The 126,708-nt window shown below is 46.4% G+C and overlaps 3 protein-coding genes, 1 long non-coding RNA gene and 1 other non-coding gene across 6 annotated transcripts; 2 read left to right on the top strand and 3 right to left on the bottom strand.

The window, feature by feature from the left end:
- Window positions 1–24,537: 24,537 nt before the first annotated feature.
- ARMH4 (armadillo like helical domain containing 4) lies at window positions 24,538–89,402 on the bottom strand. Of its 2 annotated transcripts, none has more exons than XM_064659532.1 (8): window positions 89,301–89,402; window positions 81,990–83,385; window positions 80,082–80,294; window positions 78,710–78,928; window positions 64,621–64,875; window positions 33,506–33,537; window positions 29,247–29,381; window positions 24,538–29,053 (listed from the first exon to the last, which is right to left on the bottom strand). In XM_064659532.1, exons 2-8 carry the CDS (start codon window positions 83,326–83,328, stop codon window positions 28,985–28,987), a joined length of 2,262 nt encoding a protein of 753 aa, XP_064515602.1. In that variant the 5' UTR covers window positions 83,329–83,385; window positions 89,301–89,402; the 3' UTR covers window positions 24,538–28,984. The 2 variants fall into 2 exon arrangements, with proteins under 2 accessions (XP_064515602.1, XP_064515601.1); XM_064659531.1 differs by having other exon boundaries at window positions 24,538–29,050; window positions 89,301–89,381.
- A 12,025-nt stretch (window positions 89,403–101,427) lies between these two features.
- On the top strand, window positions 101,428–112,806 carry ACTR10 (actin related protein 10). The gene is made up of 13 exons (XM_064659520.1): window positions 101,428–101,600; window positions 103,488–103,560; window positions 104,112–104,194; window positions 105,187–105,295; window positions 106,799–106,906; window positions 107,236–107,303; window positions 107,599–107,678; window positions 108,231–108,266; window positions 109,558–109,637; window positions 109,729–109,802; window positions 110,508–110,589; window positions 111,216–111,417; window positions 112,331–112,806. The coding sequence occupies exons 1-13, from the start codon at window positions 101,524–101,526 to the stop codon at window positions 112,510–112,512; spliced, it is 1,254 nt and encodes a 417-aa protein (XP_064515590.1). The 5' UTR covers window positions 101,428–101,523; the 3' UTR covers window positions 112,513–112,806.
- Window positions 112,353–116,147, bottom strand: LOC135416404 (uncharacterized). The gene is made up of 3 exons (XR_010431571.1): window positions 115,684–116,147; window positions 114,371–114,473; window positions 112,353–114,120 (listed from the first exon to the last, which is right to left on the bottom strand). It is a non-coding gene; the product is annotated as an uncharacterized LOC135416404 (long non-coding RNA).
- TRNAK-CUU (transfer RNA lysine (anticodon CUU)) lies at window positions 115,963–116,035 on the bottom strand. The gene has a single exon. It is a non-coding gene; the product is annotated as a tRNA-Lys (tRNA).
- Window positions 116,106–125,306, top strand: PSMA3 (proteasome 20S subunit alpha 3). Its single transcript, XM_064659521.1, has 11 exons — window positions 116,106–116,197; window positions 117,118–117,200; window positions 118,215–118,338; window positions 119,068–119,169; window positions 119,290–119,363; window positions 119,896–119,968; window positions 120,933–120,998; window positions 123,569–123,615; window positions 124,474–124,541; window positions 124,684–124,748; window positions 125,118–125,306. Exons 1-11 carry the CDS (start codon window positions 116,177–116,179, stop codon window positions 125,160–125,162), a joined length of 768 nt encoding a protein of 255 aa, XP_064515591.1. The 5' UTR covers window positions 116,106–116,176; the 3' UTR covers window positions 125,163–125,306.
- The last annotated feature ends 1,402 nt before the right edge of the window (window positions 125,307–126,708 follow it).

Genomic DNA, 126,708 nt, shown 5'->3' with positions numbered 1-126,708 from the left:
ACCACCTCCACGGTACAGAATTTCTTCCCAATATCCAGTCTAACCCTGCCCTCTGGCACTTTGAAGCCATGTCCCCTTGTCCTGTCACTCCAGGCCCTTGTCCAAAGTCCCTCTCCACATCTTCTGTAGCCCCCTTTAGGCAGTGGAAGGGGTTGTCTCAGCCTGTCTCCAGAGCAGAGGGGCTCCAGCCCTCTGATCTGACATGTTCATCATGCCCCTCCAGCGGAGCCCATCTCTCTCTCTCTCTTTATGTCACTTGGAGGCACACTGTGGGAAAGTTCAGAGGAGGAGAAAGCATATCTTCTCTCAGCCACCCAGGCAGGTTGTACACCTTCTCTAACATCTCTCTGTAGGATGTCCACTACATCATTGCCTGCATTTGAAAAAAGAAAGGTGAGAAATTCCCCATTTGGCTTTGTAACTCATTCCAGAGGCTAATGCTGCCTCTGATAACAATTGGGCTTTGAATTACTTGACTTTTCCTGCCACTGGTCCTCATTAGGCTTCTCTGTGCTAGACTGAAAAGACCATTAGCAACCAGCCTTTTTCCTTCAAGACATATTTCTGTCTAGTAATAAATTAATTTTTTTCACTGTTTTGTGGCTCTGTCACACTTATCTTCACCCACTCCTATTTCATCCAGCCATTTTCATTAACTGGTGCATGGGGAACCCAGTCAAGACATTCTGTAACCCTTCCTTCCTCCCCTGTTCACATTCACTTTTCTCCCTTCTGTGCTTGGCTAAATAAGCTGATGGCACAAAACCTCCTTTTATGAGCACAAACAAATAATAGATGTATTAAAAATAGCCGTCGCTGTGGCTTTGCTCAGGGAGTCATTAGCTGCTTAGTGTTTGCACAGTGCTTTGAAGATCAAGGTTTTCTGGTGGATGGGTGCAGATATAATAAATTCACTTACAATATTAAACACCCTTCTGATCTTGGTTTCTTGTCTCTTGCCCTGCTGCTGGGTAATACTTGAGGGCAGTTACAAATCAGTGATATATCAACCACCAGCCACCAAAATAACTTGGGAATTCAAGGTACCCTTTTAGTCTAGCTGTGAAATAAGATCGGGGACTTTTAATGTTTTGCAACATATAGATCTGTTTGTATTTGCTCAACAGAAACACAGAGTCCCGCGTGGTGAATTTATGCCAACTGACACCAGATATTTTCTTTTGCTTCTAATCTGTGGGGTGTCATAAGCAGCCCACGCCCCTGAAGGATTTCACAGACCGTGGGACAGAAGCAGCTGAGAGCCAGACCATGTATTATTTGGCTTTGAGAGGTGCTGGGTCAGTAGGAGCTGGTGAGGCTCTAAGCGCTTCTGCAAGCTTAAAATTCCCTGTCCTACTTAGGGAAGCACAGTTGATGCAAAAATCACTTGCCTGGTGTGTTGTGTGGAATCTCTGAACAAACTACAAGTCCCCCCCTTCCCAATTTCACCTCCAGTGGGAGTTGGTGTTATGAGAACATTACCAGCATTGATCTCAGCTTCAAAGTCAAATTTCGGGACTTAAAAGTGTTACTTTGAAGAGAAGGAAAGAAATGCCTGGTTCATTTGAAGGTTAAACTGATGTACCCAGAAACAACTCTAAGCTTCGAGCTTTCCAAACACCTTAGTTCTGGCTTAATTTTTCATCTCCTCTCTTCCTCTTATCCCTAGGCTTTCAAGGACATGCTGTGCATGTTTAAACACCACTAGATGATAATGTAAGCAAAGCCATTCTTGAAATTGCTCCTGCCTGTGGTTCCCTTCCAACATCACTCTGGGCAATAGATGCACACTGGTACCCTCTGCCTCGTTGAAAGCTTGTAATGAATTGCAGCTTCGTATCGTTTCTGAATTCCTACCATGCTGACCATTTTTCTTTTCAGAAAACTCAGGCAAATTGCTTTTCCTGCAATTGGGTTTTTTACAAGTTAAAGGAGTGCAGAGGAAACCTCACTGAGCAAGATGTATGAACTACCATTTATTACCGAGAAAAAGAGATATGATGAGGGGCACATGGAGAGTTGTTTCCTCTCTTCAAGTTAACAGGTCCATCGAAGGCACTATTTGCATAAATATGATGAAGTGATTTTGCAGTGAGATTTGTCTATTTACCATTCTGTGAAAAATAAAACTAAGGGGTTGATCCAGAAAAGAGCTCTGAAAGCATCAATTTAACCTGGAGCTTCTTGTTACAGGGTGAGTTTTCCCCCAGAATCTACAAATGCCTGTCTTTCTCTAGGAAAAGAAAGAGCCTTACACTATTAATGGCCATGGACTTTGGCCACAGTGTTTTCAAAAAAGCATATTTAACTCCAGGCCATATGTTTGCAAAAATAACTTCTCAAGTGAGAGAACAATGTAAATGTCTCCTGATCATCTTGCTGATTCTGCAGACAGTCCCAGTGTCTTTTTTGCTGCTCACAGCTTTCCCAGACAGCCTCAAATAGAAAGGAACAAGAGTCTGGGTGTACTTTACAGCTGCCTTTCAGATCCCACTGGATGGGGCTGTCAGGAAACCACGAGCATCCTCACGTGAGCAGAGCCTGAAGAAGCAAACCTTTCCAGACCTTTCCTTACCTGCTTGTTTGTTGACCACATCAGCTCTCCTTGTTTCTCCAAGGAGGCAAGAGGCATCATTTCCTCTGTTGCAGTCCCTTATTTGTGTTGCAGGATACCCTAAAAGACCCAACAGCGATTGCTCAGGGCTCCCCATGCTGGACAAACAGCCCAAAGGGTCATGGAATCATAGAATCATGGAATGGTTTGGGCTGGAAGGGACCTTAAAGATCATCTTGTTCTACCTCCTACCATGGGCAGGGGCACATTCCACTATCCCAGGTTGCTCCAAGCCCCATCCAACCTCATCCAAGCCCCTTGAACACTTACAGGGACGGGGTAGCCACAGCTTCTCTGAGCAACCTGTGCCAGGGTCTCACCACCCTCATAGCCAAGAATTTCTTCCCAATATCCCATCTAACCCTGCCTTCTGGCACTTTGAAGCCATTCCCCCTTGTCCTGTCCCTCCATGCCCTTGTCCAAAGTCCCTCTCCAGCTCCCCTTTAGGTATTAGAAGGCCTCAGAAAGGTCATCCTGGAGCCTTTGAGGTTGGGATTTAGGGAAAGACACAAGACAAGAGTGATAGCAAAAATGCTTAAAGTGGTTGATCCTAAAGCAGATCAACTACAGGCTTTGAGGAACACAACCCAGCTCTCTTCTTTCCCATGCCAGGTCCCTCTCCTTCTCCTTCACTACTACACCCTCCTCCACATACCTCCCCAACCCACCTGAGGTGAGAAAAAGGGGAGATTTCTGTCCATGAGTAGAGGCTGCTGCCAATCCTGTCATGTCAGCTCTTTGAGGAGGTTCAGGCCTAACTTGTTATTGAGAGCTATAAAAAAAACCCCAGGCAGCTTTGGTCTATCAGTGCCTGTTAATTCCTGAGTGCACCTTATCTGTGAGCCTGTGAACATGTGAAAAAATGAAAAAAGAGCTCACACAGTAAGGATTGTTTAGTGCCAAGTGAGTCTTTAAAGTGAAAAATTAATTACAAGTCGATCCTTCCAAATTAACAGTTTTCATTCTTCCAATACACTGATTTTTTTAAACAGGAATGTGTCGCTTTGGCTTGAACTATAACTCAGCAAGAATCTCTAAAAAGTCACGGCAAAGAGGACTTCTGTCATTTGGAGAACATTATTTTGTGTGTTATGGGCCCAATTCTCCTTTCAGACAAGTCATGCTGGTGTAAAACCAGCATAAACATGAAGAAGCTGAACCCACAGAAAATCGGTAGCATTTGAAGTTCCTCTAATTGTCCTCTTAAGTGGTGCCCATGAAAGCCACTGGAGCAAAGCCAGTTCTTTCTCACTCTGCCTCACACACACCAGGGATGAAGGATGGACTGGTCTCTCTGTTGACATCAAGGTCAAAAGGACTCATCGACAATACGAAACCATTTAGTGTGAAGATGCCTGGGTCTGGCAGCTTGGCTTTAAGAGCTTTTCTCCCCCTCTGTTTGAAAACTGGGGAGATTCCAGCTTGGAACAAAATTTGAAGTCCAGTTCCAAAATATTGCAGAGCATCACCAGATATTAAAAGGTTTTGATTTGGCAAGGAGCGAGGCAGCTTTTTCGATGCCAGTTGATTTAATTGATGGGAGGCAGAACAAGAAACAAATCAATTCTTTCCAAAACTAAGACAAAAAGATGGTATTAAGGATGGAAGAGAAAGCTGCCAGAGCAGGACCCATGCTCCAAAGCAATTTGTGTGAATACATCCATGCTCTGATCCACTTGAGACACCAGAAGTCAGAGGGGCATTTAGCAATTGCCCCCACAGTGTATAAATTCACAAACCCCCAGCTTGGTACATTTATTCTAACTAAAGGTGGCAAGAAAGGAGCTTTCAGGGCACTCGTCATTTCTGTTTACAAACAGCAAGGGGAGGTAGTTATTCCTCTGAGCCCACACTCAAACATTTCCTGGAAACATTTGTTTAGCAGTAGCACTGTCAATGTATTGATGCCTGTTTCAAAGAGAGGGGAAACAGAGAAGAGACTCAGTCCAAATTGCAGCTGGTTGTTGCAGGTATTTACTCCCTAAGGATCATCCAAGACACTTCTGCTCAGTCTCAATGACAAAAATAAGACTAACACTTACAGAACTCCATATAAATGCAAATAGCACATGGTTACTGTGTTCTGCATCAACTTAAGATGGACTGAGACCTGTTTTTACAAAGTTTTTTGTCTTCCTTCTTTGACTGCCAGATTTAGCTGATACACAGGTTTATATCCATTGTTCCCCTTTTTCAACTCCCACTTATTCAGCAAGGTCTGAGAATGATGAACCTCCACAGCCAGGTTCTTCTGCTCCTTTCAGTAGAGCTCTGACCATGAGTACCAGCAGATCTTTCTTGGGAGTAGTGAGAATTCAGATGGACAAAGTCCAGCTGGACTTTCAGATTTCAGTTTGACTGTAAAGGTAGCAATAGGGAGGTGAAATTATTCTTTGTAGAGGAAACAAGGTACTTTTTGGAATAAATCCATGATGGCATTTCCAAGGAACAACTTACCTGACCTTCCCATTCAAACCATGATTTTATCCCTGAACAGTCTTCAGCACTTAGAAAGCATGGAGGGACTGGGGTTCCACACTGGCTCAGGACTCAGCTGTGATGGAACCCACCCTGGTTCATGAGTGCCTGGTAAGATTTTGTGTATTTATCCCTGCCCCTGGATCTGGAGGCCTGTGTCAATCCAAAGTGAACTGGCTGATGCACTGACATGGAAGTGTCTGGATGGCTGGTGATCAGGACAACACTTCAGCTCATGATGTGGTGTCAGAAACCTCTGCAATCATCTATGACAGTTTTTCAATTGCTTTTGACATCAGCAGGACCCACAACGTAACACACAGAAGAAAGCTGCAGTACTGGACAGTTTTACTAAGCAGTTTTCTTGCAGATGATCAAGTCCTGGCTCTTTTGATACATCTGCACCTCTGAAGTTTCCCAGATGGTGTTCTGAGGAGAAAAGAGTTCATGGAAAGTGGCATGAAAAACTCAAAAATCTCTACCACCTCCTGGTGGCAGTGATTTGTTCTCTGTGTACGCAGGAAAAAGATGATGGACTGAGGCCTGACCATCTCACGTCACTGTAAAGATTTTGGTGACTTCAGATCAGTTCTGTAGTCCCTTAAAACTCCCAGGGATACATAAGGCGCTACCTGAGCAGCAGCTGTCCAGTCTGTGCTCAGCTTTTCCTTCCCACACTTCTCCCTGCCTACATCAGATCAATTCCTTTAGGCTTCTCCACACTCTGGCCAGTTAAGCCAAGATGAAAGTTCTCCTCTGTCTCCTTCCCTTTGGCATGTCTTGTGCTGTTGGAGAAAGTGGTCACATCTCCAGATTAGCTCCCAAAAACATGGACATTAAAACAAGCAATAAAATTAGTGCTGTCCCCTGACCCTCACAGGTCCTCCAGATCAATATTCTGTGGAAGGATGGAGGTTCAGCTCCTTCTGATGTCTGAGGCTGAACCAGGGCACATCCCAAACTGCTCTGAAGTTTTGTGCAAACCAAACCCTCAGTGTCACCACCAAATAACTCTGTGACTGGATTTGGGAAAAAACATCATCCTGATGCTTCTAGAGACTGGGATGTTTCATCCTGAGTCGTGTATACTTCCAGGAGGCCGAAGAGCAGGATGTTACAGTGTCCCAAGGCTGATGGATTTGCTGAGTATCTGCTATGAATTATCCAAATTTTACTTGGGAGGGGATAGGGCAGCACAGCTCAACAGAGAACAGCAGCAAGCACTCAGATTAGCTCTGTAAGTCTGTGTGTGTGTGCATATCTTCCTTGAAAACAAGCTGGCCAGTCAGAAAGGTAAATATGTGGAGTAAGTGAGGCCTCTCAGGCTGGGGATTGTCCCTTTAGCTGTGCTCTGCTTTCCCAGTTGGCCTCAGGAGGCCACATCAATCTTTTAGAGAAGCACAACTGCAAAGCTGAGCCTTCTTGCTTTTGGGAGCGAGGTTTTTATGGCATGAACTGCCTGTGAAGGTGAGGTTGATTTTTCTCCTGTGTTTTCCATCTGTTTTCCGTGCTGGGCTGAGTGAAGCAGATTGTGATCAGCCTTCACTGCCCAGCCTCAGCACACTGACTTTGTCATATGGCCAGACAGCTTCAACACCCCTGACCCCTCTCCAGAAGGACCTCATGAATTCAGATTCCCTGGATTTCCTCCAGTCAGGTTTGTCATGTTCTTACCACGTGGCAGATGTGGCTGGAGCTCTGCACCCCCTCTCCTTTGGGCTCATACCTGCTACATTCACAGCCCAGCACTGTGAGCTGTCTTCTGCCACACAAGTGGACACGTAGGACTTGTGACCTGCTGCTGCTGATACTCCAAATGTAGCCCCTGCAGCAGCTCTGCATCGCTCCCAAAGACCCTGCCAAAGGAGTCCAGCTGCTTTCCCCCCAAAGAACACCATAAACTTGACTGACCCTCCTCATCCAGGTCTCACATTGCAGCCCCACTGCCCAGAGTATTCACTCCTTAATCTGTCATATGCCTCAAATCTGAGATGTCTCATGACAGGACATTAAAAACAAAACTGGAAGGACCAATATGCTAAAAAAAGACCCCATCGTGGGCTTTCTCCCTAATATTTGCTGCAATGCATATTTGGAAACTTTATTCTTCTGCCTTCGCAGCTACTTCCCAGCCACGGGAGAAAACTTAGACCAACTAACGCTTTCTGTAAAGGATCAGTGGCGTGAAGTCTGGCTTTTAGCGTCTGGTTTCTCTCCGGATTAGACACATAACGCAGGAAGAGAAATCTGGTGTCCCGCTCCCTCTGCTGGTGCGATGTTTCAGCCATCTCTTTGCACCAAAGCCGGAGCTGTTCAAGGGCTCCGTTTTCCACCACCTGACCTGGTGATCTCCACTCTTTGGAGACCGATCGCTGTGTCCGAGGAGAAAGCTTCGGAGGGAGAGCAGATCTCTTCTGCAAACAGTTTTCTAGCGAAACCCAGGCCGTTCCCAGGTGGCACAGCATGTTTTATGGCTGTCTCTGAACCCTCTGCATGAGCCCTGATATTTAGAGGTTTATTTCTGTGTCTACAGAGGGGCCTGCTGCTACCCAAAATTTTCTGCTGGTAATTTGTCCTGCTTCCATGAGCATTTCAAAATTCACGTGTATCATCACATCTCTTCCTTCAAGATCTCCTGCCTTGCTGCTTGTTTCTTTTCTGTACTTCCTTCCTTAGAGGGAGGATCCCAGTGAACACATCTCATTTTCCCTTTCTCACTGGCATTGTGTTTAAAGTGTTTTGAAACTTCTAACAGGCCTGGGCAACCCTTCCAGCCTGATATTCTAGTTTATAGTAAAGCTTATTATCCCATGTTTTTCAAATGCCACACATTTCTTTAAAATCAGGCGGAAAATTAGGTATGTTGCCTGTTACCACTGAGCACAGGCAAGGATGGCTCCTCTAGAAACCTGTTCCAGGAGTGCAACTCCAGATGTGCCAGAGGATTCCTTCTGCCCTCAAGGCCCTCAGGGATCATAAAATCATGAAAACAATGAGGGTGGTGAGGCCCTGGCACAGGTTGCCCAGAGAAGCTGGGGCTGCCCCTGGATCCCTGGAAGTGTTCAAGGCCATGTTGGACGTGGCCTGGAACAACCTGGTCTAGTGGAAGGTGTCCCTACCCATGGCAGGGAGGTTGAAATGAGATGATCTTGAAGCTCCCTTTCAACCCAAATCATTCTGTGATTCTGTGTTTGAAAGTTGCACCTGAACCAGCATCCCAAGAGGTCTTTGCAGCCATGTCTCCCTCACAAGCTGGACAATCAGCTTTACCTGTAGCCACTCTGTACATAAAAAGAATCCCACAGCAGAGAACCCATCCACCCCAGAGCACCAGAGACCCAGTCCTTGATGCTGCATCCTTAAAAAATCATTTCCTTTCTCCCTCTTTCCCACAATGTTCCATTCTAATTCCACCTAATCCAGTTTTGTTATACAAGATAAAATGGAATGTGACTATAGGGCCAGAAAGAAAACTGCAGTATGGTTCTTCCCTTAGTGATCACACACTGAAGTCACTTAAATAGGGTCTTTGGTGTTTGCATGATCAGAGTTTGCCTTGTGTATCTAACAAACAGGGCTTGTCAAATACCAGCACAGACCAACATATCCAGCAGCCAGAACAAGCTGTCATATTGAAATACTGACCCAGATAACATCAAAACTGTTTGCTATTCATCACATAAATTATTAAATCTCTCATCTCAGCTGTTAATGTTTTTTAGCTAAATATATTATTTTTAAATCATAGCACTGTTTGCTGTTTTCCAGAGTACTGTAACTTACCATGAATAACGTTTTCAGTGGCTGGAGGTGATTAATTTTCTGCTACTCCCTTTTGCCATACGTGAATATTTGTCTCTACACACAAAAAAAAAAACAAACAAACAAACAAAAAAAAACCACAAAACAAAACAAAAAACCAAACCAAACAAACAAACAACCAAACAAAGAACCAAAAAAAATCAGGGTTTTTCTTTACTTAGAAAGAAAAAATGCTCTGTTCTTACCCAACACTGCTGGCAGCATCACTTTTCAAGGACAAAAAAGGTACTTGGGGTGGCACTGAGATCTACCTGAAAAGAGCAGTGGCTCTGTAGGTTTTCTTATTTTGTTTTATATTTTTTTGTATGATAACCTAATGATATTTTGCAGAAGTCACACTACATGTCAAGAAACCTTCTCCTGTCAAAACCAGGACAGAGCTGTGTTTCTGTTTCAAGTGTAACATGGAAGTGACACAGTGGGGGACAAGACAGCGAGTCACTATTTTTCCATGCCCTGGGTGAGAGCTGAGCCCCTGTTTTCCGCACAGCACCAAACCTCTGCACTGAATAGAACACGAATAATTCCCTGTGGGACTTTTCTGGGACGCTCATCACAGGAGAAACTGGGAGTTTTGCAAACCAAGAGTCACTTTTTAGACTTTGCCTTCACAACACACCATTAGCACCAGGAGTCCTTGCTGCCCTCGTTTCACACGCAGGGAAGTAGGTGCAGGGACAAAGGTGCCAATTTCCCAGATGTTTAACTGTGTTTTAGCACTTTATGTGTTGAAGGCACAGCTCTCAATGGCTCCAGTGGTAGCTTGGAGAGCCCAAGACACCCAAAAATCAGGCCTAGTGTGTGTTTGTGGGGACCTCACAAAATAAATCACTGATAATCACTGACCACAGGGGAAAACGTGGGATAAGAAACTTGTTTGTCATTCCTCCTCCTGCTTTGGTTGCCTTGCCATGGGATGCTTGGCAATGAAACACTAACAAAGGCTTTATTTTCTCAGACAAATTTCAATCTCTTTACCAGAATTGCAGCCTGATGCTCACCTGAGAGACCAATGATTCTGTGACAGCGTCACTCCGTGGGATACAAGAGAAAAACCAGAGGCAAAATGATATGGTAAAAAGACACAATCATATCTGTGTTTAAAAAAAAAAAAAAAACCACAAACATAAATACAAGTAGCCACTGGAGAAAGTAGCCTCAAACTGCTACTTAAGAGATTACAAAAACATCAAAACAAACCTGGCAGAATCTGTAATACACAGAACTACTCCACCTTCCTCCACTCCCTTCTGGATATGCTGCTTATCTTTCCAGGACACAGACTGCTGTTCCTGTGCTTTTCCAACACTGAGCCAGAGAATCCAGCTTTTTGCTGACTTGGTCACAAACTGGGCTCACCACCTCGTACCTGAAAGAATTTCTCTTCCTACAAACCTTGTGCAAGTCAGTTCCAAGGAGAACTTGTCAGAGAGGGTGAGAAGAATTATCACACTTTCCTTTAGCTGTTCCTTTAGCCTAAACCAGACCTTTGCATTCCTGCTGCAATCAAGGGAGAAAGATAACCAGTTCCAGAGGATGCTTCATCCCATCCTGGTGCCAGTGCCTCAGACAAGTGGCAGGATATTTTTCCATGTGATTGCTAAGCTGCATCTAAAAGGACTTTTCTTCCCTGAATTCTTTCAAGGTCTGTAGGCATTTCTATGAACGATGTTTTACAACAACAAGTTCCTCACATTAAATGCCTATTGTGAAAGGAAATTTATTTTGTTGCTTTAAAACCTCCCACTTGACCACTTGATAGTGCCCCTTGCTCTCCTCATTATGAGAAAAGGGTTGAACTGTTCCCTTAAATCTTCTACTGAAAACAGGCTACAGCTGTTTTCACGGGTCCATCATGTTCTCTCCTTTTTAATCTCTGCTCCAGGCTGAAGGGTCTTATTTATTTCCCTTTTCCTTAAACAGAAGTTGCATATCTTTGGCCACCTCTGATGTCCTTCACTGTGTCTTCCTCCAGCTCTTTCCTGAGATGTCCTTTTTGGGCTGGGAGAGCAGCCCTGCATACAACGTGACTGCAAACACCCTGTGGGGCTGCAGAAAATGCCAAGTGACAGTTTCTGATTTCATATTTAGTCTTACCAATAACCCTCCCATGATGTTTTCCTTTTTGAACACCTCTGGGTCTGGAAATATTGCCACAGCTGGAAGATCTCTTCTGGATGGTAGCAGTTAATTTAGAGCTTTTAATTAACATTTCGTAACTCTATATTCCCTTGCATGTCATCTTGCATTTTACCATCTCATTAGTATCTAAAGACCCTTTTTTTACTATTTTCCCTGCATTTTTACCACCCTGAGGAGAAGGGTCCTTGATGACACCCTTAATAGATGCCTTTTAGCCTCATGTCTTAACAGGTGCTCTAAGGAAGATTAAACAAAAAAGTTTCCAATCAAAAATCTCTGAAAGCAACACGATAATTTCCATGAGTTGTGACTCAGGGGAAATCTCTGGCTGCCAGTGTGACTTCAGGCCAAATTTCAACTCTTCTTGCCTCAGGCTTCCTCAGCTGTAAACCAAAAGATGCATTTATAGTGCATATGTGACTCTTGGCCAGTCTTTTCTCCTGGAGATCTTCTGTACAAATCAGTAACTGTTTACAGGACCCAAATTTTGGTGTGTTTCTGATCTGAACTAATAGATTTTATCTAGAAATTGTTTCTGAATAGACATAAAAATGACAACTACTTCTTTTAAGGGAAGAGTAATCCCATATAGAGGAAGGCAGCACCAGTTCATTGCTCCTCTTGCTTCTCCAACAGTGACTCTGCCAAACGAAATCCACCACAGAAACTCTCTGTGCAGAGTTAAAGTGTTCAGTCAAGAATTTCTTCCTAACATCTAATCTAAACCTGCCCTTTTTCGGCTTGAAGCCATTCCCCCTTGTCCTGCCACTCCAGGCCTTTGTCCAAAGTCCCTCTCCAGCTCTCTTGGAGCCCCTTTAGGTACTGAAAGGCTATTTTTCCTTGCTTCCCTGGCTATTTCCCTATTATTCCCCAGCTACACCGCACAGTTTGACAAAGCCAGTCTTTCCAAGCCTTTGTTTCAAGACTCACTTGCACTGAGGGAGATTTGGGAGCAATTACAGTGGCTTTTACAAACTAGTCATTTTTCTATTTGCAGGTCAGATACTGATAATAAATATGACAAAGGGGCACTAAACCTTTAAGTAGCTCAAAATATTGCTGTGCTCAGAGCAAGGCAAACTGAAAGAGAAGTCAGAAGAATCCTTATGCAGACCACGTTATCAGGAACATTTAAGGGGACTGCATTTATAAAGGAAATTCTTACAGTCAGTTATTAAGCCAATAAGTGGGGCAGTTCATTGGCAAAGACACAGAGATACACAGCAGGCTGCTGGAGCTCTTAGGGAAAATACAATTAACTTGGTAACAAAATTAAATATAGTAGATCTATAATAAGTGTGAGCAGCTTATAGTAAACCCAGAGGGAGTATTAAGAATTCAAGCCATCAATCATCACAGCGTGCAACCACCCATGGACAGCATTTCTAAGAACCTGTTTGTAATTTTATGTCTGTTCCAGTTACTATATGAATAAAGATGATCTTTGGTTGACTTTCACTGCTATGGCTCCTTGGATTTCAGTTAGAAATACTTCTTCACACTAGTTATTTCATTTCACATTTGGATATTCTTGGTCTTTGCACACATATTAAATGTTGCAGTGTTGTAGCAAACCCCTCAGACTATTTCCACCTCTGCCAAATGATCTTTGACAAGGTTTTCACCAAAATGCGACTCACTTTTTCCATCTATAAAATGTGGATTATGACATTACTTCCAGTTATGAATTGACTGGATACCTAGGGCTGCTTAATGGAAATGTGTTGGTAGTGCTGCAGCCATCTCTGCTTTTACTTTATGTAAAGTAATGATGAGCAATGCCACAAACTTGATGGAGTTTTTATGGTCAAATCCCAGCAGAAAAGAAGATGCATCTCCAATCATTCTAAAAAAAAAAAAAAATAAATAAAATTTCCATGATATGATTGCAGCTTGCAGAAATTAATGCTGTGTAAAAAAATTGCTGCCTGCTATGCCCTACTATGATAATCAAGTTTAGGCTCTGCAATGGTGATTTGGAATTACAACACATTCCCTCAGTAACTTGTCATTCTCCACAGATCCCTTCTCCAACACAGGGACAGAAAAACTCGCCCTGTCTCGGCCCTGTAAGGAGACTCTTGAACTCCAACCATGAGAACCACCTCGAGGTGACCTCAAAATACTCTTTAACTACTTTACCTGCCCTCACAGGTATGGATCAATTCACTTTCCTCATCCTTGATGAAGCTCAGCACTGAGGAGAGTTGTGGTACCTGAGTGCCCTGGTGCTGCCAGCCCAGACACTCACAGCCCTTGATAGACTGAATTTTTCCATAAGCTACCCTGGAAAATGTAGTCCCTTCTTTCTGTTCAAGATCCCATTATCCCAGGGAGCCCAAAGTGTCTTTAAGTGGAATTCTCAAGCTGTGGTTCCAAAAGATACTGAGTGGTTCTCCTTCCTAAGATCACCTTGTACTTCCAGAGCTCTCTAGGGATGTGCAGCCCTGGTCCATGCTGGTTCCCTTGCCCCAAAGAAACATGGAGAAAGTGCAGTTGCCAGGGATTCTTACAAGGGTGAGGAGACTTGTTATGACCCAGAGACTGAAAAACTGCAGAAAGCAAGAGCATGCACCTGGGAGGAGAATTATGCTGAGGCCAACACTGCCACTTCCCTGGCAGCTTCCCAGCTCCTCAAATTCCCAGCTCCTCCTCACTGTGCCCAGGGGCTGGCAAGGGTCTGATGAGCCCCTGCCACATAGACAGCCCTGAGAGGCAGCCATGGTCTGGGAAAGAAGGTTTGGACTTCTTTTCATATCCATCTCCATTCACAAATCAAGGATAGTGAAAATTCCCACAGTAGGGGGGACAGTGCACTGACAGTCTCCACCCAGTGCAGTTCCAGGGAGGAGGTGTTAATCTCCCAGCAAGGAGGGTAACCTGTGGGAACTGCGTGATGAGGATCTGAGGAGATGCACTGAAAGTGTTTGCTGGAGTTGTTTGGATTCCAGCACTGTGTTTCCTTTGGAAATAGGGATCAAAGGCACACACCCTCCCTGCAGTTTCCTCTCTGGGTCTGCTCTGTAATCACCCAGAAAAACATAAAGAAAGAAAACTGCCACAGCACACTATCCATCAGTATTCCAAAGCCTTATTCAGGGGAAAGCTTCCACCAGTTGCTCTTCTAGGGAGACAAACCAAATATTTCCAGTCTTCATGCCCCATGCATTTGGAAAACACACATGTTGACTCAGTTCTCTGGGACCAGGGGCTGCTCATGCACATAAGCCAGAAAGTCCTTTCGTAGGTCAACCCTCAATATTTCTCCCATGTATCCTCTAGAGGCTGCCCAAAAATACTCTGAGAGTTACTGAAAGCTGTGTAGATCCTCTTCTGTGCAAAGGTGTTTCAGAAAAAGAGGTAAATAAAGTCATGACACTTTGCTACTTACTCTCCAGGGAAAGCCTATGCTGCTGCTCAGAGTTAGTGGGGACTCTCCTCACACTTGGTAGGTCTTTCAGAGCAGTAAAATAATCCTATTGCCTTCAGAGCAGGCAAAACCACATCAATTAAAAAAAAATAATATGCATGCTTTCACGGAAATGTTCAGCTGTCAGAGCAGAGGAGGTCACAGTAGCATTTGATCTATAGGCTCAAAAGCTACTGGTGGACATCATGTCCTCTGTGGGCACTTATGTGCCTCTTTTTGTCTGTACCCAGCAAATTATTGCTCTTTGCAGTCATTATTTTTTTTACAGTCTCTGTGCTTTTAAATAGATCATTAAAATAATGATTCAGGCTCCAGCCTCACCAAGAGCTGCCACAAGTGGACAGATGGGCTGCAAGGACAGTGTGAAGGGGCTCTGTGGCCGCGACAGCATTTGGTGACATCCTGCTGCAATGTCCCCATCCCAAACAAGAGCTTCTCCAGGAGAGCAACAGAGCACAGCTGATGGAGACAAGCTGCTCCCAGCTCCTCAGCAGCATTCCCTGAGCTGTGTGCAGGGTGTTTGCTGTGCCCTGAAACACAAACAGCCCAGAGCCAGCACTCAAGGCCTCAGTGACACCCAAGGTCTCCAGGCCCACGGCTGAAGCTGTGATAGCACAAAAACCCCAGACTGGGCCAACCCCCTTATTTTTCCTGGGATATTTTCCCTTCCTTACATCCCACAGATCATTCAAGCGTCTCTCTAGCAGAGACCATCACAGGTTGCCCAGAGAAGCTGTGGGTGTCCCATCCCTGGAAGTGTTCAAGGCCAGATTGGATGGGGTTTGGAGCAACCTGGGCTAGTGGAAGGTGCCCCTGCCCATGGCAGGGGGGTTGGAACTGGGTGATTTTTAAAGTCCCTTCCAACAAAACCATTCTATGATTCTGTGACACCATGTCACCACCCAAAGCTGTTTCATGAAGGGAACCCATCAGGCCACCACCTCCCCTCTGCCCCGACACCACCGTGGATCCCAAATCAGCCTCATCTGCAGAGGAGCGTGGGATGCTTGATGAGCCAGGAGGAGAAGTGAGAGGCAGATCTGCTCTCCCTTCTCTGTCTGTGACTTGCACTTTCAACGTGCTGCTGAACAAAGAAAGGGGTCTCATTTGCCTTGAAGCGGTGGGAGTTTGGGATCTGTGCAGCCTCTCCTTTTCCCTTGAAAAGCACCTGTTAATAGAGAGGAGTTGGAGGGGAGCAGCAGACAAAGAGACATCACAAGCACGATCCTCCTCAGCAGTGGCACTGCCACTTGCCAGGAGGTTTTCTCTTGCAGCCCACACCTGTGATGTGCTATTATATTTTATGAAAAGAAGGGAAAATGTCAAGTTTAGAACACCTCGGCTATTTCCAGAGGTTTAATGCTATTACAGCTCGGAGATGACACTCTGTAGAGGCTGCTGCCTGTTCCCAAGCAGCAGTTCAGGGGTCAGCTCTTGAGGAGTCACCTAAGCCAAAATAAAACTGATCCCAGGCTAACACAGAAGCTCCCTATTTTAGTTCATTTCATCCATCAGGGCTCCCCAGATCTCACCTTGAAGTGTCAGTTGTTGTTCAGAGCACACCCTGGGCTCTATAAACCAGGAGGGGATGCTGAAGGGCTCTCACCTCCTGTGACAGTTCCCACACTCTGGCATCCCAAAGGCACCATCCCCAGGGCAGCCTCCTCCTCTGTGCCCCGAGCAGCTCCTGCTGAATCCCCAGGGAAGCCCATCCAGCAGAAGGATGCTGCCCACGCAGTGGGTGGGTGCATTTGATCCCTGAGCTGTCCTGCATGTAACACCCTCCCTGGGTGGCTGCTCCCAGGGCTTTACTGCAAACAAGCTGCCACCCAAGCCACCAAATTTGTTGTCCTGCACTTAACTCATTTTCCTGTTGCATCTGCAGCAGCACGACAAACTGACGCCTCATTTCCTGCATCCCCGGGTCACTCCCCAGCTAACGAGCCGTCATTCCCTCTCGAAAGGAGCTTAAGAATGATCGATTAAACCATTTGCTTTGTGGCCCTTTACGAGATACTCCAGGTATCCACTTCGGCATCCAATTTCTCAGAACACCAGCACAGCAACAACTCCCTTCTCATCAGGGATATTATTCTAAAGGACAGAATAATCCAACGTCACACACGGGTTTTCCTTGCAGCATTTGAGAAGAAAGCCCCTTTAATCTGAAATGTGATACATCCTGATCAGGTACAGGGAGGGGGGGAAAAAAGAACCAGATCAGAGAGATTTTGCTTTCATGTGGCTGCAAGATAAATCATCATCCAGGGCAAGTAATGGGTTGTAACTGTAAGTCCCCTTTGAGTTTTCCAGCACATCAGAGACCATGAGGGCTGAGATTGCTCGATAGCTACTGCGCCTTCCAGGCTCCAATTACCCTTCTCCCTGCTCTCAGTATCAAAGGCAAAAAAAAAAAAAAAAAAAAAAGCTTTCTTCACACTAAATGATCTGCAGAGTGGAGCCAGATGGGCAAAGGGAGTTGGAGAAATTATCATGGTCTCTGCTGTGCCCAGGTCTCATCTATTTCTTGAGCTCCTTCCAGAGGAGGAAGCGCGTTCGGAAGGTGTGGGACTGAAGGTGCTGCTTTCTGCACACACCCTGTGACGAGCTGGTTATGAGCTTCAGGGAAAAATAAAATTCATCTGTGCTCAATTCGTTCTTTGGACGCTTCAATATATCACAGAGGAAGTAACAAACTGCAGAGAAAAACCTTTTTGTCTTCCAACGCTGCACTTCCACTTAGGAAAAACACCCTGTCATTGGCAGATGGACATGAGCACGTCAGCTGAGCCATTTGCTCTCATAAGCAGTGAAAATCAAGGCTGATGAAATTAATTTGCTGGCGGATCACCCAGCAACCCTTGGGCATGTGAACTTCAGCCTCCAGTGTCCCAGCCTGAGTCCATCACACTCTGCTGCTCTTCTAGAAGCAGAGACATCCCTTCATGAACTCTCCCTCCTTAAATGAGTTTCCCTCCTCCTCTGCAGTGCAGGACCTGCCAGGATGCTCAGCCATGTCAGGCACTTGTACTATCAAAGATGTGTCCTCTCCATCTATTAAATCGACACACAATAAATTAGAGGAAAGTGTCCCTGCCCAAGCACTTCAGACTTGTAGTGCCTCTTGTAGTTTACATGGTCATGCAAATGTTTCTATGACTGCCTAAAACATGGCAGGTCCAGCCAGCTCTGTTATGATGTCCTGAGTTTTGCTGGATGCAGGTTTAAATTAATCCTTGGCACTGGCAGCGTTTCCAGTGCTTAGGTTCACTTGCTAAATCTGGGCTGATCACTACACAAATTCACTTCTCCACTGCACCAATTCTTGATGACATATGTACTTATTTACTGCTGACTAAACCCAATGTTACATATATTGCTTCAGTTCTGTCTCACAAGCAGTGGCCATAGGTTTGTAAGCTCAAGAGCAGCCAGGTAAGCAAGAGCCTCTCCTTCACTTCACTGTTCTTCAGAGCCAATTTTCAGCCCATGAAATATCACTAACATTTTATTTCCATAGCGTCAGCTGAGATCCCTCCTCTGCAAAAGATTCCCAAACGGTGGTTTTCCCGTGTGCAGCAGTGTAAGGGGTTTGCTACAGCAGCAGAGCTCATGAGCAACTCACACTAAGACTTTAGCTCCAAGGTTCTGTCAGACTGGGGTATCTACAAAAGAGTCTCTGTGTGGGCTCTAACAGCGCTCAACCCGTATGAATTTCCCAACCCTCACATGCTTAAAGCCCTCTCTCATCCATGGCACAGACCCTACACTTCCAGTGCCCTGGGCCACCACATGCCTGTAGATGAAGATGTTATAAGGTAAATGTGAAATAATAAGATAGTTTTCTTGTTCTTTGTCTCCTCAAAGTCTGTATCTGCCATCCAAAAAAAACCCTCCATGTATCTTCTGGCTTAGTGTTTCCACAGCCTCATCTCCTTTCTACACCCAGATGTCTCAGGGCAAGTGTGTATTTTTAAGCCCAGTATGCTGACAGTAAAACAAATATCCAATTAAATACTTACTTTTAGCAGATGCTGTACAGCTTGCATGCAGCCAAATCCCTTTATTGGCCTTGCATTTTTCATGCTATTAAACCACACTCTCCACTTTCAATTTTAGAGGAAAGTCTTCTTTATCAGGTGCTCACCAGCTCATTCACTGCTGTTGAGCCTTTAACAATTCACTGACCTCTCCCCTGTTCTGCTGGAAACAAGGATGGACTTGGGTTATTTCTCTTGGCTCTTTCGTTTATTTGTTTTGTTTTTACAGAGAAAAATTTAACTATGAATTCTAAAATCCTTTGGCTTGGAGCTAGGCATGCAAAGTCACCCCTGCACGTCCCAGAGTTACCTTCCTGTGAAACCATCTGGAGAAGTTAAAAGCACAGCAGCCTCTGTGCCACTGAGAAGATGTGGTGTCTACCACGATCCAGCGTCCATCCACGCAGCTCCAGAGCCACCAGCAGGTCCCCCATGTGGAGACCTCATTGAAGCTTCCCTGCCAGTGTTATGAAGGTTACAGGGAAGGTGATGCTCGTGTGATGCCACCACAGAGGGGTCCAGCTTTGTGCTCTGCCCCATGAGCTCAGCCCCAGGTCCCTGTGCAGAAATCAGGGGTTGGTGTTATGTGTGGGGCAGAGATCATTCATCAGCCAGCTGAAATATTTCACACAAAAACACATGGATGTGTCACCCCTGTAATTTTTTTTTCTCACTCACAGCACCCTGGAGCTGTAAAGTGGCCACGTGAAATGGCCCAGGTAAAGCTGTAAAGTGGGAACTCATTTAGCACCTGAGAACATCAACCCCTGTGGAGGAGATGAAATGTCATCCTCTGGATTAAGTTTGACACAAAAAACACTTACTTTTGGCACCACGAGTTAAAAAGTGCTTTTATCCCACGCTGAGGGACAGCTGATAAAACTGAGCAGGGAGCTGTGTGAGCAACCAGAGGCTTTTGGCAGGGAGGAGATACTGCAGCCAGGAGCAAAGGGGTGCACAGTTTCCCCCTCCTCCAGCCCCCTGGCAGTGACCTCCTGCCCAACAGACAGATCCTGTGAGTGGGTTTGAAAACCCTTTCCATCACCTACAGCAAGAACAAAACACCTGACAAACCTCCACCACCATTTTTCAGGCAGGCACAGCACGGTTCTCTCTCGTTCCAACCCGAATTCAATGATGCATTTTACTGCCTCCCTCCTTTCCATTTTAAACCCAAGACCAGAGTACCTTTTTTGTAGGTCCCTTTAGCCACGGCCGTGTCTTGAATATAATATCAATATTCTCTAGTTAACTCTTCATGCCCAACAGTGCTAAAGTGGGGGCAGCTCCAAATTCCTCTGGGATGCGGGGATTAATGGAGCTGTTGTGTTGTTTAATCTCAGAAACCATGACCCCATCAGCAAACCCCCCAGCTCCTTCCAAATTGCCTCGTTTGTCACCACAAACCAGTCCTGGATGTTCATGCAACAGTGCAGCTCGCACCTTATAACAAAAATCTAATTTCTGGGTACTCCAGTTGAATTTCAGTCTGTATCCAAGTGAAATTTAACCAGACTGGAGTGTAATGCAACAAACCAGTGGAATGGAAGGATGTTATTTGCTAATTTTTATTATTAAAAATGCAAAATGTAAATAATCTGGAAAAAAAAAAATAATCAGAAGCCCTGAAATTGCTTTCATAAGTGCAGAGTAAGTTATGGAAAGAATAAAGCACAACTCTGTGGGCAGATGATCTCCAGAGGCAAATCAATAAGTTTTAAAGGGCATATTGACCAGTAAGAATGAACCTTCGGAAAAGAGCTAAAAATGAAAACAAAGTTAGTCCACAAGTTATTTAAAACAAGGATTTTCAGCCTCTTGATATAAAGTACAGTTAAGTGCAGTGATTTAAACATTTTCACTGCAAAATCCCGGGTCAGGTTACAGCCTGATGCTGGCAAATGTTTTCATTATGGAGACTTTCCTTGTGTAATAGCAGATGTTTTAAATTTGCAGCAGAAATTCTTGGTTTATTTCTGAATATCCCCCTTGTATGAATAAGGTCATACTTTTGCAGGGGTTTTCTTTCCTCCTTCTTACCACATTACCAATTTGCCCTCCATTAAAGAGAACAGTGTAAGTGAACCCCTGTTAACATCGGCCTTTTTCTCATCACCCACCTCCATTTCCTCTGCTTCAAATGAAATGAAATCATCAGTGAAGAGCCTCGTTGACTGCAGTTTGTCCTTCCAGTCATTTTGTACAAAAGATTTGGAAAATGCAGCAGCAGCAGTACCTGGAAGCCACGCCGGGCACCCCACAGGTCCCTTTCCAACCCTCTGATGGAGATTTATTTCCTGCTGGACTCATGGGATTCAGGAGGAGGATGCTGGAAACACTCACACACTTGTCACACCAGGCTGGACCCGGCATCCTGCCCTGGGTGTCATATGTGGCTTTGGAGGAAAACATTTATTGCTTTCCCTCCAGTGCTTTTATTATCCATCATACTGAAACAAAGGCTCTGTCAGGAGGCTCTGGAAACCTCCAGGAAGGGTGGGTAAGGCTCCACTCCTGAGTGCTGGCACCAACACAGCAGTTAAGATTTCCCTTCATGCACAGTGTGCAAGACCCAGGACCTTTCTGGGGATATTTTTGGAAAGGGACACTCCAGAGCTGCCATTCAATTCCATTTATGTCCCTCCACAGACCCCTGTGTTGAAGCTGCATCAGCAGCCCAGCAATGCCAGCAGTTGCTCGGGTCTCTGGCAACTTTTTAGTGTCAGAGTGAGAGAATCACAGAATTATTAAGGTTGGAAAAGACCTCTGAGATCATTGAGACCAACCTAACAGTGCCAAGCCCATCAGTAAATCATGTCCCTAAGCACCACATCTACACCTTTTTTGAACATTTCCAGGGATGGGGACTCCACCACTGCTCTGGGCAGCCTGTTCCAACGATTGAACACCCTTTCTGTGAAGAAATTTTTCCTAATATCCAATCTAAACCTCCCCTGGTGCAACATGAACTCATTTCCTCTTGTCCTATTGCTTGTTACTCGGGAGAAGAGATCGATTCCCCCTCGCCCATCAATATTCCTGCCTGGACATCAAGGATCTTCTTTCAGCCCCAGAATGAAATTGTAGGTGTCAGCCAAAGGCTGCACCTGGATCCACCAACTACAAGGCATGGAGCTGGTCTCACACCTTGTCTGTCTCAGGGCTGTCCCCATCAAGGACTAAGTAGCCCGTGAGCCGTGCCAAGAGGGTTTGTGTGCTCCTCTTACTTCTCTGATGGGAAAAGCAGAAACACCAGCATTGTAACCCAGCCCATTCCAACAAGGAGCCTTTTGTTGGACAGAAGGAGAGTGGCACATTTCCACTGCTCTGTGAAGAGATTTTCACCATTTCCCATCCTACCTTTGGGTTCTGCTTCAAAGACTTTGCTCCCAGAGCCCCACCAAGGATCCCTTTTGTGTGTCCTTCAGCAGATTCCACAGGCAATAAGCCTTATGTTACACAAGGGGTAAGACTCTGGGAAACCAGACTGAGAAAACACCTGAGTCAAAGCAACTTGGAATAAATTAGAAATAAACTACTGTGCCTGGCAGGTGGAAGATTTGTGTGGCAAATACCACGTGGATCTGTGGAGCACAGAGTGCCCAGCACTTACCATTAGGAAGGGATTTCCAAGGGTGGAAATGCTTCTGCTGGGAAGTGCCATCCTCAGCTCTGCTGACTCCCTGCTGCTGGCTGAGACCCAAACCCCTTCCTAGGGAAAGCATCAACATTGGGGAAAAAGGGAAAACCACTGCAAGCCTTGAGCAAGCTGAGAGTCAACATCCCTGTGCACTAAATTTTTGCCCATTGAGGTCCAACCCTAAAGCATTTATAACTCCCACATGCACTGGGGATTTCACAGGTGGAGGATGAGACTTGCCTCAAAATAAAGGAGTTTTTTGTGCCTGGTCCCAAGCACAGACCCTGGTGGGCTCAGGCACAGCGGTGACAACCACTCACCGGGGGCTTTACCACCACAGCACACAGGGAATGACTTTTGGTTTGTCCTTCCAAAATGCATCAGTCAAAACAACCCCAAGCTGGGCTGTCAGTGTTCCTCTGCACGATCAGCGTGCTGCTTGTGACTGAATTAAGCTGAGCCTTGTGCCAGACTCATTTCATGCTTTGCTCAGCACCAGGGAACCCCACACAGGGCAGGAACCCCAATGGATGTCCAGGATATCCAGCTCATCCCCTCCATCAGGGCACATATAACCTGCATATGCAGGTTTTCTGCAGCCTTAGAACAGCTCCACACATGCTTTTCTTGTTGGTTTTTGTTTTTGTTTTGGTTTTTTTTTTAATATGGTCTCTCTCCTCTTCCCAGTTTTCACAAACCCCTGGCTTGGCTGGCAGAGTCAGGCATATTAGAAGGAGACAGGCTGATGGGCAGAGGCTCACAGAGAGTAATTTCCTTAGGAAACAAACCTATGGGGAAAAAAAAAAAACCATTGTCATTGTTTATCTTCTTTCAGCAGGTTTTGTTTTTTCCACTGGAAAAAGCCAGCAATGCAGCAAACAGCTTCATGAATATACAGATTGTTTTTGGCAACTGCCAATTAGCAAAGAACGTGTTCGTGCAATCCCCAAACAGCTATTTCCCTGGGAATACCTTGTTTTGAACAAGCCACTTTCCATTAGAGAAAACACACACAGTGACAAATAGATCTCGTTGGCTCTTATTAGCAGAGGGAGAGGGGAGGGGGCAGGCAGCCCCCACCACTGGCTGTGCACTGGGAGGGCTCACATTCCCACCCTGGGACCTCCACGGACACGGGATGTGCACCCAGCCCCTGTTCTCACATGCAGGAACTCAGTGCATGCAGAGACATCTGCAAACAGGGCACTGGGAGGACAATTTCAAAGCCAGCCCATACACCTTTTACTCACTCTCAAGTCCTTCTGATCCTGCTGCTTGGATCGTGGGTCCATGGAAGGGTGTGCAGCAGGTGAGGGAGGGGATTCCGCCCCTCTACTCTGCTCTCAGGAGATTCTACTTGCAGTGCTGCACCCAGCTCCAGAGCCTCCAACAAACCATGGAGCTGCTGGAGCGAGTCCTGAGGAGGCCACAGAGATCCTCAAAGGGCTGGAGCACCTCTGCTCTGGAGACAGGCTGGGAGAGCTGGGGGTGTTCAGCTTGGAGAAGAGAAGGCTCCAGGGAAACCTCACAGCCTTTTCCAGTGCCTAAAGGGGCTCCAAAAGAATTGGAGAGGGACTTCAGATAAGGGCCTGGAGTGACAGAACTAGGGAGAATGGCTTCACCCTGACAGAGGGCAGGGTTAGATGGGATATTTGGAAGAAATTCTTGGCTGTGAGGGTGGTGAGCCACTGGCACAGGTTGCCCAGAGAAGCTGTGGATGCCCCATCCCTGGAAGTGTTCAAGGCCAGGCTGGATGGGGCCAGGTTGGATGGTTGGAAGTCTTCAAGGCCAGCAACCTGGGATAGTGGAAGGTGTCCCTGCCCATGGCAGGGGGTTGGAAAAAGATTGCCCTTAAGATCCCTTCCAACCCAAACCATTCCACGACTCTGTGATTCTACAAATACTCACCTGCAATAAGGCAGCTTTTATGAAACATTTGCAGCACCTACAACTGACACTCAAAGCTCACCAGTGCTGTATCACTGGGGTCTTGAAAGGCTTGGGCACAGACCTTTTGCTCATGGGACAAAACAGAAAGAAAAATGTCCTGGTGTGCACAGAGAGACCTCTGGCCATGTGGAAAGTCAGTATTGGGGCTCATTCCTGCTACTGCAAAACACATCAAGGGACTTTGCCATAGGCTGTGATGAATAACACCCCGAACACCTACCTCCTGGTAAATCCTACCCAAAAAGTCCCAGGCTGAGGTTCCCCAGGGCTCCAATCACCCCTGCAAGCCCAGCCTGAGTCTCTGCCCAGGCCATGCAGTGTGGAGAAAGAAACACAACACTCAAGTCTTCCAAATGATCCCCTCACAGCTTTACCTGGGAGTCAGTGAATGCCATGAACACAGACCAGGGAGACAAGGCACTCAGAGTGAGCTATGATGGACAGCTTTTTATTTCCCAATGTTTTCATTTAACAAAGTGCTACATTCCATAGTTACAGTATGAGGAGTTGTTCCTGTCCAAAATAGAAAAAAACCACGAGGAAGCATGAGGACTGCTAACATCACTCTATGGAAGCAGTGCAGTCCAGAGAAACCTCACCAGGGGGAACATCTGGCCTCAGAGACACCTTTAAAAATCAGCAGCTGTACAGAAAAGGTGCATTTCATCAGGGCAAGAGCTGCACACCAGGCTGGTTCCTCCTGTCAGAAATGGGGCTGGAGATGCTGTCGTGTGATGCCTTCAATAAATTCTGGCTTGTGCTATCAGGAAAATGCAAAACAGAGGTGAGTGACTTGTCCTGTGTCAGTCGAGGGATTATTCTATTACTGCAGTGAAGTCGCTGTCGCAGCCGTGCCAGGGTCACCTCAGCACTCAGGGGCTTGCAGTTCACCCAGCACAGAGGATGAGGATGAGGAGGATCCTTCTTGGTTGCTTTTCCTGTCCTGTCTCTCTCAAGAGAATCTGCTTGTTTGGCAAGCAGAGGTACAGATTAAATCAGCAGAGCGTTAAGCCACTGGAGCATCAGCTCCCACCTTAACCCCTCCTCCCCTCCCTCCTGCCATCTCTGTTCAAGGAAATGAATTAAACTCCAGGAGTTGTATAGAGAATAATTTTAAGAGCCCAATCCAAAGTCTCCTGGCCTTGGATGAGAAGGGAAGGAGCTGAATGATGCTTGTGCTTTCAGGACCTTCACAAACTGCACTGATGCCGGGGGCACTGCAGGAAACCCTGTCTGTGCTCCAAAGGCTCCCACGAGCTTCCCTGGGATCCAAGGTTGGATCTGACTGTCCAGCTTGCTTCCAGGTTAAGCTGAAGACATGGGAAGCCTGGTACCTGACCAAACCCAACTATTCAACAAACACCTCCACTTCAAATGGACATCAGCTGGTATCTCTGCACTGCTGAGCAGGTCAGAAATTTGGCCAACAGTAGTCAGCTCCCAGTCAAGGCTCCTTGGTTGGTGTTCAGAGTCAGAGACAGGCCTGGCAGTGAGGATGGACCACAAGCAAAACGCTTCTAGTTACTAACTCTGTCTTCAGCAGAGACCAGAGAGCCCACACCGAACTGTGCATGCAGCTGGATCTCCCTTTTGGCTACCACCCTCCTGCTTGCCCAGGCTGTCCCACCATACCTTCCATACATCCACTTACAACTATTTGTCAGCCCCACTTGCGGCCCTGCTGATTTCCAGCATCCCACCCAAGCCTTGCCATGTCCTCTCTGAGGGAAGCCAGGTTCTGAGGACACCAGGGCACCCAGCTGGTGCAGCAAAACCCCACCTTTGTCATTCTGACTGACAGCCTTGCCTTTAACTCCTTAAGCTCATTATGTTGGGGCGGGAGAAGAAAGACAGGGAGACTGATTGCCGCTGCAGAAAGCCAGTGTTTCCCAAGCTGTGGATTTGTTAGCACAACCAGAGGCCATGGCACCTCCCCACCCGCCTTCCCAATCCATCAAATTGACAAGTCATCCATAAAGATCCTCCTGTGCTGCCAGAGATGGGGTATTTAAACCAGCAGCCTGCAGCTTTGCTCAGCCATCCCTCCTCCTTCTCCTGACAGGCCCAGCAGCTCTGCATTTTACTGGGTACTTAACACAACTTATGCTCCAAGACAGGCCCCCTCTTGCAGAGGCCAAGGCCCTTTATCACTGCTGATTCCCCGTGCCTTCCAAGCTGGACCAGGGTAAAGCACTTCAAGAACACCTTGCAGGTGCCTGAGTCTCATTTCCAGCCTGCCTGGCACTGTTCCTGAAAAACAAGCCTTTCTGAAGATGATCTCCAGCAACCTGGAAGGGAGAAGTCATTTCACTTTGCAACCCCCATCATACCTTGCCAGGAATAAATCACCAAAAGCCCAAAGGACAACATTTCCTGATTTCCAATGTTGCAAGACAGTCAGCAATGCTCACCTGGACTGTTAACACTTCCTGAGCACCTCCAAGAGACTTAGGAATGAGAAGGAAATAGGGACAGATGAGTCTGGAAGGAAAACTTCATCTTAACTTGGGGTGATCACTTATTATGGGAGAAAGAGGCTTTAATTTTGGGTAGGGGCACCTGGACTTGGTGGATTGCCCCTCAGTGCCTGTTAAAGATGTGGGGCTGATTTTAGCAGGGCAAGATTCTCCTCGTTAAAGTTTCAGGAACAAGAAGGGAGAGATGCACTGTGAGATTTCCCTGTCTGGGAAAGCCTGACCTAGAGGGACTAGGGTATGAAGCCCTTCCCCAACATGTTGATGGACCAGTCTCCCCAACCTGCTTCCCATAAACTTGGTGGGATGAATGTGTGAGGGACCACACCCAGCTGTTTGAGTGGAAGACTTGCATTAGCAGCATTTTGAAACCAGGTTGTCCCACCTGTCCTTCTCCAGATGGGAGATGACTCAGTAGATGTAGAGGTAAGGCTCACAGGAAAGTACCTGGCCTCTGAAGAGCATAGATTGTTCAGAGCTGAACATCACATCTGGTGACTTAATGTCCAAAGGAGGTTCTGACCTCCTCAAAGAGACCTCAGCCTGAGGAGGGGCTCCTGAATGTCCTCTCTGCCTTGCAATCCCATTCACACTCCCACAAGGCATTTGCTTCCCATCATCAACATCTACCTTTTACCATCTTTCCACCTTCACAAGGAATGACATCCTGCACCTGCCCCTCCTCAAACTCTCCTCCCTCCACTTCTTCAAAGGCTCAGTGGGATTTAACCTCACAGATGTGTGGTCTGCCCTTATTTCTCTGATCAGGTCTCCTCTGGCAACAATCACTGTTCCTTGCATGAAGGATGACTCCCCACAAAACAGTGATTCCCACCTTGGAAACATGGATGCTTTGCACAAAATGTCAGATTGAAGTAATTCCATAACCAGAAGCAGAGATCAAGTAATGCAGCCCCTTTTCTGGCTATTTTGACAGCACTTCTGGGCAAAGCAACATCAGCCTCCCCTGTCTGGTGCCTGTGACATCTCAGGCACTGGCTGTGCCTCCCCCTGTAACCCAGGGCTAGCAGGGCTAACCCAGGCAGCACAGCAGCTTGCCCTCACCCTGTGCCACCCTTGGCTTCACCACCACAAACCCTGAATCCACCTGTCCTACAGCTCCACCTCCCCCTCTCCCCTGCGGCCAAAGTTCCCAGTGTGGTCATTTCACATCCCCGCAGCAAACACCTCTCCAGCTGTGGCTGCCTTCCCACTCTTAGCCATGAATCCCTCAACACTGACAGTCGCCTGCTCCACAACCTTGAGTGCCTTTCTGTACTCTGTGGTCTGGAGACCAGTTGCCCAGAGAAGCTGTGGCTGCCCCATCCCTGGAAGGGTTCCAGGCCAGGCTGGATGGGGCTTGGAGCAACCTGGTCTAGTGGAAGGTGTCCCAGCCCATGGCAGGGGGGTGGAATGAGATGGTCTTGAAGGTCCCTTCCAACCCAAACCGTTCTGTGATTCTATCAGACAAGACCCATCCAAATCCCCCAAAGGTGCTGCTGTTCGTGCAGCTTTCAGGGGCTGAAAATGCAATTTCCAGCGGGACAGATGCTCCACTTTCATCTCTATGGGAAAGCAGCCTTGGAAAGAGATGAACCACTAACTAGTGTCCTTCAAACAGGAGGCAGGAGCTGAGGAAGCCTCTGATCTGCCTGTTCTCTGACCTACACTGACCAAGAGCTGAGAGATCCATGCAAGACCACCCGTCAGTAGGCGAGCGCTGGTATTTATTGTGCTGTAACAGACAGTGCTGGTTGAAAATGGACAGGATTTTTGTGGTGAAATCAAGTGCTGAGGCCATTCCCGTGTGTCTCCAAGCAGTGTGGAGAAGAGCTGAAGGGAGAGAGCAGGGGTGAGAGTCGGGCACCCAAGTGCAGAAATGTGCTTCAAACTGAATCAAGAACACTGTACGTGGGCACTTCTCAGGTGGCCAGGGACACAGTTCAGGTGTACAACTCATTAATTAAGCAGAGCAGCTAATCTTAGCACTAATGAACTCTAGCTCAGGTAATGTAACACTTAAAATTAATTGGACAGCAGTCATTCACAGTAAAGATTTCCATTCCCGGGTTAGGTGAGAGCTATTGTTATGATTAGATTACTGCCAGCCAGGACCAAAACAGTACACCAGGGTGATAGGAAAATAATCATCCATATGGATCAGCTCCAGCTGTAACAAGACGCGCTGTGGATCTGAAATGTGAAATCTCCACTATTGTATCAAACAAACATCACTGGCGGGACACGAAGAGCGTAGCATGCCTTGGCCAGGGCACTGAGCCCTGCTGGGGCCCTGGGGTGGTGGAGAGAGCAGGGATGCAGCACAGAGTCACTTGTTCTTCTTCTCCCTCTCCCTCCCTCCTCGGAAAAGTCACAAGGGCACCGCAGTCCGGTTCAAAATTCGTCTTCGGAGCTGTCAGCCAAGAGCATGACTCGGTCCTGCATGCTGTTAAACTCCCTCTGCTGGGGGGGAAAAAGAGACATGAAAGAGCTCCACGTGCAAAAAGGAGATTGGATAAAAGGCATTTGGATCCCCCCATCCCTTAACCAAGACATCCAGGGCACTTCAGTCACACCCAGGCTGCGCTCGCTTTACAGCCCGAAGGGTTAATGGGAGAATGGGTGGGATTGGGGTCTTTCTTTGCAGGTTCAGTACCTTTCTTTTATGTCTCTTGGAGCCATTTCTCCTCCGGCGGTTCATAATCTTGATGCTGTAGAGCGCTCCCAGGATAAACAGGGCTCCTGCTATTCCCACTCCCACGGGAACCAGCATCCCCGACATGTACCCTGCCTGAGTGGGAAAGAGAAGCAGAGCAGCACTCACAAGACCATCCTTTCAGAGTCAGTTTTCACCAGTTCTAGGGCTGAAACGTATCCCTGTGGTGCTTTCCTCAAAGTTTATTGGATTTGAGTCCCTACCACCTGCCTGCACAGGATGAGCCCTGGTTCCAGGGGCTAAGCAAGCCCCAACCAGCCCCCACTGCAGGACCAAGCTGTCAAACCACCACAGCTCCCTCACCATCAGCTTTTTCTAACAGATATGTGCTGTTGATAGTTGAGAACCTGCAGTGCCTGCCCAGATTTAGGAGAAGGAACAATTTGGGTGAAGTGTCTGTCAATATGGGTGTTAAGTGTGAAGGAAAACCTCAACCATCAAGGCCAGGCAATCTCAAGTCACACCAAAGATCTGTGACCACCCAAACAGCCTGACCAGATGCTGTGTAAAGTAAGCTTGAGTGCTGCTCTGAGCTCCCCAGGTACCACCACCACCACAAATAAAGGCACAGGGGTATCATGGAATGGTTTGGGTTCAAAGAGATCTTAAAAATCATCTCGTTCCAACCCCTGTGCCATGGGCAGGGACACCCTGCCCTCTCTGTGCCCAGCCCAGCCTGGGTCTCCTCTGCTTTGTACTCAAAATCCTTGAGCCAAACACTTTTTCTTTGCATGGGAAGGGGTGACTTGCATGAGAGCAGGATGATGACATAGAGGGAGGGCACACAGACCTTCAGCTGGCCCTAAGGAAAGCACAGCAAAAGTAAATCAGCTCTAATTCCATTGCTGTGATCCATATGTTTGCACAGCCCACCAAAAAAAACATGTAGATAGCAAGACTAATTTAAAAATTACACATCTAAGCATTTAAAATCCTTGAGAAAATATTCCCTAGTCCTTGTTATTTCATATTTTACTGCTTCAAATGAAAATGAACATAAGTTCCAAGGTGACAGACTGCTTCAGAATCCTCACCTAATTCAGGCTGGGGGGCCCAGTGTTGCAAGGGAGGCAGGTACAGTCTGGCCCCCCTCCCTCAGAAGCTCTGCCTTTCTTCACACTGCAGCAGCAGAGTCCTCTGCTGTGCCACTACAGCTTCACCATGTCCACCCCCAAAACAGATTTTTACACCTGCCAAGGGACAGATGCACCAATCCTGAGGACTATCAGCCAGCTCTTAGAGAGCCTCAGCCCACTGCTTACAACCACTCATCTTCATCTGCACTCCCAAACTGCAACACAGAGCCACAACACACACACCAGAATCACTCTTCTTCCATAATTCACAGAGTGGGAGGGGAAAAAAAAAAAAAGAAAGCTAGTCAGGAGCACTGCCCTGCCTTTGTATCCTTACCTGGAGAATGAAAATAACTGCTTTCATCTAGGGCAGACACAATGCTAACAAGGGCTGGGTTGCTCTCCCAAACCCCTCCAGATCCTACTCAGTGCTTTAAATAGTAACACCTTTGTGTGTGGATCCCAAGGCTTGAGGGATCTTCAGCTGCATCCTGCAGATTCCCTGAACACCCTCCCAGAAACCCCATCCCCCTTCAGCACAGCTGCTGGGAGGGGGCTGCATCCCTGCACCCAGCTCCTGAAAAAAGGAGGTTAGTGAGAACACAGCTAAAAAGGCTCTATCTCTGCGAGGCAATTAAGGTGCCTTAATTGGGTGACCTAATTAGTGCAGAGTGGGGTTTTCTATTTCTGGAACTTTGCTGCTGGCACAGGCAGTGACTGGAAATGGCTTTTAGCTGCTGCCCAGTTGAGTTTCCACCTAGAAATCACTGCTTTTAATACAACAAACTCCACAGCCTGTCTGTGAGCCTTTATCACACCTGACCAGCCCATGGCCTTTTACAGGTTTCCCTCAAAACCCAGATCAATGTTTTATATCCCAAAAGCCTGTGATGTGATGCAGACCCAGCTCTTCTGTGCTGTTCAGCCCAACTCCTGAGGGCTTCTGCACTTGCTTGATAGAAAACCCCATTTTACAGGCAGCTCCAAAGCCATGTTTTTGACCCTTTCCCATGGGGAAGATGTGGCTTCTTTAGGGATGCTTTTAATACACTCAGTCCATGACCGTGACCTTCCTGAGCTTTGAGATAACAGCAAGAGAACTTCAGAGGAACCTCATGTCCATTATCCACCACACCAAATGCAACATTTGCACAGTGTTTGCAGGAGACCAGACATAAATCTGTCCCTGACCCCTGCTCCTGGTCCCACGCTCCCCACACCCTTTCCTCTCCCATGGAGAGGGACACACAAGGATGTATCTCTCAGGGATGGGGCCATCATGTGCCAGGATCCTCTTCTGGATGGAGGGATTGTAAAACAGAGGAAAAGGGCAAATGAGTAGGGCCCGTATGACTGGTGCTGATAAACTCAAGAAGGAAGAGGAGGGAATGGGGTGGACAGGTTTGTTTGCTACACCAGCATTTGGTTGGGGGTGGGGAAGTGCTTTTTGTTGGGCTCTTCTAAGGGAAAATGTGAGGCAGGTGACAGATCTGCCTCCACGTGTCTGCTGTTCCCCAAAGGAGGGAGATGGCTCAGGGCCAAATCTCTCTTTTAAGCAGACACCAGTGCATCCTCAGTTACACCAGTGCTTGTGCTGGGCACTTCCAGGCAGTCCAGAATCTACCTGCAAGAGGTTGGAACATGGAACAAGCACCCCCTCTGCAATGGGGAAGGACAGAGGAGGCCAAGGTGCCAAGGGGAAAGAAGTGAAAGCTACACTTCAGTGAGAACACACTGATGTCCCCAAGCTCGTGTGTGCCACGTGTTGGCATGAGCAGTTGGCATGAGCAGGTGCCCTGTGCATGCTGCATTCACTCCAGGCACCCAGCCAGCCGTGGTGTCTGCTCTTTACCTTCATTGGGAAAACCATTCTCTGTCCTTTCAGCGTCCGCTCGGGCTGAATCCCAGGCCAAAGAGCTCTGCCATGAGCAGAGCTCGTACTAGACATTCCTCCTTCCTGGTGTGGGCAGAAAAGCAACTCAAAAAAGGCTGGGCAGGAACCCACTTTAAACCCTTCCACTCCCCTGTCCTGGAAAATGGATACCCAGACCCCACCTCTCTGCTCTGACTTGGTGGTAAAGTGCTGCTGAAATTTGGTGAGGACCACGTGGGAAGGCTGGGCTCCTGGGGTGAGGAGGCTGCCTCAGCTCAGAGATGTATTTTCAGACTTTCCTTGTGGTGGTTTTTTCATCCACTGACTCTGATCCTGTTCAAGAATTTCCCAGCCTTGTTGACTCACAAAATGTTCTTGCCTTAAAACAGTACTGCCACCTTCATTTCCAACTTCACGGCTCTGCCACCAGCAACACGACATTTGGAAGGCTTCACAACCATTTCAAAATTTTAAGATTTGCTCCAGGGCAGCAGAGCCTAAAAAGCCATCACTGCCTGTGGCTGGCACAGCTCTTGATTCCAATGGATTACCCCCTGTGATGCCAGGGAGAAATGATCAGGGCCTGCTACCTTCTCAGTCTTCTTGTGTTTACTCTTTTCTCCTTCCAGGGATTTGCAGCTCTTCGTGCACGTGGAGGCAGGGAATGTTTTGTCCAAGAGGTGACATGGCACACAGCCTCTCACCAGAGAGGAGCACCAAAAATCTCTTGATTTGGATTCAGAACCAAGCTTAGCACTTAAGAGAAAAGGTGTGGAGGTAAGTTCCTCACCCTGGGATCCCTGGAAACACTCCAGGTCAGGTTGGACAGGGTCCTGAGCAACCTGATTATGATCTAGTGGAAGATGTTCCTGCTCAGTGCAGAGGGGTTGGACTAGACGGCCTTTTAAAAGTCCCTTCAACTTCAAACTATTCTGTGATTCTATGATAAGTTAAGGGGCACTAAGAAAGTAGCTCTGGTTGTCTGACAACAAGGTCATTTTCTGATGCAGAGAAATCAATCAAATACCCCTGTCCCTCCTTCTGCTCTTAGTTACTGCCCATCAGGGATGTCTTGTGGATTCACACCACCATATACCAGCTGCATCTGGTTCATTTGCCTTCCAGAGAAAATTTTAAGCCCTTTCTCAATTGTCTTTGTAGAGATAAAGAACTGCACTGACACAAGTTTATTTATTCCTGCAAGTAAACATGTTTTGCTTTGAAAGGAATTGAAACACTGAGCCTCCTACCTTATCTTTCAGCTTCTCCATCCAGCTTCTCACTGAAAAATAAGACAAAAAAGCTGTAATCATGTTACTTACATTAATTAGCAATGACTGATAATGATAATATTAAAATAGACAGTAATTAACTTGACAAGCTGATAAGACTTTACATTAGATTCCCTCTCATTCATGAGAAAGAGCAAATGCAGCTGAAAATCAACACAAGCAATTCTTCAAGTGAGTTGGCAGGCAAGCAGCTCACTTTTGCCTGAGCAATTCACAACTTCAGAGTGGTTAAAAAAGGAATATAAAAAACAGTATTTCAGGTTGTGGATTTTTACTTCTCATGCAAGGACAAGAAGAAAACCTTACAGCACAGGTACCCCCTTCCACTGGCCTCCTCCACATAGATATTCTTCCTTCTATTTGGTACAGCCTGTAATCATGGCTAAAAAAGTATTATTCCCTGTCTTTTATTCTCTTGCTTTTCTGGAAGAGCCACTGCCTGCTCTGGAAAGCCACCAGAGGGCTGGGGTAGCACTGGACGTGCTAAACTGGTAAACCAAGTAAATTTACACTGCAAGCACAGTGACTTTCTTTTCCTAAGAGTTAATGTAAGTCTTGTGAAACATGATACCTGAGAATTAAAGTTCTGTGATGGCACGGACTTTGGGATGAAATATCCAGCTAGTCTTGAAGAACATCAACACCACAGGGCACTGGATGTGTCTGAGGGCAAAACGCCCACAGAGATCCACCAGGATTTTAACTAATTCCTGCTCATAGGTAAGAAGCAAGTAAACAGTTAAATGTTGGGTTTTTTCCAGGGTTCACAAAGTGCATTTTAAGCCTGGTCAAGCATTCCCATTTCTCCAGGAGGACGAAGCTACAGCCACAAGGGGACTCTTGGATACACCAATGCCCTTCTGAGGGATATTTCTCCCAGGACACATTAAATTTCAAGTGTAACCCATCATTTATGGAGTGAGACCCTATCTCCAAGCCTGCTTTGTTATAGAAGGTGCTTTCAAAGCTTGCATTAGCAGTATTAGAGTCTGCACATGCACGTGCACCACCCAGGGCATCCTTCAAAAGGGAGCCTTGTTGTGAGTGGGGAGGGGCCAGCAGTAAATGGTTATTCTATGACTCAGACCACAAGTTCAAAATTATTTGAATACTCCCCTTTTAAGTGTTAGTAACATAACACTTCCAAAAAAAGGATCTCAAATTACCTAGAGGTGAAAACATATGAAACAGGCACAGGTGAACACACACAAACTCATGTCTGGCAAGGAGTTGGGAAAAAAGATGAATTATCCAGGAGAGAGACACCCACAGCACTAGGAGAGGGCAAGAGGTCTACTTTTATCGACTCTTCCCACCATTAATCTTGCCCTGCATGGACTAAGCCATAGTAAACTCAGTTTGTGGAGGTGCCATCACCATCCTGCATGCCTTGAAGTCACTCCCAGTGGAACACTAGAGAGGAAGGGAATTCATGGTTCCCCTGGGCCAGGTTTCTCAGCTGGGTTTCCAGATGTGGCACTGCCAGGAGGGGTGGTGACAGTGGCTCAGTCACACAGTAAGAACCACAGGGCTTTGGACTGATGTCCCCTGTGCACGCCCAGACAGCTACACAGGTACCCTCAGTGTGTGCCCACCTCTGATGAAAGCCACTGTGCTGCTCAGTTGGCCCAAACTCAAGCTGAGCACAAAGCCTATTTTTGTGTCTCTCACAGCAATTATATGGGATCAGTGATCTCCTCAATAGCCGACCCACTTTCTTGCAGCTGAACAACGGTGCTCTAAAGCAGCAATTAACTCTGCAGTGTTTCTGCCAAGGCAGAGGCAGGGGCTGATCTAATAATATTCTATTACCTACTTCCAGCAAACACAAGCTCTGGCTTCGTTCCCCTCTGCTCCACAAAACAACAGCAGCGCGTCCGCTGGGACCCACAAGCTCCACAGTACAAATCTTTGTTTGCTATCATATAATTGCTCATTATTAAAACCAGCCTTGTTTTCAGCCATGCAGAGCACATGTCAGATGCCTCTGGGAATCAACCCAGGCCACAGGAAAAACAACCCTAGGTGATTTCTGCCAGACTGGATGGCTATCCAAGGGATGCTCTAAAGCAGTCACAGGCTGGCTGGCTGGGTCACAGCCTCTGACCTCTGCTTGAGGAAAATAATGGCCCCAAATTCATGAGATTAAGGCAGCAGGAGGTCAAAATCCTTGAATGTCCTGGCAGAACTGCATGATGTGTGGCAGCAGTGGATTCACCTCTCCTGGGAAGGAGCAGAGAGTGCGGAGCCATCACAACCAAGGTCCTGCAGCCTGTCAGGCTGGGGCCAGGACAAGCCAAGGAGCTCTGGATTACCATGAATTACAAACACTTTTCATGTCACTAACACACAAAACTCTTTTAGCACCTTTGAGGAAATGACAAGTCACTGTGTCATCAAAACCAAGCACTTATTGCAACAATTCCTTACCCACCTGGAGACACTGTAGGGTGTGGGTAGGAGATGAAGCATTATTTCAGGATAGATTTGATATCTATGCTAAGCAGCTACCATCAATTAACTCTGGACTTCAGGCTCTAATTAGGCATTATTATCCATGATTAATATTCTGAACTTGGTCTTGGAAGAGGAACATTGTGGTTGGCACCTCCTCATGAACACACAACACTCTCCAAGAACACCGGGTGACTTTCCAACAAGGCCAAGCAAACAATTAGTAAGAGATACTCTAGTCCATGTATTTTTCATCATCCCCTTTTTTCTCCTTCCCTGATCACCAAATGTCCTGAAGATATTACAACAATCTCTGGGTGTGAATTACCAACAAGTGTCTGCAGTGCTGGCTCGTTTTCCATGGCATTTTAAGGATGGTGAACTGTCCAAACTCTGCCTCGGCTTAATTTTGATCCCTTGGTTTCATGGGGAGCTAAGCAAGATCAGTGTGGAGCACTTCTGCAAATTACATACATAATCTGACATTTCCTCAGTGATTTATAATATAATGTCTGCATCTTTGCAAATTAATTTTAAACAGCATATAGCTGAAGATTAATCTGGTCAGGAGCGCAGAGGAGGAGCACAGTTGTCTGACAGTGGTGTCAGAGCAGCTCAGGATGAATTGAGACACTCACAATGTGCTATTTTTAGTCATTTTTACCCAGCTTTCCCCTTCAAAATGTGCAGCCAGCTATTAAGATGCTATAGTGCCAACTAAAGGAGTGTAAGCAGCAGCCTGTGGTGTCTGCCTGGCCCTTCCTTGGAGGTACCTGGTCTAAGGGGACAGTCAAAAACCCCCACAAGCAAAACCATTCTGAAAGTTCAGGTTGTGGCAGGTGCAGGCTGGAGAGGGACAGTAGGTGACATTGGACTTCCAGGGATGGGGCAGCCACAGCTCCTCTGGGCAACCTGTGCCAGGGCCTCACCACTCTCACAGACAAGAATTTCTTCCTCATATCCCATCTATCCCTGCCCTCTGGCAGTGGGAAGCCATTCCCCCTTGTTCTGTCCCTCCAGGCCCTTGTCCCAAGTCCCTCTCCAGTTCTCTTGGAGCCCCTTTAGGCACTGGAAGGGGCTCTGAGGTCTCCCTGGAGCCTTCTCTTCTCCAGACTGAACACCCCCAGCTCTCTCAGCCTGTCTCCAGAGCAGAGGGGCTCCAGCCCCCCAAGCATCTTCATGGCCTCCTCTGGACTCGCTCCAGCAGGTCCACATCCTTCATAAGTTAGGCCATCACTCCTGATCTCATTTCTTGTTGCTGTTCCATGGACTGCCCATCTTCAAATCAGTTCTTTTTCATTAGTCAGGTCTCCTGTGTCCCCCTTTGCTCTGGAAGCTGCAGGGCACTGGGTGCCAGAGCCTGGCTCTGCCTTTCCAGCTGACCATGATGCACCATCAAATTTCTCGCCAAAGGCTTTTCCCTGCTTCCCTCACCACCACCACCCCCCAGAATCGGGAGCATAAGACTTCCAGGCCTCTTGCTTTGCCAACTTTTAGTAATCTTAATTGCCTAATTATCCACTCCAATGCAATGATAAAGCTGCTTAATAATTCCGTTCGCTTCTCATTCATTCTCTCCCTTCCCAGATAAGAAAATGCAAAGACTTCTGGTACAGATTTCAATCAATAATTCATGCCCTCCTGCCATCAGTTCTGTCTCCCCCTTCCCCTCTTGGATGCCCTGCTGCTTTATCTTGTCACTTTGGTTTCATCTTATCAGCTTGTTTTAATCATATTCTCTTTTTTAATCATCAGTTAAAACAATTCTGTGTTTCCATGGCACGTTATCCCTCATCCCTGCACACCTCCCTTTATTTTCAAATTCAGTGTTTACCTCTTCATTCCAGAACTACTGATGAAGGCTCATCCATCACCTTCTCTTCTAATAATTCCCCACCGTGACCACCACATCAGTGGTGAAAATGTGGCACCCAGGATCCTACACGCTCTCCCAAGGGCAGGGAAAAGGACTGAAGGATGGTTTTATGGTTAAGAACTAACCTGGAGCTCGGGTAACCTGCCCCAACCATCACACCTGCAATTCCTGAGCTGCAATAGGCTGAGAGGGCTGCACCAAACTTCACTCTGGGAGATCAGAAACTATCAGTCATGCTCAGAGGATGAAAAGATTTTGATCTAAGAGATACTATTAATTGCTTTCACATCTGCCTGAGATCAGAGACATCCCTATCTCAGGAGCCAGAGAAGCTGTTTAAGGACAAGGTCCCCACTGCAGCAGATGACAGTTCCCACTGCAAGTGGCCTGTGCACCAGACAGACCCAGGAGGCCAAGGTGGATGGAGCCAAGAGGCAAAGACAGCAGCCCTTCCTGAGCACTGCCAGTGCCTGCTCTGGATGCTGGGTTTGCTCTGCCTTCCTCCAGCCAGGACAAGGCCTTCATCCCACCCACGAAGCATTGTAAGGCAACAAAAGGCCAGCTTGGTGTATCTGCAGGAGTGTGGAAATTGTAAATCCAGAGTGAGGAGGCTTTTTTTGCAGGCACAGTGAAAGGTAAGTGCATCCTGCAGCTGATGCAGCTCAGCACAGATTTGTCGTTGCCTTCTTCCCTAAGACAAATCCATTCCACTCTTCCATTCCTTCCTGCTACCCTGCTCTTCCCATCCCCCAGCATGGAATGGCAGGGGTTTGGTGTTGCATCTCTTTGGGGCCAAACAACTACATTCCTCATTCATAAAATCCCAGAATAGTTTGGTTTGGGAGGGACCTTAAATCACCTCATTCCACCCCCTGCCATGGGCAGGGACACCTTCCACTATCCCAGGTTGCTCCAAGCCCCATCCAACCCTGTCCAAGCCCCTTGGAGACTTCCAGGGATGGGGCAGCCACAGCTTCTCTGAGCAACCTGTGCCAGAGCCTCACCACCCTCACAGCCAACAATTTCTTCCTAATATCTAATCCAAACCTATGCTCTTTCAGCAAAGGAAAGCCGGTTAAAGTGTAAAAAAATAAAGATCAATTGCTTTCAATCAGTCTGTATACAGCAAGAAACCTGCCCTGTTCCATTACAGATTTCATCCCTTTCTCTTGCAGGTGAGACTTTTTTCCCAAATGAGACTAGTGAGAACAACTTTGCAGAAATGCTTCGTGCTTCATCTGCTCAGCTCTGACAACTAAATGGCACAAGGCTGCAGCAGCTCCTTTCCCTTAAAAAACCCACAATTTTCAATTTACTTACTAGCACAAATAAATAATAAAGAAAACGGCATCTGGCTGGAAGGCAGCATGTTTTTAATTCCAGAAGAAGAACTATCTGATAGGAATGCTGATGAATGAATTGCCTGCCATGCCCAACCCGAGGAGACTTGAACAGCCAGATAATCAAACAAATGTCAAACTGACAATTACCATTTATGTTTTCAGACAAGAATTTTGGTTGGGTGAACTCTGAATTGACAAAGTGAACTTTAACAGTTATCACAGAACTGTCTGGTCTCTGAACTGTACCAACTCCACCTTTTCCCTGTCCATCCAGCTGCAATCCAAGCCTGGCTCCACACCATCACCTGCCATGACCTACCCAAATCTCCTGGGAGAGAAATGAAGATGGGGAGAGAACTTGCCATGCTCATCCAGAAAGTAGAAACTAAAATGGGCTTCCCAACTCCTTCCTTGGCCTTATCAATCCTTTTGACACTGCCTGCCCCATGGCATTAGGTCTGGTTCCTCCTTTTCCTTTTTCCTTGCACTTTTTCAGCTGTTTTCCACTTTGATCTGAGCAGCCACTTGCTGAGGCTGGCAAAGGCACTGCCCTTCTGCCTTGGCATTCCCCTCTGAACTCAGTTCTTCTGTGGTGCCTTCAAAACACTTGTTGGCACAGACTAACTGTTTGGTTCTCTCTGAGGGACCCCAGACAGGCACAAGTTGCTAAGACAAAGCCATGGGTACAAAACCTCTCAGTATCCTAAAAGTAAAAGGCATCAGGAGGATGTTGCTGTGAACTGCCTGTCATAATTTGTTGGATGAGTAAACATTTACTGGATCAGACAGTGTCCAAAAGCTGTGTGCACTCTGGGAGAGGAAATGCAAACTTTGCTCATGGAAATGGCAACACCTCTGCTGGAGCACAGAGGGGATCAGCTTCTCCATCACTCTGCCCTGCCACAGCTCCTGGAGCAACACATGAACTTACCAGCAAGGAGAATCCACCCTCCTTTAGCTAATGGGATTTCCTGTGTGCTGAAAATGTTCATATTCACCAGCTTTCATGGAATCACAGAATGGTTTGGGTTAAAGGGACCTTAAAGACTATCTCGTTCCAACCTCTGCTCAGGGCATGGACACCTTCCATTATCCCAGATTGCTCCAAATCCTGTCCAACCTGGCCTGGAATGCTTCCAGGGATGGGGCAGCCACAGCTTCTCTGGGCAACCTGTGCCAGGGCCTCACTGCCCTCACAGTCAAGAATTCCTTCCCAAAATCCCCTCCAACCCTGCCCTCTGTCAATGTGAAGCTATTCCTCCTTGTCCTATTCCTCCAGGCCCTCGTCCAAAATCCCCCTCCAGCTCTCCTGGAGCCCCTTTAGGAACTGGAAGAGGGTCTAAGGTCTCCCTGGAGCTCTTTTATCAAAGTGATGTCCTGCTGAAGATGCACAATCTTTCTTTACTCACCAGCTTTGACTTTGCAGCTTTAATAACCTTTTTAAGGTAGCTTTTGTGTGCTGTTTATTTACACATCACTATCCAAATATAACTGCATAGAAGCAGCAGTTGAAGAGCCACATGTCCTATGAAACAAAGCCTTCCCAGGCTTTTTCAGGGCACTAACACATCTCTCCCAGAGTTTGTGCTAATCCCTGCACTCTTAATTCTTCTAAAATTTTGCTGTACAATTATTTTTTTTCTCAGAGGTCTCCAGTAATAAATTTATTAATGGTTTATTTTTGCCCTTGATTCATCCACTGGAGCAGGTGAACTTATTTAGCTGAAGTATTCTTAAAAAGCCTCGTGCAAGCACCATGGCAAAATCTTGGTCCAAACAGTTAAAATTCAGTTATCAGGAACTAGAACACAACAGAATATAAATCCAACAAGTCGAATGATTGGCATGCCATGTGCAGATTTAAATGCAGTGTCCCCACATTTAGCCAATATTTTAGCTTTTCTGGCACCAAGTCCCCCTGAAATCACTCCTGGTTTTGCCTGAGAGATGAGTGTAGGCTTTGGCCCCGAGTATTTGTAGTAAAAAAAAGCACAAAATGGAAATTGGTCCCTTGCTACCTTTTAATGCCCATTTTTCACCAAGCCTATTTTCCACTCCACAACCCAGCACCCTTCCCCATAGCCTGGCAAAGACAGATAGATTTCTGCAAATTAAAACCAAATGTCAAGATGATGAGAGGAGTGGGAAAGCTGGAGAGGCTGCAAATGGAGAGCACCTCACACATCCCTCTGCTCCAACAGCATCTCATTTCAGCTGCAGGAAGGCAGCAAAATAATAGTGGCTGTTATGTGACTAAACACCTTTTAAATCTCCAGCTGAAGCCATGTGATATTCCCTTTTACTGAAAGAAGAGGGTATTTCTCATCCAGCCCTCTCTAAATGCGAACCACACAGATTTTCCTGTCCCCCTGACAGAGCCTGCAGCCTTATCTGCTTTAAAGGATCAGCAGATAAACTACAAAATTTCTTCCTATACTCCAGTTTATGTCTGATATTAATCAGGCTGGGGAAAGTTTCTTGGTGGTGCTTTTTTTCCTTCCATAAAGAACAAAAGTAATTTTCAGAACCATTTTTCCTGGGGACACTGGATGAAGGATTTGCCTGCAGCAAGGAAGGCTGAAATAGGGATTTTTCCATTTTTTGTATTTAAGGAAAAGGAAGTACTTCTCTTATTTCAAGTTTCAGCCTTTATTTCATCTGGCAAGATGCAGCACTCCCCATGAAGTGACATAAAGATCAATAAAGTGCTAAATGGTTGGAAAGGAAAATGATGGAGTTGACCTTTAAAGGAAAAAAACCCAGATATTAGACTGTGTTTTCAGCAAACAATTATTCCAGTAATTAAACCACAAAGCCCTGAGCATCGATTAGATGCTAAAAACAAGATCTTATTATGACAGGGACTCATTTTCATGCAAATACTTGGCAACAGGAGCACTGTCCAGTGTGAGTCACAAAAAGAAAATGAACTTGCTTATGTTTGCTAACAAGAAAGGTCTGATCCCACACTCCTCCTGCATCCAGAACTGAACATTGATTCCCACTGTGATTCGATGCTCTTGTGATGAAACACCAAATGGGGACTCGAGGTCCCCAACACCAGTTCAATAGCCTTGCAATTGGCTTCTTGTATAACCATGGGCAAGTAAATTAATCTCTGTTACTCCATTTCCCATCCTTACCATGGGAATATTAAGGGTACAATAGATCATATCTAGCAGGTCTCTTCTGTTTCCGTTGCTTGTGTCAGAGCCTCTTCCTCCCTATTTTAACAGCCCCTACTGTAACACCTCCATCTTGATGTGATGTTCTGGGAGTTAATACAGCACAAATATTAAATCACAGTAAAAAGGGATTATTGGGAAACAAATGTTCTTTAGGACACCATTATTTTAAGCACTGAAGTACCCGGGATGCTCAGGAAACCCAAATATATTTTCCTTTCCCTACCCTCATTAGCATCTACCCAGACTGTATTACCCATTCCTGAAGATAAAACATCCAGAAAAGTCTTTAATGAACATTTGCAAAGAGAAACAAACCCTTAAGTAATTATAGGACCAAAGAGGGAAGAATTCTGCTGTTCCGAGCACGTATTTGAGACAGAAATTGACCCTTATCTTACTCCTTCTCCAGGAAGGAATATGAGATTTAGGACAACAAACCAAACTCACCCTTTCCCTACAGAGGGGTTGGAGTGGATGACCTTGAAAAGGTCCCTTCCAACTCAAATTATTCTATGATTCTGTGGTAAACCCCCATGAACTTCAGCAGAATTGAACCATCCCACCAGGGGATGTGCCCTATCCAGGTTTGCTGTCACATTATCCACCTGTAGAGTCCACTGATACCTCAGGAAGTTAGAGAAAATCATGCATGCTCCCAGGAGAAGCTTGATTCCAGGGAAGAGGTGATACCCACCTGCTACTCATCGACCTGTCCCTGCCTGGAGTTCACACTCAGTGCTGATGAAGAGAATGTGAAAAGATGTTCTTACATTTAATTCACCCAAGGTCTTACCCACTGTGCACTAAGGTCAGTGTGAACCTGACCAAACTACATGTTAAGCCCCAAGTGGTCAATACCCATCTCCACTTATGGTAAAATTCACAGTTGTGAAGTCTGAAAATCTGTGGAGCAAAACATCCTTATCCAGCCAGGGAAGAAGGAAGAAAAATGAAATAGTTTCATCAGGCAGGTGAAGAAAGTGATTTCCATAGAATCACAGGATGGTTTGGGGTGGAAAAGACCCTAAAGACCATCTCATTGCACCCCCCTGCCACGGCCAGAGACACCTTCCACTATCCCAGGTTGCTCCAAGCCCTGTCCAATCTGGCCTGGAACCCTTACAGGGATGGGGCAGCCACAGTTTCTCTGGCAAACCTGTGCCAGGGCCTCACCACCCTTACAGGCAAGAATTTCTTCCTAATATCCAAGCTAAACCTGTCCCCCTTCTGTTTTCTCAGAACTATTCCCAACTATTTCTAATGTTCCAGGCAGACCTATGGGAATGGGCCCTAGGGAAACCACAAAGAAGCGACAGGGAATGAGCAAAGGGCAAAGCAAACCAGTGAGGAGACAACATGGACATAGCAGGATCTTAGGAGTTGTACAGTGATTTTACAGCGTGTTTACACTTCCAGTGATTTATTCCTGCTGTCTACAAATGGCCTGTGTCAGTGGCAGATTTTATCCCCTAAGAAAACAGCAAAACTGCAGGAATTACAGCACTCCTCGGAGGGCAGGTCAGCAAGAAGGTCACAGGAGAGCTGGGTACCAGCAGACTGCTGATGAGACTCCGAGCTCCAGGAAATCCATGGCACAGAAATGCCTCATGCCTGGAAGTGAGGCAGACAGGGAGGTAATGACACACAGCACCAAGGCAGCGTGAATGATGCCTTGCACTCCCTGTAATGCATCCTGAATGAGCACTGCCATCCTAAATTTACAGCATAGGGAGTGGGGGAGGGCAGTGCCTGTGCACATCCCTTCAAATCATGTCAGACCAGGCTAAAGCAGAAGCCAAGTGACGGGATCTGATGCATCAGGAAGTGTTACTACAGCACTGACTGAAATGAAATATAAATCAGAGACATAGTTCTTGTCATACCAGGCTGCTTGGTGCCTACAGGAACCAGAGTGACCACGGGCAATCCACAGGCACCAGGGTGGTGGATCCATTGCCAGCACAAATCAGCCCCTCCAGTGGGAATGTGCTCACTCCTGACGCTAGCAAGCACCACATGGGAGTCTGGCAGCTGCCTTAAAATGATTTCCCAGGGGAAGGGGCTCAGGTTAAGGAATAGTTTGAGGTGATTTTGGAGTCACCTCCCAGGTGAAGGCTCTGTGCCTCATTGTACACTGTGCCCAACATCACAGCAGCCTGAACACCAGAGGAGCAGAGTGCCTGGGGTGGGATGAAAGCCAGCACTACAAGTCCCTTGTTTTTTGGACATTGTGCCACCTTCTAGCTCTTTTCTGACTGCCATCTCCATAGGACATTATGCTCTTTGGTCTTCTGTCACAATATGGCCTTCTCATGGATGTGGGCTCATCCCATACAAGTGGTGTGGTGTCAGGTCAGATGCTGTGCAGCCTTCCCTGGTCATAAACCTCTGTCTTCTGACTTATAACCCCAGACCTTGGAAAATGTTCAAGGGAAAAGGCAGCTCCTGAGACAGCAGAGAATTATCACAGGATCACAGAATCATAAATGAATCATGAATGAATCACGAATAACAGAATGGTTTGGCTTGGAAGAGACATTAAAGATCATCCAGTTCCAATCCCCTGCCATGTGCAAGGACACCTCCCACTAGACCAGGTTGCTCCAAGCCCTGTCCAACCTGGCCTTGAACAGTTCCAGGGATGGGGCAGCCACAGCTTCTCTGGGTAACCTGTGCCAGGGCCTCACCACCCTCACAGTCAACAATTTTTTCCTAACATCTAAATCTCTTTCAGCTTAAAGCCATTCTCCCTTGTCCTGTCACTATCTTCCCATGCAAAAAGTCGTTCTCCCTCTTTTTTATAAGCCCCCTTCAAGTACTGGAAGGCTGCAATAAAGTCTCCCTGGAGCCTTCTCCAGGCTGAACTCTCTCAGCTTGTCTCCACAGCAGAGGTGCTCCATCCACTGCAACTAAATCAGTTTTGTCTCCCACCACCCTGATCCAAATCTTAGCACAAGACGAAGTGAGGAAGAAAAACCTGCAAAAGGGAGAAAATGCTGTCAGTGACAGCACAGGGGTCTCTGGGGACACAGTGCAAGGAGGGAAGAGGCCACTCTGATTGTCCCCAAACACTTGTAAGGTGAGGTCCCACTATCGGGTGGCTCCTAGGTGCCAACACAACACCAAAGTGTAAAAAGGGTTCTCCTTTTCTCCTGCTCTCCTCCAGGCTGGGCTGGCCACAGGACAGGTCTCCCTGGTGGGCAAGTCCACTGAGGTGCTTAGGGATGTTCCCATCCAGCATTAGGTGGATGTAAGGAAAAATCTGGTCCCAGAAAAGATGATAAGTCCTAAACACAGTGTTTCTAGACTCATTTCTGAGACAAGCTGAAATTCTTCTGGCACTGCTAATGCATGCTTATACCAATATAAGCTGAGCAGAAATCACTGCATCATTTGAATGGCAGTGATTTAATCCCATCTCATACAAAGGAAACAGCAGAGCCAAGCTCTAGTTAACCAAGTCCCCCCTCCTTCACTACCATGGGCCATTCCCTCCTGATGATTTCATTACAAGAAGCTGGAGACTCAGAGCTGGGTGACAAGAGAGATTGTCTCTGTAGGAACACAACAGAGAAAACACTTTATTCTCTTTTGCTGTCACACAGTCACATTGCAGCTCGTGCTGAGCTCTCAGAGATTCTTCCACAGAAATCTGTTCTCTGCCCTCCTCCTCCAGGAAGCAGCCCAGGACATCTCATGTTTGACTGGAAAGGCTGAAGTGGCTCCAAGCATGAGCTGCAGAAGCTGCTTGAGGATCTCAGCACATCCTGGCAGAAGTGCACTTAGTGCTCTCCTCCAGCTCCCTCTGTGCTCAGCCTCCCCAGATCCGGGTGGCTGGAGCTGTGGGAGGCAGGGATTGCTGCTCAGGGCAGGCACAGTGCTCAGATCACTGTGGATGCTCTGGGAGTGCTTCTGGCTGTCTCAGATCCCTGTGGATGCCCTGACAGTGCTCATGCCTTGTCTCTCCTGCCATATTTCACAGCCTGCCTTGTGCAGGGAACAAGCCCAGGCTGGGATAATTGAAAGCAGTGCCCACTGATTTATTCCACTTCGAACACATTCCATGGCACCTCCCGGGCTCTGAGCCCAGGCTACGAAACGGAGGAACTCAGAGCACGAAAAGGAGTAAAAAGTGAAGACAAGTGAAGAGTTTTCCCCGTCTTGAGGGGTTCTAGGGAGGTGAATCACTGATTTGTAATATATCCTAAACAGGCAGCATCATAGTCTTCTATTCAGCACTGGATCTACCTGTCTGTCCCCAAAGCTTGGCACATGCAAAGATATTTGTAAAGCACCATCACATTCCTGGTGTCCCAACATCTTCCACCTTCCCTAACAGGCGATGAAAAGCCACATATGGGACATGTCCCTAACAGATGTGCTCAGCCCTTCTCAGCTAGGATGAAAAAACAGAAACTCTCTTAAAAGGAAAAGCAAAAGTCTCTTGGCTCATTCAGCCACAGGAAAGGCTGAAAGGGAGCAGCAATGTATTCCATAAGTACATCCCACTGTGCAAGAACCAGGACAGGAGGAAGAGCCACAAAAAGGAAGTAGTTAAGCCAAACAATCCTGTTGTTCCAGGGACAAAGGGGCCACAGGCACTTGTGACTGGAAAACCAAAGGTTTCTCACGATCAGAGCAACAAGGTTCCTCTCATAACACAGACCAAACCTCAAAGCAGCTCTGAGCTGGAGCTTGCTGGAGGAAGAGGATGGTGAGGTACAGCTGCCTATCCCTGAGAAGCCACGTGTTCACCAGCATCTCAACTCAATGCACCAGGACCTTTCCTTCCTGCTTCTACTCATTAAAGCTTCTCCAGATCACCTTTTGCCACCCCATGAAGAGAATACCAGGCTGGGCTGCCCCTGTCATTGGATGGAGTAGGATAACAAGAAGGGATGTAGCTAAAACACAGGATCAGGAACTACCATGTCTATCAATGCAATAGAAGGCCACAATCTGGTGGAACTCACAAATATTACACTGCTTCATCCCAAAACAGCAGCTGTGGGCTTCCTATTGCACCAGGACTTTCCAGGCCTTGGAGGAGATACTCCTAGAAACCCAGGAACTCCTGATCACCTCCAATGGAAGTCGAACACGGCCTTGGTCAAGTTAATCTCAGCAGTACGTCAGAGAATGGAACTTGAGGATCATCTCCCTAACTAGGATAACTAGGACAAACAAGGGAAACTTAGTGCCAAGCAAAAGGATGTCTCTGGCTGTCTTTTGTGTCATGAGAGTGACGAAAAAATGCTGTCCAGAGGGATTCAGGCACCAGGAGCACTGCTGAGTGCTCTGGGAAGTTACTTCATATCTGAGTCCTGGCTCCCCTCATGCAGAAGAGGGTTAATGAGATCACCTTCCTTCGAGAAGCATCTTGCACAAGACCTGTTCTGCACAGAGAGCTGGACACTGTGACTTGTAGATCCTTCCTGGGGCTGCATAACAAGGATAATTAATCAGTTCTTCTCTTTCTAAAGAAGCCGGTGCTTCGCGAGCCTTGGTAAATGATAATGTCTTGTTTGCCATAAATGTGGTAATTATAGCTAAAACTCTTCATTAACATGGAAATGACAAACAACAAATTAGAATCAAGCATCTACAATTAGGGTAAAAAAGCCACAGCGATTTGTTATTCTTTGCAAGAAATCATTTTTCACATCATTTACTGTGAAGGAGGTCTCATTACGTGATGATATTTAGCTCTTCCACTACTTTTCAGCTTAACAGCTTTATTAATTGCACTCACAATGGTTCTCTAATATAAACAACCATCTTCATCTACTGACTGGGAATCCAAACCTGAAAGCACTGATGGGATGTACAGCTCTGGGGTTCCCTGAACAGGAGGGACATCAAACTGTTGGAGAGAGTCCAGAGGAGGCCACCAAGATGATTAGAGGGATGGAGCATCTCTCCTACGGGCAAAGGCTGAGAGAATTGGGACTGTCCAGACTGGAAAAGAGAAGGCTTCAGGGTGTCCTAATTGCAGCCTTCCAGTGCCTGAAGGGAGCCTACAGGAAAGACAGAGAGAGACTTTTGGCAAGGGCCTGGAGTGACAGGATAAGGGGGAATGGCTTCAAACTGACAGAGGGCAGGGTTAGATTGGATATTAGGAAGAAATTCTTGGCTGTGAGGGTGGTGAGGCCCTGGCACAGGTTGCCCAGAGAAGCTGGGACTGCCCCATCCCTGGAAGTGTCCAAGGCCAGGTTGGATGGGGCTTGGAGCAACCTGGGACAGTGGAAGGTGTCCCTGCCCATGGCAGGGGGTGGAATGAGATGGTCTTTAAGGTCCCTTCCAACCCAAACCATTCTGGGATTCTATGATTCTATTTACAGCCAAATGGAGCCAGGAAGACTCAAAGCCAGAGAAGAAAGCAGAGGGAAAATCTGCAAATATCTTCAGCACAGCTATAATTCTGTGGGTATTTCCCAGTAATAATGACTCAGACACCTGATGATGGCAATCAAACAAAAAAGGTTCCACTGAGTCTGCACTGGCTGAGGAGAAAGCAAGTTTGACAGATAAAAACTCTTGCAGGAGGCAGAACGTGACAGTGTGATGCTGGTTTATCCAAACAAAGGAGTCACAAATATATTTGGCAGCTCCCTTTTCAGCTTGCATAGGGAGAAAGGGCTGATCTCAAACACTTTAAAACCAAAAAAACTCTGAAGGGAAATGCTTTGAAGGAGAGGAGCAATTTTAGTTACTGGCTAGATTGGCACTTCAAGGTGGTGTGCACCAGGGTAGGACCTTCTTTCATTCTGTATTTCAAACTGGCAAGAGGCCAAATTCTACCCCCAGACAAGCAAGCCTGGCTTCACGGGGCTCATGGTGTAAAACCATCCTGGTAGGACTCAGCAGCAAACCAGTGCAGTGCCTGGCCTTCACCTGGACCCTGCAACTCCTGGTTTCCCCTCAGATTTAATCTACACCCCTGAGAGGTGCCCTGGGCTGCCTCAAAGCAAAGCCTCCCTACAGCACTTATTAACAGTAATGGGTGAGGATCTGCAGACAAATTAATATCCCAAAATCTTGGTGAAGTTTGATGCCACCCTCATAAAACCACCATCAGCTCCTAGACAGCTCTGCACAGCCCTGCAGGTGAAGGGGTTAATTTATCCTCAGCTCCTCTGTTATCCATATTTCCCATTTATTTCACATATGGCACAGAGCACTGTTCCTGTGTGATTAATGTCTGTGTGACTCCAGGCCCTGGGGGGTTTGCTGCTCTCCCCCTGCATCCGCTCCAGGTGCTGTGGCATTCTCCATCCCACTCCTTCCACTCAGAAATGAACAGATCTGGAGTTTCTCCAAGCAGATTAAGATGATCTGTAACAATTTACTTATCCTGAAAGGGCATTACCCTGATTGGAACTGGTCAGAGCCCTTTCTGATTAGGACAGTGATATGACAGTGGCTCTAAGAAGACATTTTGGAACATGAGTATCTCTGAATGAACTCCTGATTTTGCTGCCATCATCTGTTCAAATAATGAAGAAACAATTTGTGAGAACCTTCACAAAATTATCTGGATAAAGCTCCAGAGGTTCATCTGCTTTCAAAGTAGCAGCAAGTGTTTATTATCTAAATGCTGATGGCCACTCAGTGCTGCCTGGTTTCCAAGGGCCACCAAATGGGCCAGAAAGTTCTCTTGACTTGACAAGTGTGGTATCAGTCCTTTAGAAATACAGATTCTGCAGAGACAGACACAGAAAGAAGTCACTGACAAGCCCTAAGGAAGGAATAAGCAGAGGACACTTTTAAAACTCATTTTTGCAGTGGCCTGACTGCAGTGTGGTTTTAAAGGAGAAGGGATTTAGATTAGATGTCGAAAAGAAATTCTGGATGAGGGTGCTGAGGCACTGGTGGAGGTTGCCCAGAGAGGTGACTGTCCCCTTCAGTCTGGAGGTCTGTAGGACACAGCATCACCCACAAGATAAGAAAATGCCATACAAGTCAAAAAAGGCAAGAAGCAGCAGCAGAAGGCTTCTTCCCTGAGAAGAAAATCCTCATCCAACAGCATATTTCAGAAACACACAAGGCCAAGAAAAAAGTTGGGAACAAGAAGTTTCTTTTGACTGCTACAAAAATATCACAGCTCATGGGTCAGGAGAGCGCTCTGCCTGGCTAAGCTGCAGTTTTTTGGTTTATCATTCTGAACAGGGTATTCCCAGGGGAAAGGCTGCCTTTTCCACATCACAAACAAAACCTCTGCAGGCCACCTGAAATCTGAAATTCTTTACAAGTATGCAAAACAATGAAACTGCAGAGCACTTCTGAAATTTGGTCCTAAACATGAAAGATGAATTACTGGCCTTACCCTATAATGCTGTGAATCAGTTGGAAGGTTTGGGCAATGGCTGATCTAGCCTAGTTAGGAGTTTGATTGATGCACCCAAAGAACTGTTGACTCAAATCAGTTCATCACAGCATCCTGATTTATAAATCTCTCCAGACTGAGAAATGCTATTTGTCCACATTTACCTGTAACCTGAAGGGATACAGGAGTTTACGGCTCATTTTCAAAGTCCATTTCCAAGAGATAACAAACAGATCTACCAAAACTAAAGGAGCAACAACCCATGCATTTCCATTTGAGCTGCTGGAGCCATAACCAGCCTCGGGAATCCACAGGTAATTTATGTGTACAGGAATATTTCCATTTGGTATTTGGGAACAGCAAAGATATCTGCAAAGCAGAGAAAAGCCTTGCTGGAAATGCTGTGACTTTCTGTGCTATTGCACCAGTTTTTCTGCCTTGAAAAGCTGAGATAAGGCCCTGCAAGAGGAAAATTAACTCAGTCCAGCAGTGACAGCAACCGCAGGGCAGCCTGACCACAAAAGAAAATGTGCCGAGTCCTCAGCAAGGGAAGGGGATGACAGAGACTGATGTCTGCACTCAGCTGCTTGTCTTTGGTCCCTGAGTTAAATTATCAACAAGGTCACACCTCTGATTCCAGTATAAAAATGTTTTATGTGGAGCCTGGTGGGTCTGAGAGACACTGAGTAAGTGCGTGCTTTGGAAGGTACCTTCTCTTCCTGAGTCCCAGCTCCCCGTCAGTCTGCAAAGCCAGACAGTTTTTGGGTTTTCTGCCCCTGGAACGTGGTTAAGGACTGTGGGGGGAACCTTGTGCCAAATGAAGAGAAGGCAGGAATGGTTGTACTGGTTCACCTTAGCCCCACATCCCATCTCTGAAGGCAGATGCTCACAGAGAAGCCTAAATGCAGGGCAAACACACAGTTGATACTTCCCTACCTCACTCTCCCTCTGATCCAGGGGTCACATCTTTCCTCCTCAGCAGGCTTCAACACAGATTCTTGTCTCAGCAACTGTCAACATTTTATTTATGAGCAAAATGTAACACAGGGAGGAAGAGACAGAATCTTGTGTTTATCATTTCTATTACTGTGACACCTGAAAGGCCAGCTGAGATGACACACACATGTGATAAATGCTCCACAAACATGCAAAGAGAGTCAGAATCTGCCCAGAAGAACCTAAATTAATAAACCCCTACAGAGTACTGATATTGTCCAATCTATGAACACCAGGACTCAGGCACGGGATGGGGAAGTGATTTGCTCAAGGACACACAAAAAAAGCAGCACTGCCAGTAATCAAACAGATGAGGAGATCAGGCTCTGCTTACAGCCATCCTGGGTCAGACCAAAGGTTGGGCTGGCTTAGTAAGGCTCACAGAGACCACCTGTCTAGGAAAAGCTTATGAATGGGATGATCACCCAGCAGTGCCCCCCTTGCACACCTCCTGGGGCTCAGAAACCCCCAGAGCCAGACACAGGGGTGTGTCAAATCACCTACCCAAAAGGAAAAGCAAACACACAGACTGTGAGCATCCTCAGCAGCCTGTGGATAGGTGTTCTCCCATGGTTAATGATGAACTGAGCCAAATCTCACATAATTTGTTGTGAATTTTTCTTGTGATGCTCCCCAGGGGTGGTATCAGGGGTCAGTCACTTGGTCGTCCCCTTGTGATTTTACCAGCCTTGGTCAGGGTCTGAGTAGTCATTCCTTGCACAGAATCCCATTTATCCTCTGGTTATTCTTGTTATTTTACCCTTTTGGTTATCCTTTTTCCCAGCTCTGCTGTATCCTTCTCCAGATGCACAGAGGGGCAGAATGGCACTGAGCACTCAGAGTCAAAATGCTGGTTGTTGGTTTTCTCTCTGTTCCTTTATTCCCCCACATCCCAACAGGCTACTACATCCCAATGTGTTCCTACTGTATCACCCTCCCCTTTCTCTCAGAAGGATTTGGAGCAGAGAATTTGCTTTAATTTCTACTCTTTGCCAAGAGTTCCCAGCTCACCAGCTAAATTCACTCTCTTGTGGTGAGAGGACTAACAATAAAAATAACTCTCAGACTAAATTTCCCCCTGGAACTTGGCTGTCCCTAGGATTTTCTCCAGGATATTTTTCAGAAACGGTATCTAAATGTTCCTACTTGCACAGGCATAAATAAGTCCTATCTTTCCCATGACTCAGCAGGGATATTTACTCTGAGCACTAACACCCACCCATCCCAAGCTTGGAGGGATTGTGGAGAACGTCTCTGCATCACACCTTGGGGCCTGGGACAGGGTGGGGAGGGTCAGCACTCATCACCTGGGAACCCTGCTAGTAAATTCTGGTTTTAGTCATCAAATCACAGAATCATTTAAGTTGGAAAAGTCCTCTAAGATCATGGAGTCCAACCACTAACCCAGCACTGTCAGGCCCACCACTAACTCATGTCCCCAAGTGCCACATATACATGTATTTTAAATCCCTCTGGGGATGGTGACTCCACCACTTCCCTGGGCAACCTGTTCCAGTGCTTGACAACCCTTTCAGTGCAGAAATTTTTCCTAATATCCAATCTAACTTTCACCCATTGCAGAGCAGAGGAGGGAAACAACTGAGCTGCCAGGCCATGAGGAGGGACTCCAGCACCCTCAGGAGCACTCTGGGAAGCTGCAGACCTCTCCTGGCTCATCCCAGGAAGATGAGGACAAGGGAACTCTACTGCTCACCCACACTCTGTAATACATCCAGTGGAACTGCTGGCAGGAACTTGAAGTAGATTCAGAATATATTAAAAAATTGAGAGTCCCACTGTTTTTTAAACCCTCACATTCATCTTCAGAGCCCACACAGTAGTGACTAATCAAACCTTAATAACTAATCACTGCTGCTGCCAATTAGCACTGCTGAAATGTGCTTTCCCTACAGCAGAGGACTCTGATTTGGAGATGCCAGCTCTGCTTTGGAGGGATGGTGTTGCAGCATCTCACAGAATCATTAAGGTTGGAAAAGACCTCTAAGATCATGGAGTCCAACCATCTGTGCTGGGCCATCTTCATGCACTGTCCCAGGAGCTCCCACTGGCTGCAGGGACAGCTCTGGGAGACATCTCAGGGAACAGGATTCCCTGCAGCGCCCTGGGAAGGAGCCATGCAGTGCATCCCAAGCTCTGTGCTGCCCCTGAAGGCATTTCTGTCTGCTTGGTGCTGGCAGAGCCTGCCTGCAGCCAGGCAGAGGTGATCTGGCATTGTTTGAGACATTAAATCTGGGCCAAACTTAACCATGGTGCCTTTTGCTCCGAGCTTGTCAGGATGCAAAGTCTGAAGTCAGGCACGAGGAGCCAGTGATGCAGCCCTGCTAAGCTTAAAGAAAAATGGTACGTGGTCCCAGAAAAGGTGTTCACAGCCCTCACTGCAGCTCCAAGGCTGTGAGACAGAGCAGTCACCAGAGTGATGCTCAGTTTTGCCCGCTGAGATTCCGACTTTATCCGCTCCATTAAGTTATGCACCTCAGCAAAAAATGCTCCTGGTTTGCCTCTGCCTACTAGAAGTTAAATTAATCTCTGCCTCTCCTGCTCCAGATTGGAAATATAGAACCATAGGATCATTTAGGCTGGAAAAGGCCTCTAAGGTCATTGAGTCCATCCAGCTGTAGTGGAGCGTGTGGCTGAGCAGGGTTGACTCGCCACAGAGTCACCACAAACTGTGACTTCAGAGGCTCCCACAGAACTCCTGGGCCACATGGACCAGCCACAGGCGCCTTCCCAGCCCATGGGACAGGTCAGGTGCTCTGTCCTGGCTCACCTCATGTCGCAGGACCATGGCAGACCCAGCCCACACGCCTCAGCTGGTGCTCCACGACTTGCCACAAGCCTGAGGCACAAGATGGAATGTGTCTCCCAGGAAGGCTGCAATCAGGAACCTGTATGCTGGCTACAATGAATGCAGCAAAGGGTACAGAATTATGCAGCTGCATTTTGTCTGGCAAAGAAAAAACCCCCCTCCAGCCTAGATATTGGGCAGCTGCACACACTTACAGGGAGTAGATGTCGAGTGTTGGACTACATCCTTGCCCACCAAACCCCCAGAAGATCTTCTAAATCAACAGTGTGTTATTTGCACTTAATAAAATCCAGGCCTCCCAAACAGCACTCACAGGAACACGCTCTGGCTCCAGGAGAGCACATATAACCAGAAGGCTTTGTTCACTGAGGATATTCTCCTGGTCTAATACTATACTTGGCCCTCTACCCAACACTTCCTAAAACCAAAAAACAGAAAGAGACTGTACTTAACCAGTTATAATAGATACAGAGAATAACAAAACCCACAAGAAAGGTATTTTCCTGACAGCATATTTATACTGAATCCTATCTTATCGTTTTCCAGAACTTGCTTATGGGTAGTTGTAAGGAAAGCCAGACCTGAGCAGGGCAAAGCAACCCCCTCACTCACAGAAAGAGACAGCTTCTGGCTGGACTGGAAGGGCAGGCACTGAGATCTCTCCTCAATCCTAAACCAAAGCAGGGGCTCAAGTCTGGGTTTGGGACATCTGGGGTGCAAGGGAGCAAAATCAGGGCAGCTCAAGGGGGGCAGTCCCATGGCAGGTCAGTGGGTGGTGTGGGGAAGCCACTGAGGGGCTTTGGAAAACCTCTGTTGGTGTTATCCCTGTCCCAAAGTGTACAAAGGGAAATGCTGGAATAACTGGCACGTGCAAAGGGCCACCACGATGCCACATGTGCCAGGGCTGGGTTCCTGAGCTGGGTTCCCAACAGGGAGCTCAGAGCATCACCTGGATCACCTCAGCACGGGCATCCTAAGCTGGTATGATGGATGCAACAGCACACCCAACTTAAGGGGACAGTGACAGCAGAACAGCATGTGACACTGCTAAACAAAACAGGGAGTCCCATGGGGACACACACTGTGGCTGCAGAAGGGGTGGCCAGGAGGGCAGAGCCCCCAGGTACTGCATCCAGCCCCCTGTTAAAACAAGCAGAAGGCTGAGCACCCACTCCTGCAAATACCTGAGTGAGAAAGTCAGCCTGAGTGGTCAGAGGGGTAAAAGGGGATTTGGGAAAAACAGCCTCAGAAAGGAATCAAACTGGAGAACCTCTTGGCCTCACTTCAGATTAATAAAGCCTCAAGCACAGATGGTGCTGCCCATCTATTAAAATAAATGATGTGCTATCAGGGAGCAGCCTCGCTGAAACCCTTTATTACATGCCAATCTTGGATGAGGCTGTGATTAGAGTTACTAAAAAACAAGGGGAAAGAAAAAAAAAAGTTAAAAATAAAAGCAAAAGCCTCCAGTAATTCTCACCATATCGACCCCTCTCTGTGATTAATGCTGATACTCAGCATTTTTTCAGCACAACAATTGCTGGAGGTTTGAGGTAATTATTTTATTGTCAGACAAAATCTGAGCAATTTACCTATTTCCAATATATGTTCCTAACTTGCTCCCAGGCAGAGCAGGACTTGTACATATATATATATATATATCAAGAGAACATCCTTCCAGGCAGGAACTTGGATCTCCTTTGATTCTCAAAGGGTGTGAGTTTGAGCAAACACCAGAGGGGAGATGGGTTCAGCATCACTCGTTTGAGGTTTGCACTGGCCAAGCAGAAAGTGTATCTACATTCTCATTAGGAAAGAATATTATAAAACTATGCTCTCAATAAATTAACCTCTCTCTCCCTGCTGCTCTTTGCAAAGAGCTCTTCTCCTCTATTTTTCTCTTACCAGCTCTGCCATGGAGCCAACATTTTAACCCCAGAGATCAGCCTCTGACGCAAATCCCCAGAAGGACAGAGGCATTTCAAGGCTGATGAACCTTCACGTTCCCTTTTCTCCATTTTTTTTAATGCCATGAAAACAGACAGATCTTTTGCACTGCAGCATAGATCACTATCGGAAAATAAATGTGATTTCTCCAACATAAGGACAAGGCTCTTTTTGCGTGGCAAAGGCCACACAGACTAGCACATAAAGGAAAAATTAATAAGTCTCACCCAGAGAAAGCTACTGCCCTGCCTGTGTTCTTCAGTCAAGCTAAGTGATTACTAAAATCCAAAGGGAGAGAGGGTTGAAAACCAGCTCCTCTGTCGGAATGGAGCCAAGTTTTCTGACATGTATAAACTGAAGGGTAGGCGAAGATGCAAAGATGTGACATGTATACACTGAAACTGCAGGGATGAGAATGGAAAAGGACTACTGCAGACTAAAAAAAAGAGCAAAGACACTATGATTTATATTCCAGCAGGGCTGACAGGCAGTGCCAAGGCAGCTGACAGCCTAGAAGGATGTTCTGCCTCACCACAGCGTGCAGGAACCCAGATGGTGCTTGGGCAGCAGATGCAGTCCAGCCTTCAGAGCACGGAGCTCTGCACAGGCTAATGGACCCTATCCCTTAATCCAGGAGAAAAAAAAACCAAGACAAATTACCTGGAGCAGCAAATGCAAAGTCGTGCTCCAAGGTAGACATATCCTAACTTTAAAGGAGGCAGCAAACGGATGGATGGAGGCAGACAGCTGGAGAAGGTCAGAAACACTCAGCCATGTGCTTGAGTTTTCCCACTCCGCTTTCTTGGGCCAACAAGAGCACCTGGAGGTGCAGCAGAAAGCCTGTCAGGAGGAGTCCTCCTGTGCTGGGAAACACAGGAGCTTGGTGGTGCTGCAAGCTGCCTCTCCGTGCTGCCCAGCACACTGAGGAGGGCGAATTTCAGAGAGTCATTAAGGTTGGAAAATATCTCTAAGGTCATAAATTCCAACCATCAAACCAGCACCACCACCACATTCACCACTAAATCATATCCTCAAGTGCCATAGCCATGTGTTTTTTGAACACTTCCAGGGATGGTGACTCAGCCATTTCCCCAAGCATCCTGTTCCAGTGCTTTACGACCCTTTGGGCAAAGAAATTTTTCCTAATCTCCAATCTGAATCTCCCCTGGTACAACTTGCAGCTGGTTCCTCTTGTCCTGTCCCTTGTTCCCTGGGAGCAGAGCCCGACCCTCACCTGGCTCCACTCTCCTGTCAAGGAGTTGTAGGGAATGAGAAGGTCCCCCCTGAGCCTCATTTTCTCCGGGCTGAGCCCCCTCATCTCCCTCAGCTGCTCCTCTTCAGCCTCGTTCACTTGGATGAACTTGGGTTTGTCCATGCCTTCCAGCATTCATTAGAAACTTGCCCTGATCAGCCAGACCCCAGCTGGGACCTCTCACATGTCAGCCACGGTGACCAATGTCCCCTCTCTCCTCTCAAGAATCATAAGTCACAAGAAACTGTCTGATTTCTCCATGGCTTCACACCACCTCACTCCAAAGTGAAGAAAAAGAGGCAGAAATGGTGTGGATGGACAGGACCTCTTCATTCCCCCCAGAAACAGCCAGTGACTCCAGTTTAGCACCCTGTCTGATGGGGTTCCATCTTCTCCATGGGCAGGGAGAGGGAAGGCAGAGCTAAACCCAAGCAAACACCTATAAATCCTCTCTTGGCTCTGAAGGCAGCACACTTAGGGGCTGGTAACAAATGGGCTTAGTCTTCCTCTGACACAGCTTTAACCAGATGTATAAACCTTGTGGATGGGATGCTATTTCAAAATAATGCATCCAAAGATGTTTTAGTGCTGCTGTTTCTTGATATACCCCATCAAAAATGTCAGGATAAAATATCAGCCCGAGTTTCCTGATGCAGGTTTCCACGCAGAAAGGGCCCTGCTGTCCTCCCCTTCCTTACAATAAATTATGGCAAGCAACAGCTTTATGTCCCCTGTTTCTGATAGCTGAGCTGGGAATCACCAAAACACCCTCCAATCTTCTCTTTTACTCATAGAATCACAGAATCATTAGGCTGGAAAAGACCTTTAAGATCATTGAATCCAACTGTTCCCCCAGCACTGCCAAGCCCACAACTAAACCATGTTCCCAAGTCCCACACCCACACATCTTTTAAATCCCTCCGGGAATGGTGACTCTACCAGTTCCTTCATCTCTACTCCTTTCCCTTAGTCTTGATTTCTGCTTTGAGGACAAGAGCTGAGGTGCTTCCAAGAGGAAGGACATGGTTCCAACTCATTACTGGTTCATACTCCATGGCTGGAAACTCCACATCCCAGTTCCCAGAGCAGACACTGCAGGTGCCTTCCCCTTAAAACATACTGGTCTCATTCACCAGGGCACAGCAGTCTTGGGCTGGATGGAAAAAGGGAAGAGCAGAGGGGTAGGTCAGGATCACAGGGCTCAGACTTGTCAAGTTTTGTGTCTCCTGGACAGTCCCATTGTCCAAAACCCCAACACAAGGCACAGGGCTGCTTCTCACCAACACACTGAGCACCACACTGCAAGGCTCCTCATCTCAGCTGGCTTCAGAACACAAGCAAAGTCAAATACAGAAGCAATATTAAAGAGAGGAAAGAGAAACAGTCCCCCCAAAACACCTTGGGATTAAATTTTATGAGAAGAAAAAGTCATCTCCAAATGGGAATTGTCCCCTCTTGGGAGCTGGCAGAGAGGACCATCACTGTTCACAGGTGGATGCAGAATTTCCTTTGCCAGGGCAAACCTGGTCAAATATGAGTCTGCCCCAGGGTTAAGATGCAGCCATGAACAATCTCTTAGATAAAAAAGTCATTCCAAACAGAGTGCACATACCTCACGAGGGACAGAGACTTGAGTTAGGCACAGATTGATGATGGGAGCTTTACTGCTGCCTGGGAGAGGGAAGGGGAGCCAGCAAGGAACATATGGAACTGTATAAATTGTTTGAAGCACCCAGAAAGACAGGAAAAAATAATCACCTACATTTTTGAGACTGCTCATTTCAGCCTGCAGCTGCCTGGTACCCAGGCCTCACATGGCCCATGTCTGGTGCCCCAAAACTCCCATAAACACATATGGGGGTGAAGCTACAGAGGGCAGGAAAATTTGCTGTTTCCACTCCTCACCCTGGCTCCTGCCAGCCTCTCTCACCTGGCATTCCTATGGGCTCAGTCCCTTCTGGTGGGATGGTGTCTCTGTGTGACCCTTTGCTCCCATTCCAGGGAGGAATGCAGGTGTGCACATCCTTCCTCCAGCAAGGGAAAAGCAATGACCAAGCAAGGATTTAATTCCCTTCCTTCAAATCCCTGCTCTGCTAAAGGCTCTCTCATGAAACCAGTGGGGTCACTTGGCCTCTCCATGGTTTTGCTCACCACCTTTAAGACACAGATCAACCTTCCCAGGGCGATTAAGGAGATAAATGCATTAAAGATTAAAAGGCACTCTGATGTTCCAATACCACGAGCTGTAGGAGTACTTAAAATAGATCCATTTGGGGCAGCAATTAAAGAACATATTACTAATTTCTGAGTCTCAGCTCCTGCCTTCCTAATGCTGGTTATTTTTGCCCATAAAGGCATTAATCCTATCTTCCTGTAAAAATGACATTTCAGATATTCATCATCTTCCACTGCTGTCCCTCTGCCTCTCTGCCTCACCATCATTAACCAGTGGCATCTGTTATATGGTTTATGCAGTGTGATTTGCAGCCACAGACCTGCAATACAGTGAGAGCCATTTTCTCTATAAGGGGCTGCTCGGAGCTGCAGATATTTTTTATCCATCATAAAAAAAAAATTCACATTCTAAAAGTGTGTTTATTATGCAAGTGCCTTGTCACTACTTAAGTGAGAGAGTTATATGACTTTCCATTAGGGTAAGAACCAACATCCAAAGCACAAAAATTATATGAAATGCAGACATGGTTTATATTTTGGAAGCTACATGTTTCGAATTACACTGTCACACTTCATAACTTCTTTCTAAATTGCTATTTTATATTTTGTTTATCTCCAAATCCCATCTACAGGGATGGTCCAAACTCCACTGTGTAAAATAACTACATGGGTAGATGGAAACCTACAACCCATGCAACCAGGCAACAAAGGTGACTTCTCACAAGCTACAGCCCTGTAACCTGGTATTGCCACAGACAGGTGGAGGTGAAGAACACACCAATGCTCAGCTGAGGAAGTGCAGATATGGACAAAAAATGGGTCTGGGGTTAAAAGGAGAAACAAAAAAATCGTATCTGACACCATAAAATCCACCACAGATAGTAAATTCAGATGTAATATGAAATTGCAGGTCAGTGAAGACAGAGCAAGGTGCAAAACCATGTCAGCAAACATACAAAAATTATATCAAATGGACCTGAAATTGAGAAAGAAGAAAACATCAATGTGAACATTGTATTTCTCCCGGTCAAGGACTCCAGAAGTTGTTGAGCCACCACAAACCCCCAGGTGAAACCTCCAAGCTTAGGACCCACAGAAGCAAGGACAAGCACAACACCAGGATAAAGCACAGGAAATGAGGAGTGTGTGTGTAACAGTCCTAATTGCACCATCGTTTCTTTTCCTTTGATAATTAAATCTGGATTAATAATGTGCATACTCTAAAGATTTCAGTTATATTAGCAATAAATTATTGGGTGTATATATGTGTGTGTATATGAGGTGTGGCTCCTCTTTGCCCATAAGAGGTTTTGAGCATAAAAATGGAGTTTCTTCTGTTAAAGTTTATGGTTCAAATCAGTCTCTCTTCTCTTTACTGCTGTTGTCTCCCGTTAGTGGTGGCCAAGGATAAGCAACTGGTAGTTTCATTCAACATCTTAAAAAAAGCCCACCACGACAAGCTTTGCTTTGACAACTTGAGCCAAACATCACATTTCTGTATTGCTTCAAGGTGAAAATGTCACTGTCACTCCAAACAACTCCATAGATTTTAAATGCACAAAGTAAACTACTGCATGTCCCAAAGCAGTAAAATTAAAGGCTTAGTAAATTGCCCTAGACCTCCTGCTGTCACTTTACTATGGATAGCAGGAATTGTTCATCTTGGGACATGGATGATGCAAGCATTAAGGCATCAACAAACAGCTTGGAAGTCTGGGGACATTTTCATCTTGGCTCATGGTCATTAAATTAAGAACAGTTACAGACACTTGAGCACTGGGAGAAGAGCACAGCCATAGAAGTCACCCCCAACAGAAGTAAAGGGTTTTGATTTCCATGGTAGTGTACAATAAAGACAATCTACTTTAGGATTCATGAGGAGTAACTAAAGGACCAAAAACTGTTCACTAGATTTGAACCTGTATAAACCAACTGCAGTTCTCCTGGTAATGCATAAACCATCACAAAAGAGGTAGCAGGGAAGAAATAGGGGGGGGTATTTATTCCTCAAAAGCCCAAGATTCATAGAATAATAGAATCACAGAATCACAGAGTGGTTTGGGTTGGAAGGGACCTTAAAGACCATCTTGTTCCAAAACCCTTTAGACCAGGCTGCTCCAAGCCCCATCCAGCCTGGTCTTCCTGCCCCTCTGATGTTCTCCAAGAGTTTAATGTTTTCCTACCACACAGCACCTACATACAGATCAAGAAACAAGTACAGAGAGGTCAAAGTCACCTTATATAGATTCAGAGAGGTCCCAAAGTACTGCTGTGTCCTTCACTGACAACCTCTGAAGGCAAAGCATTTGAACAGGACACCAAAAGAGATCCCAAATCATATTCAGACCTTCCTTCTCCAGAGCTGCAGGCCACCAGAAGGACTCCTGTTTTATGGAAGGCACAGATTATCTCATTTTCTGCACAGATTATCTCATTTTCCGCTTTACTTTCTGTCTAAATATTGTTGGTTAGAGAGTCAGCTGATGGGCTGTAAAACTGACAGTCTTGTTACTGGTGCTTATAAATTGCTTTTGCTCAGCTGGAGTTCATGTAGGACCATCTGACTGCCCAGAACTGACAGTTTTAATGATTCTGTTTCTCCAGCACTTTCTCACTGACCACTACAAAAATCTGATCTGTCTCTTGTTCTGCCAAGCTGTTTTGTGGATCAAGTTCCCTGTCCTCTGGGGATTTGCAGTGTGTCAGCCATCAGACCAAGCAAGTTCGATAATAACTGACCTGAGAATTGCTACTCCAACACTTCTGGGCTCCTCTGTACTAGAGATTTTAGCGTTAAAATGTCACAATTCTGAAGGCTGGAGGACAGGTGCATCCCCAGGAGAAAGACACAGGTGCAAAGTATTCTAAAAATGGAAAATGCCAACTATAAAAGTTTGGTGCTTGGCTGCTGTACCCTCACCCCGGACTCTGTTGGGTACCATTATCTTTTTTTCCAGTTCTTCTTTTCCTGTGCTGCATCCCAGGTAAAGCAGAACAACTTCCCCTTCTAAACCACGTTTCACTCACACAATATGGGAAATTCCTCACATCTCAGCACTATCTGGTGAAGGAAGAGACACACAGAGCTCTTCCCTGGGATGCACAAAGGCTGAAGCAGGCAGGAACACAACGCCCCTGACCCAGCTGCATCCAGGGGCTGCAGCTGGAGACATCCAGTGGTTACAAAGCTGCCTTAAAATAACAGGAAGCTGATTTCAAAGAGGTATCTTTAGATGAAAAGCACTCAGAGAAAAAGGGTTTCAAAGAGAATTAGCCCATGCAGGAGATCTAAAGCTTTACCAGCCCTGTACTGTGTGTTTGGTGTCTCCAGGTGCTCCAGCAGAACAATGGGAGCAGCTCTTCCAGCCTCCTGCCAGGTTTGGGGGGATTTCTTATGGTCTTAACAATCCAATTCCTGCTGACATAAGCTGTACATGCTTTTTCCACCTTTCCTGTTTCCCTAAGAAGCACATAGCCAGGACCAGGCATGGATTGATGTGTGCCCACGAACCCAGAGCAGGGGAAGCAGGGCAGAAATTCCTACCTGGGACAAACTGGAAAGAGGGGAAGGGCTCTACTCCTGCGGCAGCATCTCAGGGGAAATGAGCCCAGTACAGCCACAAAGATGTGACAGTATTTCCCATTCCCCACACACTCCCAGGAAATCAGCCTTCCCACCACCTGGGTTCAGCTCATTCCATGGCCTCAGTGAGCTCATGAAAGCCCTCAGTTTTCCCAGAATCACAGAACCACAGAACCATGGAATGGCTTGGGTTTGAAGGGACCTTAAAGATGGTTTAGTTCCAATCTCCCCCATCTAGTTAGATATTGGGCTACTAATGCTGATGAGCTTCTCGGAACAGCTAATTCTCTAAGAGTCAGACACAAAGACCCTCTCTATAGATGTGGTTCAGCTCCCACAAACTCACCTGAGAGGTTCCTATTGCTGCTTGATGGGGATTGGTTTGGGAATTGAATATTCTGGGAAAATATTCCTTGGCCCTAAGCCAAGCTGAGCAAGTTCCTTTCTAAACTCTACCTTGTCCCACACCAGCTTTGAACTGCATCACATGGATTTAACATATATAAACCCTGATTCCTAGGTGGAATAAATTAGTTCTAGTCACTAAACACAGAGCCTAAATGTACAGTGGGAAGAAACTGTATAAAGCTTTATAGAGGCTTTGTGGGTTTGTCTTAACACTGCCAGCACAGGGTCCCATGGCTGGACCACATTCCCAAGAAAAGTGGAACTTGGAAAATGCTGCTGAAGCAGCAAATGGGCTGATGGGCAACTGCCCAACTCCCTTTGCCCTCACAGGACATATATCCCTGCACCAACACATGCTGGGCAAAGGGAACTGAAATTTCCCCAGGAACCTCACCTGAGAAGTTATTTATTTGTCCACCTTTGGAGCAAGACAACACTAAGGTCTGGGAACGAAGGAGCAGGTTTGGAGTATTCACATTCTCCCCAAAAGGACAACTGAGGTCACACTGCCAGGGACTCATCCCAGTTCAACCAGTTGTTGCTGGTGGATGGGGTTTCTCCATAAATGAACCAGCTTTGTGTTTAGCTTGAGAGCCAACCCCTGAGACTTGCTGGCACGAGGGACTGTCTCATGCAGAGTGCAGAGCAGGAGATACATCCTCTGTGAGGGTAAAGGGAGAAGGGGCTTTTTCTCTTACCCAGACCCTGGTTCTGCTGCTCCCACTCGATGGTGTCAGGAACCTGGTAGGACACCCCAGCCAGCTGGGCCACAGGGTTTTCCAGGCCAGCTATGGGATCCTGGGAGGTCTCCCCTGGAAGTGTGAAACCCGGCAGCTCCGTGTCGCCCTCCATGCTTTCATCCATCAGATCTAGGTCTTTGTCCTCCTCATCTTCCTCTTCCTCCTCTTCTTCTTCCTCCTCCTCTTCTTCTTCCTCCTCCTCTTCTTCACCCTCTGGCCAGGGAGACAGAAAAGAAACATCAGGAAAGATCCCACAAGACAGCAGGTTCATAGATCCCTGGAGGTGAGCACCAAGCTGATACCACTCCTCCAAAGGCAAAGCAGCAGAACGAGCTTGTGCTTATTTTCCAACAGGAAAGACACCCACAGGGGTCAATTTGGAGGAGCTCTTCACCACTGGAAGTTGCTGAGTAACAATGAGACGTTGTCTCAGACTGTCAAATTAGTGGGAAATACAGTAATTTTCTGCTTCCTAATAGCAGAGCACAAACAAGGATGTGCATGTGTACAACACCTGAGCATCTGCAACTGCAGAGCTCTCTGCTCAACTCATTTCAGCTCAAGTGAGAGCTATTTCTCTGATTTTCAGTCTTGGAGGCAGCAATAAGTTGGGTTTGAGTTTAACTTTTATTAAGCCTTTCCCAGCTCTGGAAAGGGTGCTGCTTTCCAGCCCAGTTACATTGATATGGTCCCTCTTCCAGAAAAGGCACCTGGCTTTGACTGGACCAGGTTGCTCCAAGCCCCATCCAACCTGGCCTTGGAAAGCATTGGAAAAAAGGCAGCACAGCCAACACCTCATGGAAAAGCAGATAAATGTGACACAGAGGAAATACCTGTGGATTTAGTGGAAGGTGTCCCTGCCCATGGCAGGGAAGGTGGAACTAGATGATCTTTAAGGTCCCTTTCAACCCAAACCATTCTGTGATTCCATCAATTCTCCACCACAGCAGATACCCATCCATTTCAAAACTGTCTGTACTGCCAACATACACAGACAAATATTGAAGCCATATTTCACAGCTAGAATCTAAAATGGTCACACGGGAAGGACTGGGCTGGATCAAACCAAAGGCCATTTCTGTCCACATCCTATTACCAACCACAACTGGCCACAGATGCTAAAGAAAGACCAGAGTGGGGAACACACAGAGCCAGTCTTCCCACACTTTCTCTTCCCAGCTATTAGTTACCAAAGTCCTGAGGACTTCCTAAGCCAGAATTTGCATCAGAGCTACTTAATAGCTCCTAATGGAGCCACCCACCAGGAAAAGATAATATCTAAAACAATGACATGCTTTGAATTTCTTATGGTTAGTTTGTCAAAGCTGGAAACTAAAACATAGTATTTAGCACTTTATCTAATTTGCACAAAGCTCTGCTTAGCCCTGTAGAAAATTCCCTCCTGATGTGCTCAGACTGGGACAGCCCATCTGCACCTGGGCTGACGCTTTAGCTGAGGGTCTAGGACCATGTTAAAAACCAATAATCCATCCAAACCCCCATTTGTTACCTAGATATCCCATTATTTCTGCTGGAGTTGTACCTCATACAGGTCACAGACACTGCAATGAGATGCAGTGGCTGAGGTAGGATGCCCAAGGGGCTGCACAAATCCTTCCTGCTGCAAGTAAAGAAGGTGATGCTTCACTCCTCTCCTCTCTGCTGCAGGATGTGATGGCACTCCAGCACAGCTGTTCCACAAAGCACACGAGAAACAAACTGGGAAACTTGAGGAATCATAAAATCATTAAGGTTGGGAAAGATCTCCAAGATCACTGAGTCCAACAGTCAGCCCAGCACCGTGTTTATGTTCACCGATAAAACATGTTCCTAAGTACCACATGCATATGCCTTTTGAACACTTCCAGGGATGGTGACTCCAACACTGCTGTGGGCAGCCTGTTCCAGTCCCTGACCACCCTTTCAGTGAAGAAATTCTTCCTAATATCCAAACTAAATCTGCCCTGGCACAACTTGAGGCCATTTCCTCTCATCCTGTCCCTTGTTCCCTGGGAGCAGAGCCCGACCCCCCCCTGGCTCCACCCTCCTGTCAGGGAGTTGGAGAGAGGGAGAAGGTCCCCTTGGGCACCCTTTTCTCCAGGATGAGCCTCCCCAGCTCCCTCAGCTGCCTCTCCTCAGACTTGTGCTCCAGACCCTTCCCCAGCTCTGTTCCCTTCTCTGGACTCACTGCAGCCCCTCAATGTCTTTCTTGTCTCGAGGGACCCAAAACTGACCCCAGGATTTGAGGTGAGGCCTCACCAGTGCCCAGCACAGGGGGACAGTCACTGCCCTGGTCCTGCTGCCACACTATCGCTGACACAGGCTGATGAGTGAGAGGTTGTATCAAGGATTTGCTTTCAAACACTGCATGCTTTTCTCAGCTCACCAGGCAAGACAACCCCACTTGCCACCTTTCAGTTCTAGTCCTGTATTTCATACAAATGAGCTGCTGTTTGGATTTAGCTGCATCATCCTGCTATCCTGCTTTTGGGGAAAAATCATTCCTGCACACAATTATACCACACAGAGCATCTAATGGAGCTTACAGGGAGGTAGTTAGCCCCTTAAATTCCCATTACATTTTATAGGCAGTTTCTGTCTTACACTGTGCCCATCATTTTGAATCAACATAAGAATTTTCTCTGTCAAACTGCATGTTTTCATATAAAACATACAGATGTGAAGCTGAGAATGGCACCTGGAGAGTGCTCGCAGGAAACCTGCAAAGACAAGTTAATGCAGGTCTTTTGCCCCTGCTGAGAGCAACACAGCTATAAACATTCCCAAAATTTAACAGCTGGAACAGCAGAGAAGAGGGACATGAACAGAGGCTTTCCTTAGACTGGGTGAAAAAGCAGCCAAGAGAGAACAGGCATCAGATTTTTATCTCTGAAAAACTACTTTGGGACAAGGATTTTAGAAGCTTCTTGTGATTTTAGCAAGCCAAATCCCAGACACCTGCCAGGATCTAGTGCTGAAGCCACAGATAGCCATCTCCGTGTCTCCAAAGCCTCGAAGGCAGCAGAGCTGAACACCCAAATTGAAAGTGCTGAGACCACTTATCACAGCTGATCATCACCAAGCTTCATCAATCACCACCAGCCACAGCAGAAAGCTGTGAAAAATGTGATCCCTGTAGCACAACCACTGCAAGGGGGAAGGAAAAGGCTCTTCGTTTGCTTCCTTCTCCTCTCTGGCTCATTCCTACATCTGAAAACAGCTTTTTAACTCCCCCCCCCCCCCCAATCCCAAAATGCCAGCAGCTTGCCTTGCTGCAAGGTGCAGTGCAGAGCACCACTTGGTGGTCACAAGGAGGAAGCTACACTTCCAAAAAAAAAAAAAAAAAAAAAGCAGAAACTTCACAAATGTGGGATTTCAGGAGTGGAGGCACAACAGGAGCCCGTGGGCAGCCTGTGCATAAGGCTTGGTAGTCTCATAAGATGGAAAACTAAAGTGAGCATCACACAGCTGAATCTCAAGCTGGAGGCTTGTGCTTCACTTGAAAGCCTTTTACAGAAGTCACGTTTTCCCTCCTAAATTGGCACTTTTTGGCCTTTGAAAGGCCTCAGCAGTAGCTTGAAAGAAAACAAACAGGAGAGACTGAACACAGCAAGGACTGAAAGTGCAAAGCCCAGCAGATTCAGAAGGAATTCAGAGTTTCACGTGCATTTCCAGCCCACTGTGAACTATTTTGTGTGTCATGGAACGGTTCAGGTTGGAGAAGCCCTCTCAGATCATTGAGTCCAACTGTTAACCCAGCACTGCCAAGGCCACCACCAACCCATGGCCCCAAGTGCCACATCCACACAGCTTTTAAATCCCTCAGGCATGGTGAGTACACCACTGCCATGGGAAGCCTGTTCCAGTGCTTGACAACCTTTCTGTTAAAGACATTTTTCCTACTATCCAATTTAAACCTCTCCTGGTGCAGTTTGAGGCTGTTTCCTCTTATCCTGTGTTTGTTACTTGGGAGAAGAGAATATCACTTCCCTAGTCCTGCTGGCCACATATTGCTGACACAAGCCAGGATGCTGTTGGCCTTCTTGGCCACCTAAGCAGTTTCTGCTGTGAGCCATCCTTGCTCTGTAGCTCTTCAGATGTCACATATAAGCTGATTTTGTTATCCTGTTTGCATGCACTGAATCCATGATGTGCCACATGGATCTATCAAGGAGGGATGGCATCCTGTCTCCTCTCCTGGTGACATCAGGAGACTTCAGCACTGAAACACTAACAGTCTAAGCAGATGTTTGTATTTTCACAGAATCATGGGAAAGTTTGGGTTGGAAGGGATCTTAAAGACCATCCAGTTCCAAAGCCCCTGCCATGGGCAGGGACACCTTCCACTAGTCAAGGTTGCTCCAAGCCCCATCCAACCTGGCCTGGAACAGTTCCAGGGATGGGGGATTTTCTACTGCAAGAATAGCCAATGGCAGTTAAAGTCTCATCTCCAAGAGTGAAGAAACCCAAAATCTGCCACTCTCTGACAGACTAAATAACCCTGGTTTCAACAACATAGGCTCTGCTCTGCCTGTATGGCAACAGGAAAGCAAAAGACTCCTAAGAAATTCAGCACCTCCCTGCTTTGACGATGGACCAAGCCAAGAAAGATGCAGGCAGCAGGAATCCCGGGGAAAATTAGATTCCCACTTCACACGTCAAAAGATTTTATTTTGAAGGACTCGACAACCTTGTAACAGGCACTCAAAATTTCCGGTTTGGAGAAGTGATAAGAGAACAGCAAGAAAACAAGTCTCAGAAAAAACAGCAAATTTTTAGCAGAGTTTTTGGGCTGTCCCAGCTTTATTAGCAGTCACCAGAAACAGCCACCATTGGCCTTTATCATGGGACTCTGAACAGATCCACAAGCAACACTGGTGATATCCACAGGATGGGGTTTGCTATTGCAGGGTGGCAAAAGCTCCCCCTGTGCTTGTTTCAAAGACAGGTCTTTCACTACAAAACTGTACATATCCATGATGACTTTTGTGGCTCAGCAAAGAGAACTGAGACCACATCACACCTCCTTCCTGAGGCATTTCACAGACCCAGTGGGGACCTACAACCAGCAGGGTCTGAAGCAGTTGGACAACAACCAGCAACCTCAAGGAAAGGCCTCAGACTCCATTTTTTGGGGTATCATTGCTTGAAATGAGCTGCAGCTGAAGCCACTCTGGTCATAACCTTGCTGAAGGCAACAGAGTTACACCAGGGCCTCTGTCTGCAGTTGAATAAACTTTCACTGAAGAAGGATGTTTCTATCTTTAGATATTTCCTATTTATGTTTGCAAACACTTTTATTCCTCAGAAGATTCGAGAAACCATCATTTGTCAGGTTTAGTGCACAAGAGAAATATCTTGCTGTGCCCTGAGCAGCGAGAGACTCTCAGCAGAAGGTGATATATTTGCTCACAGGCACAAACTGAATTCAAATTGCAACCAAAAAAAAAAGGAAGACCTAAAAGGTTAAAACCTGCAGTTGTCATTTTCTCTGTCCTTTCCCCTCCCAGCCCAGGTTGCTCACATCAAACTCAGAGGGCAATTGGCATTGGAATGGGCTGCCCAGGGAAGTGGTGGACTCTCCATCCCTGGAGATTTTTAAGGTAAGACTGGATGTGGCATCAGTGCCATGGTCTAGCTACCACAGCAGTAATGGATCAAGGGTTGGACTTGATGATCTCGGAGGTCCCTTCCAACCCAGCTGATTCTATGATGTCTAAATGATACCACAGAGTTTTGTTATGATCCATGGGAGTTTAAGCTGTGATTTCATAGATGGTCAGTGCTGCAGGGTCACTCATGTATGCTAATAACAACAGTGTGTAAGTATATAAATAATAATGTGGAAATAGCCACAGGATTAGGGATGGGAGTCTATAACCACTTTCACTAGGAAGACAGGCTCTGCCAAATGTTTTCCTTGGTTCACTTTCTGCGCTGCTTTTGTGATCACAGCAGACTGTCAAGGCAGGAAGGCCTTTCTAGGACAACTCTTTTTTATTATTAATCTGCTGCTTTCACGTGATCAGTAACAATGTCACCATCCAAGGGCTCCAAAACGCTGCCAAGAACAACCAGTGACAGGCTGGAAGAAGGCAGCTGCTGGAACGAGCTCTCCTGGTGCACAGGCTGCTGTGGTGGTTGAAGATTCCCAAGCAAACAGCAGGCACAGAAACTATGTAAAATGATCAGGGGAAAACCTCCCTAGTGATGAGCTCAGCTAAGCACAGTCATGTTCACTATCTGGGGTATTTATGGCCCACGTTGCACAATGTTGTTTTAAATACTTTGCTCTGGAAGGGGCATCAAATCAAGCATGGCCTCCCATGGGAAGTATCAGCATCCAAGGTATTGCACAGACACAGGGAAAGGAACTACTGGGAAGAATGTGTCTGTTGGATGGGATCCTACCACACAAAGCAAGGTAATATAACCCTACCCAGAGAAGTTTCAAGAGAAGAGGAAACAACATGTCACAGAATCACAGAATCACTTAGGTTGGAAAAGCCCTCTAAGATCATTGAGTTCAACCATTCCCCAGCACTGCCAAGCCCATCACTAACCCATGGCCCCAGGTGCCACATCTACACATCCTTAAAATCCCTCCAGGAACGGTGATTTCACCACCAACCTGGGCAGCCTGTTCCAGTGCTGGACAACCCTTTTGATGAAGAAATTTTTCCTAATATCCAATTCCCTGGTGGAACTTGAGGCTGTTTCCTCTTGTCCAAAGCTTTTCTGTGACAGAAGGAAATCCTTGCTCCCCTGGCAGCAGAGCTCAGCTGATGCTGGTTTAGGAGCTTTTCCCTGCCAAAGCTCAAGAGCTGCAGAAGCTGCTCTCCAGCAGAAGGCTCTTTGACATTGCACAAGTATGAGAGATTTGGAACCTGATCCTAACCTACTTCCCCCCAAACCTGAGGGGAATCACACTTGCTTTTCACAGTTCTGGCTCACTGCTTGTCACAGGATATCTGAGGCACTAAGGACTTTTTGGGGGAAGCAAAAGGAAAACAAAGGTAAAAGATACTCCAGCAGGGACCACGGGTCTGCTTCTGTATTAAGATCAAAAACAATTATTCTCACAATCACAGAAGGGCTTGGGTTGGAAGGGACCTTAAAGACCATCTCATTCCAATACCCTGCATGGGCAGGGACACCTTCCACTAGACCAGGTTGCTCCAAGCCCTTCCAACCTGGTCTTGGATACTCCCAGGGGCAGGACATCCACAACTTCTCTGGGCAACCTGTGCCAGGGCCTCACCACCCTCACAGGGAGAGTTTCTTCCTAAAAGAACAACAAGCTGCATTTCCAGCACCATTCACCTCAAAATTGTTTTCACACTGAGCCAGGATGGAGAGTTAGTTTAGCAACACAAGACTATTTTAAATGGAGAAAAAAAATGGAATGCTGCAGAACACACTGCATGGACTGTGACAGAGTTTGCTGCAGAACAGCTCTTCTAAGCCAGGTTGTGCAGGTGTTGAACTAACCAGGATAAAAACCAAGACAAGAATAAGGTAATTTATGAAGTGAGAGCAGTCAAATCAGTCCAGATTTAATGACCACAACCTGTAAGGGGACAGGGCAAAACAAGACAGATGAAGGCAGATACAGAGCTTACTTCTGTCAACAAAATGCTTTCCCACAGATAAAGAGCTGTAGGCATAATGTGTTTTTTCCAATCAAAAAAAAAGAAGCCCCAGCAGAGACATTAATTCCATTTCCATTGGAAAAGGCTCTCTGACTGTGTCTCTCCAGAAGCATCCAATTCAATCACACTGCCTGGAAACAACCAACAGCCCAAGAGTCAAGAAAATATTTGATTTAAGCTTCATATTCTAGAAAAGCCCAGCATGGATCATCACAGATGATGCAGATTTGGGGATGGATCTCTTGTTATGGGCAACAGTCTGTGGAATACCAAGGTTTTGGCTCAAGTCCTATCAGAAGCCAAGGGGAAGATGATGTGAGTCCACTCAGCTCACTTCTAGCCTGAGTTCTTGCTTCTTTCCAAGTCCTTGATCACCCTCCTGCAGCATCCCTGGTCCCAAAGCTTCCCAGAGAAGCTCCAAGAGCAACACTATCCCCCACACTCCAAGGGACTCCAGCCATGAGCAACTCCAGAAGAAAACACTCCTTGCAGAGACTCACTGTCACATCCCTGCTTATCTGAATCCACCTCCCTGGAGCCAGGAGGTTGAACTGCTTAATCCTCAGATTAAAACTAACAGAAACTCATTAAAAACTTTCACCCACACAGCCCAATTACCTTTCAACAGCAACCGTGGAGGATTTCTGTTGGTTTTGTTTGAGCTTGAAGGCAAGCATGGGAAAGCTATAACATTAAAAAAAGATATCTAAGTGAACTCTAATTTTTTGGACAAATGAGAAGTCAGATACACTTAAAAATTCAAGCATAACCTGGACAGAACAGGAACCAAGGTGTGTCAGACCAAGAAATGTCATCTAACCTGCTTGAGGCAAAACAGTGCCAGAATAGCACAAAGAACAGGCTGAGAGAGCAGCATTTGCTCAGAATGGAGAAGGGAAGGCTCCAGAGAGATCTTAGAGTCCCTTCCAGTGCCTAAAGGGGCTACAAGAGAGCTGGAGAGGGATTTTGGACAAGGGCCTGGAAGGACAGGACAAGGGGTAACAGAGAGCAGGATTAGATCAGATTTTAGGAAGAAATTCTTGGCTGTGAGGGTGGTGAGACCCTGGCACAGGTTGCCCAGAGAAGCTGGGGCTGCCCCACCCCTGGAACTGTTCAAGGCCAGGTTGGACAGGGCTCAGAGCAACTTGGGATAGCAGAAGGTGTCCCTGCCCAGGGCAGGGGGTCTGGAACAAGATGTTCTTTAAGGTCCTTTCCAACCCAAACTGTTCTATTATTCTACTCAGAGGAGATTCCTTCCCCTCCCATCAACCAAGACTGAACCAGCTGGGCAGAACCATGTCCCTTCCCAGACATGCTTTAAAACCACTCCAAGGGATTCTTCAGGAGGTGCTGTTGAAGACCATAAAGCAGGGCAGAAAGGGTGTTTGAGAGATGAAGCCCTGGAGAGCATCTCTTGGCACAGTCAGGCCCTGAGTGATCCTGTGCTTTGGGTTTCATCAGAGGTGCCAGGGCCTCTGAGGCAGAGCAGGGTGACCACGCTCAGCCCACTGGCAAGGCTGAGCCCAGCACAGCAGCTGCACACAGCTGGAGTTCCCTCCCTCCTCTTCTTCCCTGTGAGCCTTTAATTAGCCCAACACAATCTTAGCTGTTCACCCCCAAGCTCCCAACTCATTAAGGGCCTGATCACCCTCCACACCCCTCCCTCCTCAGCTCTAAGAGGGATTTCAGAAAACAGAATAAGTCACCACCACATTTAGCAGCAGAGAAGGCATCTTTGGTCAAACACTCACAGGAGAAGAAAGAAAGAAAGAACAGCTTAGGTTTGATGCAAAATTGTCATACTTTTTTTTTTTTACCATTTTCTGCTATAAAGGAGAATGAGGGATGAACCACCACCTACTGTGAGGAAGATAGAGGTCAACTTGCACCAGAGAGAGAGAGCAGTTCCTACTTCAGTGGTAGCAATAAACAAGAGGCAAGACAAAAGAGTGTACAGAAAACATTTAATAATTCATGCTGCATGTGCTTTGTTTTAAATATTCCATTCCCTGCCAATTTAGCTGATATCCAAAGAGCTGGTGAGAAATTATAACATCAGGCTAGTTAACCATGCTGGGTTAAGTGCCTGTTTTATTTACACCTCTGCATCCTAATTTAAATTTTTAACAGGGTTGCAGAGATTTAATGAGGCAGATCTTAATCCATACAGTCAGGGTCCAAATAACAGTCCCCTTCAGAGCCTCAACTTCCAGCAAAAACAGTCTTCTTATTCAAAAAAAAAAAAAAAAAAAAAAGGTTCCTTTTACTGTGACACAGCTCAGAAGAAAAATGTAAGAGGGATTTACAAATTTATGTAAATGGCTACAAGCTCTGAAATACTTTCTGAAAAATGGTAACCACTGTCTTTAATTCTGAAGTACAACACAGCTCAGATGACTGAGTGTGAGAAAAACAAGGTGCAGGGGAAGCAGGGGAAAGAGGCAGAGAGTGGAGAAAAGGACTAGGAGAACTCTTTTTACCAGAACTGGCTAAGCTACAGCTTCCTTGGAAGGGTATGAGTACACAGGTCAGCAAAGAGTGATAGGAACTGTTAAAACCCAAAGACAAGTGGATATTTTTAAAATCTCACGAAAATGTCAAGGTCACAAAGTCTAAAGCTTCACCCTGGCACTGCTCTGGAACAGCCTTTAGCACAGCAGATGAAGCCAACACAGCCAAGGGGCAGAGAAGAGGTGCCCCATAACTGCAGGACACTGGATTTCTGATCCCCAGGGCAGTGCCAGCCATGTCCCAGCATCCCTGAGGGGCTTCTCCACAGCCAAATGCTGCATCAGTGGGGACACACCAGCCAACCAGGCAGACATCTGACACTGTCCTTTCAACCCCTCTATCCTAAAGATCAGTGTTCAGCTGGAGATCAGGAAGAATTTCTTCACTGAAAGGGTGGTCAAGCACTGGAACAGGTTGCCCAAGGAGCTGCTGGAGTGACTGTCCCTGGAGACCTTCAAAAAACAACTGAGTGTGGCCTTTGTGCTCTGGTCTAGTTGACATGGTGATGTTGGGTCAGAGGTCAGGCTCCATGATCTTGGAGGAATTTTCCAGCCTAAACTGTTCTGTGATAGACAAAATAGTTCACAGTGGGCTGTAAATGCACATGAAACTCCAAACTCTGCCAGCTGCCTGTTGAGAGCCAGCCTGATTAACTGGAAACACTCCACGTTCAAGAGCTACGTGGTTAAATCTCCTCCTCTAGAGTAACTGAATTTAAGTTTCCTGGATTCAGTTACTGACTATTCCTGACACCATAAGAGAGGCAGAGCATCTCCTGCTTTTATCAAAGCTCTCTAAGCACCCTCCACACCCAGCAGCCCACCAGACACCTGAACTGTGCAAGAAGCTCACCCCCAGCAGCAGCTTAAAGATGTGCCATCCCTGGAAGTGTCTAGGGGAAGGTGTCCCTGCCCATGGCAGGGGGGTTGGAACAAGGTGGTTTTTTAAGGTCCCTTCCAACCCAAGCCATTCTGTGATTCCACGATTCTTTGCTGTCAGACAGGGTGGTGGCTCACAAGAGCACCAAACCTGTCCTTGTCTGTCAGTGCAGACTGACAGACCCACCCTCAGCAACAGGCCCCACAGTGGGGCTGTGATCCCAGCTGTGATGGGTGAGTGACCCATCACCCTTGGCAACTGCCTAGTTTAGGTTAACTGCTGGCTTAAGGTTAGCACTCAAGGATAACAAGGCCCTCAAGGCTGTCATGGAGAATGTGTTAACCAACCTGCTGAGCCTCAGCTCATCCCTGGGTCACATCCCAGGTGGAACAGCTACAGGAGCTACTTGAGCACCAGCTGAAAGGAGCCGGATTCTGTTGTGCTCCACCCATAATGTTTCAACTAAAAACTGCAAGGATGTTGCAGAAGAGGGAACATGGCAGGTGACCCACCTCTTTAGAGAGTTATACCTGCCCAGTGCTGCCATGCTGAGGGTGTGCAGCCACCTCTGCCAACACCTACAGCAGAGGAATCAAGTCCAGAAGGAATGTAATTTCTTTCCGAAGTGTGTTGAGAAGTTTACACGCTGGTCCTAAGTAGGCAAGTTGAACCAGAGAAAGCTGCAGTGCTCAACTTGTTAGAGAGACATACAAATTCTAGGCACAGAAACAAAATATATAATCAGTTCTCCCAGACAAGTAAAGCCTTATCCTCTGCTTTGTCCTGTCCCCATATCCTGTAATCCCTTTATAGGATTTCTCTGAGTAGGAAGGGCAAGTAGAACCAGTCTCACCACAGAGTCAAGGCAGGAGGATGTTTGTTAACCAGCTCATCTCTCCAGAGTCCACTGGAGAGGAGGATAAGTTCATCTAGACATATTTTCAAAGCATCTCAACCTGCCTGTGCAATTTGATTTTTAAAACAGTTTTGCATCCAAGCCAGGCAGGTGAATATACCAATGCAATTAAACCACAGGCAGTTTGGCACAGATGGTCCCCAAGAAACAGAGCAGCAGGGGGTTACATTTAATGATGAGCCAGGCCCTCAGTGAGGCAAGTCAGCAAGACCCCACTGAAGGCAGCAGAGCTCACTCAGCTCCTTGCACTTCTTCCAATAGTGAGCAAGGCACAGCCTCTCCCAAGAGGGCCAAGATCCCTCATTAGAGACCCAAGCACATGCCTGGAACAGCATCCCCCAAAAGCCTGAGCACCCTGGGCTGGAGCTCAGTGCAGCTTTACAGGAATGCACTCCCAAACATCTTGGATCTGGCAGCATTTGGATATTCTGAGGGCAAACACTAGGAACTGTAATTTTGGGAACCATGCTTCCAAATGCCACTCCACCATGAGGATGTGGCACCCCCTCACTGCCATTATACAAAGAGGTGTTAGAAAACAAAGTTGCAGCTCAAAAAAAAAAAAAAAAAAGCCTCCTCTTCATGCTTAATGGGGGCAGCAGGATCCCCAGGCAGAAAAAGCTTTTCTCCAAGTGGTAATTGTTCCATTTTAAAGGATGTGGATTGGTGATCCCCAGCACCAGGGAAAATTCTGGCTCACTGCACCAAGGTCTAGGTTGAGCAGAAGAGATTTAGACCACAAAAGCTGTGCCAGCTGCCAAATCCCCACAGCACAGAGAGCACCATGTCCCTTGGCTGACAGGCCCCTGCAGAGCCAGACCCCAGAGCCAAGAAACCCACAGCCTTCCAATTGAATCATCATCTAGGAGAGCTGGTTCCAGCTACAGCCCACATTTGCCTTTAGAGGAACCCAGAAGGAATCCAAGAAAGTTGCATCAGTCCTATATTGGAGCAGAAAGACTTTTTTTAAATGCCTGTGCAGAAAGTCTCATTAAATAGAGAGAGACCAATGCTCAGCTGAAGCAGAAATCCCTCTTATCTTCCCCTGCAGAAACCCAGGCTTCTAAAGGAGATCCCAGAGGGCTATAAAACATTTTAGCCTCCTGATTCATGCTGCCCTTGCTAAGCAGAGCCTGAAAGATCAGGTTTTCCCCACACACACACCCTTCCTTCCCCTGCTGCCACTCTCCCATCAGCACCACATCCTTGCCTTGCCAGATACATGCAAGATTCATCCTGGCAAGGGAAAAGTGCTGCAGTTGGAGTCACAGAAAGCTCAGGGCAGGCTTCAAAGCAGGCAGCAAGTGCCTTGCAAAGGCAATGGGGAGGACTCCCAGCTTCTGCTGCCCTCCAAACTTAACAGGAGTGAGAGTTATTGCTTCCTGCAGAGGAAAGATTGCTGATGAGCTGTTGTCTATGGCACCCCACCTCTACTCAGAGGAGAAATACCATCTGGCAGTGCCACCCCTGGAGGGCTGCCAACCTTTGCAGTAAAATACGAAGGCAAGAGAAGGTCAAGATAAAGGAAGGGGCGCAGACACAGGCAGAAAGATTAATTCCTGCCAGGTGGTATCAGTCCAGACACCGGAGTACAAAACTGGATGGATGAGCAAGCAGAGAGGAGTTCAAGTAGGAGAAAGAGCAAGAAACAATTCTCTGCAGGAAAACTGTGGGTGAGCTGAACTGGTACCAGATCAGAGCTGCAGAGCAGCTCCAGAGCAGCACCTACTTCACCTCAGCATCTCTGGGTGGGTGTTACCTGGTCCAGAGGCTCTGCAGTGGATGCACACTCCAGCATTACAGGTGTGCAGAGCCAGATTCTACTGCAACAGCAATAGCACTGCTGCTCCCTATCCAAGGGAAAATCCCATCCCTCCCACCACAGCCACTGGAATTCCAGGCATCCTCCATGACGCTGTTCACTGCTTGCTCCCTGTACCTCCTGGGAGAGGACAGGTTGTTCAACAACTTTATTGGGCACAATTAGACATGCACATGGCAGTGTGTCAAGCAGACAAACTGGGGGCTCAGTGTCAGGGCAGGGGAGCCCCTGCACAGGCAGCTGCCTGACCCTTTTCCTCAGGGGTACCTTCCGACTCCAGGCGGTCCAGCCCGTAGGTCACGGCCGTGCTGATCCTCCGCACAGAGGGAAGGGCTGTTCTCCTGGCAGAAGAGGCCATGGATGCTGGAGTGACCAGGACCACAGTTCTGCTGGATGGTTCCTCTGTCTGTCCAGACGGGGTAGAAGGCATCCCACCAGGAGCTGGGACAGCCTTCTCACTGGTGACCATGATCCCATCCGTGAGATCTACAGAGGACAGGAGACAGCAGCAATATTTAAAAACCTACCATTTAAGAACAAACTCCTTAATGAAAACTTAACTCTGACTGGAAGTTATTAAGCTTTTGCTTCCTTCAAGATGTGACTCTGCTGTAATGAAACTTTCTCCTCAAGGACAGTCAGCACAGGAGGTTCCCCTTAATGAGGGAGGGAACCCCCAAAGAAAGTTTTAATTCCGTTGCTTTGAGGACACCAGTTGATATCTCAACCAAGTGACAGATCTAATTGTTTATTGCAAAGATAAAAGTCAGTTGAATCTATAATTAAACCCCAGAAGCAAATTAATTAGTGGAAACTGCCAGAAGAACCTTCTCCCTCCCACAAATGGACCTTGAATTAAGAGATACAATGCAGAAAGGTTTTGGGGTTTTTTTTCCTTTCAAGGCCCTGCAATATAAGAGCTGCCCAGCAGCAGTTTCATTACAGTGGTCCCTACTGCTACAGAAGCACACTCCAGCCTGGAGCCAGCCTTGTGCTGAGGGATCCCTTGTTACACCCCTGTCAGGAAGACAGGCTCCTCCATGTACCTGCTGAGGTGACACAGAGCCAGCAGGCAGCAGCCTGATGAACACGACTGCCCAAAGCATTCCTGTATGAGCTACAACTTGACAAGAACTCACCACTCCTCAGTAGAAGGGAATATCAATGCAGGCTTCCACACCCAAGGGCTTGCCAGACTCCAAGAAGAAGGTGTCTTTCCCCCCCCCCACACTGCTCCTGTGTTACACTGATGAAACATTTTCATCCTTTGGACTGAGCACCAGCAGTCTGTGACTGCCTTGGGCTCCAGGAGTAAGAGCTCCCCCTCCATAAATAAAAAATGGCTTAAGTGTCTAAAGCTAAAAGGCAGCTTGCTAGCAAGGATAGACAGGGTTTTGTATGGTTAGGGGCAATTTTTTTAATTGCCTCCACTTATTTGGGGCAAAAAACCCCCAAACTGTCAAATATCAAAGTGGTGGATCTCACAGCATGGGCAGAAAGCAGGGGCAGCCCAGGGCTAGAGGAGGCCTGCAGAAGGTTAGAGCAAAAAAAAAAGTCACTTAGAATAAGGATGCTGATACTAGTTTCAGATGTCCCATCCCACCTCATGTGGAAATGAGTCCTTGAAGCAGAATCTTACCTTCAACATCCAGAGTGTTCACTGCAGAGGAAGCACCAGTTGCCACCAGCACCTCGGTGGCACTGGGAGCAGTCAGCATCTGGGTGTCTTCCCCACTGTTCTCCTGGGGAAAGCTTGCAGCTCCTGTTCCCTGGGTAGCACCAGGCACCACTGCCACAACTGACAGACCAGCATCAGCCTCCTGGGCAACTGTTGTCACCTCCTGAGCAACACCTACAGCAAGAACACGCGTCAGGACCAACTCACAGGACACGGGACGGCAACAGAGGACACATCTGAAGAAATATAACTCAATGATTAACAATTCCAGGGCCACAGTGCCAGAAGCAGGTCCAGCCAAGTATCATCAGGGTGGCTTTGAGTGACCAGCCCTCACAGCTCTGAGACTTGAGCTTTGCAGAAGCGTTTATTTTTGTTGCACAAGTCTTATTGACAGACAGTGTTGTTTTCCCGTCATCTGGGAAGCAGCAGAGATGGAACCTGCTGACAGGTCAAGTGCTTACAAATTAATCTAGAAATTAATCAGTCAGGTTTCAGCACCAGGCTGCAATTAGCCTTTCTTCTTTTACAGCAAAAACTAGGTCTTCTGGATGCAGTAAAGGGAAACAGTCCTTCTGCCTCTGTAGCCTGGGAGGGAAGATTAAAGATGCCCAGCAATTACAAAGTCCTAAGCCCCAGCTCATGTTCCCTCACCAGCCTGGAAAGATCTGACTGCCCAACACCTCACTGGGCTTTTTTTTTTTAGCATTTCCCTGTATTTTAAACCTTTTCCTTTATATTTTAGGTGTTGAGCAGAAACACTGTCACGAGGCTGAAGGTGCCACCTCTGCAGGTCCATGCAGGACAGGGTGGCCTCCAGAAAGCTGTCCAGGAGGAAGATTCCTGCCTGGTGACAGAGTTGGCACAAGCACTGGGCAGCCAGAGCCTGGCCACAGCTTCACTCCAGGGTAGGGAGACAACACCAGGAGCTTCTGTTATACAGGACAGCAGCTCTCTGGACAGGCCTTTAGAACTGAGTGTTCTTATAAAGTCATTTAAGATGTCAGGTACTCTGAGGCTACAACTCACTTATTCCTAGATTTAGGAAGCATTTGCAGCCATCCACTGTCTCTGCATCTTCTGCACTGACTGCAAGTGAGACCCAAGTAATCCCAGATGCTACTTAATTTAACCCCCCAGGAATTATTTGCAGAGCTTCAGCATGAGCTAGTGCAAGGGTACTTCGGTTCTTATCAAAAGGATTCTTGGGGGAGTGTTTTCTCCCCTGAAATAAAGTGTTTAACCAGTGGGCCAGAGGCTGGGGTCCCACCCTACCCACAGAAGGGGCAGAAACAGAGGGTTATTGAGTGACAATTTACCCAGCTCTAGTCAAGGCAAGATGCCTACAACCAGACTACAGCTGTCCCCACTCAAGCACCAAAACCAAAGAACATTAACAAGGAAGTTTTTCAATTAGCAAGTCTCCACTGATGAGATTCCAGCTCTGCAGTCCATACCCAAATACTCCATGTCCCTCAGCCCCAGGCTCAGCTGCCACAGCCTTTCCAGTCTCAGCTTTCCTATTTGTTCCTACAACCACCCTCCCAGCTTGAGGAGCAGAAGGAGCAGCTCAACTCAGCTGCTTCACTCACAGCCAGGACAGGGGACCACCCAACTGTGCACAGGGAATCATGTATAGAAACAGCCGAGGTTCTGCAGTGTATTATGGATGGGAACTACCCATTTAGGCTCTTACCCCTACACAAAGCCCCACAGCCTTTCCTGAGGGGAAAGATACACCCTCTCTATTGCAGGTATCAAGGTCACACCTTTTCCCAGTCCAATTCCCTGAAAGGAAGCATAGACTCCCAAGAGCCCCCCTCCTAAACCTACACTTAGAGGCAAGTGTCTGTAACAAGCAAGTTTTACCTTCCCATGAACTTTCCAGAGTAGGGGAGAGCTCAGGCTGAGTCTCTGTCCCCACAGCAGCCTCTGACTGTGATGGCAGAATGCTTTTCTCCTCCTCTGCTGTGACTGCACTTGTGTTTTCCAGCAAGTCCAGATCAGCCGTGTCTCCATCCGTCACATTTCCAGTGTGGGAAGCACCACTGCTGCCTGTGGAAGTTGCTGGCAGCTCCTCTCCTTGTGCTGGCACTGTACAATTGATCTCCTCAGCAAGCTCAGGCTCTGGTGGAGGGGACACTGGGGATGGCAGTGCTCTTGTTGCATCCTCTTCCTCTCCCACACCTCCCTGTGGGGTCTGGGGTGGTTTTGTCGTCGCCAGGTCCTCTGTCACTTCCTCATGAGACGTGCTTCCCCCTTGACTGATGTCCCCCAGCTTTGTGTCATCCCAGTCAGGTGGCACAGTGTCTGCAGGGTGGATGGTGACAGTGCCAGCTGTGGTGGGCAGCTCTCCTTGTGTGACCCCTGTCCCTGCTTCTGGGGGAAGGGAGGCCTCAGTCACCACGAGGGGACGTTCGGCAGCCACAGACACTGGTGGAGCCAAGGATTTCAGAGGGCTCCCTGTGCGGGGTCTCAGCATTCCCACCTCAGGGGTCACACCAGGAGCCTGGGGAGTTGGGATAACAAGGTGGTCACTTGCTGTTTCCCAGCTGGGAGAACTGGGGCTCAGCGTGGGCTGGGGCACAGCTGAGGGGTGTGAGCTGCTCTCTGCCCCCTCCTGCTCCTCCACAGTTGTCCCAGGAAGGGGGGGGGTTGCTGAGGGGCTGGCAGAGCTGTGCTCTACTGCCACACCACCCTCTGTGGTGACCTCGCTGATGGGGCCACCCACAGACTCCTCCTGGCCAGGGGGGCTCAGCGTGGTCACAGCTGTGGTCAGCATGGCCTTGAGGGCATCATCCTCTTCCAGCTCTGACTTTGTGGGACCAAGCTCCTCCCCACTCACAGCAGCCACTGCCCCAGCAGAGGTGTGGTCACCCAGGCCTTGGGTGCTGGGGCTGACATGGCTGGGGCTCACAGGGAGCATTTCTTCTGCAGTGGAAGCTTCATTCAAGGGTGTCCCAGACGGCTCTGCTGACACTCCACATGGCTCTTCAGAAACTGTCTGCTCAGAAGGGCCCAAGGTATTTTTCAAGTCCACCATGCCAGTCCTTTCATCTTCCAGCCCATTCCCTGCCCAGGGGCCATGCTGGATCTTGGTCGTGTCCCCCTCCTCCAGAGGCTGAGATGCAAGGCATGGCAGGCTGGAGGACAAGAGCAGGATGCTGCAGGTGACCACAAAGATGTTAAATCCTACTGATCTCCCCATGGCCGAGAAGAGATGTGACCAGAAGCCTGCAAGGCTGACAAATCCAGAGTGCAAGGCCTGGAAAGGCAAAAGGAAACCAAGATTACATATACTCACATAACCACCCACTGACCCAGGGCCTTAAATAACTGGGTGACAAGTGCCAAGAATTGGCCAGTTGTGAGCAGACACCTCCTATATATCCCAAGCAATTAGTTCCTCCATCTGTTTTATGGTTCTTAGTCTACTCTATCTGAAGATGACAGGCAAAACCAAACCTTGATCTGAAGCCCAAGACAGACCTTGCCTAGCTCTCATCCCAGCAATAGAGTGCTATGCTCCACCCAGCAGGCATCAGACTTGTAAGCAATGGTGAGGATCAACTTGTGTGTCCTTTTTCAAGTCCAAAAATTATGTTTGTCAGGGCCATGAAGTCCAGGCTTGTTATGGCCCTGACACAGGAGGAAACCAAGGAACTTGCACAGAAAACAAGATGGGTCTGTAAAGCACAACTCAGGACTGGAGCCACCACAAGAGGCTTTAGGGCTGCACCAGTGCCAGGTCCTGTCTGAGGCCCTTGACCCCACAGAGGAAACCACAGCCCAGAACAGCAGCACTGCTGCATTAGCACAGTGCCTGTGCTGCACTGCACCATGGAGGCACTTCCAGAAAGTTTCATGTCTATAATCACTGTGCAAGTCAAGAGTTTCCAGGAGAGCACTGAACCAGGATCCCAGCAGTGATCCAGCCAGCTGACAGCCTGCTCTTGGCAGGCTCTGCTGCCTCCACTCACACAGCTCCAGGAGCAGGACAGACAGACTGGGCCTGCTCCCAGACACCTCCCTCAGGCAGGTGCCCCTCAGTCCTGGGCTTGCTGCACCATCACCCCACAGCAGAGACCATCCCAGCCATGGTCCCACTCATCCCATGCAGGACAGCTGGTCACACCAGTCTCAGGCACACAGCAGGCAACCCTCCATCACACAGCAGAGCTGGTGTGGTCCCTCCTCCTCCTTCCAGCTCCTGGAGGCAGCTTGTCAATAGTAAAGCCCTACTGCAAGAAGCCTCCAACCATCAACAGCTTCCCTTGCTTTCTCTAGTACATTCTTCCAGTCCTGCATCCAAATCTGGGGGCCCCAACATGAGGAACATTGACCTGTTAGAATGAGCCCAGAGAAGAGCCACTAAGTTGATCACAGAGCTGGAGCACCTCTCCTATGGAGACAGGCTGAGAAAGTTGGGGCTGTAGAAGAGAAGGCTCTGGGGAAACCTTAGAGCACCTTCTGGTGCCCAAAGGGGTTCCAGGAGAGCTGGAGAGGGACTTTGGACAAGGGGGAATGACCTTAAGCTGAAGGAGGGCAGGTTTAGATTAAACATTAGAAATAAGTCCCTGCCTGTGAGGGGAGGGTGGTGAGGCCCTGGCACAGGTTGCCCAGAGAAGCTGTGACTGCCCCATCCCTGGAGTGTTCAAGGTCAGGCTGGACAGGGCTTGGAGCAACCTGGTCTAGTGGAAGGTGTCCCTGCCCATGGAATAAGATGATTTTATAACTCACAAGCGAACTGCAGGAATAACAAATATTATTTGGGAAAGTTGCTGGGGTTGTCAGTCGCCTCTCAGCCTTCCAAAGAAGAGCAAACATTACCCTGTGCAGTCCTGCTCAAGAGCACCAGGATGGGTCCCACAGCTTGCAACACTCCTCACTTCCCCCTCCAAACAGACTGTAGACAAGTATCACTTGCATTTGCACACACAGAGTGCAGCAACACAGCTCAGAGTCAACCACTGCAGGCTCCAGCATCTGGCTGAGCCCTCAGGGCACACTGAGTCACTTTTTCCACTCTCCCTGCAGCCCTAGCCCAGCATTTTGAGCTGCTGGACTAATTCTCCATCACAGGCCACACACGTGCACCAGGTGCTCAGGGACAAGCAGAAGCCACCAAAAGCTGTTTACCAGTGCAGACACCTTCCACTTTATTTTTAGCATCTTCTTCCTCTGAAAGATGGGTGGCCACCCATCTATGTCCTCTATCCTTCCTGCCAAAAATAGTTGAAAACTGACAATATTTAGCTCTTCTTTCACACTAATTCTTTATAGATTTTGTAATTAAAAAGCACTAAGGGTATATTACACAAGTTAAACTGTTAGGGCCCAACTACAGGCATCTGCCTTGCCATGCTGCTGAATATAAATCATGTTCACCTCACAGCTCTTTAGCAGATGCCTGTTAAGATCAGACATATTGAAACATCAAGAAGTTGGGGGGTTTTTTCCATTCCAAAAAGAGTTTGGCCCTAAATACAGTTTCTCAAGAAGTCAGGAGTCTTTAGGCTGCACAAATGCTTTCAGCAGTGGTTAAACCTAAACAGAACTCCAGCTGCACTTGAAAAACAGTCACACACATTATGCATATGTATATACACATCTGTATAGATAATTAGTAGGTTTGCAGCTCCAGGTTTTCCAACAGCCCAAGACATTCAGGAGGTGGTTAGCAGGAGAACTAAAATGTTAATCTCTTTTCAACAAGCTCACTCCATCTTTACTAGAATCAGAAGTGTCAGTGGATAAGAGGGAAAGCTGCTCCCTAAACCACTGGCTTTCAGACATCCATTAATTAAAATGTAAAGAACCCTGTTAAGAGCCATTCCTCCTTCTGGCTAGTAGATATGTGGGCAGTCAGTACCAGCCTGATACAATAATTCCTGCAGTCCTTTAGGCAGCCTCATATTATTTCTCTCAGTCTGAAAAGCACTTTTGGCCATAATCCTACATTTCTATGGGGCAAAAAAAATAATATTGGAGAGTTATTTGCTCAGGAAATCCACAACAAGTAGATCTAAGCTAACCTAAACCTTTACATTCAGCGAAAGCAGGAGCTTGCTGCAGGATAATGGCACAGGTTCACACTTCAAAGAAGATTAGTCAGAGCTTAAGATCTACTTAGCTTTAGGAAGAGGCTGGATTAGGCAGTGTATGAACAGCAGTGACCTGGCTATCTCCTTAAGCAGAGTTTGACACCTTGCTGCAGCACTTCCACTCAATGCAGGCTCCAGCAGGTATCTGGCTGCAGAGCACTTTGTTACTCAAGCATCATTGAGTTATACATTTATCCTCCCATCTGGCTATTTTTATAGTCAGCCTGCTCTCCAGCCTTAGCCAAGCACTAAAAGCAGGCTGGAGCACACTGCCCTGACCGAGCACCCCCTCTGTACTAAGCTCAAACTTTTTTGTTACCAGCCTGGAGCTGGTAACTCAACATTTCATGCCCCAGGAACCCCTTGTCCCCAGATTTCACCTGGCATCCCACAAGCAGAAGCCCTGGAGGGCAGCTGCCAAGCTCTCGGTGGAAAAACTAATCCTTGCTTCCAATAGGAAGCACACACTGAGGGCGAGAGGCAGTGCCAGCTACTTCCCCTGCACTTAATAACAACAAATCCCAGGGGATGCAGTTCCCCCAGCCGCAAAGGCAGCACGACTACAGGCAGCCAGGGAGCTTTATCTTTAGCAGGGAAAATAATAAGTTTTCTTTTAACACCTGGTAGGCTGGAAAGAAACACAAAGGACTGCCAGGCTGGAAACAGGGGCCAAAATTCCATCAGAAACGAAATAAGAACTATTTACTACTGTGGGCAAGTCAGGAAGCTGAGGGACAATAAATATAAATTGGTCACCAGCTGAAGCAGCCCTGCACACTCAGTTGGATCTTTCTGAATCAGGCTGCTTCCCTGTTTCACACAATTAGCACTTGCACTACCTATTAAATCATTAACCCCTCTGTGAATTCTGGAGACCTGTCTGAGGTCAGCTCTTGGGGAGCCACACAAAAGCCAGCTCAGAAGGAACCCCCAGCCTGTTATGGTCACTCCAACAGTGCAGGTTTGCAGGGGACCAGCACAGAGCAGATGTCTCTCCTTCAATACCTGCTCCTTGCATGGACCAGTGGTTTGAAGGCACACACTGCAGAGGATTAAACTCTCCCCCTCTGTCCCAGTTGTGTGTAGCTACTCACTCAGAGGGCTTTTCAGACTTTCACCCTGTCAACTCTACTTAACTAAACCCCCCAAAAAAAAAAAAAAATTTGCTGTTATTTTCTGCCTTTGGCAAGTTTTGGCTGTGTTTTCCCCTGAATTGTTGAAACAGAAGGAAAACAAACAAAAAAAAAAAGCATCAAGTTTTTAACTCACTGAATTACAGCCCTATTCCAGCAATCCCTTTCCCACACTGGGAAGGTGAAGTGGCTGCATGCATCATAAAGCAGAGTGCAGGAGATGAACAGGTCAGCCCCAGACAAGTCCCTGTCTTGCCTTGGAACAGAGCTTCTCACGCCTCCAAGCACAAGCTTGGTGCCAGCTCTGCCTGGGTGTGCTCAGGTGTGTCAAAAAAAACGCCGCAGATCTTTTCACGTGAAGATTTAGCAAAAACGTACAACTCCAGCAACTGCCAGCCACCAATGCTACGTTACACAGTGCTAATGTATGCAATCCAAGCCTCATTACTTGTGCTGAATACAAAAGCCAGCAGATAATACACTGCAGAGCTCCAACTCCTACTTTCGCACAAAAGCCCAGAAAAATGCCTTGATTTCATCCTGCATTGTGTCCCTGCCCAGTTCAACCGAGTGAATTGGGAGAGCTGATGCTCTCGCAGCACATACTTTAGATAAACAGACTCCACCAAATAAGGTACCTCCAAGAGCTCAGCAAAATCCCAACAGTGACACAACTCTACCTGACTTTCTCACAGTCAGGTGAGAAAAATTATGTCAAGACAAGCACACATCAGAGGGGCACATCCTCCCCTACCCTTGAGGACTGATCCTCACAAGCAAACAAATGAGATATTAATATTCTGTAAGACCAGCTTCCCACCAGTCCTAGTGAGGCACCTTAATACATAATACATCACCTCCACTTCCAGCCTCGGCATTCCAGCAGTAGTTCTTTGTGGAGCCAGAGACATGACATGTTTTAGGCATTATTCCCCCAACCACGGAGCCGATCCCTCGCTTTGTTCAGAGCAGCACACAGACCACCTATGGAAATCCCTCCTCGGATTTGTAAGTAAAAGCTGCATAGTTCTCCGTGCCTTCTGACCCGTGCCAGGTCCCCGGCACCACAGAAGTCGAAGGTCTACCAAATTCCTGAGGGATTAAGACCGGGAGGAGGAAGGGGGGCTTAAGAATGAGGCCAAAGGGTGCAGCGATTTTCAAGCAGCAGGATAGAAGCGCTGCTCTCCAGCCTGCCTGGGAGCAGAGGGATAACACTCAGATTCCAATCAGCAAGAAACACTCCGGAATTTCAGTGCCTCACCTAAACAGAGACAGCAACACCTCACAGGAGAGCTGGAGGCTCATGAATGTCTGCAGGTAAAGATTTAAGAGCAGATTAGATACACCTTGTCAGGCCCTTTTAGCTTGGATAGGACCTGCGTGGGATCCAGGGAGTGGGATCAGGGCTAGCTCAAGGCTCCATGACACCCAGTACGCCTGCTTGCGGGGCACAGATCCATCTCCCCGTCCTCCTCAGTCACATTTCCAGCTGAGTTTACAGCCCCAGAAGCGCATCCCTTCCCTACACAGCAAGAGATCCAGGGGGAACAACCGCCCCGGGATCCCTCCAGCCCAGGCCCGCAGCAGGACGGAGGGACAGCAGCGGTCACCCCTAAACCACCCCGGGGAGAAAACACACACACCCAAGCCCACAAAGATTTTCCGAGGGAGCCCACCGGGACCCCCATCCCGGCAGGACGCCGCCACCCCCCCGCTCCCGCTCTCCCTTTTTCCCCCCCATTCCCATCCCCCGGGGCTGCAGGGACCAGCCGCTCGCCGGGAACAAAGAGCCGCGCCGAGGATGCGCTGCCCCGCGGGCAGCCGAGCATCGCCCGGGAAACAATAAAAACCAATTAAAAAAACGAGCGAACACGGGGCGAAGCCGCCCCGGGGGTGGGATGCCGGTTGTGTTCGGAGGGTGTGCGTGTGTGTCCCGGCCTCACCTGGGTCCCGGCGGCTCCCCGGCGCCGCTGCCCCAGCCCCGCGGCCGCACGGGCGGAGCGGAGCCCGGCCCACCCGGCGGGCGGTGTCGGGGGCTGTGCTGGGCTGGTCCGCCCCGCCCGACCGCCGGCCCCCGCCTGCCCACGGTGGGTTCTGTGCTCCCCACGGCCCGCAGCACCCGGGGGAGGCCGCCCGCAGCCCGGTTTTACGTTTACTTTTCCACTGACTTTGGAGCATCCAAGCCCTCAGCCCCCCCCTCCACCCCGCATCCAACTCTTCCTCGCAGCCTGACCCGGCGGGTTCCCCCCTCTCTTTGCTTGCAAGGAGCTGTGAAAACAAGGCCTGCAGCACCCTTAGTAGTTTTCCATCTATTAGAGATTCTCCTCCAGTGTTTTCGGCTGCAGAGGTCACCTTCCCCCAACACTCCCTCTGCACGGGAGAAAGTCTTCTTAAATAACATCCCACACACGTATTAGCAGAGCTTAATTCAGTTTCCTTATTTTTTTTGTTGCTTTGTTCTAAGCACCAAGGAGAAAGAAAAGTAAACAATTTTAATAGTGTTTTCCTCCTCCCACCTGTGTTTGTCCCCAGCCAGAAACCCTCTAACAACAGGAAAAGAAAACCTTTACACCACCAGGTCCTGGCTCACACATCAACTCACTTTGTCAAAGAGCAGCTCAGCAATTCATACCTTGACTGCAAAAATCACAAAAATAGACCAGCTAAGCTTCCTCTTGCTTCCCCCGAGCCTGGTGTCAGAGGCACCACGAGGTCTCAGCACCACACACAGGGTTTTATAGGGCAGTGACTCATTCAGAGCAGGGCTGCAGCAGGTGCAAAGCGTTTGTGGTGGGCAGGGACAGGTGAGAAGAGACCAAAAATAACGAGCTTTCATTAAGGTGAGATTTTGGGGGTGGAATTGCTCAAAGGGAATAGAAGAAAGGTACAGGAGAGGTGACTCGAAATCTTGGCTTTGTTATGAACATGCTCTGCCACAGGAAGCAAATCAGTGAATCCTCCAGTTAAAATAAAATGCTACAAAATAAACTCCTTTTTTTTTTCCCCCCCAGACAAAGGGAGATGTAACCTGCTGGTACGTGTCACTCAGCTCTTTAAACAAACAACATAATTGATCAAAGAAAATGAGATATTCCTCCTCAGGAAATTGTTCATTATTTTTTCTGTTTGCTCTGCTACTAGAAACAACATTTTATATTAGTGGTTTGCTCTCTGTGCTAAACACACTCCAAGGTTTTACCTCTTCAATTTTAGAGAAACAGTGTGTTTTCTGCTGGATTTCAACCAAACTGGATCCAGCCCAATTCATTTGATTGTAGCATTGTGCATCCAATATTAAAAGTTTCAAAAGACAGATTTGTTGCGGGTCAGGGCAATTTTTTTTCCGGGTAATATTGCTAAGCTCTGCATGAGATGAAAATAAAGTGTCAAAGTGCCTGTATCAGCAGTAAAGACAATCACTGGCAAAAGGCATAAGAAAGAACTTCAGAGTTAGGTTTGATGGAGCAAATAGTCAGAAAAAATGTTGGGGAAAAGTCACTTCTGGCTTTGCCTCTATGAGTTGTAAAATCTGAGGAAATTATTCATTAATCAATATTTTTAGTGCTGCACCAGCTTTTGAAATGAAATACAAATATGTGAAAAGAAAGGATGTTTACTCTCTCCTCTAAGGGAGACGGTGCAGGGGGGAAGGAAGAACTAAGAGCTGCATTTTTGGGGCCATTTTGAACACCCTTGACTCCTGAATTAGGGACCCTTAAAACTCTCAGCAGGTTCATCTTCTTTTCTGGCCATTTCATTTTGGCCAAGGGCTCTGGCTGAGCAGAGGGAATGGAGGTGCCACTTCTGAAGTTAATGGTGCAGCCAGATTGTCCAGGAAACCAAAATCAATGAGGGCTTATTTTTTATGCAGCTGGACGTTGTGGCGAGTCAGGGATTGGTTCCCAAGCTGCTCAGTCATCCATGTGCAAGGAGAGGGGCAGGATAACAGAGACATCTCCCGCCAGAAATCAGAGCCCTGGGCAGTGAGTCCACCAGGCTCGAGCCAGAGGCTTGGCTCCAGCAGCTCCACCATTCACCCCAACAGCTGACCTGGCATCCAGATTTGCTAGTGGAAGATGTCCCTGCCCATGGCAGGGGGTTTGGAATGAGATGATCTCTAAGGTCCCCTCCAAGCCAAACCAGTCCATGATTCCATTATACTGTTTTCAACCCCTTTTCTATCTAACCTTTAAAATTAACAGAAAAGTAATTTAAAATGTAAAGCATGTGTAAGGGATGCTCTACTGTTCTCTAAGGGTGCAGAGCACTTAAAAGACTGGAGAGGTTTTCACTTCCCCCTTGACTCTGAACCCAGATTGGCATCGTGTCTTCTCAAGGTTATATATCTCACTGATAATCACTGTAACCAAAATAGCTGGTTATCTGTGTTTTTTCCCTGCCTAAAATTGCATATTCCCCGTACGCTGCAAGTTTCCCTACCCCGCATAACCTGCCAAAATCAGAGGCTTCTGCGTTATCAACAAAAATATCTGCAGACTTAAAAAAGGAGGTGTGATGGAAGAAGCAGAAATCAGAAATTGCGAGGGAGCACTCTTTTGTTATTCATTTCTATGGTTTAGTAATTGGAAATACTGATTTTTAGCTCAGATCTGTGGCCAGAGAGCATATAAGTAACCAAGCAAAACTGGCCCACGGCAAGTTAAGAAACATCCATTCCTTTCCCTTCTTACCCTGGCTCTGATTTGAGATATTTCTGTGCAATCCTCTGTTGGTCTTGTCCTTCAAGATCTCTCACCTCAGGTGAATTCAGAGACTAAATTCAGATGGTTTATTCTTCCATGCGGGTAGTGTAGCTGGGAAAGAGTCAGAATCGTGTCCCATTCCAAGCTCTGCCTCATTAGAAGACTTTCAAAACTGAGATTCACCACTCTCTGCCTCTACTTCCCCTTCTGTAAAATGGAAATAACCCAATTTTTGTAACCGTTATAAAATCTGTGTATTATTATAACAGGAGACTGTTGTGCAAAGTAATAATACATCAGCTTTCCTTTAAAGGTGATATTCCTGTCACACCCTTATTGCACAAACCAAAAAGTTTGTCCTAATTAAGAGAGTGGGTCACATAAAAATTTATATGAAGGCACATTTTGTCTGTATAAATTTAACTAAACAATCATCCTGACATCAGAATGTTGCACCTTATGCTGCTACTCCTGGCACCTGTGCTGAGATGTATCAGCTCTCCTAAGTATGTCAGGACATGCCACAGAAGGTAAAGGCAATTTTAAAATAGTTACCGTTAATTTTGCTGCTGGATAACTTTCCCAAAGTGAATATTTGGGACATCCAGCACACCAGTCAGTGCACATCCCCATCACACCATTCACCTTTACACCAGCTGGTAGCATCTGTTTTAAGGGGCCTGCTCTTCCCACTGAAGAGCAGTCACTGCAATGGAGTAGCATTGAGGCTAATTCAGGGGAAGTGAGAGCAGCACCAAGAGGAAAATTTGTTTAAAACAAGTCCACTTTGAAAAAGGTATCAGGGAGTTTGTGGCCAATGACTTATTTCAAATATAATCATGTTATGGATGAACAGATTTCTTTTTCCTGCAACTGCAAACTCAATAAATTCCATCTACAATTAAATCTCAATCGGGAGAATCAACCTGGATCCCTTTCTTCCAAGTTCCTCACTGCTAGCACTAAGAGGAAAGCTGGGCAAGGCCAAGAGATGCCAGTACAGCCTCACTGTTGCCAGGGATTCACAGTAATCAGTCCTACAAGGGGGCACGGGATCCAGCTTCTGCTTCCCCAGCTCTCGTGATTCTGAAGTGCCCACAGAGCAGGAAAGCAGTAAAAACTTATTTTTGTCACTAAAGTCAGCAGATGTGGCTTGGAGAGCACACAGAGACCAGATCTGCTGAGTAGGAAATGCCATTTTTACACATTTGCTCTCCAGGGTAGAGCCAGGCTCCTGCTGACTGCTCCAAGGTCACCGGAATCAGTTGCAGTTGCTCTGGGAATACAGCCCAGGAGGACCAGTGCTCACCTCCAAAACTGAATCACTGCACCCCCCTCATATCCTTCAGCAAAATCTATGCATTTAATATCCAGGTACACCTCATATTACAATTTTCCCAGAGATAAAGTGCTGAGGAAGCCAACCCCATGCATATTGGAGTCTCAGCTAAAACATGAACCATCTATCAACTCCCTGTAGTGCTTGGATATTTTTCCTCCCCTGTCCTACATATTCCACTACAAAATTAGGCTGACAATAAAAAAAGCACCTGACCCACAACCCCAGAGCAAGATAACCCTAAGCCCGGTTCTGACATTAAACCCTCAGCTTCTCCATCATCTGAAATAGAGCTGTTCACTTAATACAGGGACTTTGAGAACTTCAGCTCTCTTTTCCTTCTCAAAACTTGAAGTTAAACTAAAGCCACAAGTTTTAAAGAAGTGCAGTGACAGTACTGCTACTCCATCCCTCACAGTACAGTCCTTTCTAAAACAGAATAGAGGGGCTGAAAGACCCCACTGCAGGGACATTTGGGGTCTCTTCCCAATGCAAGTGGTATTGGGACATCTGGGTGGGAAGTGTGCAGTGTGCTGATGTGAAACAGTGATGCTCTCCCTCCAGACACCACCAGCGTTTTCATTATTCCCCTGTGAAGGGACTTTTAGGTCAGTCCAGAAAACTTTGGAGCACAGAAATACACATTTATGTGTATTATGAGCACAGAAATACACATTTTTGTGTTGGAAATAGTCAAATCAATTAAGCTGAAATCCTACAGCAGGAACCAGACCCAGCTGTGAACAGAACCCGAAGCAGTTGGGCTTTCTTCCTTTCTTCTTTCTTTTCCTCTTGGATCCCCTGGAATCCATGCTCCCAAAAAAAAAGGTGAGGAAATACTCAGAAGCTCTTTTATTAGGTCTAAAGCTGGCCCTAAATATGCAGCTCCCTGATTTTTCCTGAGGAAAAAATGGATATGTGCCTCAACAAGCCTGTACACAGAGATTAGGGAGGCTTAGAAGCGAGTACACAGACTAAGCCAGCCGATGTAGGGACACAAAAGACTGTTTATTTTATGACCAAGGAAAAATAATAATGCTCTGCTGTTGAAATATGCAGGGGTTCAGCTGAAATCCCAGTCTATGCAGGGGTCCAGATAGGCATTTCGGGTTTAAAGGGAACAGAGTATTATCTGGGCGTGCTGCCTCCGTGCCGTCCCCGCTTGGGCCTGCAGTGTTTGTGCTGCAGGACACATTCTTTTATGGTTCCAGTGTTTGCAAGTGCACCTCGGGGATTAATTCAGCTGAGAGCTGCTGTATTTCAGGGCTCATACAGAAAAGTAATTTTCTTTATGAAAAACGTTCCCTTTTAACCCTCGGGGCTGGTTCTGTAGCTGCCACCTCGAGGCGCCGGCGCCGCTCCGTGTGGAGGAGAGCACAGAGCTGCTCTGTCACAATGATGTGTCTGCAGGAGATCTGAAAGGGTTGGGTTTTTTTTTTTTTTTCCTTTTTGCTGCTTGAATACCAACAGAGTCCTGAAAAAGAGAAAGGAAAGAGAAAAAGAACTGCATTAACCAAAAGGAACTGTCCTACAAATTTTAATTTGTTGGAGCGAGCGCAGAGGAGGCCACCAAGATGATTAGAGGGATGGAGCAGAGGGAGGGCTGGGAGAGCTGGGATTGTTCAGCCTGGAGAAGAGAAGGTTTGGGGTGACTTAATTGCAGCCTTCCAGTACCTGAAGGGAACTTACAGGAAAGATGGAGAGAGACTTTTTACAAGAGCATGTAGTGACAGGACAAGAGGGAACGGCTTCAAACTGACAGAGAGTAGGTTTAGATTAGATATTAGGAAGAAATTCTTGGCTGTGAGGGTGGTGAGGCACTGGAACAGGCTGCCCAGAGAAGCTGTGCATGCCCCATCCCTGGAAGTGTTCAGGGCCACCCTAGATGGAGCTCTGAGCTCATCTAGTGGAAGGTGTCCCTGTCCATGGCAGGGGGTTGGAACTGGATGATCTTGAAGGTGCCTTCCAACCCAAACCATTCTGTGATTCTACGATATCAGAGTTTTCACTGATTTCAATGGGCTACTGTTAATTTCTTTTATTTTTATGTACTTGTGCGACCTCTTCCTTGCCTGTCAGAGGTATCACCGCTCCCAAAAGTTGCAGTTCCCTGGCTGCATTCAGGGAATAATTTCTTACTGTGTTAGGGAGTTCCTGCTTTTTACTCGTCTGGACTTTCTACTTACAAGCTGGCTTAATTGTCCCACCGTCTCCTTAGACTGTGAATAATTATCTCCATTTATATTGTTATCCTGCATGTATTTATAGCCTGATTCTTTTGGGTGAGCATCACCATCTGTTTCTCCAACAGTCACATATTTGGGAGAGCACGAGCACTTTTCACATTATGCAAGCAGCTCCCTTGATTAAACCAGCACGGCGGGGATGGATTTTGTTATGAAACCCTGGCACATCTCCGGCTCTCTGGCCCCTGTTATCAATAACTTCTAGGCTCTGAAAAGACCATCCATTAAATTAAGCCACTTTTAAGCTGCAGCTTGCATTTCAGAACTCGTGTTAAATGTGATTGATTAATGTAATTTAAGAAGAGATTTCCAGTGGACTATGAAGACAGTGGTGTGATTAGCAGGGAACTCTGATCGTTCCTAACCCAGGGATAATACATTGAGGAGGAAGGGATGGGCTGTGGATTTCAAGTAAGGCCAGTGACTTCTGCAAAACATATCTGAATAATGATTTTACATTAAAAATTATATTTAAAACATAAGCATAGTGCTGTAAATATGCAATTATGGCACGATAAGGTATCACAAACAGATGAGGTTTTTAGATGAAAACAAGTGATGCAAACATCATGCTTAGATTGTAAATTAACCATATATTACCTAAATTACTCCCCTTTTTATACCTTAAGTATTTCAAGAGCAGCAACATTAGGTATACTATATTATGTCTTTATAAGGCCCCTATCAGAGAGATATTCAAGAGGATTTTACAGAATTTAAGAGAAAGAAAATTCACACTCCAGTGACAGCATGTTCTCACAGGCACAGTAACCTCACGGCTTCCCTCCTGCTGTCCTTGGACAGCGAGGGCAGACAGCGCTCCCGGCAGTAACTCATCATACAATCATGGAATACCAGGTGGGAAGGGACCTCAAGGATTATCTGGTCCAACTTTTCTTGGCAAAATCACAGTCTAGACAAGATGGCCCAGCAGCTGAATCCTGTGCAGCTGAATCTTCACTGAGGAATCCACCACTTCCCCGGGAAGATGATTCCAGTGGCTGATTGTTCCCATCGTGAAAAATTTTCCTCTTGTGTCTAATCAGAATCTCCCCAGGAGAACCTGGAGATTCTGGGATCATTTCCCTGACAGAAGGCCCAAACAGAAAAAAGTTTCTTGACTATAATTCCCAGCTCTGCCAGGTGGAATTACAGCTGAGCCTGTTTTCTTGGTGCACTGGGGCATTGCTCAAACAGGGCAGAGTTAAGGCTCTGTTGTGGGAATGACATTTAAACACATTTTCATGCGTCCTTGTGTGCACATGCTTTAAAGTTCAGCTGCATTTCCATATTCTGGGAGGGCATAAAATGCTAACAATAAAAAACAATTAAAAAACCCATTAAAGACATAAAACCACACAAAATTTTAAGGCAAGCCGAGCTCTGTGTCAGAATGTTTAATTGCTACAGGGTTTTGTCTGTTTATTCTTTCATGTGTTGGCTGCTGCCTTGGCAATGATCCCTCCTCCTCCAGAGCTCACGGGTTGTGGGCTGGTCCTGTTGCTGTTCCTGCATCTCACATCACCACTACAGCCTTTTCCTTGCTCCTCAGCTTTTTTCTATGAGGAAAAGTAGATGACAGGATGGGAAGCTGGTGATGGGTTGTATGGAGAGTGCATGGGCTCATGTGGAGTCTTGGGATGGTGCCTGAAGGAGAGACCTGAAGGCTTTATGAGGGATGTAAGGGACTTGTGAGGAGTCTCTCCCTGCAGAGTTCCCCTTCTTCACACCCTGCATCAACAGAGCCTTTCCAGGATGCCCCATCTGCCTCTTCAGCTGCCCCAGTCTGCACTTATGCTACACACACACACACACACACACACACACACACACACACACAGACCTTCTCTTCTCAGCACTACCTCTTTGTGACTCAGGTGACTTCAGGGGGACCAGAAGGGGGGGAAGGTGACAAGGCTGTGACAGGAGCAGCAGAGAAAGGAGAGTTGATGCAGCCCACGGGCTGGTGCAGAGGTTTGTTCAGGAGACACAGCAGACGGTGGCAGCGACAGCTTTCGGTGCCTCACATCACTCCCACTCATCATCCACCTCTCCCACACACCTCCACCTTCACGGATGGTAAATGGGGAGTGTGGATGTGGGACAAACAGCACTGCTGCAGGGAGAAAAGCACGGCATCCACGAGCTGTTACAGCAGCTCCCAGCTCAGGGAGGTTGGGTTCAGGGGCAACAGGGCTCATCAGTGTCACGACAGCCCACCTTGAAGTCCTCTTGCTTCATGAGCATCCCTTGTCCTCCTCTGCACAAACCCCCGGGCTTTCTGCCTGGCCTGGCTGGCAGTGAGCAAATGTCTAGACCCAGCTCACCAGTTAATAGCTTTTTCAATATTCATTTTGCTTCCCTGAGGAAGAAATGGGCCCCGTGCACTTGGCTGATATAAATACCCGGGGACAGATATTCTGGGGACATGAGCAGGGTCTCAGTTACACTCCTGGACCTGCACAACAGCTGCCTGAAGAACAGCTGGGTTTACAGGTGTGGTTATTGCAGGGAAAGGAGAAGGGGAAGATTGGTGGGGGAAAGGAGATGGTTTTCGGGAATGGGGCAAGGCACTACCTTAGGAACCTCTTTCTCAAGTGATCCCAAATTTTCATTAACACCAACCAAAATCTGTTAGAGACTCCCCTTTCCCAGCCAGGGCATCAAGTCACAAAGGACTCACAAACCACGAACAATATTCATCAGAACACCTTTTATTGATTAAGCCTTTTACTATTAATGGAGTCCAGCTGCTATTATTAATAGTGGATAACTTCTCACACACTTCACTCAAACACACACACTCCCTCTCAGTTTTCCAGCTGGAGCAACAGCTGGGAGGACAATCCCAGCTACTTACACAGCTTGTACTGATGTGCCAGTGGCTTTTAGGTGGGTTTTCACCAAGTGTCTCAAAGGAGGCTAAGGGGGGACCTCATTGTTCTCTACTAGTACCTGAAAGGAGATTCTAGTGAGATGGAGTCAGTCTCTGCTCCCAGGTAACAAGTACAGAACCAGAGGAAATAGCCTCAAATTGTGCCAGGGGAGGTTTAGATGGGATATTGGGGAAAATCATTTCAGAGGAAGGGTGGTCAGGAGTTGGGACAGGCTGTCCAGGAAAGTGGTAGAGACACAGTTCCTGGAAGTGTTCAAATAGTGTGGATGTGGCACTTGAGAACACGGTTTAGTGGTGAACATGGTGCTGGTGCTGCGCTGATGGTTGGACTCAATGATCTTAAAGGTCTTTTCCAACGTTAATGATTCCATGGTTCTGTGAAAGGGTGCCTTGTTTCATCAGGTGTAAGGAAAATCCTCTTGTCTTGGTGCAGCCACCACCTTTCTGGATGCAGAAAGCCCTATTCTGTGGGGCTTATTAATTCCTGGGGGACTTGCCCCCCTTTGGCATGTATTCTCCTCTCTTCAGTCTATTTTTAGGTAACTGTATCTCCATCCACACCCTGAGGTACTTCCAGAACCCATTCCCACAAACTCACACAAAGGTGCTTTCGTCACAGGCTGTTACAGACCAGAAATGTCACAACCACCTGAGCAAGGCTGTTTCAGACACTTTGAATAACTTTTTTTGTGGTGACTGATCCCACCTGTAGCAGAGCTGAAGATTATTTAGAAAAGCTTAACATTTCCTAACCTTGATGGGGTTAAAATTTCAGCCCTAAGTCAAAGTATTTTGTTGTAATATGTAGGCATGTACAAACACAGCTTTTTCTTTGCTCCAAAACTGAATAGGATTTTGGTTTCTACACCTGCTATTTTGTGAGAATCTGAGATAGTACAGCATTCTCACAAACTTTACAGAATGTGTCCTGTGATATGGCTCTGTGATTTTGAAAGTCCAAACATTCCCCTTCTTCAAAGTGCAGACAGATGAAGGCAAACCCCAGCTGTACTGCTACAATTAAACACTTCCACGAAAATGGCTAAAACTGAACTGATTAAAATCAGATGTTGAGCACTCATATCCCATCAGTAATCTCTCACCACAGCTGATCTTCTGCCTCTCTGATCACCAGTCACAGGCGACTCAGTCTTGAAAGCGTGGATACATAAATGTCCTGAGCTGAAAGGGATCCACAAGGATCATCGAGTCCAGCTCCTGGCCCTGCACAGGTTGCCATGGTGGAGTTTATAATTTCTATCCTCACTGTATTTCGAGCTCCTCTCCTTCACTCACCACCTCTCAGCAGTGAAGTGAGAGGTGTTTTTGCTCCTGAGACTTTTCATTTCTGGTCAAAGGGAAGGATGCTGTACCCTGAAGGTACCTATGTATTTAGCCTCGTATAAATGACTATTGCATTAAATGTGGCAGACAGAGGATGTGCTGCAGGGTCTGTGGTGGGTTTAAGCTTTTGTGGGGGCTTTGGGAGGCCACGAGATGGTTTAATGCAGGGTTGGATGGTGTGGACAGGTGATGTCCAGCCCCTCATAAATCAGCTGTGTGATGTGAATTAACAAATCCCTACATCACAGGCACTTCACTGTGGCTTAAAGCTTGTGATAAACTGAGAAAATGATTCGGGCTAATTAAGAGAAAACAGTGTAAGGTCAATATGACCTGGAAAGAAAAGAAAAAGAAATCGTAAAAATTGGGCCCCTATAAAGAGATAAAACAAGTTACCTCCCTTTTACCTTGTGTAGGATTTATAGTGAGAGAATTTTGTTTAGTTAGCTAGATAATAGCATCTTTCTTCAAATTTATAACTTTGTATAGATAACAAGCAAACATCTGCTGAATGTCTGATTTAACAATATATTATGGATGCTTATAGATAACATTCTTGTTAAGAAATATCTGTGGAATGTCTGACCTAACAATGTGTAATGTTTATACTCAGGTGTCTAACAATGTGTAATGTTTATACTTATGTATAATGAATATTCATGTAGTAGCTGGGTCTCTCAAGACAAGACATTGAGGGGCTGGAGCACGTCCAAAGAAGGGAATGGAGCTGGGGAAGGTCTAGAGCACAAGTCCCATGAAGAGCAGCTGAGGGAGCTGGGGGGGCTCAGCCTGGAGAAAAGGAGGCTCAGGGGGGACCCTCTTGGTCTCTCCAACTCCCCGACAGGAGGATGGAGCCAGGTGGGGGTCGGGCTCTGCTCCCAGGGAACAAGGGACAGGATGAGAGGAAATGGCCTCAGGTTGTGCCAGAGCAGGTTTGGATTGGCTATTAGGAATAATTTCTTCACAGAAGGGGTTGTCCATCCCTGGCACAGCTGCCCAGGGCAGAGTTGGAGTCACCATCCCCGGAGGGCTTTAAAAGCCGTGTGGATGTGGCACTTGGGGACGTGGCTTAGTGGCGGGCTTGGCAGTGCTGGGGGAGCGGGTTGACTCCGTGATCTCGGAGGGCTTTTCCAACCGAAATGAGCCTGTTATTTTACGATTTTCCTCGGGTAGAAGCAGCCCCAGCCCCACGCTCCCTCACGGGATCGCGGTCGCCCCACACTGGCCCCGCCCCCTCCCTCACACGGCCACGCCCATAGAGTGATCCCGCCCACGAGCTCCCGGCCCCGCCCTCCCCCGGCCCCGCCGCCCCTCAGGCCCTTCCGCGGCCCCGCTGCCCTTCCCGCCGCCGGCGCGGAGCTGAGGGGAACTCGCCCCACACTGCCCCCGCCGCCGCCACCGCGGCGCTCCCGGACACTCTCGAAGCCCAGCGGGGTGGGAAAGGGCGGCGGCGCGGCTCCCACTGAGGCGGCGGGGCGGCAGCGTGACGGCGGCGCGGCGGGCAGGCGCCGAGGGCAGCCCGGCGCGCCGCGGAGCAGGAAGGCCCCGCGGAGCCGCGGCGGAGGAAGGAGGAGGAGCGGGAGGGGAGGGAAGGGAAAGGGAGGGAAAAGGGAAGGAAGGAGGGAGCGAAGGGCCGCGATGCCGCTCTACGAGGGGCTCGGCAGCGGCGGGGAGAAAACTGCCGTGGTGATCGACCTGGGACAGGCCTTCACCAAGTGAGTGCCCCGCGCTACTGCCGGGATTTGGGGTGTCCGGCCTGGAGAAGGGAATGGTGTGGGCAGAGCTCGGAGCCACTTCCAAGTGCCTGAAGGGGCTCCGGGAGCGTGGAGGGGGACTTGGGACAAGGTATAGACTGACAGGACGGGGGAAATAGCTTCCCACTGCCAGACGGCAGGATTAGATGGGATATTGGGAAGAAATTCTTGGCTGTGAGGGTGGTGAGGCCCTGGCACAGGTTGCCCAGAGAAGCTGGGGCTGCCCCATCGCTGCAAGTGTTCAAGACCAGGTTGGACGGGACTTGGAGCAACCTGGGATAGTGGAAGGTGTCCCTGCCCATTGCAGGGGGGTGGAATGGGATGATTTTTAAGATCCCTTCCAACCCAAACCATTCTGGGATTCTAAGAATAGTTATGTGGGGTTTTCCCCTTCACTCCCTTTCTGTGTCGACCAGTGTGGTGCAAAGCCAAAAATAACAGATTTGTTTTTTAATCTGATGTTTTAGGTTACAAAAAGGTGTAGCTTGCGGTTGAGGCAGAAACACTCAGGTGTTCATTTAGTAAATTCATCTCGTGGCCCAAAAGTGCAGCTTTGCCTCTGCCCTCCAAGTGTCCAAACACCTCCCTGTGTTACAAACCCCCCTCGTGTCCAAGGGGCCCTCATGACAAAGGGGCTGTTTAAGGAAAGTTAAACCATGTCTGGGGTTAAAACTATCTGGAAATGCTCTCTGGGTGTCAGTGAGCTGATAATTATTATTATTATCTTACAAGAATAATTCTCCCTTGAGCTCTGAGCACTCTTCCAAGGCTTGTGGCCATGTCCATGTGGATGTTTCCCTGCTGGAAGCCCTGGGAAGTTCCCTGGTTGTCAAAACAGGCTGGAATTACAGGGGACAGAGTTTCTTGTCCAAAACTGGTTTATTATTTAGTTGTATTTGTTTGGGTTTTTTTCAAGTGACAGTGTAGTTGCAGACCAGCAGCAGCTTTGTTACCTGGGAATGAGAGGATTTAACAGGATGGAAGGAAGTGATTCCAGGTGTGGCTTTTTGTGGATTTGTGCCCTGTGGCCAATCAGAGGCTTTTCTCAAATTTAGGATGCTTGTGAGGTTTATCCCTGGGCATAATTTATCCAATAAAATGCTCCCATGGGAAAGCTTTTCCTCTCTTTTTTTAGGACCTGTTTTCAGCTTTCATTCTTGTAAAGAAATAACAGCTTAATTGTATGAGAGATGTCTCTACCCATTTCCAAATAAGGCTGAAATCAGCCAAAAATTCAAAAGTTGTCAGGATGACAGGTAAGGAAAACTGCCTGTGCACACTGGGACTGCACAGGAATTTTTTGAGAGACTGAAGACAATAATTAAATTCTGAACTGTGGCCATTTTAATTTTTTTTTCTGAGAGGATCCAACACGTTGACAGTTGCCAACTATGAAAATCAAATATTAATTGACCTTCTGCATTAAAAGTGCTCCAAGTCCAGCAGCTCTTTGGTTTTCTACTGTAGTTTTCTTCTGAGGTTTGACAAGGGTGAAACAAATCTCGGGCACTGAGTTTATTAAAATAAATTGAATGTCTTTTGGTTTTAATTTCCTTTCTTCAGTCCATCGTTCTTGTGTGTTTTGGGAAGAGCAGGTGGGTTTCTGAAAAGTTTGTTTGGGGATTGCTGCTGTTTTTATCTTGTTGGGATAAATTAAGGGAGTCAATTAAAAAGATATAGAATCTTTATCTTTTAATACATCTGTAAATGGCCAGATAGAAAATCTGTGTGCAAAACACCCCTCTGCAGTCCCAGAAACAGTCCTAATTAATCACTCTCTGATGGTTCCCAGGCCCAGTGTGTTAAACAGTGGCTTCAAATATTAAAGTTTTCTGCATTTTCTTTCAGGTGTGGCTTTGCAGGGGAAACAGGACCAAGATGCATCATCCCCAGTGAGATAAAGAAACCTGATGTCTCGAAGGTGAAATGTGTTACCTCAACTGCTTTATAGTGTTTGATGTGTTATGAGATAGAAGGGATTTGCAGGTGCTTTTTCTGTCCATCACAAGCTGGTTTTTTTCATTGTCCGAATAAAATATTCTGGAATATTATTATATTTTTCAGTATTTTAGCTGCTGCTATTAGAAGCTTGTGACTTGATACAAGTGATGTGATGCCAATGCTGATTTAATTTGGGGTATTTTTTGACAAATTGCTTTGCCTAGTTAAGCTTTTTATACTTTCTTTTGGTAGAGAGTGGAGGTTTGAAAAACTAGTGTCAAATTGCCTGTAATAGTAATAGTGAGAAATAATTATAATAATGCAAAATTAGCATTGATAAACTCTGGAGTTTAGTTATAGTGTGAGTTTCTGAGGTGCTTTAAGGACAAAGAGCAAAGAGTGAGTTTTTCTGTATATATAGTGCCAGATTAGATATGTTCAGGTATAATATATTGTGTATATATCCTATTTCTATACATACCCTGTATATATTTAATGGAATCACTGACTGTGGATGTTTTCCCTTCCCAGCCTGTCAGGGTGGTTCAGTACAACATTAACACCGAAGAGCTGTATTCCTACCTGAAGGAATTCATCCACATGCTGTATTTCAGGTGAGACATCCCTGGCTGGCAGTTCCTCCTGCAGCTCCTTTCTGAGCACCTGGAGAGCTGTGAGCAGGGTCACTGAGCTCTGATGGGCAAGGAAAAAAAAAACCCACAAACAAGACTTTAAAAGTAGCTGCCTGGCTCTGTTCTTGCAGGAGAAGTTCAGTGCTGCTGAGATTTGGGTTGTATCACAGCCAGCTCATGTCCTGCAGCATCAGTTGCTCTCTAGAAATAGGAATTATTTGATAAGTTGCCCTTTAATTGTGCCATTTGTAAAGGGCTCGATAAGGGGGAGTCATTACCCAGGAAGTTGCATTGATTCTGGTCAGGCTGGAGCTCATCCTGTACCAGTGCAGAGCTCTCCACAGTGGTTTGGAAGGAGGAATCTCAATCTGTGGAATATTTTTACCTCAACAATACATCTTTTTATTGTATTTTTAGGACGCTCAGTGAATAACAGCGTTGGACTTAGTCTTTCCTCTTTGCTTCCAATCCTTATTTTTACACAGTAAAAAAACCATCACAGGGAAACCAGTGTTTGATTTCTGGGCCTCAGATCTTCTGGTGTGGGTTGGGTTTTCTTTTCTTCTCTTGTCTTTGGCCATTGCTTTGTAATTCAAATCATGACAATTCCTTTCTCTTCCACGGAAATCAGAAAATCTGTATCATCATTCTCTGTCTTTTATGATGCTGTGTGACACTGAACAAGCCAGTAATGACTTATTTTTGCATTTCTTTATATTGATTTAGAAGTATATAGTGGATATTCAGAACTACAAGCTCTGTTTTCCATACCACACTTTTCTTAACTTTTTTTCTAGGAAAGCATTAGTGTTTTTATATTTGTGAAGAAGACTCTGGGATCTTCTGTAGGAAATGCTATCTAAATGCAAATTTTTAGGATTTTTTGGGGGGAAATGGGATATAAATATAAGGTAGGTCTAATAATATGTGCCTGAACTGCCCAGTTTTGGTTCACACATCTTGCCCTTTTTTAGGCACCTGCTGGTGAACCCCCGAGACCGTCGTGTGGTGATCATAGAATCGGTCCTGTGCCCTTCCCACTTCAGAGACACCCTCACAAGGGTCCTGTTCAAGCATTTTGAGGTACATGTTTTCCAGAAATATGTGAATTTGCCCCACATGCTCAGTGTAGCACTTCTCAGTAGAAACTGTACTTACAGTCAGTGCCAGATGTGGACCAAGAAATGAAAATGGTGCCAAAAGAGCGAGAGAGGCATAAAGAAGAAACATCTGAGGAAACAGAGCTTGGAAGTTGGTTTAAAGGCCATTTTTGTTCCATTCTGGCTCTTCATGAGGCCACAAAGCAGCAGCAATTAGCAAGACTCTGAAAGGTTTCTCTGGCTTATAGGATAATAGAGCTCCCATCCCACTGTCCCAGACAGATCCAATAATCCCCACTGAGCGCTGCCTGGAGCCAGGATTTCTATTTAAACACTTGTTAGTGCTCTGTCAGCGAGTCTCCTGCTTTCTGCCAGAGTCAATAGCTCTGCCTGGCACGTGACCTGAGCTCTGGCTGTGCTCATTTAGATAAGAGCTTACCTGAAATTAATTAACTTCTCTGCCTAATGAATGTTTTTAAAGACAATTTGTTGAAGAAAAGAAGTCATGGATGCTCCATCCCTGGAAGTGTCCAAGGCCAGGTTGGATGGGGCTCAGAGCAACCTGGGATAGTGGAAGGTGTCCCTGCCCATGGAATGATCTTTAAGGTCCCTTCCAACCCATCCATACTTCTTCAATTCAGACAGAACAAAAGTTAAGGTTCTTCTATAAAAAGCAGTGAAACTTTGTCTGCAGTACCTCTTCACTGTGCTTCCACAGCTCAGTTTTCCAACTAATGCTAAATTTCTACATAATTCTTTCTTACTGTTGATAAAATTTTCTGATGACTTGAAATCGCTGAAAGATTTCAGTGATTTGGTTGAGGTTTTTTTCCAAATTCCCTTACAGGAGTAAAATATGTCTCAGGTAAAGCACATCCCATCCAAAATGGTTTGGCAAAAATTACTCATGACTTCAGAGTCATATTTAGATGGAAACACCTTGTAACTTGTGAGGAAGTCAGTTAATACTGATGGGAGGTTAATTCTCTCTGGTTTCTATTTCCATTTGGTGCAAAGAATAAAAGTGGTTTATTAATACAGGCTCAGTGTTCTAACTTACATCTCTGAGCTAAATGTCAGTAATGTTGCCCATAAATGCCAGATTTATTGATATTTCTCATTTAATTCACACTTCAAGGTGTTCCATTGAAGGAACTGTTGCTATCTAGGAAACTTGATTTGTGGAATTCTGGGAGAAGGAAGTAATTCTAACGCAATTTTAACCTGAGTTTCCTCATTGCTTTGTGGAGAATGTTTTAAGGAGCCTCCTGTGAGTTTGTGTGCAGCAGTGTTATCAGAAGGCACACTTTTAAGGGTTTTCTAGCATTTTTGTTCACATCTTCAGGTCTTTATATAACTTCTCAAGTAGCTGTGTACTGATGTCTTTTCGATGACAATAAGAAACCTGATATAAGACTTAAGATGAGTTGAGTGGTTTGTTTCTTTTTCCCCACTCCTGTCAACTGTCCTTTTGGTTTCCACGTAGGTTCCATCTGTTTTGTTTGCTCCAAGTCACCTGATGTCTCTCCTGACCCTTGGGATCAATTCTGCCATGGTGCTGGACTGTGGATATGCAGAAAGCTTGGTGCTGCCTGTATCCTTGAATTTTCAGCAGTAAGGCTGTTGTGACAAGATGGGATTTTTATAGACTTCACTAATAGGAACAGCTCAACCAGTCTGGCTTTTGGCTGTAGGATGTCACAGCTTGGGGAATCCCTTCACAGCTGACGTGGGGCATCTGTGCTCCCTCAAACCTGGGGAAGGGGGTTCATGACTTCAGCCTTTATAAAACTAGAAATTAGTTTTGGAGAAAAGCAGTTAGAAAGTGTTTCTAACAGGTAATGCAAGGGGAAAAGCATTTAGTTCCAGCAGACTGACAACTCATAATAGAAAAAAAAGGAGAATTTCCTGATCTTCCTGTAGATCTATGAAGGAATTCCAATCCTGAGCTGCTGGGGTTCCCTGCCCCTGGGAGGAAGGGCCATCCACAAGTAAGTTCACAATTATCCATTCCAGGTCACAAATTATTTATTTGTGAAAGTTCATCTTTGATTCATGAGCAGAGATTCTTGTTTTTAAATCATAACTTGCTGCAACATCGTCCAGTTTTCAGAGTTAGCACTGTTTGGCTTTCATTGATGTGGTAAAAGCTGTGGAAATCAGATCTTGTGAAGTTTGTGTTTAGAAGGATGTGACTGAAAGGGGTAAATATTGTCAGTTAAGGGTAGTACAGAGAACCAGGCTGAGTTCTTGGCTGTCTTTAACTACCTTTGTGCAATGTTTTAGGGAGCTGGAGTATCAGTTGCTGGAGCAGTGCACAGTGGATACAGGATTAGCCAAAGGACAGAGCCTTCCATCTGTGATGGGTAAGGTCTGGGATGTGGCAGATGTGCTGTGAACTTGCACCAGGGAAACTGGATTGATACTAACAGTGAATAAAATGAGTTTAGTAATCACTGCCTCTTGTGTCACCCACATGGATGAATTCTTTCCTTGTATTTAACAGGGATATTATCTTTATGATAAGCCACTCGTAACAGCAGTTTTGGATAAGGGCTGAGATAAAGTTCTGTAGTAATTTTTCCATCAGTTTTGAGGCAAGACAAACACCTTATTTCACTTCTTAATATCCTTTCTTCTTTGGAAATCTTTAAAATCTTGGAAATCTTTAAAAGCTGCCCCATCCTTGGAGGTGTTCCAGGCCAGGCTGGGTGGGGCTTGGAGCAACCTGGTCTAGTGGAAGGTGTCCTTGGAATGAGGTGATCTTCGAGGTGCTTTCCAACTCAAACCATTCTGGGATTCTATGATTCTGTGAAAGTGAAAATTTAATATATTAAATGTAATTCAAACTTAGTTTAATTCTCCTTCTATTTAAAAATAAAAAATCTTTCCATCTGATTTTTTTTTTTTCATTTCAGGCTCAGTTCCAGAAGACATAGTAGAGGACATAAAAGGTAAGATTTTTTTTTTTTGCTTTGTGAAACTCTGGTTTATTAACTTGTGCATTAGAGTATGATAATAATAAGACTGCAATATTTTACATTTAGGACATTATTTTCCTTCTCTGTTTGCCATATTTCTTACCTACTGGAAGAACCTGTGGCGTTTTTACTCTTTGAAAGCAAAACCAAAACTGTGTGTTGAATTCCTCTTTCAGTTCAGCCTGTGTGTTGTTGGGATGTAACTTGGAGATGGATTTGGTGGATGAGCACAGAAAGAGGATTGCACTGTTGTGTAGATTTGTTTGTAGATTAACTAGAAAGACTCAGTTTGCTTTAAAGTTAATTAAAAAAAAGGATGTATAAAAGACATTTTGGTGTGTTAATCAGGTAGGCAAGATGAGACAAGGGGGATTTATATCAGAAAAAATAGAGCCTTTCTCTGGGCAGAACTTGCATGAATTCCTGTGTAATGTTTCACGTGCAACAGATATAAAAATACATATTTACCTAGAAAATAGCAATTAGGATATATATCTTGGACCAAATTGGGAAGAAATCCATTGGTCAAATGCAAAATAATTTGTCAAATGGAAGTTGCTTTTCTAATTCCTGGACTTGAGGACAGTTTTCTGACCAGTCCAGGTTTTTAGGCAGTCTTTTGCAAGCAGATATAACACACTAGGGATGGAATCAGGGTTGTCTGTGTATCGGAGGGTTGTTTCTTTGGAACAGCAGTTTATGAAGATGCTTATCTGTGCCAGATACAAATAAATAAGTATATAATAACAGTTACAGCTGGGATACCCATGAGATTGTGCTCTTTCAGTGTTGCCTGGAGGAAAAAAAAAAACCCTCTGGAATTCTTAGGGTGCTGAGGAGTTACACCAGGAAAAATACTCCATGATTGCAGCTTGTTCAGGAAAGGAGCAGTGTCTCATTTGAAGTGGTGGTGCAAGACCTGCAGTGGAGCGTTTGACAGCAGGGTACAACCCCTGACACCTTGTGGTGGCTGAAGGCACCATCAGGAACATCCCTCTGATTTTAAATCTTACGTGGTTTGACTGAGAAAGAAATCCTGCCTGTCCTGGCGTGGTTTGGGTGTCAGCTTCACTTAAACTCACGGTCAGACACCATCTGAACTCTGCTGAAGTGTAGAGACTGCTTTTCTTTGCATTTGTCTGGTAATGGCTTGGACCAGCAAGGGCCTGAATTGTGTGTTGCTTTCTAAATTGAAAAAAAATTAGTCTTTATTGGTGATGAAAAGATCCAACACAGCCTCACTCTGCCCTTTCCCTCTGTGCAGTCCGTACTTGCTTTGTGAGTGATCTCCAACGTGGGCTGAAGATCCAGGCAGCCAAGTTCAACATTGATGGCAGTGCTGAGGTGAGTGGAGAATGAAGCTCATCCTACTCTTTTTGAGGTGGCTGGAGCCTTTTTGGCCTCTAAAATATTGCCCTTGTGTTTTTATTTCCAGCGTCCTTCACCGCCTCCAGACGTGGACTATCCTTTGGATGGAGAAAAGATTCTCCATGTGGTTGGCCCCATCAGGTGAGAAATGCCATAAACAGAGTATTGATCACTATGAGGATATGTCTCAACTCTAAAAGCACATTAGTTTGCATAAAATTGAGTTTTAATGAAACACTTGCATATGCTTTTAGTGCCTCTTAAATAAAGGCTTTGTGCTGGGCACGGTCCAGGCCCAGCATAGGAGGTGGTGGCTTCTCCAGAGCTCAGAGAGGAAGGTGAGAGCAAGGAGATTGGAGGGGTTGGGGAGGAGAAATGGGCATTAATGCCTGATGATGAGACAGATTTAGAGACATGAATGAGGAATTTTAGCCTGGAGAAAAGGAAGCTCAGGGGAGACCTTTTCACTGTCTACAATTCCCTGACAGGAGGGTGGAGCCAGGTGAGGGTTGGTCTCTTCTCCCAGTAATAAGTGACAGGGTGAGAGGAGATGGCTTCAAGTTGCACCAGGACGGGTTTAGATTGGAGATGAGGGAAAATGTCTTCACTGAAAGGGTTAAGCGTTGGAACAGGCTGCCCAGGGAAGTGGTGGAGTCTTTTCCAATCTTAAGGATTCCATGATTGTCCCCTCCCCTTTGGCACTGCCCAGTGCATGGGCTGTGTGACAGAGGTGACAATGTGCTGGCAGCAGGAAGTCTGAAGTTATCTCAGCTCTGCTGTTCCTGAGTTCAGCTCACAGTGTGGTTTTGCCTCTCGTTAACACTCACTTTCCTGCCTGTTCCACAGGGACTCCGTGGTGGAAATACTGTTTGAACAGGATAATGAAGAGACATCTGTTGCCACTTTGATCTTGGATTCCCTCGTTCAGGTATCTTTGTATTAAACAATTTATGGAATTCCTCCAGCCTTGGAGATCCTGCAGTTATAAATGACTCAAGACTTTGAGTCCTGCAGGCTGCTCGTTTACCTGAGCTGGAATAAAATTAATTTGGACATCTTTATTACAGGCAGCATATTGGATTTATTGCAGAAAATTTTCTTGGCGTATACAAACACTGCAGTTCTTATTATATTTAGGAAAAAAATGCATTAGAAAACCACTATAAATGGAAATTTTCATTATGTGGTGATGGATGTGTGTTAATTAAAGTTGACTCCCTGTAGTTATTGATGCCATTTAAATAAAGTTTGCTGAGACATAATTTATTGGAGAGCCACGGACTTGGGCTGACATGACAAACACTTCAATTAGAATTCCTTATGCAAACAAATTGTTTAAGGAGGTCTGTGCCTGGACCCCTCACCTCTGCACCTCCAGGCATTTCCCTCTGGCTTATGTTGATTATGTTCCAGTTAAATATGGGAAAACAGCAATTGGAGGGCATGGAAATGGACTGAATGTCTGACAGACCTCTGAATGCACTTCAAGTTCAGGCAATTCCAGTTAAAATTATTTTTTGGGGGGTGTTTTTTTTGTCTCCCTGTTTGCATTAGTGCCCCATAGACACCAGGAAGCAGCTGGCAGAGAACCTGGTGGTGATCGGGGGCACCGCGATGCTCCCGGGATTCCTCCACAGGCTCATGGCAGAGATCAGGTACCTGGTGGAGAAACCCAAGTACAAGGAAGCACTGGCCACCAAAACCTTCAGGATTCACACCCCACCTGCCAAACCCAACTGTGTGGCCTGGCTGGGAGGTAAGAATGGGAACAACTGAGGGGCGGAGGTGAAAACAAACCTTCCAAGTGAGATTTGTGATGAATAAACAGCAGGACAAATGAGGGGAAGTGTTGACATCGAGCTGCAGTGAGCTCTGGGGAATCCTTAGGGTGTGGAGTAAAGCTCCCTCAGGGATATTTGGAGGGCACTGAGGGTTATGGGAGCTTTTAAACAGGTGAGGAGCAGTTGGAAACAGGCAGTAGGTGAGGTGCTGGCTCAGGTGCAGGACAGAGCTACCTCCATACTAACGAGGCAGAGCAGAGATTCCTACTTGTGAGATAACCTCCTTATGGAAAAATCAAGTTTAATCACTGCTGGAGGAGCTATGGAAAGGCTGCCAACTCCCTGTGCTGGTCACAAGTGCCAGTAACTAACACCATAAACTTTTAGTTTTCAAACCTCTTATTTTTAGGATTAGCAAACCAGGACAGTTTCTAGGCACCAAGTTCTTGATGCTTTTCTTCCCTGGCAGCTCTGGTCAGCTGCCACGGGCTGGACCTTCTCACAGCTTGTGTGAACTTGTGGGACAACTTTTTGGGGAGAGGAAATTGCCTTGAAATTGCCTTGAACAACCCCTTACAAAGGGGGTTTGGTTGAAGTGCTTAAAATAAAAACTTTTAGGAAGCTTTGTCATAGGAAGTTGGTTAACCAGGCCAGGTTTGCTGTCAGCAGAGAGTAGATGATTCTTTGTTTCCAGTTACTTTCAAGGGACATAAATGGAAGCAGTTTGGGATTAGCTGGGCTACTGAAAAGGAAAAAAGGAAAGCCTTTAATCTGTGGGACAGAGCTGAAAAAGCCCAACCAGTTGAGATTCCTGATGGGAAGAATTAGAAAATGAAATTCAGTACGTCAAATTAATGCAGGTTTTTTTCTTCCTTCCCAATAATGCAGGAGCCATTTTTGGAGCACTCCAGGACATCCTTGGGAGCCGATCCGTGTCCAAGGAATATTACAGCCAGACAGGCCGCATCCCCGACTGGTGCTGCCTGAACAATCCTCCTCTGGAAATGATGTTTGACGTTGGAAAAGCACCCCCACCACTGATGAAAAGGGCTTTTTCTACAGAGAAATAAGCACCTGCACGTTACACAAGGATTCTGCACCGTTTCAGATACATGTGCTTTGGGTTTCGTTTTTTTATGAAGTACTTTGTGTGTAACACTATTAAATATCAGCAACCTGGATGTTTTCAGGGAGTGTAGGCACTAACACTATTTAAAAACATGTCCAGTTGTAGTTTAAGAACTTCATTCTGGCAACTCCTGTGTTTTTTTGTCTTGTTCTGAAGAAATTCTGCACTGTCATGAGTCATACCCTCCTGAGTTGTTTGTTATTTATCTGTATAGTAAATGGCACTGCTGAGAGAATTTGTTTTGAGAGATTTTAATTTTAAATATGCTTAGAAGAAGGAGGGGAAATATCCATGGGAGAAAAATATGTATGGAAGGTTTTTTTTCTGCCAAGTCCTGCATGAAAATATTCCACCCTCGAATCACCTGTGAGGAAATGGTTTGGGGCTGTTCAGCAGAGGTGGTGGGACATTATTTCCCCTGGACACCGTCCTGTTTTGAGAGTTTTAGCAGAGAACTCGTGTGCCTGTAGTTCTGATGTAATGCTGAGCTGAAAACTCTTCCAGTATCTCTCCTCCAAGAAAGATTTCAGAATTATAAATTGTAATAAATTATTGCAGATTAATTGTAAACAGGGGTGTGAGGGCAAAGTTGACTCCCTGGCTCACTTGCCGTTCTGTTTCATACGTGCTTTGCCTTAACACATGGTGTTAGTTGGCACATGGGAGGAGATGCTCCCTTTTAATTTAATGGTTTTCAAATGAAAAAAGCCACAAAACCCAGGAACTGCTGTTTCAAGTGTTAGAGTCTGTGTTAGGTGAGACTTTGCTGGTTGGTGACAGAGGTCTCAGAGTTCTGCCAGTGATTTCTCCCCAGAGGTACTGGCAGAAGCTGTGTTTTTGAATTCCCTTGTTCCCACTTTGGATGAGCTGCATGGCTGTTACAGAGAAAGCATGGAAAACCAGGTGTAGCTGTGAGAAGTTGTTTTATAGTCCTGGGATGAGGTTGGTTTTCAGAGACCATGTTCTCATGGAATTCCAGTCTGGATAAATGGGCGCTGTCCCAGTGCCAGGCGCAGAGTCAGCCTCAGGTGTACAGAACACACAGGGCCAGGCTCTGCTGCTCATTTTCTGTTATAATTTGGATAATTTGGGCTGCACCTCTGTGACCCAGGTCATGTTTTACCTCAGTAAGAACTGAGCCAGAGCTTAGCAAGGCTTGCTCCCGAGAGGAGAGTTTTCCATCAGCACAAACCCTGTGGAGCTGGGAGGGATTACTCGTGTCCGTAAGGTTCTCAGAGGGAAGGATGAAACTCCTATGGAGCCCGTGGTCGTGGTGGTGCAATGATGTCATTTTCCAGAACTGCAGCAGACTGCAGCTGAGGAAATTCAGGATATTCTTAGCCTTTTTCAGGATATTCCTGTGCTGCTGTGCACATGTACCCTGGAACTCTCCTGGCGTGTTCTGCGACCTTGTCTTCGTTCTGCCCACACAAAGCCTCTCCTGTGGGGTTTCTGCATCACTGAACAGCTCCAACAGCTGCTGTTTCTGGCAGGACCAGAATTCCTGACTCCTGTGTTACTGCTGAGCTGAAGCGCAGAGTCCTGGGACCTGTTAAGGACATAAACACGATTCTTAGTTCATGGAAGGGGTGAGAAAGACTATTAATGGCTTGCCCTGGGAAGCCCTTGGAGATCACACCCTAAATGTGTAATCATGTAGAGAGGGGGTTGGCTGGTTTTTCTACAGCCTGACTGTTGTAGTTCTTCCCTCCCTGGCATGGCAGAGATCCATGGATCCTCACAGCAAATTCACAGTGAGCACACATGATTTATCCTGAAGGACAGTGGCAGACACAAACCCCTGCAGTAACTGGAGGATTTTCCTCTAAAGTTCTTGTTTCTGGACTGGATGCCATTCCATAAGATGGGTGCTAGCCAACTGCAAACAGCTCCAGCTGAGTCCTGCTGACAGGAAGAATATTTTATAATATTGGCGAGCCTGTGTCTGCCTGTGTCTGTGCTGTGTCAGTGGGAGCTGGTCCTTGGGAGAAGGGGCTTTACCTCGTTCCCTTCCTTTCCCTTTTCATAGAATTAGGGAATATCTTAAGTTGGTAGGGACCCCATAAGGATCGTAATACCATAAGTTATAAGTCACCACGAGCCCAGGTCTCTGCAGGATGACTTAAACTAAATCATGTGGCTGAGAGCATCATCCAGAGCTCCTTGAGCTCTGACAGGCTCGGTGTCCTGAGCACTTCCCTGCAGAGTCTGTTCCAGTGATGGATCAACCCAAACCACAGAGTACCAGAATGGTTTGTGTTGGAAGGGACCTAAAAGGCCATCCAGTTTCAGTCCCCCTTCCATGAGCAGGGACACCTTCCACTATCCCAGGTTGCTCCAAGCCCCGTCCAACCTGGCCTTGAACACTTCCAGGGATGGGGCAGCCACAGCTTCTCCAGGAAACCTGTGCCAGGGCCTCACCATCCTCACAGGGGAGAATTTATTCCTACTATAAAACCCCGGATCCCTTTCCTTGTGGCTGTTCTTTAGCTCTTCCTCCCCCAGTTTGTGTGTAACCAGGGTTACCCCATTCCAGGTGGAGAATCCCACCCTGGCTCTTATTAAATTTCCCTGGGCCGTTTCTTTCCCAGCTCTCCAGGTTGTCCAGGTGTCTCTGTAATTCCTCCCTGCCCTCGAGGGCACCCACGGCTCCTACTTCATTACCGTATTAATTTCTCCGATTCCTGCATCCTGATCATTTATTAAATAAAGCAATTTTTTTCAGGGGGGCAATGTTTAGTAGCCGGCGCCAGGATTAGCACAGCTCCTGCTTTATTACGTGCATGTCATTCCTGCATCAAAACCATTTATTAAAAAGAGCAATTTTTTGCAGGCACGCAGCGTTCGGTGCCAAGATTATCCCAGCTCCTACTTTACTATGTACGCGTCACTGCTGCACCCAGCTCACTTATAAAAACTAATTTTCTCAGGGATAACAGTGTATTAATCACTTTCACAGGCTGTATTTGCGGGATTCCCTCAGGAGCCTCCCGGTTCTCCGGAGCGCTGGCGGTGAATCCCCCTCAGGGATGGTGGGAGAGGGTGGCGAGCCGGTATTTTCCAGCCGGGAGCGCTCCAAAAGAGCGAGGGGAACAAAAGTAACGCTCCCAACCTGGAGCAGGCTGTGAATCCCCCTCAGGGATGTTGGGAGAGGGTGGTGAGGCAGCAGTTTCCCGACGGGAGCGCTCCTAAAGAGCGAGGGGCACAAAAGCGCTAGGCCCAAGGCGGAGCGGGCGGTGGATCCCCCTCAGGGATGGTGGGGCGGCGTTTTCCCGCCGGGATGCCTCCAAACGGGTGAGGGGCACAAAACTGCTGCGCCCAACGTGAAGCGGGCGGTTTCCCGCCGGGAGCACTCCGAAAGGGAATCGGCGGAGAGGGCACAAAACTAATGCGCCCAACGTGGGGCTCGAACCCACGACCCTGGGATTAAGAGTCCCATGCTCTACCGACTGAGCTAGCCGGGCGCTGGTTAGACGTGACACAGGGAAGGCCCTTCAGCGCATGGCGCGTGACGTCACTCCCAGGGGCCGCCGCTGAGCGCCCAATGCGCGTGCGCGTTGCTGCGCGGTGCGCGCGAGCCGGGCCGGGCTGGGAGCGGCGCCGCCATGAGCTCCATCGGCACCGGGGTGAGTGCGCCGGGATCGCGCCGGGAGCGCGGGATCGCCGGGATAGCGCGGCTGCACTGCCCGCCGGGACCGGCCCCCGCCGCCCCCGGGGCCGCCCTGCGCCGGGGTGAGGGCGAGGGGGGCGGCCGCGGGGCGCTGCGGGAGGGCTGAGTCACTGCGGCCCGTGAGGCCCCGGGAACCGGCGGCGGGGGCGGGGCGGGGATAAAACACTTATTATACTTCTGTGCATAACATGCGTTTGTGCGTTTCAAATGTGTTCCTGCTGTCAGGAATTGTAAAATAAACGGGGGCCCGCGGGGAGGCCGGAGAGGGGCTCTTGGTCGGGAGTTGTAGTGAGAGCACAAGGAGTGATGGGTGGAAAGTGGAAGAGGTTGGGTATTGGAAATTGAATTTAGGTTGGATATTCGGAAGAAATTCTTCCCTGTGAGGGTGGTGAGGCCCTGGCACAGGTTTGCCCAGAGAAACTGTGGCTTCCCCATCCCTGGAAGTATCCAAGGCCAGGCTGGACAGAGCTTGGAGCAACCTGGGGTAGTGGAAGGTGTCCCTGCCCATGGCAGAGGTGGAATGAGGTGGGCTTTAAGGTGTCTTCCAACCCAAGCCAGTCTGGGATTCTGTGAAATGTGAAGGCAGACAGAAAGCTCCCATAAGTCTGATAGATTGTGTAATGCACAGTGATTTCAGACCCGTTCAGCATCTGGATTGATGGGATTTGCAGTTTCATCCAGCACTGATGAAATGGCCTCTCCTGGCTTTTAGGCTCTGTTTTCTCCTGTCTCTGTATGTTCCACCCTGCTCCTGGGAGTGCACAGCCATCTCTGTCAGTGACAGCCCTGCGTTTTTAAATAAGTAGACTCGATCTTTAAACACTGGGATGTGATGTGTTTGGTTTTTTTCCCTGAGCATTGTGTTTTCTCCTCCAGTACGACCTGTCAGCTTCCACATTTTCTCCAGATGGCAGAGTGTTTCAGGTGGAATATGCTATGAAAGCAGTGGAGAACAGCAGGTAAGATACAAATATCTGCACCTCTCTCTGTTTGCTGGCCTCTTTTAAAGCAGTGTCGTTGGACTACAGAAACATAATGGTGTTGCAGGTAGAATTATGATGTTAAAATTAGTTCTGATCTAAAAGCCCATTTTCTGGATGTGAATTGAGGCACTGAAACATGCTCAGGGCCTCCATGTGTAATAACTTCCTAGGGATTCCTCAAGAAATGGAGGACATCCAAGTTCTGCTAAAGCTACATCAGCTCCTCTGGGAATATCTGTCTTCCCTGGAGTTTGTGCAGAGGAATGTTGTGACGGGAAAATCCCAGTGAGATGAGTGATTGGCAAGGCACAGCTGGATCACCCCGGTGTCTGCTTGTAGCCACAGGCTCCAGATAAGGATAAATCACAGAATAGTTTGGGTTGGAAGGGACCTTAAAGATCATCTCATTCCAACCCTCTGCCATGGGCAGGGACACCTTCCACTAGATCAAGTTGCTCCAAGCCCCATCCAACCTGGCCTTGAACACTTCCAAGGATGGGGCAGGCACAGCTTCTCTGGGCAACGTGTTCCGATCAACCTGTTCCTTGGTTAACCAGGTATTTTGTGGTTGCCATGGTTGGTAGTTTATGCCTGATGAGACACTTTTTGAGGGTTAGAGAAAGAGTTGTCCCATCTCCTAGATCAACAGGGAATTTGCCAAAAGGAGAGGGTGAACTGTCCATGAATTTCACTCCAGTGTCACTCAGCAGAGTGTGGCAGTGGCTTGACTGTTGCTCCAAACAATTACCCCACTCTATCCAAAAATGTTGGGTTGGGAATTTTTGGCAGCTCCCTCCTTTGTTTGAGAAAATAAAGGTTTGGTGAGTGTTTGCTTCTTCCCCCCCTTGTTGTCTTCACTTCTAAAGTGGAGTTGTAACAACTTTACTTCTGTGGAAATCATGTGATTGTTTGTGGTGTCTTGTTAATTCTCTGTTATTTATTTTCCACTGCGGTTCTCTGTGAGGAACTGACATTTATCTTGTCTTCCAGTACAGCAATTGGGATAAGATGCAAAGATGGTGTTGTCTTTGGAGTAGAAAAACTAGTTCTGTCCAAGCTTTATGAGGAGGGTTCCAATAAACGTCTCTTCAATGTCGACCGACACGTTGGGATGGTAAGGGGCCATTTCATTTTGGGTTTCCATAAATTCCAAGGGACCCCCCCCTCAAAATGAGAAATCTATGAATCAGAGAATCAATAATTGGTAGATTAATAAAGTAATGATAATGTTTCTGTGTGCAGAAAATGCCAGTGGGTTTTTTACCGTTTTCTGTAATTTATTCTCGATTGCACACAAACATGCATAAATAAAAGCCAGATTTGTAACAGAAGATTGACATATTTTGAGGCTGTTTTAACTTTTTTTGAAATGCTTTTCAGCATTCCAGTTGAATGACAATATAAACACAAGTGTTAAAATGGTACTTTTCTACACAGTTAACAAATAAGGTGTGTTAAGTGCTGCATACAGGATTCTCAGACGTGTGGGAATTGCCTGAATTCTTTAAATACCAGTGTATGGGTGGCTAATCCATAATAGTGATGACAGGATGATGTCAAGTAGTGGTTACTGTGTGACAGAAATGTGAAACATGTTGGATATACATGATATGAAATATTGATTGGGTTAGTGTAGCCATGGCAAATCATGACACCACTTAACATGAAGATAACTTTGGTTATTGATTTTCCTAGAGAAAAACTGTTCTGTGTTAATATATAACCACATTGACACGTTTTGAGCTTGATGGCAGATGAAGATGGATTTTGAATTCAGTGCTAGTAATCAATTTCAGTGAGAATTAAAGGTGTGTCAGGCCTGGCTGATGAATTCTCCTTGCAGGCAGTGGCAGGGCTGCTGGCAGACGCCCGCTCCTTGGCAGACATCGCCAGGGAAGAGGCTTCCAACTTTAGATCCAACTATGGATATGATATTCCTCTGAAGGTAAGCAATTCTCAGGTTTTTTGGCTTTTAGTCTCGACACAGAGAATTCAGTGTTATTACTTGAGGTTTGATTCCTGTAAATCAGGGTTTCCAGTGTTTGTTTTCCCTTTTCCCGCGCAGCACCTCGCGGACAGAGTGGCCATGTATGTGCATGCCTACACCCTGTACAGTGCTGTCAGACCCTTTGGCTGCAGGTGAGTCTGTCACACACACACTTTGGAACTGTCTTTTGGTTCACAATTGCTGGAATTGCCTGTCTTTTTTTAAACTCGGAATTAGTAACCCATAATTCATCTCAGAAAGAGATTCTCCTCTCCGTTCTTGTCCTGTATGTGTAAAACCTCAGGTGAAGAATTCAGATTCCTGTAGCAGATTGCCAGTTTGTTCCTGGCTTTTAAAGTTGAAGAGTTTGTGCTATTAAGTCTGTGACAGTGGCAAAAGCAGAACTTTCCTCTGCAATCATCCTGGTTTTGTCCTGATACCTAAAGAGCAGGTTACAATTACTATGTGGCTCTAGTACAAAGGGACTGATAAACAGAGGTCAAGTTACTGGTCAGTAAAATGTTTCTGACAACTCAGTGTCATGAGAACACTCAACAGATGCTCAATAGAGGGTAGCAGGAGTTTTGCCCCAGGAGCAGTGCAGGAAACCCGAGCTGATGTGGTCTCTGTAGTTCTGGGTGTGTTGGCAGAAGAAATGTTTTTAATTTCTCTTTTCTCCTCTAGTTTCATGTTGGGGTCCTATGACAGTGATGATGGTGCACAGCTGTACATGATTGATCCATCAGGAGTTTCATACGTGAGTGTGTCACAAATATTTCCATCTTGGCATAAATTCCCCTTTAAAAAATTCCTAATTAGGAAAATAGTAAGTGTTGGTCCAGAAGGGCTGTTGATTTTTTTCTCTTTTTGCCTGGGAAGATCACTGGTGAATCACTGCTTCAAATGACCAGAGCTGGGGTTTGCTCATTTGCATGTCCTTGTTAAACACACACTCTGTGTGCTTCCTAGAGGTACAATCTGAGAAACAAGTTTAAGACTTGTCTCTCAGAATTTTGAAGTTCATTCCAGCTGGCAATATCCAGTGAAAACTCCCATGCACTGCCCCAGACAGGCAAGTATTGTAGTGATACCCCATTCCCTGAGTACTCCAGGTAAGAGAGGGCTGTTCCTCTGGCCCTGGCTGCCAACAGCAAGTCAAATCAAAATAGGAATTGTTGTTAATTGTTGTTAGTGCTGCATTTTCAGCTGTGTGTCACACAGTGGAAGAGACACACTCATACTGTTTGATTTTTTAAAATTTTCTTAAAATATATCCATACCAGGGCTGTTGAAGGAAACAGAAGTGCTTAATTTTTATGTGCTTACACTTCAAATATGTTTTCACAGTAGGTTGGGTTCAGGTGTGGGGTTTTTTTTGATCTGTAGTTCCTGTAGAACTTCTCTCTTCAAACTAATTCTAGCTTGTTCTTCTATTTACTGTAATAGCAATAAAAAATATCTGTTATAAAATTTTGAGCAGATAAGTTTCTGTCCAGGAACTACTGAGCACTTCTCTTTTCTATCAACAGAGGTAGCACTTGATTTAGAAATTGGGTTCTACTCAACAATTTGGGGATGTGCCCTGAGAGAACACCACCAGTACTGTGTATTGGCCTCTCCCTATGTGAGCAGGGTGGGGTTGTCATATGCTAAGGGACAGTAAGAGCTGTAGAAAATTTAATATTTAATTAATTTGCATATTTTATTTTTTTTTCTTTTAGGGTTATTGGGGGTGTGCCATTGGTAAAGCCAGGCAGGCTGCAAAAACAGAGATAGAAAAACTTCAGGTATGGTGTTACAGTTTTGTTGTGCTTTTTCAAGACAAGTATTCCTAGTTTATGATGTTCTCTTTTTGGATGCCTAAAACGTATAAAATACAGGAGAAGCAGGTGGAATATTTTCTTCTACATTTGCCAGTGAGTAAAGTGAGTGAGTGAGTACAAAGGTGTAAATAAGCTTTACATTCTGATTGGAAACCATAGGGCAGCATTGTACAGGGTGCTGTACAAACTTTGTTCCCAGAAGTTTTAGATGATCCTTTTGTTTAACAAGTTCAAAAAAGTTGGTCTTGTTATGGACAAACCAGTCTGTGGAGAGCACACTACCAAAAGGTATTGAAGTGTGCCTTAAGCTGATTTTAATTATGTAAGAATCCTGAAGCATTTCCATCTTCCTCTTTTAATATCTGACATGCTTGGAGACAACATGGGAATCCATCTCCTGGCCTGTCTCCTGTACTTTTTCTGTGATACTTTGCTTGCATCTTACTTTGGTGTGCAGAGGGACATCCCAGCTGTTCATGGAAAAGTTCAGGGTGTATTTGATCATTATACTTTTAAGAATAGTCTGTTTATGGTGCTGTAGCATCACAATTGAAAAATTACAGGAAAATCAGAACATTCTTAGACTGAATTCAGTCAGTTTTGAATCTGATCAGATGCTTGAATAGCAAATTAAAAGTCAGAAGGCTGCATGATCATCTGATTCTGATACTGAAATTGTGGCATCTGGGAAATCCTAATTTTAATTTCCATGTGTGCACACTGGCAGAAAGACAGTGAGATGTTGGGTAACATACAATGTACTCCAAAAAAATTAATTTCTACCCAAGAAGTTCAATTTTCTGTGCAGTGCTGAGATTTTCAAAAACTTCTGCTTTATTGACTGACATAGTTAATAATGTGAATTGCTGGAACTCTAGACTGGGCAGGTTTCCAGGTCAGAGCTAATTTTGACAAGATGAATTTGGTAAAGCTAAGATGGGGGAAAAGACAAAAGTACAAAAGCTTTTGTGGGGTGATCCAGCCTGGAGCAGCCTGTCAGCTCGGATTGGTCCCTGGGGAAGGGACCAATGACTCCAGGTGGACAGAGGCAAGCAGGGAGTCAAAACTCTAAACCTGCCTTACAGGTACCAGGGAGCAGATCCTGTATCTGGGAGGGACACAGCATGTGAAACCCTCGTGTAGCTGAGGGTACAAGAAGAAAACCCTGCATTCATCACATCTCTTGCATTTTATGGGAATGTCTGTAACCTTCAGCTGTGGCAAAACTTGGAGTTGTGTGGACACTGCTTGAATCTCTTGATCTCCTGCAGCTCTGATGCTACATACAACTTTTTGATACATGGATCATCATTAACTTCCATGATAGAAGTGTTACAGTGTTTACCTTTAGTGTCTGCAGTGGGATGGCAAAAGGATGATGACAAAATTTAAATTCAGTTTTCTCTCTTGTAAATACACATGACAGTGGCAGACCTTTGGGGTTTCCTATTTGACTGGTAACTTCATGTGCATCAATACACCCAGTAATGTAAATGTTTGTGTGACACAAGTGACATCTCTGCACAGCAGCCAGTGCTGTGTTATGGATTGAGTGTCACAAATTCAAAGCCTGGGGCAAAGGGTCTCTGTCTGTTAGGGAAGTTCTCCAGCTGGGACTGTGAGGGCACATCTGTCTAACGAGGCACAGGCACTTCTTCTCTGGCTTCTGAGGGTGTGAGCTTGACTCCAGAAAGGGCTGTGACAACTCAGCATGAACCAAGGGCTGTTGTAGTCTTAATTCCTTCACCAGTGCCTCGAAACTGGCTTCCCTACTACAGGTTTGAAAACATTTTGGGAATCCTAAGAGATGGTAAACTGCACTAATGAAATACAGTAGAATATATTACTGCTTCATAGTCCAGAAGAGTTGACTGACAAGAGATTTGACCTACAAAACATAAGTTTATTATGCCATGGAAATTTGCACCAGACTTTATTTTAATTAACTGTGAAACTGTCCAAAGACTGTGATATAACTGAGAAAATATAAAATGAGTTGCTGATACCTTGCTCAGGCAGGCAGTTGGTTGCTAAACAATATTATCCTCTTGGAGCATTAATTAAAAGTCAAAATTGCTTGCACAGAATGTTGGTAAGACCAAAAGTATTAGTCTACTACCTAGAAGGAATATGAATATTACATGTGAAAATATGGTGCCTCCCTCATATTGTACATGTGGTGATTTTATATCAGTTGATCATAAAGCATCCAACCAGAAGTGAAGCTTTTAGGATGCCAAGGTCACCTGTGTGGCTTCTAAGCTTCCAGCTGATGAATGCTTTAAAGTGGGGAAGTCTCCAAGTAATGGTTTTTTTCACAGATTCCTTCAGCTGTACAATTTCTCACTGCGAGAATGACTTGCACAGACAGGCTGAAAGATCCACTGTAGGGAATAAATGTGGTCCTAGTCTTTACTTTCTGTTACTTTCTAATGAACACTAAGCTCATTAGACACATTCACAGCCACTGTTCTGGCCTCGTGGAAGTGGAAAACGTTATATTCTCTAATCCTGTGTGGTTTTTTTGTCCACAGATGAAAGAAATGACCTGCCGTGATGTTGTTAAAGAGGTGGCAAAAATGTAAGTCTCCAACCTGACAAAAACCCATCCTGGTGAGCCTGCTGTATTTTCAAACTGAAGCAAACTGCCACAAAAAACTGTCACAAATTTAATAATCTGCAGCTGCAAAACTGCAATTTCCAGTATTTTCTGGCTCTTGCTTAGGTTATAAAGCAGTGACTATGCTTCTCTCTTTGGTGTTGCAGCACGTGAGGTGATTTTGGAGTTTGTGTTTGAGGCTGTCACAGCAGCAGCTGGAGGAAGGAATTTGTGGGATCTCTCTTCTTACAACCTTGCCAGGACCTCAGAGCAGGTCTAGAATGGCACAAATTAGACATGGAATTTCAAATCATGGAAATACTTCTGTCCTTTAACTCTGCCTCAGCTCAGAACTCACTTTAGTCTTTATATTTGTTTCACAGTACTTTTATTAGACTTTAATTTGAAGTACTTAGTGTGGTGCTGCAGGTATCCTTCCTTCCTCCAGTATCTCCAGGGTTTCTGTGTTGGCTAGAAAGAACCTGGAGTAAGATTTACAGGGAAAGGCAGGACACTCCAGGCTGTGTTATAACTCATGTGGCAGAAGGCAGTGATGATGCAGCCTTGGTTCTGCAGTATTTAAATCTTAATGTTTGTTCCAGTTAGGGCAACTTGAACATCTCAACCTGCATCTTAGCTGTATTGATTTAAGGTATTGTTAGACTGGCAGTTAAGCCTGGAAAATTAATTCTCTGTGTTTGGTGGGGAGAAAGCACAGGGGGGAACTTGTATTACTCATAAGAATACTTCAACAGAAGAAGTATATTTAAGGATATAATAAAAGTATATTTAGCTTGTTGATCAGTCTGTTCTAACCTGTACTTTGTCTGTTCCTTCCAGAATCTACATAGTTCATGATGAAGTAAAGGATAAAGCTTTTGAGCTGGAACTCAGCTGGGTTGGAGAAAGTAATGCATTTCTACTATTTCTAAACACTCTAGAAAATATATATCTTTCTATAACTCAAGTAAAACATTGCTTCTTAAATTTGCTCTTTATGTCAAGGTCATTGTGTGAATTGTACATAACATGCACTCTTTTTATTGGCAGTAACCAATGGAAAACATGAAATTGTTCCCAAAGACATCAGGGAAGAAGCAGAAAAATATGCCAAGGTAAGGTCTGACTTTGGTGTTGTCTCAGTGCTTCACTTGACAAGTTGTTGTGAGGACTGGAAAATGTATCATTCCAACACACATCAGTTCAGTGGGAGCTGGTGCTATTCAGGGGGACAGTACTGAAGGTTACAGTGTAATCCCGGGGTAGTTCTTGCTTTCAGAACCTGCAGTTCAGAAGCTTGCACTGCTGGTGTCGTTCTCCTTCAAAAGTAAATGTGTTGTTGGGAGCTCAACTGCTGAATACAAGACTTTGGACAGTGAGAGGGTTGTGAAGCTACAGCAAAACTTATTGTACTTATCATAGGCTGAATTATAAAATAACTGTTAAACTATGTTTTAATTGCACTTTTTTTTTTTTTGAAACAGGAATCTTTGAAAGAGGAAGATGAATCAGATGATGACAATATGTAACACATTGTTACTCCAAAATAAGTTCAACTTTTCTTATCTTAGACCATGTTTGTTTATAATGCATTAAGCATGGGATGATGGTATGTACTTGTTGGAAAAAACTGAGTGACCAACTTGCACTAATAAATTTTCCATTTTACTGTCTGTGAGCTTTTATTTCAAAAAAGTATAGGCCAGAAACTGTACCTAAACAGACATTAGGAAGGAAAGACATTATCAGGCTGGTTGCTTCCTACAGCATTTTATTTGAGCCAGATATGCACAGAAGAACAACCTTAGAAATTAGACAGGTCTCTTGTTTATGCTGCATAGTTTAGTATTAAAAACTAGTACTTCTTTATTCCTTGATTAACCAATACCACAATTTGCAATTCATTCATAGCTACAGTCTGTGATTGCTCTTGGCAGAAGACAGAACACCACAGCTCACTGCAAGCAGCAGGTTACAGGTTAAGGTGATGTGCACAGCTGACAATTCCAAACAGCTTCTATAACAAGCAGGAGCTCAAGAAAAGGAATTTTAATCTTAAGTACTAAGCCTAGGCTTATTGGAGGAATAGAAGAAATTAAAAACTAATTCAATTTAAAACAGTGCTTGTGGTAAGTTCTAAAGCTGTGAGGACCTATCAAGCAATGTAACTGGAATTAATGCTTGCAGAGCCAATCTATTTTTAAATAGCTTTATTCAGCTGTAATTTCTTAAACCACTTCTGAATTAGTTTCATAAATTGTTGACCTTTCCAGAAGTTGAAAGCAAGCCTTGGTGCTTTATTTCCCCACTTCCTAGGAAAAAAAGACTGCCTATTCTAGTCACTTCTAAGTCTTGAAATACCAGGCTGGATAGGGCTTGGAGCAACCTGCTCCAGTGGAAGGTGTCCCTACCTATGGCAGGGGGTTCACCTGGATGATCTTTAAGGTCCCTCCAACCCAAATCATTCTGTGATTCTAGACAGTTAAAAAACTGTTCTGTTTATCACCTTAAAACTCAGTTAAAATGGAAGTCTTGTTTGTACATGCAGTTAAAATGCTTATTTGTGTAATGAATCAAACTCCTCAGCTTTAGTACCACACACTCACCATCACCAGGTCTTAAAACCAAAGCTTTCCAATACAGGTTTATTTTTATACCTGGCCTTGTCCTTGTACTGGGATTGTCAGGTACAAGTTCTGCTTCCTTTTTGTGGCACGGGAATGTCACTGGAGAGGGATGGGTCTGTCTCAGGCTCCAGCCTTAGGTGGAGCCAGTCTACCTGAGCTCCTGCCTGTCCAGCTGGGTGCAGCTTTCAGAGCCTGCTGAGAGCATCAGTCAGGCCTGCCAGACCAGGATTAGTCATGGCCAGGCCAGGCAGCCTCCTTCAGTGGCTCCTCCTGAGGCAACAGCCCAGCTGCTCCACTGAGTCAGCCCCGAGTGCCCTGTTACACTGCTCCAAACTCAATTTACTACTGCAGTTTCCTGCTGACTCAGCTGTTTGAGTCACAGGTGAGCACCAGGCAGGAAACTTCTCACCAGCACCCAAAATGCCACTCCTGTACATGGCAGCAGGAC

Source organism: Pseudopipra pipra, chromosome 6 (assembly GCF_036250125.1).
Source record: "Pseudopipra pipra isolate bDixPip1 chromosome 6, bDixPip1.hap1, whole genome shotgun sequence".
In the NCBI taxonomy this organism is placed as follows: Eukaryota; Metazoa; Chordata; class Aves; order Passeriformes; family Pipridae; genus Pseudopipra; species Pseudopipra pipra.
This window is presented reverse-complemented; position numbering and strand designations above follow the sequence as displayed.

Coding starts and splice junctions, on each gene's coding strand:
- ACTR10 (XM_064659520.1), top strand. CDS start 101,524: ATGCCGCTCTACGAGGGGCTCGGCAGCGGCGGGGAGAAAACTGCCGTG. Junction 103,561..104,111: donor AGAAACCTGATGTCTCGAAG/GTGAAATGTGTT, acceptor TTCCCTTCCCAG/CCTGTCAGGGTGGTTCAGTA. Junction 111,418..112,330: donor CTGTGTGGCCTGGCTGGGAG/GTAAGAATGGGA, acceptor CCAATAATGCAG/GAGCCATTTTTGGAGCACTC.
- ARMH4 (XM_064659532.1), bottom strand. CDS start 83,328: ATGGGGAGATCAGTAGGATTTAACATCTTTGTGGTCACCTGCAGCATC. Junction 64,876..78,709: donor GGACCGCCTGGAGTCGGAAG/GTACCCCTGAGG, acceptor CTCCCTGGCCAG/AGGGTGAAGAAGAGGAGGAG. Junction 33,538..64,620: donor GCAGCAGAACCAGGGTCTGG/GTAAGAGAAAAA, acceptor CTTATTTTTCAG/TGAGAAGCTGGATGGAGAAG.
- PSMA3 (XM_064659521.1), top strand. CDS start 116,177: ATGAGCTCCATCGGCACCGGG. Junction 119,969..120,932: donor ATCCATCAGGAGTTTCATAC/GTGAGTGTGTCA, acceptor TTTTTCTTTTAG/GGTTATTGGGGGTGTGCCAT. Junction 123,616..124,473: donor GTTAAAGAGGTGGCAAAAAT/GTAAGTCTCCAA, acceptor TGTTCCTTCCAG/AATCTACATAGTTCATGATG.